Source organism: Triturus cristatus, chromosome 3_2 (genome assembly GCF_964204655.1).
Source record: "Triturus cristatus chromosome 3_2, aTriCri1.1, whole genome shotgun sequence".
NCBI lineage: Eukaryota > Metazoa > Chordata > Amphibia > Caudata > Salamandridae > Triturus > Triturus cristatus.
The window spans coordinates 996,365,591-996,509,769 of NC_140584.1; the positions used below are offsets into that span (position 1 = coordinate 996,365,591).

At 45.3% G+C, this 144,179-nt stretch overlaps 1 long non-coding RNA gene across 1 annotated transcript; it reads left to right on the forward strand.

Moving 5' to 3' along the window:
* Nucleotides 1-23,495: 23,495 nt before the first annotated feature.
* Nucleotides 23,496-91,771, forward strand: LOC146858971 (uncharacterized). The gene is made up of 4 exons (XR_014979716.1): nt 23,496-23,644; nt 86,068-86,119; nt 90,775-90,833; nt 91,659-91,771. It is a non-coding gene; the product is annotated as an uncharacterized LOC146858971 (long non-coding RNA).
* Nucleotides 91,772-144,179: the final 52,408 nt, after the last annotated feature.

Below are 144,179 nucleotides of genomic sequence, written 5' to 3' on the forward strand. Positions count from 1 at the left end.
TTCCACTCTTCACCACTCCACTCTATGATACTCTAAACCACTTTATTACGACACTCTATGCCACTCCACGCTACTCCACTCCACTCTATGACACTTCGCTCTATGTTACTCCACTCTTCTTCACTCTATGGCACTCCACGGCACTCCAGTCTACTACATGGCACTTCAGTCTATGGCACTTTACTGTACTCTACAACACTTTACTCCACTATATGCTGCACCACTCTACGCTAACCTATTCTATGCTCCTCCACTCTACGTCAATCCACTCTATGACACTCTGCTTCACTCTACACTACTCCACTCTACTCCAGTCTATGCCACTCCACAACACTCTATGGCATGACACTCTGCTCCACTTCACTCTACGGTACTTTCTCCACTTTATGCAACTCCACTCTACTCCATTCTACGCCCCTTCACTCCACTCTGTGCCACTCCACAACACTCTACCCCATTCCACTCTATGCCACTCTACTCCACTCTACGCCACTCAACTCCACTCCACGCCACTCTACTTACCACCACTAACTTTAAGCCATGCTGAACAGCAGACACGCTGGTGTACAACATGGCTAAAACACAATGGCAAAGCCAATAGCTCTTGCAAAGGCCAGACCTATTGCTTTTTCCAATGCTTGTTTTGGGTTTTGCCACTCTCCACATAAGGGCTTGGACGAGGAAAACAGATGCAGAGGTAATGTGTGTTTAGTTTAAAAGATTGATTTTTATTCGGTTCTTTTGATGTATGGATTCCAACATGTAATATAAAGTTAATATTTGATTTATTTAGCCTGTAGAATTTGGTCGTGGGTTATTACCTTCAGTAATGCCATATCTGATAGAGACACAATCTAGCTGCAGATTCCTTGCCTTTGAATTTTACAGGCGTCAAACTGGGTCTGCAAGATTTTTCTTAAAGCAATGCCCCTGCGTAGGTGGTGTCGATCGGCCCCACATGGCGTCGTGCACGCCGGAAGTGTCATCTGCGTCACCTATTTAGGCTCAACTTTGGCGTGTTATTGTCAGTTACTTTTTCACGATTTCCCACGCCAGATGCGCAGAGCCATTAAGTGTACTGACATTGGTGTATTTGAAAACGAGGGCCCTGAAAGGGACCAGCCTTCACCCTACAAACTTCAGAGAGGGAGGATAAGCGGGTCAGTACGAAATCTGCGGCTAGATCATGCCTCTACCAGATAAGGCGTAACCGAAAGTAACTTGTACATCTGATAGAAACATCTAGCCGCAGATTCCTTACCTTTGAACAGATACTCAAGCATTGCCATCCCCAGAGGAGGGACTGCGGACAAATGTCAGACTAAGAAGCCATGTAGAACCGAATGTGCAAAGCTGATTATCCAAACAGTAATGTTTGGAAAACGTATGTAGGAATGCCCATGTTGCTGCCTGACAGATGTCCAGTACTGGGACTCCACGTTGTAATGCAGTGTTAGCAACCTTAGCTCTGGTGGAATGAGCCTCTAAGTCTTCAGGAGGTTGCTTCTTTGTCAGAGCATAACAAATCTTGATGCAGAGAATGACCCATTGTGAGATTGTCCTTTTCTACACCGCCCGACTTTTTTTCGCACCATCATACCCCACGAAGAGTTGGTCGTTCACCCGGAACTCTCTTGTGCGGTCAAGGTAAAACAACAACACTCTTTTTGGGTCCACATGGTGGTCACTACTCTTCTTTAGAGGGATGCGGAGGAGATACAAGGGCAAGTTGACCGAAATGATCCCACATGGAAAGTTGTTACCACTTTCGGAAGGAAAGAGGCCCTAGTGCGAAGCACCAACTTGTCAGTGAATATTTAGAAGAAGGGAGGCTTGGATGATGAAGCCTGCAGCTCATTCACCCTCCTGGCAGATGTAATTGCCTCTAAAAAGGCTGTTTTGATAGAGAGCAGCTGAGGGGGGACAATTATGCAGAGGCTCAAAAGGAGCGCACATGAGGAAGGTAAGAACCAAATTAAGGTCCCACTGAGGCATAATGAAAGGGGCAGTTCGGAACATATGTACAAGCCTTTCTGGCATATGTGCACAATGGGTGACCTAAATAAGGAGGGTTGGTCTGGCAGCCTCAGGAAGGCAGACAAAGCAGAAAGATACCCTTTCAGGGTGCCAAGAGCAAAGCACTGCTAGACAAGGGTCAAAATAAAAAGCAAAACATCAGAAAGGGACGCAGAAAGAAGGTCAAAAGACTTTTCTATACACTACATTACAAATTTCTTCCTATGGCAGGTGTACATCGTTTTGGTGGAGGGACACCTGGCCTCCAGAATAACATTACAGACTTCGGGAGGAAGGTCGAAAGCTATCAACTGCCGCCGCTCAATCTCCACACTAGAAGGTGTAAAGTTGACAGATTCGGGTGGAAGATCCTCCCCTGCTGCTGTGACAGAAGATCCTCGCGAAGGGGCAGCCTGATAGGAGGATCGACACTCATTTATAGGAGCTTGAGATGCCAGACTCTCCTTGTCCAGTCCGGAACTACAAGGATGACTTGGGTCTGGTTATTCCTGCTCTTCTTGAGAACTCTGGGCAGGTACGGTATGGGCGGAAAGGCGTATAGGAGACCTGATCGTCACTCGAGACGAAAAGCATCTCCAAGCGCGAGCAGCATTGGAAACTCCAGAAAGCAAAACTGCTGACATTGAGCATTTTCAGCAGAGGTGAACAGATCTAACCAAGGCTCTCCCTACTGTTGAAAGAGACTTTGCGCCACCTCCGAATGGAGATGCCATTCGTGATCCGCTAGGCATCAACGGCTGAGTTTGTCCGCACTAGTGTTCAGGGAACCTGCCAGGTATGAAGGTTTGACCAGACCTCTGGCTGCCTCACCCACATGGTCGGTACGAACCGTGCCTTGGCCCGTGCAGGTGTTGGGAACTTGCGCGGAATAGTCGCTGGGATAAAACTTGCAGCATTGAAAGTCCCTTCCATTGCCACGAAAGGAGCTAAAGGCAGACGGGTTGAGGGGCAGCTGAGAGGCCCATGGACTTGGCCGTAGTCTGTGAGTCCTTAAAATGCTCCAGTGCCATGTGTGCCATGTTTCCAAAGAGACGGGTGCCATCAAAGGGCATGTCCATGAGTGAAGCCTGGACAGCCCCTGAAAGGCCAGATTTTTTCAGCCAGGCATGACGTCTTACAGTTACCATTGTGGAAATTGTTCTGCCCAGCAAGTCGGTCGTGTTTAAACCACATCTAATTGAGAACTTTGCTGCATCTCTCCAGTCTGATACTGCTCAGGAGAGGACCTGCGGTAGCACTTGCACAACCGTTTCACAGAGAAAGTGGGAATAACGGCCCAATAAGCATGCAGTGTTCATGGTCCGCAATGCAAGCAGAAGAAAAAAATGTCTTGCCCCAAATATCCAGCTTCTTGGACTCCCTGTCCCAGAGAGCAGCAGAGAATTTGCCATGGAAAGTAGAGGCCTTAACTACCAACATCTCTGGGGTGGGGTGGATAGTGTAGAAGTTTGAGTCACTCGTGGCAGGGCGATGGCGGCAGGTGATCATCCTGTTCCCAGGAGCCCCTGTGCTGGGCATGGACCAGGTTCCCAGTAGGATGTCCATGTGGGCTTCATTAAATGGGAGCAAGGGTTCTGAGGAGGAAACTCCTGGCTGTAGCAACTCTGTCAATATGTTAGTCTTGACAGCCACTGAGGGTAGCTGAAGATCAAGGACCTCAGCCGCCCTCTGCACCACCATTGCATGAGATGCACCCTACTCCGTAGCTACGGTAGGGGGAGAAAGCATGGCAGTATCTGGAGAGGAATCCAGTCTTCCGGCCTTCCTCCAATTCCTCATACCAGTGCATGTCCTGATCATATTGCTGGTATTCTAAAGGGTTGAGTGTCCCCTCCTATTCTTCTCCCAAGCCTGGCCTGTCCAAATAAGGCTCAGGAAATGGCATAAGACCTACGGGTCCTGTCGGAACTGGAATCGGTGTCGGTCGACGCAGTGCCGTCTCTGTGTCGTCTGGGATAAGAATTGGGCTGATGCCGCCGGCGCCAGGCGCATCTTGTCGGGACCTGCGCTGGGGAAGGTTGCAGAGGCACGACCCGCACCGGTCGGCATCCATGTCCAGATCCATGGGGGGCATCAGAGCCAGAACCGCCGATGCCGAACCCGATGGAGCCCGCTCTGACTCTGCTGGGCCAAAAGGTGCGCCGGAGGAGTCAGGCCGCTCAAAAATGAGGCACATCGCCTCATAAAATTCTTTATATTGAGCAGGGGTCGCTCCCGCTCCCGGAAAAGGGGGGAGGCTTTGACTTCTTTTGCTTCTTGTGCCTCTTACCTGACTGTCCTGACAATCTTCAGTGGGACGAAGAGGACCTGGTACTCCTAGAGTAGTTCTGGGACCTTCCTCTCGACCAAGATCTCCAAGGACTCAGACGTGGCATCGGCAGTTGGGCCACAAGCAGCTCCAGGGACTGCTCCCTCAAAGCATTCGGTGCCATGGCCCAGCAGTCGGAGACCGATTTCGAGTTGCCACAGGGAAACCATATGTGAGTCTGCCACCGACATGGCACGGTGACAGGCGCCACACGGTTTAAACCCTGAAGTCTTCCTAGATGATATGACTTCCTACACACCGACAAAAAAGCGGTCAACAACAAGTACAAAAAAATCCTGTTTTAAAGTGGCAGAGGGTAGCTCTCTTCACGGATCAACGCTTAACTGGTGCAAAAAGAAAAGAACTGGCGTCAGTGCGCCCTAGGTGGAGCCTATATAGTTATCACGGACGCCACTTCCGGCATCGACGACACATGGACCTAACAGGACGCCACCTACCGGAGCACAGAGGTATTGCTTGAAGAAAAATCTTCTAGATGCAGTCTGGAGCCTGTGGAATTAAAAGGTAAAGAATCTTCAGCTAGATGTTTCTATCAGATTTTGTACATTACAGGACCTTGAATTGTTAATGTTTTATTGTGTTTTCATATGTCTGTTATTAAAATCTTAAGAAAAAAAAACTAATAGCATACAATAGCCACCACTGGCTAATTGAAAAAATAACTAACCAGAGGGAAATGTGCCATTTTCAAAATACAAAATAGTGTGCGTGACCCTGCTTTCAGATGAGATGGCAAACCACAAGAGGGCTATAAAACCCCTGCTGGGTTAAGCCAGACTGTGAAGCCCCTAATTCCAGTCAGCTGGAAGGAAGGTGGGAGGGTGACCCCGTGAAAAGCGATGGGACCAGCCCTAATTCCACGCTTGCGATCTCACGTGCTTGTAACCTGTAAACCCTGTTTATCTCTGTGCAGATGTGGTTTATATATTTCTTTTCCAGGTGTCTAAGCCATGATTATAGATAAAAGAAGAGCTTTCTCGTTCATTTAAGGAGGACTCAATTGTCTTAAGTGTTTCCAGGAGCCACACAAAGATTGCATTTGCAGGAGGCCTCCAGTTTTCAGCTCATCCGCACGGTAGGACGCTCTCAGCACTGAACCAGTCTGAGGACAAACAAACACGGGAGGGAGCGGAAGACGGGAGGAGGGGAGAGAGGGATGCGCGCGGGGGATGGGAGCTCTGAATCCATATTTTCGCCCTGTCTCTGCTGCCTAGATGGACCTGCGCTCGGGCAGGCGAAGAGGAGAGTCCCAGAGGTGCTCTGGGAAAGCAGTGACCTTGAGAAACGGTTTTAATAAGAAATGAAAGTGCAGCGGGCCTGCAGCCCAGCTCATTAATAAGCGGCTGTCAGGCAGCTCCTGGGCGCGTGCAGCGGAGTATGCAGTGTCCCCAGTAGACACGGCCGCGTGCGCATCCCATTGTTTATCCAAGGAGCAGCGGCCTCTCGGGAAGCAGGATTTGGAGTCTGCAGTCAGTCTGAAGGATGTCTCTGAGCCGCCCTTGAGACTGAACAGAAGAAAGGCAATCCTTGATAAAGCCGGTCGGTTTGACTTTTGTGTTTGCCTAACACGCATAGCTAGGAGACAGAGAGCTATCAGGTGATGTGTAGTGCCCCCTGCTGGACACCTTGGGCATCATTTACAAGTCCATTGCGCCGCTGGTGCGTTACTTTTCTCGTTACTTTTTTTGACGCACTAGCGGGGAATCGTGCCTGCCCATATTTACAAGCCCACGTTAAGTCACCCTGCATGACATTTCATGGCCTTTTAAATATGGGCCCATTTCACGCATTACTCTGCGTGAAAGGGGCGTTCCATGGGTGATGCTGTGGCTGTTCCCAGGCAACATCCATGGAATCTGACACATTCCCAGATTGACAACGTTTTTTAAAGCTGGGAATGCTTCAGAGTCCTCCGCCTCCCTAGGGGCCGCATAGGAGTGGCGGACCGAGGAGAGATACTGTCATTTCTCTTAGTTTTTTCCTCTCTCTATGTATGAAAGAGGAAAATTCCATCAATGATTGTTTTTGAGCAGGAACGTGTCCCTACCCGTACAAAAACAATCAACCCCACAATTCAAGCACCTTGTACCATGATAGAAGGGTGCCTGCGCTGGCGCGTGGCAGCCAATTCTGCTCCAGTGCAGGGGAAAGCACAGGGATGCGTCGTTTTGTTGTTAGTATGACGCATCCCTGTGCTTTCCAAATGACACAGCTCGGCGCAGCATAATGGCTTGCCGTGCCTCGCTGTGTCATTTTGTAGTAAATGAGGCCCCTTTCCTCCAGTCCCATCTTATATGCTGCGCCAACACCGTACAAGCGTTAACATGCAGGATGTGAAGAGTGGCAGGCAGTCAGTGTGATGTGTCTCATTGGTGGTGATGATGGTGCGCTGCACCAGACACTGCCTGTTTCTGTGTCATCCTGTGTAAGGGTTATAGTGACAACCAAGCGAGACAATACTCAGGCACAGCCTCCTTAACACCTCTAGCTATGAGGACAGCATCTACTGGCTGGAGCAACAAAGGGTCTTACATTTCTTCATGAAAGAAGAGGAGAGACCTGCTGGCTGACTGCTTAGCACATGAAAGTGAGTTGAATGACAGGGAGTAGGGCTGCTGCACATCCCCTAAACAATTCACCCTCAAGGACAAGAATCTATGGGGCCTGGTCACAAACAGTTTTTCTTAGTATGTAAAGACTCCATCATTACTACTGAAGCACTACAAAATGTTATTCACAATCCAATATGAGAACTCCGCCTCAACCTCACCTGTCTTTTTTGTGTGAAGATCTCCACCAACAAGGCAAAGATCTTCACACACATGTACACAATTTAGGTGTAAATGTCCGACAGATGAGGGGGAGTGGTCGGAAAATGGAAGATTATTATTCAACATAGGTGGGGTTTAGGGAAATGTAAGGTGGGGTTTGGTGTAAGAGATGCTAATACAAACACAAGACCATTAGTTCAGTGGGTGACGATTACTACTACTGTGCAGATCCGAGGGTGGCTTGAAGGTCACAAGTTGACGTGTGTATATATATATATATATATATATATATATATATATATATATGCATAAAATAGGTGCTGGAAAGGGGTGCCACGCTGGGTGACGCTTAATGTCCCACGTTTGCTTTAACTAAAGGTGGTACCTCTCCCAGCGGCTCCTTCAGACTGCCAGTCCCATTGTTGACTGAGCTTATCCTTAGCCCCTGAAAAGGGAATGGGTTGGGGATGAAGGCCAGCTCATTGTGGCAGGAATAGGTGAGGGAACCATGGCCTTCCCATTAGATCACTCAGCCTTCTTACTCCTCATTCTCCTCTAACCCATTTGGCGCCAGCAGGAAAGTAGTGCTCGGTGGTTGATTGAGGCCTGGTTGGCTGTGCCTCTTTTTAAACTCAAATGACTGTAAAATGCTGACGGTGTGACTACCATTTCACACTCTTTTTTCAACAAATGACAAATTAGAGGGTTTCAATAAAAACAAATGAAAAAAATAAATTTAAAATGCTTTATCTATGATTTTAGGCTAAATTAAAAAAAAAATCCCATTTACCCGCTATGACCCAGCAAATTATTATTAAAGTTGTACTAGCACGTGAATAGAGGGACCTCCTCATTAAACTGTGAAAGTTTGAGGGACAAACGTGAAACGGGGCGGGACAAAAGAGGGTTGAGATGGTAATAGGGATGTCTTGCACCTTCTGCAGATCTTACAGAGATGATGGTACAACTGTCTTTTGAGATATAAGGATGGGAGGGAACACACTGCCTCTCATCCCAGCACAGTTCACCCCATTGCATTCTGGTTAATGCAGTACACTTAGCAGAGAATCGGCCAGGGACCAGGGTTCAATTCCCGACGCGGCAGGGTCTTGGACCAGGGTCAAAACGGACTCGATAATTCTCGCCTCGGTACCTACTCTAACCAGGCACACTCGGCAACTCTGGGCATTAAGCTTGCCTCATCTCTACAATGGCCCCCCACAGACGCCGGGGATGCCTGGTTTCACCTTGGGGATACCCAGAAAGGGACCATCTCACAGGGATAGCCAGGACGGGTTCCCCAGCGGTCTACAGCGCCGGGACGCCCCGTTGCTGGGCAGCTGTGCGCTTTACAAGTCTACAACATTTACTTACTTAAGCTGCTGTCTTTTTTCACCAAAGTTGGTGCAGGTAGTGATGTTCTCCCTAGACATATGTTTCTGGGTTTAGCCCTTCATCAGTACAGAGCAGAAGTAGTAAAGAACAGAGAAAAGTCATCTGGGGTTGCTGAAATGCTGCCCAAGTCTTCATAGGTCACAGTACCACTCCACAGGCACACAGGTGCATCCCAGGTGAGCTCGTCAGCTTGTTGGCTCAAGGGAGCCTTTTAAAAACAAGGGTGGGAGGGATCACACTGCCTCTTATCCCAGCACAGTTCACCCAATTGCATTTTGGTAAATGCAGGACGCTTACTTCAAAGTTGCTGTAGTGTTTCACCAAAGTTGGTGCAGGTAGCACTGTTATCTCTAGACACGTGTTTCTGGGTTTACCTCATCATCAGTAGAGAGCAGAAGTAATAGAAAGCAGCGAAAAGTCATCTGGGGTTGCTGAAATGCTGCCCAAGTCTTCACAGGTCACAGTACCACTACACAGGTGCACCCTAGGTGAGCGCATCAGCTTGTTGGCTCAAGGGAGCCTTTTAAGCACAAGGGTGGGAGGGCGCACACTGCATCTCATCCCAGCACAGTTCACCCCATTGCATTCTGGTAAATGCAGTACGCTTACTTCAAAGTTGCCGTAGATGCACCAGTGCGCCTGTGAAAGGTACTGAGATCTGAGAGGACTGTGGCAGCATTCTCAGCAACTCCTGATGTAATTCGTTTTTCTTGTCTCTACTGAAGAAGGATAAAATCCAGAAACACATGTGACTACAAATGATAAGCACTATCTGCAGCAATTCTGGTGAAAAACTACAGCTAATATTCAAGTAAGCACAAACATTGTACTGCATTTACCATAATGCTAAGGGGGGTACTGTGCTGAGAAGCATTGTGCTCCCATACCCCTCTGTCTTCTGAGATAGGTTCCCTTTTAAAGAGCTCTCTGTTCTGTATGAACCTTTCAAAATGTATTATTGGTAATGACCCATTTTCCAAGTGATTTGCATATTTAATTACCAATGTGTTGGTTTCTCACTTCAGCTATATTCTGTATATGAGGGATAAAGTACCCTCTGTCATACATTATAAGGGTATTGCCAGTCACCGAGGAGTTCCATAACAATATAGGGGGACCACCCATGAAATACATGGTCACACCAACACCTTTTCCACAAACTGTTTGACACCTTGGTGCGTAGGTCTTTCAGAAAGAGAGGGCATGTTTGCAAACATGAAGAATAAAAATAGAACCTTTAGTGCAAAATTAAACACATCAAAACCTGTTAGATATTTGTTGCAAAAATATATTAGCACCAGTTAAATCTAAGGCAGTCTTTTTTAAATAAAAAAAGCAAAGCTGCAGTTTATCAGATTGTGTAGAAACATGAAGTAAGATTCTAACTTTTCTATAATTAGCTAAGGAATGCAACAAATAATCATGTTCTTTCTGCTAGTCACTGTAAGCTAAAAAGATAGAGCAGAAGAAAGAAGAGCAATGTTTCATTTTCAATGCTTTAAACAGCTGCTCCGTGACCTGACCTTGCTTTTCACCTTGACTTCTGGCTCTGGCAGCAGGCATTGTAACATCAGAACTTGACTGCAATAACTTATTAGAGTCCAATTCTGACGTCTTTTCTATGTAATCGGTGACTGAGTGCATCCCTAGTCACTGATTATAAGAAAAAAATTAGAGATGTGCATTTATACAGGGATTGCAGAATAACATATATCATAAGATGATATGCAAGTATGGGCGGTGAGCTCCGCTCTGCCAGCAGAGTTTGTGGAGTTTTGCCTGTCCCGTGCTCCACTTGGAGCGTGGAGCTCGGCAAAACTCCGCTCACCACCGGTGGGGCGGAGTTTACCAGTGTGCACTGACAGAAATGACAGGATACTGCTTCCCGTTCGGGGAGACAGAAGGGTTGGCTGGCGTGTGGCCATCATGGAGGCTCTGGCTACGCCTCCGGGATGCAATTGGCTGTTAGCTTTCTTCGCCTTTTTCCCTGTGCCTCGCTCGGTTCTGCTCCTCCTCGCAGGTGTGGTCTGGATGAGGCAGGACCAGAGTAAAGGAAACACTCCGTTGCCTGCACCATGTCAAGGAACAGTCCCAGCCATCACCTGTGCCCTACTCTGGTTTCTGGACTGACTGGGTATCGCCAATGTGCTCAGGGGCCGCGGCAGCAACAGCAAGGTAAGAAAGAAAGCTGGCTCAGTCTGTCACCACTCACCATTAAAAAAAATCACTCTTCCCACAGCAAACACTGTAAAGCATTGATGTCAGACACCTAGCGACACAAATGCTGTCCCTGCTGAGAGCCGGGCAAGCCTCCAGAGCCCTCATGCGAGAGGAAGGGACTGGGAAGGAGCTGAACTACTGACATTCCGTTTGAGTACTTGCATTGGAGGTTCCATGCTGCCCGGCAGGTGCAGACCTGTGTTGCCTTCTCATAGCTGCCACACCGCCCGATATTATGTCTCACATCTTCAGGCATTCACAGTTTTTAGCCAAGACGTTCCATGCAGAGGTGTGTAATTTCATTTTCCAAGCTGCAGGTATGTGCTCAAACATCACAGCCTGCAGGAGTCTTGGCTCAACAGTCAAGGCCGCTGGTGATGTCACACCAAACATGAGCCACCGAGTCACTAAAAGGGGTTAAAGGGGGGGCTCAGTGCAGCAAAACGAGGTGCAGGGAAAGTGCAGGGACCATTGTCCTAGCAGCAAGAAGTTGCCTTGTTTGCATTGGCAGGAAATACTTCAGCAAGGTAGGTTTCTGTGTTCAGAAACCGTGGGGCGTTGGGGGGAGTAGGGTAGCGAGGGGAAGTTCTACTGAAACAGAAGGAACCAGTCCCTTGTTGCCGCCAGCTTGTTATGGACGGCTCTGATCATCTCAGTTAAATTTACAGGCTTCCGCCCAATGTCAGTGCCTCCCAGCCTTGCCATCTTCCCCAGCCTCTGTTTCCACAATTATTTCATCCACCTTTTTATTTTCTGTGCAGAGCAGGAGTGGGGAGTGGTGGTGCAGGCAGGCAGCTGCTGCAGATTTTTGTTGTTGTTGTTTTGGGCTCAATTGGAGGGAGTAAACTCGATTGCATCAAAGAGGCATTTAAGTTTTCCCATCAATTAGTCTGGTTCCACCAGCCACCCCCCTGATCTCATACAAACATAATGAGGGGAGGAACGAAAGTTTTTTTTTCTTCTGTTTTCTGCGAGTTGTTCCTGAATGCAGAGTTAATTTGGGGTTAGGTATTTTCATACAGGCAAATATCATGGGGGAAGAAGAAGCCACCAGTAGCTAGACCCCACTCAGCTCCCAGGTATATGACAACAAAAATCAAAGAAGAGTGAGATCTAATGTTCTAGAGGGATCCCTATTAAACAAATCTGTGGGACCCTCAACAACTGTTTCGGGCAATGGTATATGCTTTGCCACTGACCTACTAGTAGTTGGTAGCATCATCATCAGCTCTTTTCCCTTCACCAGGAGGGGATCTCTCTTTTTCAAAGAGATTTCGTGGAGATACGCAACAGAATACATCTACAATCATTGATTTATTAAAAGCATAGACAGGGGTATGGTTAAAACAAAAGAGGATGTGTGTTGGGGATATGCAATGTATCAATCACATCACCTAGCAAAGTCAGGTCTACATGTTTCAACCCACCTGTATCCTCCACGGGTCGGCTGCTTTCATCAGGACCATAGTTTTAGGGGAATCCCTTGAATTTCTACATACGGCGGAACACTGGCCCCTGGGTTTAATGTGGTCCGGATCAAATTTGTTCCGGGTATAGAGAGAGCACTGTTCTCTGCTGAAATGAGAAAAACAAAAGAGACAGACAACATACAATGTAGACAGTCCTGTCCTGGTTCTGTGCATATATGTATCATTAGCATGGATTTACATTTGGGACTACATTGTGCCCTTGATGAATATTAGTCAGTTCATTGAGTGTATCATCATAACGTGGATCCCTCCTATTTGTATACAATCTGTCAGACCATGCTTTCATTGCCTTTGCTTTGTGTCTTTGTTAACCTTTTTCTTATGTGTAGGATAGAATATCTCTTGACAGCTCTTCGTAAAATCTGATCTAATGGGGCAATATGTTTCTAGTAAATGGCTGAAAAATGGCGTTTTGTGTAGAGTAAGCCATTCGTGCCTACTTCAATGTGCTTCTGCTTTGAACGAAAATGTGCTTATTTGTCCCTCCGGGTTTTAAACATTAGTTAATATTCAGTCAGAACATTTTCAACGAGACTTGCTTGCCAATTAAACGTCTGACGCACAGTGCCCGTGCATTCCGAAGTAGTGGTGGTGGTTAGGCAGTGATCCCACTTCAAACAGCACTACAGAGGGTTATTTCATGTTCTACCCACAGACTTTTTCTCTCTCTCTTATTCAGAGATTTAATTGGGCCGAGTTCCTCCAGGTCTCCGATCTAGTAGTAATTTACAAAAGGACATTGAAACAGGTCCCTATCAGACTCGATACTCATGTTATGTTATGAGAAGCTATTTGTGAAGCGCAGTGTATTCCCGAAGGTGTCTTGGCGCTGATTCCGTAAGCAACTATGAGCAGAAGGGAGGACCTACTGATTGAAAAGCCGAGTTTTTAAAAGTTTCCTGAACTGGGGCAGAGAAGGAGCTGACCTTAGATTGAGTGGAAGGAGATTCCAGGATGTGGCTGCTCTAACCGCAAAGCTGCTACCACCCCATTTAGATTTCTTTCTTCAGAAAGGAAGGTCCTGAATCGTAGAGGGCTTTGTGTGTCAGACAGAGGGCCTTAAACTTGAATCTGTTTTTGACTTTCGGCCAAAGAAGATCTTTGAGAGCAGAAGAAACAGAGTGGTGCCTAGGCAAGTCCTGTAGAAGTCTGGCTGCCGACTTTTGAAGAATTTGCCATTTGTTCAAGTATTGAGCTTGCAGGCCAATGTAGAAGCCATTGTAGAAGTCGATCTTGGATAATACCAAGGTGGAAATAACTGATTTCCTGACTAAGATGGGCAGAAAGATTAATATTTTTTAAGTATTCAAAGTATTATATGAAGAGGAGACCACTGCATTGATTTGATTGTCTAGGAGTAAACGTTCATCAATAATGACACCTAAACTCTTGGCTTTCCTGGTAGGAGCAGGAAGGTGGCCCATGCCAACTGGCCAGCAAGGGGCAGACCAAAAGTTGGGATTATTGGAGAGTAAAATCAACTTGGTCTTTCCAGCATTGAGCTTAAGGCGGTGTTCGTTCATCCAGCCATCAATAAATTTCATGCAGTCGTGGATGCATAGACAAGTGTGGTTGGCATCAGTAACGTGTATATATTAAAGAGTAGGGCTAAGAGAGGATCCTTGCAGAACGCCACAGGGCAGGTGGAACGAGCTTGGAGAGAAGGCATCAATATTGATTATGTTTTCCCTGTTCGACAGGAAGGATGAGACTAGTTTCAAGGCAAGATTTTTTATTTAAACCTTTAACTTCCATGACCTAAACTTTACTACTAAAATTCGGCAGCCGCACCTAATTTTCCCTCGTCATCATCTGTCAAACCCCCCACCCCTACCTGGCCCTACCACCCTGCCGCTCTTACCTGCACAGGCCACAGCTCAAACTAGGATTGATTTCTGAGCAATGAATTTAAAAATGTCAGGGAAATCCGTGTCTGCTAATTACTTTCGACTAATATTTCACATGTTTTATACTTAATATTGCATTCCCAAGTGTGTTAGCTATTTCTGGGATGTTGTGTTTTTGTAATTTCTTTTGTGTAGCTTATGACTCTTGTTGGAAACAGCCCACTCCCACTCCGCAGGGTGGTGGTGGACTCCCCGAACACACTGTGGTAGCTTGGCTCGAGTGGTCAGGAAACAGGCGCAGTGCTAAGCATACAATATACCCATACAATAACCATGCGTGCATCCGTTCCAAAAACGACTCTACACCGTAAAAATTATGAAAATATTCTTCTTTATCTTTTTCTCCTAGTTGCTGATTGGGAAAATAAATAACAATCACAATATACAAATTCTTAAATAGAGCAGGTCAAATAAATATTTGCTGTTTGCTGAAATAAATAGGGGTGATCATAAATAACCGGGCATAAATACAAGTGCAATATATACAGACAATTAAATACTTTGAGGTAATAAATACTGTACCAATAAATACTGTACCAATAAATACTGTACACCAACAAGTCCTGTGGACCTATAAATACAGTGCAGCATTAAATAGATAAGAACTTAATAAATACAGTTTCCTCAATAAATAATTGGAAGTATACAGTAACACTCATGAATCAGATGACACTCCAATACTTAAGGGCTGATTTGGCCCAGGCACAGCTTGTAGGGTGTGGAAGGCTTGGGGGGTTCTACTCCCTGGCTGAGGCAAAGGCTGAGGCCTAAACTGAGGTAGATCAAAGGGGGGAATTCCAATGCCCTGGCTTTCCTCTCCACACAACCTCTCTAGGTTAGTCCCAGTTCACCCCAGGCACAGTCAGGTGGGTTTCAGCACCTCCCTAGCCCCTTAGAGTAGTCTCTCAGGTCTCCACAGGGCCTTAGGCGCCCTCTACTCCACTTACTGCCCTTTTCTGATGTTCCGACGCCGCTGGAGTCGTGTCGACGCCGTGAGGCGGTTCCGGTTCGGTCTCGGCGGCCTCGGCACAGTGTCAGTTCTTTGTCGACGCCGGTAGGCGGTTCCGGTCCGATGTCGGTGGCCTCGGTTCGATCTCGACCTCCGATTCGATGGCGTCGGGCAGTCTCTTCACGATGTCGACTTCGGGCGGCTCCGGTCCGATGACGCTCTCGGCTCCGATGACGTCGGCCGGCCTGGCCTCGCTGTCGACTTCCGGCGACTCCGGGGTGCGATCCTCACCCCCGACCTCCGGTGCTCCTCTTCACAGGTTCCGGGCGACTCCGGAGTGCGATCCTCACTCCCGACCTCCGGTGCTCCTCTACCTCGGTCTCCGACGACTCCGGAGGGCGGACTTCACCCTTCCGATGACGCCGCTCACTCGACCTCGGTTCACCTCCTTCTCGACCCTTGGTATTCCTCTCGACCTCCGCCGGCGCCCTCTTACGACCTCAGGCGGCTCCGGGTACGACGTCTGCTACCTCAGTCAGCGCCGCTTCTCCACCTCGGGCTCCAGGTCTTCGGCTACTCGACGCCAGGCTCCAGGGAAACCAGTTCTCAGGTCAGAATCTTGCTGCTTTCTTGGTTCTAAGGCCTGTTCCTGCTGTCCAGGTCCTTAGGATGGTGTTCTTCTGTCTTCTTCCCACACAGGGCTATAGGCTGGGATCCATCAGTAGGGACAAGTATCAAGGGTGGGTTTATGGACCCCACTCCAGGCACAAGTTTCCACCCCTGCTGCTTCACTCCTTCCTCCTTCACTGTTGTGCTCCTCTCTCTTCACCAGTCAGGTGCCAACTGCCAGCTCCAACTGCCAACTGCCTCTCTTATCCTCCCAACATTCTAAACGGTTTCCAACTGTCACACAGTTCTGGAATCTCCTGGAAGGTTCTGGAAGGTGCTGGTAGATTCCAGTGGATGCTGGTGATGTCACAGGAGGCCACCATTTTGTGCTTTAGGCCCTCAGACAGAAGTTTCAGGGGTAGCCAAAATGGCTCCCTGAATCTGTAGCAACACGAAAAAGTCTGGTGGTTCCCAAAAAGGAAAAAGTCAAACAGGGTTTGAGGCAAAAGTGGGACAAAATAAATAATGATGAGGAGGGACCACCCAAAGGGCTGACAGGTCTAACACGCGTCCCCCCCAGCTGAAAGTGGGGAGAGCTACCCAACCCCTTGGGAGTTCTCATCACTAAGGCGGAAATACCTTGAGAGACCGTCTGCGTTGGCGTGGTCCACTCCAGGCCGATGTTCCACCTGAAAGTCCATCCCCTGTAGGGAAATAGACCACCTCAACAACTTGGGATTCTCCCCCTTCATTTGCATCAGCCAACGAAGGGGTCTGTGGTCGGTCTGAACCAGGAAGTGCGAGCCAAACAGGTATGGCCGCAACTTCTTCAGAGCCCATACCACTGCAAAGGCTTCACGCTCTATTGCACTCCACTTCTGTTCCCTGGGAAGTAGTCTCCTGGATAGGAAGACCACGGGTTGATCCAGACCCTCTTCGTTGAGTTGCGATAACACTGCCCCAATGCCATGTTCTGAGGCATCTGTCTGGACAATGAACTCCTTGGAAAAGTCTGGGGCCCTTAAGACCGGGGCCTCGCACATGGCTTTCTTCAATTTCTCAAAGGCTTGCTGACAAGCCTCCGTCCAGACTACCCGTCGAGGTTGTTTCTTGGACGTGAGCTCCGTGAGAGGGGCTACGATGGTACCGTACCCCTTCACGAAGCGGCGATAGTATCCCGTGAGGCCCAAAAATGCTCGGACCTCAGTCTGTGTCTTGGGGGGTTCCCAGGCCATGATGGCCTCGATCTTCGCCTGGAGGGGTTGCACCGTTCCCCTACCCACCAAGTGTCCAAGGTACACTACCGACCCCTGCCCGATCTGGCACTTGCTGGCCTTGATCGTCAATCCAGCTTGTCTCAGGGCCTGGAGAACAGCTTGCAGGTGACGCAAGTGATCCTCCCAGCTGTTACTGAAGACGGCTATGTCATCCAGATAAGCAGCAGCGAAACTCTCCATTCCGGTGAGGATCTGGTTTACCAGGCGCTGAAACGTGGCAGGTGCGTTCTTGAGCCCAAAGGGCATCACACAGAACTGGTAGTGGCCATTGGGCGTGGAGAAGGCTGACCTTTCCCTTGCTCCATCAGTCAAAGAGATCTGCCAGTACCCTGAAGTAAGGTCAAAGGTACTTAGATATTGGGCAGCTCCCAGCCGGTCAATCAATTCATCCGCCCTAGGGATCGGATGAGCATCAGTCTTTGTCACTGAATTCAGTCCCCGGTAGTCCACACAGAACCTCAGTTCTGGTTGGGCACCCGGTGGTGCAGCTTTCGGTACTAACACCACCGGACTGGACCAGGGGCTGCTAGAAGGTTCAATCACTCCTAGCTCCAGCATCTTAGTGACTTCACTATGAATGCTGGCCTTCACCTTGTCTGACATCCGGTAGATCTTGGACTTCACAGGTGGGCTGTCCCCTGTGTCCACGTCATGGACGCACAGGTGAGTCCTACCCGGGACAAGGGAGAACAACGAGGAGTACTGCCCCAGGACCTGGCGACAGTCCTCCTGCTGTTCAGGAGTTAGAGATGGGGAGAGAATCACTCCCTCCTCCGACCCATCCTTTTCTTGAGACGCAAACAGATCAGGGAGAGGCTCGCTTTCCACGTCCTCTCCTCCGTCAGTCACCATCATCAAGATGACTTCGGGCCTCTCGTGGTGGGGTTTGAGGCGGTTGGCATGCAGCACCCGCAGGGGCTGACGAGGGGTCTTCAGGTCCACCAAGTAGGTAGCCTTACCCTTCTTCTCCAACACCTCAAAGGGTCCTGACCAGCGATCCTGGAGGGCACTAAGCTCTCCCGGTTCGATCACCCACACCTTCTGGCCAGGCTCCAACTCCACCGGGTGAGCGTTGTGGTCATACCACGCCTTCATTACTGCTTGGCTGGCTTCCAAGTTGTCAGAAGCTTGCTTCCACAACTTAGCCATTTGGCTCCGGAAGGCCAGCATGTAGCTCACCACATCCTGGGGGAGCTTTCTGGGAGTTCTTTCCCATCCGTCTCTCACCAGGTTAAGAGGTCCACGTACAGGGTGCCCATACAGAAGCTCGAAGGGGCTGAAGCCCACTCCCTTCTGTGGCACTTCCCTGTAAGAAAAAAGTAAACAGGGTAGGAGGACGTCCCATTTCCTCCGCAGGCTTTCAGGCAGACTTCGGATCATGCCCTTCAAGGTTTTGTTAAACCTCTCCACCAGACCATTGGTCTGGGGGTGGTAAGGAGTTGTGAACCGGTAGGTCACTCCACACTCCTTCCACATTGCCCGCATATATGCCGACATGAAGTTGGTCCCCCTGTCGGACACAACTTCCTTGGGAAAACCCACTCGGGTAAAGATTCCCATCAGGGCCCTAGCCACAACAGGTGCTGTTATGGTCCTCAGAGGTATTGCCTCTGGGTACCGTGTGGCATGATCCACCAGAACCAGGATAAACCTGTGACCAGCTGATGTTGGCGGATCTAACGGACCCACAATGTCGATGCCCACCCTTTCAAAGGGGGTGCTAACGACAGGAAGTGGTTCCAGGGGAGCTTTCAGCTTCACCCCTGTTTTCCCACTGGCTTGGCAAGACACACATGTCCGGCAGTAGGTATCGGACGACACTTTCATCTGAGGCCAATAAAAGTGTGGGACAAGACGGGCGAAGGTCTTGTCTTGCCCCAGGTGTCCTGCCAATGGTATCTCGTGAGCCAACTCTAAAAGGAAGGCTCGATAACGTTGAGGGACTACCAAGGCTCGTGACGATCCATGTAGGGGTGCCTTGGGTTCACTGTAGAGGAGGCCATCCTCCCAGTAAACACTGTAGTTCCCTTCAACGTTCCCTGCTGCCTGGGCTTCGGCCTGTCGCCTCAGCCCCTCAAGGGTAGGGCACTCCCTCTGGCCCTGGCAGAATTCCTCCCTGGACGGGCCTCCCTCCACGTGCCACTCGGCCGGGATGGGTAGGTCCTCCAGGTTGGTAACGTCCCCCTCCGCAGACTCCTGGTCCACCACCTCCGGTGGCCTATCCGTCCTACGGGGTGGAGACGCCGAGGCAGGCTCCTCCTGTCCTCGGTTCTTCCCTTGACTGGCAGCTGGCTGGGCCTTTGTTCCAGGCTCCAGCCGGAATGAACTCCCTCTTCGGGTAGTCACGGACCTTGTGCTAACACAGGCCCAGTCAGGTGTACCCAGCATCTCGGTGTGAGTCCGGTATTCCACCTCCTTCCAAGCGTTGTGCTCCATGTCATTGCCCAGCAGACAATCGACTGGCACGGCAGGGCTTACGGCAACTCGAAGTGAACCTGCAACCCCCCCCCATTCAAAGGGAACCTCGGCCACGGGATAGTGACCTGTTCTGCCGTCAGCCATCGCGGCTGGGTGGAGTACATCGGGAATTACCTGCTCTGGAGACACCAGCTGGCTACGCACCATAGTCATACTGGCTCCTGTGTCTCTCAGAGCCTCCCCTCTTTGGCCGTTGATGGTGATCCACTGCCCATACTTTGCGGTATTTGCGGGCACCTGGATCTTAGGAACCATCTCCCGTTCTCCCAGGGACACTAAAGTGACACCCGCCCACTCCCTTCCCTTAGTTAAGGGCATCTCCTCCCCGAGCACTACACTAGCTACTCCGGGGGTCTTTCCTCCAGTGGGAGGGGGTGATCGTTTCTGACACTTCGGATCTCCTTTATAGTGTCCAACGCCACCGCACTCATAGCAATGGACAACCCTTGGCTGCTGGCTCTGGCCAGGATTAGGGTTTCTGGGTGGGTTAGCCTTAGAGGTGAATCCTGTTCCCTTCCCTTGGAAGTTATTTTGGGGGCCTTTGGAGAACTCCTTTTTCTTTTCCCCTCCTTCTTTCTTCTGGGGGGCGCCCTGTCCGGTCTTTTGAGTATCCCCTCCAGTCCCCCTTGTGGACACCCGGGTACTAGCCCAAATGTCCGCCTCCTCAGCAAGCTTCCGGGGACTGGTCAGCTTGCTATCCACCAGGTGTTGCCGCAGTTCAGGGAAACATTTCTCGAGTAGGTGTTCCTTCAACACTAGGTCAAACAGCTCCTCGTAGTTCCTTACTTCACTGCCCTGAATCCAACCTTCCAGTGCCTTCTTTGCATAGTCCAGGAAGTCCACCCAATTCTGTGTGCCCAGTTTGTGACTACCCCTGAACTTCTGTCTGTACTTTTCCGGAGTAAGTCCAAACTTCCTGATGAGCGCCAGTTTCATGGTGGGGTAGTGGGTTTGCTCATCCTCTTCGAGGGCCAATAAAGCATCCCTACCAGCTGGAGGCATGTATTTATACAGTCCCCCTCCCCAATACTTCGCTGGAACCCCATGGGCCCTCAATGAGACCTCATAGGCTGCTAGCCACTTGGCGATGTCGTCACCTGCCCCATAGCTCGCTACAATGTCCTTTGGCAGGTAAGGTTTGGATTCCCTGGTGGACTCTTGGTTTTGGCTGCCACCATTAGGAACAGGTTGTGCCCCGATTCTCAAAATCTGAAGATCTATTTCTTTCAGTCGCAATTCATGGGCCATCCTCTGCTCCTCTTTCTCCTTTTCCAGCCTTGCTAAGTCCCATGTGAGCTGTCTCTTCTCTCTCCGATCTGCTAACTCCACTTCGGATAAGCCCCCACTAGAGACAGTGCTGCCCTTCCTAGAAAGTGTCCTGGGCCCTGCTGACAGGTTCCCCACCTCAGGTTGGTACATCTCAGCCCCCTCGGGGTCAGGCTCTCCATCCCTGTCTTCTTCCTCAGCCTTGCTTTCCCTGCTTGCCTCCCCCCAAGCCCTTAAGCTGGTTTGAAGTGCACCCTTCTTTGCTCCTGGGGGACAGTACACCCCCTCTCGCTGGCAAAACTCCCTGAGTTGGGCCACAGTGTAGGTTTCTAGATTTTCTAGTACAAACTCCATCTTGCCCACTCAGGTTAGAGGACAGGTTTTGTGCAGTAACAATGCAGGGGGGTACCTTTAATAATACCTCCTCCCACCACCAGAGTAAATTTGGAAAAAACAAAAACCCACAATTAGGAAGGCCGCTGTGAGAAAACTCCCGGTGTAGGCCTATGGACTACCCACAGTTATTGTTGAGTATATGTAGGCACAGCTCTATCCCACCGCTGAACACCAATTTATGTTGGAAACAGCCCACTCCCACTCCGCAGGGTGGTGGTGGACTCCCCGAACACACTGTGGTAGCTTGGCTCGAGTGGTCAGGAAACAGGCGCAGTGCTAAGCATACAATATACCCATACAATAACCATGCGTGCATCCGTTCCAAAAACGACTCTACACCGTAAAAATTATGAAAATATTCTTCTTTATCTTTTTCTCCTAGTTGCTGATTGGGAAAATAAATAACAATCACAATATACAAATTCTTAAATAGAGCAGGTCAAATAAATATTTGCTGTTTGCTGAAATAAATAGGGGTGATCATAAATAACCGGGCATAAATACAAGTGCAATATATACAGACAATTAAATACTTTGAGGTAATAAATACTGTACCAATAAATACTGTACCAATAAATACTGTACACCAACAAGTCCTGTGGACCTATAAATACAGTGCAGCATTAAATAGATAAGAACTTAATAAATACAGTTTCCTCAATAAATAATTGGAAGTATACAGTAACACTCATGAATCAGATGACACTCCAATACTTAAGGGCTGATTTGGCCCAGGCACAGCTTGTAGGGTGTGGAAGGCTTGGGGGGTTCTACTCCCTGGCTGAGGCAAAGGCTGAGGCCTAAACTGAGGTAGATCAAAGGGGGGAATTCCAATGCCCTGGCTTTCCTCTCCACACAACCTCTCTAGGTTAGTCCCAGTTCACCCCAGGCACAGTCAGGTGGGTTTCAGCACCTCCCTAGCCCCTTAGAGTAGTCTCTCAGGTCTCCACAGGGCCTTAGGCGCCCTCTACTCCACTTACTGCCCTTTTCTGATGTTCCGACGCCGCTGGAGTCGTGTCGACGCCGTGAGGCGGTTCCGGTTCGGTCTCGGCGGCCTCGGCACAGTGTCAGTTCTTTGTCGACGCCGGTAGGCGGTTCCGGTCCGATGTCGGTGGCCTCGGTTCGATCTCGACCTCCGATTCGATGGCGTCGGGCAGTCTCTTCACGATGTCGACTTCGGGCGGCTCCGGTCCGATGACGCTCTCGGCTCCGATGACGTCGGCCGGCCTGGCCTCGCTGTCGACTTCCGGCGACTCCGGGGTGCGATCCTCACCCCCGACCTCCGGTGCTCCTCTTCACAGGTTCCGGGCGACTCCGGAGTGCGATCCTCACTCCCGACCTCCGGTGCTCCTCTACCTCGGTCTCCGACGACTCCGGAGGGCGGACTTCACCCTTCCGATGACGCCGCTCACTCGACCTCGGTTCACCTCCTTCTCGACCCTTGGTATTCCTCTCGACCTCCGCCGGCGCCCTCTTACGACCTCAGGCGGCTCCGGGTACGACGTCTGCTACCTCAGTCAGCGCCGCTTCTCCACCTCGGGCTCCAGGTCTTCGGCTACTCGACGCCAGGCTCCAGGGAAACCAGTTCTCAGGTCAGAATCTTGCTGCTTTCTTGGTTCTAAGGCCTGTTCCTGCTGTCCAGGTCCTTAGGATGGTGTTCTTCTGTCTTCTTCCCACACAGGGCTATAGGCTGGGATCCATCAGTAGGGACAAGTATCAAGGGTGGGTTTATGGACCCCACTCCAGGCACAAGTTTCCACCCCTGCTGCTTCACTCCTTCCTCCTTCACTGTTGTGCTCCTCTCTCTTCACCAGTCAGGTGCCAACTGCCAGCTCCAACTGCCAACTGCCTCTCTTATCCTCCCAACATTCTAAACGGTTTCCAACTGTCACACAGTTCTGGAATCTCCTGGAAGGTTCTGGAAGGTGCTGGTAGATTCCAGTGGATGCTGGTGATGTCACAGGAGGCCACCATTTTGTGCTTTAGGCCCTCAGACAGAAGTTTCAGGGGTAGCCAAAATGGCTCCCTGAATCTGTAGCAACACGAAAAAGTCTGGTGGTTCCCAAAAAGGAAAAAGTCAAACAGGGTTTGAGGCAAAAGTGGGACAAAATAAATAATGATGAGGAGGGACCACCCAAAGGGCTGACAGGTCTAACAACTCTTGTACAGTTTATACATTGAATGGAGTCACCTCCAGGTGTTTACATCAGCCTAAATTAAATGCTCTGGAGTTGAGGCTGAGGGCAGTGTGAGTCTCTCACAGTGCATGTAGGTAGATCAAAATGCTGTTCGCAATACATGGTATTCCCATTTGTGAAAATATAAAGTCAAATTAATAAGGTATTCTTTTTATTGTTTTAGTCCAAAAAATCAATACAAATGTGGCCTCACCGGGAAGCCCATAGAGCAATAGTCAATATTCCAGTTGCAGCTGTAGTTCCATGTAAATGTGGGTGAAGAAGGTAAACACTTGCCAAAATATTGACAAAGCGAAAGTAAAAGAAAATGCAGTACCTACAGGTGAGTGGGTGTGTTTGGGGGTGTGGTGAAAACAATGCGATGCCAGAAAGTGCATGTAGGAGACAGTAAAAAGGGATGCTGAAGGGGAAAGAGATGTGGTGTAAGATATGCATATGAATGAGATGTGGAGAAAGAAGACTATGGACATGTCTAACAGAGTGAACATAACCATAGTGATTGAGACACTCTAAATACCACTGCCCCTTTCACAGGCCTCAGTAATGTTTAATTAGATCTCAATGTCCATCTAGATGATCTCTCCAGTCACGCAACCAGTGAGCTTTTGCTGAGCCTTCAAGCATTCCAACTTAGACAGAAAGGATTTGCCCCTACACATGACAAAGGTCATCTTCTTGATCATGTGTTCAGTAACCTGGACAATCTTGTCGTAGGTACCCCCACCCCACTTCCCTGAACGGATCACTTTCTGATTCCTCTTTGTTGGGAGACCCCTACTCCCCCTCCTACACAGGGAGCAGTGCCAACTCTGGATAGGAAATGGGCTAGACTTGTGTCTAACAAGTGGACCACAGTTCTGCAAGCCACTAGACCACTTAGTAATTCCAACCTTGATTTGGCCAGCGAGAATTTTAATACCTGGATCCAAAGCTCCCTTGACTTATTACTCCCTAAAGAACCTACCCATAGGAAATGCAGACTGAAAACAGCCCCATGGTTCTCTCCTAAATTGAGGGATCTAAAACAGTCATGCAGAAGACTGGAAAGAAGATGGAGACACAACTTCTCTGAGGCTAGTAAACTTGTCTACAGAGAGGCAATAAGGCGTTCAAAATTAGAAATCAAATATGCCCAAACTGCATTCTCTGCGGAGAAAATAGCTACGGCCACTAATTCCCCCAAAGTGATTTTTCGTATAGCCAAATCACTCACCACCTTACCTCAGAAACCTCCCACGACTGATGATCACCGGGTGCAATAAATTGGCAGTCTTTTTTCACCAAAAAATTCAAAAGATTTATATGTCCTTTCCAACCACACTGACAAGCCCCATGGCTACCAGAATGAGAGGCGCTCATGTTAACTCTCACTGTTCGTTAGAGCGATTTCCCCTCCTAGATGCGGAAACACTGGACCTAATCATTTCTCGGGTTACATCAGGCTCCCCTTCTGATCCTGCCCCCCCGCAATCTCCTACCTTAGTCATTAACTCCATTCGCCCAGTGATCCTTGATATTTTGAATTCTTCCATTACCACTGGTACGGTACCTTCCACATGTAAATGTGCAATGGTTAGGGCCCTACTGAAGAAACCTAACATTGACCAATCTAATCTGGCCAACTATCGCCCAATCTCCCTTCTCCCCTGTCTGAGCAAGCTGATTGAGAAACACATTAACTCCACTGTAGTAAGGAGCAACGCTGGTAAGGAGATTCAACTTCTTTATTGGTTAACACATATACTGCATCCTCAGCTTGTCAGTCGTACTCGCACCTCTCCTACGAAGTCAGCCTCATCAACATTCTAAGGTAGACTTCGTCTAAAGGTTCTAAGACTGTACCATTTGCGATCACGGGGGAGGGGTGCAGGGAACATACCAAGTGGGGAGATTACAACATCCACCCTTGTGGATTATCTGGAATCCAATTATCTGCTACATGAGTCCCAAACAGGCTTTCGTCCCCAGCTTGGGACTGAGACTGCTTTATTAGCAGTAACAGAGGAGGCTAGGAGGTTACTGGACCAGGGAGGCACAGCGGCAATCATCCTTCTGGACCTCAGTGCCGCTTTTGATACTGTCAACCATAACATTCTGTCTCATCATCTCAAAAACGTGGGAGTGACAGGTACGGCACTAACCTGGTTTCAGTCCTTCCTCAGTGACCGCTTCTTCCAAATCTTCGAAGGAGAAGTGGCTTCCACCCGGTTGCCTCTGAGCTGCGGGGTTCCTCAGGGCTCCTCTCTGAGCCCTACGTTATTCAATATCTACCTAAGTCCCCTGGCGGAGATTGTACCTCCATTCGGCCTTAAGATCATCACCTATGCAGATGACACGCAGCTAGTAGTGTCATTAAACAACCCTGAGGGGTCATCTTACACCCTAGGTCCCTGCCTAGAGGCGGTACCCGAGTGGATGGAACTCTTGTGCCTTAAGCTTAACGGGGACAAAACCGAAATTATGTTCCTGGGCAACCCTCACTCTTCCATTCCCTCTCTATTTACTTCTTCATGGCCAGTCTGTCTTGGCACGACCCCGGTTCCCAAGGCACAGATCAAGAGTCTTGGCGTGTGGCTTGACAGTTCTCTCGACTTCAACCACCAGGCCTCTAAGCTATCAGCCACTTTCTATAGCCTGCTGAGAATGCTACGAAAAATCATCCCCCTCTTGCCCTTTCAGGCAAGAAGGATAATGGTACAGGCCCTCATACTCTCCCGCCTTGACTACGGGAATGCTCTATACCTGGGAGCTCCCAAATTTACTATCCATAAACTACAAACAACTCAGAATTGTGCTGCCCGTCTTCTCCTTCAAGTGCCCCGTTGGCAATCTGCCAAGCCAGCCCTTAGGAACCTCCATTGGCTCCCAATCTCAGCCAGGATACAGTTCAAAGCTATGTGCCTGGCCCATAGAGCCATATGGAAAAATGGCCCGGTCATCACTCATTCCCTTATCACTCCTTATCAACCCTCTAGGAATCTACGTTCCAGTTCTTCTTTTCTGGCCACTCCAAAGCTAATACGAAGATCAAGATGGGGTGGACGCTCCTTCTCGTTTAATGCCCCTAAACTCTGGAACATGCTCCCCGATACCTTGCGGATGCAAAAGAATCTGCTGGCCTTCCGCAAACTCCTAAAAACTCACCTTTTTAAGACATCGCTCTAATCGACCTAGCTGACCTGCCTCGTCCGTCCTACAGCGCTGGGAGGCCTCAAGGTAGCCATGCGTTATATGAATTTAATTTCAATTCAATTCAATTTACAATTTCAGGAATGAAAAAACTTCAATATTAACTATTTACAAAAAATCAAGACACACAGCTGATTTTAGTTGTATGCCAGTTGTTGTGAGCTGCTTTCTATCTCCCACAAAGCAATACATAGAACGGGACCGCTCTTCATCAGGTATAAAGTCACCAAACACATTCAACAAAGGAACCTATGCTCTTCAAGATACAAGAAAAAACACAATGGTTGGCACATCATTCTCTGTTCAAGCAGCCAAACTATGGAACTCTCTACCCCCAACATAAGATCCACAGATTACCACCGTATCCCCACATAACTACCATACGCAAACAGATATCTCTCTGTATATAAGCATTTATTTGTACTATAGATATGTACCTATATATGTATATTGCTTTGTATAAACGTGTAGAATACTTATGATAAAAAAAATATTATATATATAGATATTCATTAGCTCTGCTTAACAAATGTACATAATACTGATAGTTACATTATTCTAAGTTCTTAACATGTATATAAGTGACTGCATAAATAAGTAAAGATTTTTTATCATAACTATTTATCTACAATTGCTTCACTATTGATCTAAAAAAAAAAATATATATATATATATATATATAAATAAAACTAATTTAAAGTACAACACTTGAAAGCCAGTGTTCATTTAATGCATCTTTAATCTACATATACTACCTTCATTTATGCATCTATATGCCTTCCATATACTTATGGATCTATATCTTCATTATTTTTGATTCTACATATTTATTACTTTTACTTATTACTGTTTATTACTTTTACTTATTACAGTTCCTCTAATTTCATGTTGTTGCATGAGGACCAGCTCCCCCCACCATCCCATAAACAAACAGGCCTAACTGGGGGAGAAGCTGGCCCCCATAGCAACACCCTGAATCTGCTGGTACATATTGCCATCAAACAAAAATAAATTATTTTCCAAACAGAACAACAACATTTTGAGCAGCATATTGGTATGTTGAGAGTACATAATAGATCTATTCATCAAGAAATATTCTACCTCCCTCATTCCATCCTTATTTTTGATGCATGTATATAAGGCGGAAACATCAAGCACTATCAATAAATAAGTAGGTTTCCATACAATATTTTGGATCTTCCTCAAGAAATCACAAGTATCCTGCACAAATGATTTAAGACCTTTAACAAAGTCCTGCAGGAAAAAATCAATGTATCTTGAAAGGTTCTCCAAAAGACCATCACAGGCAGCTATAATGGGTCTGCCCGGTGGTTTGCTGGTATTTTGCTGTACCATTGGTATAAAGTAAATCACTGGGATAGTTGGGTGCCCCTTTTTAAGATGTTTAAACTCCTCCCAAATCAACAGGCCCATGCTCTTTCAAGCCAGTAATTGTGAAAATAATAGTTCCTGTGTGTCTTTAAATTTCGTGGGAGAGATTTTTCTATAGCATTCTACATTGTTTAATTGATTATGCGCTTCCTCTAAATATTCTTTGAGGGGCCACAACACTATATTCCCCCCCCTTGTCAGAATTGCGTATTATGACTTGATGGTTGTCCTTAAGTTTATTTATAAGTTGGTGATATTTCCTCTCGTGATTAGTATATTTCATATTGGCATTATTGATGGTAATGGTCAGTTTCTTTATTTGCGCTACTATTTGCTTATTAAAAACATCAATGGAGTCTCTGGCCATGATGGGAACAAATTTAGATTTTGTTTTGAATGGAGTGTGCGGTTTGACACCAGTTCCATGCATTTGAGACTGTTGCGAACTTGAATTAGTTAGCTCAATTTGATTGGCAATAACATTCAATGCCGGGGAGTCCCCCTTTCTAAAACATGTAAGTCACGTAGTAAATCATAGTCCGAATTCAAAAGTCCTGACATCCCAGGTTCTTGTGATGATGTTTCCACCCTGTCTGGATCACCATGTTTACTACGTTGATGATGGAACTTTTTGAGTTTTAGTTACCGGATGAACCTATAAATGTCCGCTCTTGTCTGGGTATAGTTAAAATTAGACTCCAGACAGTATGATAGGCCAAGCGATAAGAGCTGCTGTTCAGCAATAGTGAGGTCAATGCCAGCCAAATTGATGATGGTATTAGTCTCCTGGGCACTAGGGTTACCGGTAACCGCATCCACAATGCCGGCTTCTATTTGCGGCTCCCCTTCCCACGCCCGTGATGCTGTTGGACTCAGATCTGGCACCTAAATTGTCGGAATCCGATCCACTCTCCACAGCAGAACTCAGATCCGAAACCGAGGGGGATTCTATCTGTTTCTGACCTCTCTGGATTTCATTAGCATTGCCCATACGTTTATTAGCTGTGGCAGTTCTCATGGAATCGTATCTCCTTGCAAATGTAAATATTTGCCCATTCACATAGTCGTCGCGATCTCTTCTAAATTTGTAAGCTTTTCTGGTTTTTATTTTTTCCTCTTCCTTGCGTAAACGATTAGTCATTTCCTCCGTCATTTTTTGTTTAATCTGGGGATCCCCCTGTTGCTATATTTCTTTCTCCAATAGCTCGATTTTCTCAATGAGCTCACAACTGTCAATGCCCACGTATTTGACTAGGATTTGAACTAGTCTACGAGACGACTCGAGATTACACTCCCCCCACTCTGCCATCATGAGTGGGTTGGGCGCCATGTAACTGGGGGCGATCATTATCCGGAGACCCCTGGGGATCCTCCCCACATCTAAATATCTCCGGAGCGATCTTGCCTCCCACCATTTCGACTGTTCTTGTCGTTTGAGCTTCTCAAGTGCTCGAAAACTGTCCTTAAGCCCTTTGCCCTTATTGTTGGGTTCTTCATTGGTTGTTTTGCTGGCCCCTTGTATGTCCTCCGGGGAATCTGAAAACATCCCCTCGGCCGCAAGTTTGCGATCCTTGAGTATGTCTGCAGACATGTTGGCTAATATAATATAATAGCCCAGTAACTCTTCCTTCAATCAGTAAATACCTTGAGGAGCTCTTACTGATTTGCACACCTCCCCACCTGTGTATTGCCGTTATTGCGTACCTTGTGAAGACTTTGTCGCACCAACTGCGGTTCCCTTCGCAGATGTATACTCCTCCGAGTTTCACCCGACTCCAAGAAACCGCCAGTGTCTCCCGTCGCCTTCAATACTAGTCCGATATTCACTTTTCGCTCACAGGGGGCTCCGTTCTTTCCGTTTTTGGAAAACCTTGCTTGGTGCCCCAGGGGTCCCCGCTGAATTGACCACGAGCCCGCGATGCCGTCAGCAGATACCCTGGGACAAGACTTGCCACATACGGAGCCACTTGTAGGGAGGGGCTCCACGAGCCGGAGGAAGTCAGTCCGGCAAAATATTCCTCAACTCGCTCTCAGCTTCCACCTTCATCCAGGAAAAACGAACGTGGACCCAGGTATCTTGTGCAGTGTTATTTTATTTTATTGCCAGCTCTGCCATTACACGTTTCGGGCGATCCCGCCCTTGATCACATGACAACTCCTTGACATTTTACTACGCTTTATAAAGTGAAAGTGCAATTGACAATCCCATGGACATGGAAAAAATACTACTCACTTTCTACATATAGATTGATCACATAATAAAAACATAAATGTTGTGAAGTGGCCAATAAATACCATGTTAAGACTGTGGTAAATAAAAATTCCTTTACCGGGACTGAATTTGATACAGAAACATTATAAAATAGCTCAGTAAAATGAGAGGCAGAATCCGTGATATTAGAGTTTCGGAATGGGCTTTATTCCAATAATCGATTATAATCGGATGCTTCAAGTTCCATCACCACGGGGGTTCAGGAAGTGAAGTACATACTTTATTGACAAGAAGTAACTTTTATAGTACATACATTATAATGAAGTGAATACAGTAGGCGTAACAATTGATAAGGACATTGACGTTTGGTCTGCGTAACCGAAAATGGGTGTAATAATGAGTAAAAAGGAACATGATTGGTTATGATGTAATACATAGGTGGATCTATAAGATAATACTTGGCATAGATGCGCGCGCAGCAGCATGACGTGTGATTGACGTGCAACTAGGGGGTGGAGGGGACTTGACATTTAGCTCTACATGTGGAGACGAAAAGTCTGGGGGGTCAAGTCAACCTAATCCCAAATCATATCTAACATCCTATGTTTAAAGAACTATGTTATCCACAAAAGAAGGACTCTCGGACAGAATCTATTCTATACTGACTGTGCGTGCGTGTACAAGCGTCTAAGTGTCTACACTAAATGCGAGGGGGTAAGAATATTCCATGGTAACAGGACTATGAATTACTTGCATAAAGACAGAGAAGATGGGCCTTTTTGCTTGGTAACTGGAAGAATGTTTACTTAAACTACTAGGCAGGAATGCATCGGCTGAGGGGGAGGCAGATAATTCGAAGGTGAAATACAGTTCTTGGCAGAGAGTAAGCTGATGTCAGGCTTCGTGAGCCGCGCAGAGAATGAGACAAAGTTCATGGTCACAGATGCAGGCTCGGGCTGGAGCTTTCAGAGGCAGAAGGCAAGAGGAGTTTTGATGACAGAATCAGGGCCTACTTGCCTGGACTGAAAAGTGGCATAAGTGAACCATATAAAGCCGATGGCCTTTCATATTTAGGAATGGGATATCCGGCCTATACATGGCGGATCTGTCAAAGGACATGTTGACGGTGGACGCACATGTATTTGCGTCTTCATAACTGGAACTGGAGGGAACATACATGTACTTGTGACATGCACATGGAACCGTTGGGGTCCAAGATAGGGGACATAACTGACCAGAAAAATCCATATTTCCACATTCCCTCCTTGTCCCCTACTTGCCCTTCAAGAGATATCAATCTTCATCAATCCATTGATCTGTTCATATAGCATCATTTGTTCTTCTTTCTTCTTCCGGGATCTTGAATGAAAATCTTGATGTGGAATGCACGATGTGGCACACAGACCACAAATTGCTGGTCCACATTGTAGACATAGACAGCAACTGAATAGTATGAGAAGGCCAATACCTAGGAAGGATAAAACTCTCCATCCCCAGGCTGATACCGCATTCCAAAACCAACTGGACCAAGTCCAAGTGCCTGGGTTCTGGTGTATCTGGCTTACAATCTTATGAAGGCGAGTGATGGCTTTATATACAGATGGCGAATTTTCTGGTATGAATACGCAGCAGCTTGATCCGATGACCCTACAAGCTCCGCCCCTATCAGCCAGGATGACGTCAAGGACAAGACGATTTTGAAGCACAACAATCCGCATAGCAGACTGCTCTTCCGTTAAATTGCCTAAGGCGGAAATAGTCTCATTCACTACTGCTTCAAGGGTTCTAGTTAATCTACGTATCAGCTTACTATTAGTAACAGTACCTATATAGGGAAAGATGCCTTTATTAAAATCTACATACTTGTCCCATGCCGTCTCAGTGTAATCGACAATGGGGAGATCTCTCCGTTCTCTGTTGTGTACTAAATGAATATTTCTGTAATAATCAGGAGGAGCTAGGAAAACAGGTGGCAAAAGGAATGCAATGTAGCAGGTACCATCCCAATCTAGAGGTAGACGCATATATGCAGTCTGACCACATATAAAGTAGGAGTGGCGAGAAGCTCTAAATGAAGATTTTCCTTGATCACTGAATTCTACCATAGTAGTGCATTTACTATGGCCCATATGTATGGAACCAACCTTTCTTACACATAATTCACCCCTCGCTGGGAATACTGACATGGTGGGTAAGACTAGTTCAATTTCAGATACGACATTTAGAATCATGAGATTAGGTGTAAAATTACCTAATCCATATACTTCATTTTCTAGATCAGTTCCTGTTCTTTTGGGGCGACCCTCCTTGTCAGGGTAACAGACCTTGAGTAAAGCTAGGTTCAGATTTCCCCATACCCAATGATCTTGGTAAACTGCTGTGTCTGAGTCTATGGAATTAATTAAGCTAAACCATGCTCCACAGGAGCCATTATGTGTAAATGGATGTGGAAAGAAAGGCAGGACTCCTTCATAATTCTGAAAGGGAGGGAGTCGGCCACACACCCAACAATTGGTGGCATTACTAGTCTGATGGGAATGATGTAACATACTAATGAAAGTGTTATTGCGCAGCGCAAGTCTATAAGACAATTCATGCGGAGGTAAGTCACTAAAAGAATGTTCAGCAGCAACATTATAAACATGTCTAGAAATAGGGTAATATATGTGCAACAACATACTTGTAATAATTATTAAAAGACTCAATAAAAACAAAATTAATAATGTCACTATGCAGTGGCTACGCAGTGATTTACAATACGCCTGTCGTTTCAACATTTTTCGGGTATTTTCTCTACTCAGGTCCAAGGGATACATGTCAGAGACAATTCAACCGCTTCACCTTGGAGAGGACTTAAACAATCAAATTGCTCGACTGGTTGGGCCTAAGCTTTAGTTTGTAATTTTCAGATTTGTTAGGTTCAACAAAAGGGAGTTTTGTATCAGTCTGTGAGGGAGTGCAGGGCACAATGTCTATATCCGAAGATAGTCCATGAAATTTCTTTTTTTTTTTTTTTTTTTTTTTTTTTTAAAGTTTTTATTGAACAATAATTCGATTACAAGCACGGGCCTACAACCACCAGGGCCGGCCGCTAAGTACAGAATGAAATATACATTTATCAAAGCTGCAGTCGGTTCCCGGGGGTCGGCCCCGTAGTGAGTCCGGATAGTTCTAGAGGCACAGGAGACTTAGATCCAAAAAACACAAACTAAAAGAAAAACAAAAGGCGAGGCATAAAGACAAACGGCGCAGGTCAGGCGTCCTCCGGGGAACTCCAGGTCAGACCATTAAGCAGCACACGAAAGGAAGGAGTACCGGGAGGCTGGGGACGGGGGGGGGGGCCAAGGGAACTGAACGTCCATATGTAGTCATTCCAAAAGGTGCCAGGAACCGTCAAGGGTCAGGGGGACATGGCGATATCGGTGTCCACCAGGGGGGGCGTACAGATACCCCCGCGATATACATTCCATTGCCCCCAGATTCTGCCCCATGTCCCTGGCTTACCACGGGCAACATACACAGTCTTCTCCCTGAACATACACCAGTCCATATTCTCCTTCCATACTGACACGGTGGGTGGCCGCTGGGCACCCCAAAGCTGCGCTATATCTCTCTTGGCAATCATGTTCCCCAGGGCCGCCCACCGAGTCTGAGCCGCGCTATAATCATTGGGCTCCCACACATTCAGGACACAGCGACGCACCTCCGGCAGCAGCACAACCCCAGTGACCTGTCCCATAACCGTATGTACCCGGCGCCAGTAGTCCGCCACCTCGCGGCACTCCCACAGGATATGGAGAAAGGTGGCACTGAGCCCACAACCCCGCCTACAGAGCCCATCGTCGGAATATCCCATCGAGACTAAACGAGGACCCGTCACATACACCCGGTGAAGAATCTTAAGCTGTACCAACCGGAGACGGGCTGGAATGGCGACCTCTTTGGGGGACGACAGTGCAGACTGCCAGTCCTCGTCGTCCAATTCCACCCCATCCCCCGTCCAAGCCTCCCGAAGGCGCACCAAGAGGTCAGCCCGATGATTAATCAGTTTCTTATAAATTAAAGAAATAGTGCTGTCCGGGACATGTCCGTCGAGTATGCGGTCCTCGAGGGGCGAGGAAACCGGGATCGTGGTCCCCTCTCCAAAGACCGAGAGCAGGGCGTGTCGAACCTGGGCATAGCGGAAAAACTCCCTGTCCGTAAGCTCATATTCGGCCTGAAGAGCCGCGAAAGTCTTAACCGCGCCCTTATGCCACAGGTCTCCCACTTTGCTGATACCAATCGTGTCCCACTGGTCAAACCCCTTCGTAGTCCAAAGGCTCCCCAGGCGATCGGAGGCAAACAAAGGAGTAGCACATGTCAGTCGCTCACCCCAGCCCGTGGCCGCAGTGGCGGCCCTCCAGGTCCGCACAGCAATCTTAGTAGGACCCGTAAGGGTCCGGCCAGCCGAGCGAGAGTACAGCGCCCTGTTATAGTCCCCGCCGGGAAGCAGGAACTTGTCCATCTCATACGCCGGGTTCAGGCCAGGCGCATACGTGGCATGGTTGATGGCCGAAAGCTGCGCGGCCCAATAATACCTGCGAATGTCGGGAAGCGCGATGCCCCCGTCATACCAGGGGAGAGTAAGCTTAGCAAGAGCAATACGCGCCCGCCCGTCCCACACCAGTCTCCTCTGCAGGCTCTCTACCTCCCGAAAGTAGGCCACTGGGATGACGTCGAAGGAATTCTGGAGTGCATAGAGGAACCTGGGAAGGGACATCATTTTGAACAGCGCGGCCCGACCCAGCGGGGACAGGGGCAGCCTGCACCACCGGGCCGTATCCTCTCGCAATCGCCGAAGCGGACGCAGGAGATTCAGCTCATAGCGAGCCGACGGGTCCAGCGAAACATGTATCCCCAGATACTTAAAGCCGCTCAGTGATACCTGGATCGGAAGCCGAGGCGGTAGGAGTGGAGGACCACCGGAGATCGGATAGACGCAGGATTTAGACCAATTGATCGTGAGACCGGAATTATTCCCAAAGGAAGTCAGAACGTCAAAGAGGACGTTGAGCGACTGCCGCGGTGAGGTGAGATATAGGAGAATATCGTCCGCATACAGCGAAACCCGGTCTTCAAAGCCCGGGGCCCACCGGATCCCTCGAAGCGAGGGCTCCCAGCGGAGCCAAGCCGCGAGTGGCTCCAGGGCGAGAGCGAAGAGCAAAGGGGACAACGGGCATCCCTGCCTCGTGCCCCTGCCGAGGGCAAAGGGCCGAGAGACCCGCCCGTTCACCACCACCTGAGCCATGGGTCCCGTGTACAGAAGCTTCACCCAGCCAATAAATCCTTCCCCAAAGCCAAATTTAGCCAAGACAGCCCAGAGGAATGGCCACTCGATGGTGTCAAAAGCCATCGTGGCATCCAAAGAAACCAGCACGGCCGGTTCGGAGAGGAGCTCCGCCCTGGCAAGGGCGCCATGAAGACGCCGCAAGTTAAGAGCGGTGTTACGATGCGGGATGAATCCGCATTGGTCCGGATGAATCAGATCGCACACGACGCTCAACAGACGATTGGCAAGGACTTTCGCCAGGATCTTAGGCTCCGCATTTAGCAGTGAAATAGGCCGGTAAGAAGTACAGCGATCTCGCGGCTTGTCCTCCTTGGGGATAACGACTATCGTGGCCAAACGCTGATCGGCCGGGAGGGAACCCGCCGCCAGAGACTCACGGAACATGCGACTGAGGAAAGGCGCAAGCTTGTCAGGGCGCAATTTATATAGCTCAATGGGCAGACCGTTGGGACCCATAGCCTTGCCCGAGCGAAGGGAGCGGATCGCGGTCGCTATTTCATCCACCGACAAGGGGGCGTCCAGCCGCTCACGGTCCTCAACGGACAGGCAGGGCAAGGCGATATCCCTCAGTAAAAGGCGAGAGTCGTCCTCATCCCTGTCAGTCACTGGGGAGTACACAGCCCGGAGGTGGTCGGCAAAACATTCCACAATCTCGTCAGGCTCCGTCACACACACACCATCCGCAGCACGCAACTCCGGGACCACACGATTCACTCTCTCCTTCCTGTCCAGCCACGCGATCAACTTTCCCGCCTTGTCCCCGGCATCGTACAGTCGACCCTGCTGCTCCCTATACATAGTTTTGGCCGCGTCAGTGACCAGGGACCTATATTCAAACTGTTTCAGGCTGAGGGCATGGAGCCCGTCCGGAGTAACATTCGCCTCCAAGGCCGACTCCAGCCCTAAGATGTCAGTCTCCAGCCTCACCACTGCCTCACTCTTGACCCTCTTAGCCACCACTATCTGGGAAAGGGCGTGTCCGCGGATCACGGTTTTAAAGGCTTCCCACAGGGACATTGCAGAAGACACCGACCCCTCGTTATCCAGGAAGTATTGGTCCATAGCCTTAACCAGGCTGTCACGAGTCGTAGGGTCTCGCAGGTACCATGGGTTAATGGGAGCGATCCGCCCTGCAGACCGCGGCCCGGTGTCAAAAACAAGCCACAGCGGAGAATGGTCGGAGATACCCCGCGCCAGGTGCCTGACCTCTCGAATCCGACCAGTCTGCGCCGCGGGCATAAGGAAGTAGTCTAACCTAGAGAGACTCCCATGCGCCCCCGAGTGAAAGGTGAATTGGCATTGGGTCGGATGCATTAATCTCCAACTATCCACCAGGCCGAAGGTCTCCAGCATCCCACCCAGCCATGCCTGGGCAGCGGGGAGGGTCCTTGGTGGGTGACGATCCAGTTCACCCGAAACCACAGAATTAAAGTCCCCGCCCATGAGCAGGAGGCTGTCCGGAAGGTCAAGCAGCATTCGACCCAAGTCAGTGAAGGTGGAGTTCTGGAGGCCCGGGGGGACGTAAACTGAAACCAGGGCAAGGGGCTGCCCCTCCCACCTCCCAACCAAACACACATAGCGCCCTCTGTCATCCGAGACTATCTTAGTGATCTCCACCGGAAGTGAGGTTCGCAGCAGAATGCCCACCCCCCTGGAACCAGTTGTGAAACCAGAATGGGCCACGAGGTGGTATCCCCCCCTGTTCATTGCATGACAAACATTGCCAACCAGATGCGTCTCCTGGAGAAACACCACATCAGGAGTCAAACGACGCAAATATTGCAGTACTACACCCCGCTTGATACGGTCCCCCAACCCATTAACGCTCCATGACATAAGCCTCAACCCGTCCCCCCCCATCCCCCCCAATAAATCAAGGGTCCCCCAGCCTGCAGCACAGTTCCCAAATGTGGACAAAAATCAGTACCTCGCCCTGTAAACAAAAAACACACAGCAAAACAAACCCTCCTCCCCCCCAACCCCACCCCAGGACCAACTCCCCCCACCCTGCACCCCTGCGGGCCAAAAAACCCCCCCAACTTGCAGTGTGCCTGTCGCCCCACTAACCCCATTCTACGAAAAGAACCCAGAGGAGGTAAGGGACCCGTCCCCGCCCGCCCCCCTCACTGGTCCTGGTAAAACACAATATGCAAATGAAATAAGACCCGACTGTACAGTGCAAAAAGGCAAAATCAAGGACCAAAAGTCATTCTAAAGGGGACCCATCACCTGCGGTGCCCGCAGAGGGTCCGGGACGGCCACCTCCGTCCGGCAGAGAGTCCAGCCAGTCACTTACAGCCACAGGAGAGTCAAAAAAGGCTGTCCGATCCCCATGTTCCACTCGGAGTTTTGCGGGGTAGAGCATCGAATACTTAAGGCCCAGCTCACGGAGACGACGCTTCACCCCTTGGAATCCCATCCGTTGTTTCTGGACCAGTTGCGTGAAGTCCGGGTAAAAATTGATGGTCGAGTTCTCATGACGAACCGGGCCGTGGGTCCGTGAGGCCTGCAGAATAGCGTCGCGGTCCCTGTAGTAGAACAGTTTGGCCACGATAGGCCTCGGGGGGGCCCCCGGCCGTGGCCGACCGCCCGGAACTCGATGGGCCCGCTCCACGGCAAAGAACTTACTTAGGCCAGCCGAGGACAACTGTTTCAGGATAAGTTCCTCGACCACGAGGTCAACCGGGCGGCCGTCAGAGGACTCCGGTACACCTATGACGCGGATGTTGTTGCGTCGGGCCCGTCCCTCGAAGTCCTCGAGCCGCCGGGCCATATGGTCGTTAACCACCCTGATGTCTCCAAGCGCGGCCCGCAGATCCGACACCTCCGCACCGAGGGTGGAGGTCCGTGCGTCGAGAGCCTGGACCTTCTCGTTAGTTTTGGAGAGGTCGGCCCGGATCAGGGTGACATCGATCGCGACAGTGTCAATCTTACGGGCCAGGGCCTCATATTGCGTCGCAATGGTTTCCCTGATGCCATCAATGGCGCCCATAATGTCCTGCAAGGATAGTTCCGTAGTGGCGGTCGCGCCTCCTTCCGCAGTATCCGAGGGGAGGCCAGCAGCGCCAGAGGGCCCCCTGCCCTGGGTGTAGCGGTCCATGTTATTGCTCTGGACTGCCCCCCCGCGGAGGGAAGCCTTGGTCTTGCGGCCCTCGGGACCCCCTTTGCCCCCCATGTGAACACGGTCACCCGAGGGGACCTCCAATCAAGAGGTGTAAGGCACCAGCAAGAAGACCACAAAATGTCGGTATAGGGGGTCCGAGGCGATAGGCGCTCTAGTGGCAGATGAAAGAAAACCTCATGCAGAGGCCCAGGTAGCACCTCTCCACCCCGAGCGCACCTCCCTGCCGGTCTCCTGAAGTGCAAAACCGAAACCGAAAGTGGTGGATCGGCAGCTGGCACCGCGCTGAAGCCGCTGTTGTTCAATTGCAGCCCGGTCCCTCGGGTCACCTTCACCCCGGTCACCTCCGTCGGGTGGGTCCCAAAAGTTCCGACGACGACAACTCAGGATTCCCAGGTCCGATTTGAGTTTTGAAAAGAGATATACGTTCAGCTGGTCTTTATCTCCCAGATTCCATAAGCCACGGCAGGATATTCTCAGGATAAATTCCGAGGAGCAGAGAGGGTCCGGGGAGCCCTGTGCTCACGCGACCATCTTGGATGCGCGCTAGGCTCCTCCCCGTCCATGAAATTTCTTGATGTGGCTTGAATGAATCCAGCCCTTGCGGCCCTCGATCTTCACGGCTGTTCTTGTGGTCAACAGGACCAACTTGGGTGCTTTCCACCTGGGCTCCAGCTGAGTCTTTCGGTCGAAATTCCTCACAAAGACAAGATTACCCGGAACAACGTCATGGGGTTTCACCTCAGTGTTGTCGGGAAAGGCTGCAGCTACCTGTGAACGAGAAGATTGTAGTGCAGACATCAAGGAAGCCAAGTAATCTGTCAGCATATTACAGTCAATATCAGTTATTTTGCGTGGTATAGGCGTCCCCCACATATTCGGTGGTCTACCGAAGATCACCTCATACGGGGATAGCCCTGTTCGAGAGTGTGCTACCATTCTCATGTAAAAGAGTGCAACTGGTAACGCTACTACCCAGTCGACACCTTTCTCTCTGCATATTTTGGACATTCTAATTTTCAGTATCTGGTTATGTCTTTCTACGAGACCTGCTGCCTCGGGATGTCGGACACAGTGGAATTTCCACTGATATCCTAACAGAAGTGAAACGTGTTTCATTAATTCGGATGAGAACGGCTGGCCGTTATCTGAGTAAACAGCACGTGGTAAACCGTATCGTGGGAAGAATTGTAATCAGTGTAATCTGAAACCGGGTATGCCTCCGTCCAACGGGACAGAGCGCAGACAACTACGAGAACATATTTGAATCCTCTGCATCGTTCCATCTGGATATAATCCATCTGGAGTACTTCAAAAGGATGATTAGGGGTATGAAATCCACCCTGTTCTACGGGAACGCTTTTTCCTGGGTTGAACTGACAACAGATCATACAGGTACGGACCTTTTGTTTTGCTGCTGCTCGTAAATGTTTATTGAACCAAATGTGTTGAATGCTGTCTAGCATAGCTTTTTCTCCTAAATGTGCTGGACTATGTATAGTGTTAATTATGACTTGGACCATTGAATCAGGAAGGAACCATACAGACCTTTCCTTCATCATCCATCCTTGGTCCGTTTGGATCCCTCCTAATTCAGTCCATTTCTTTATTTCGTCTGGTGTAGCATGTGTCTGTATGTCAATTACGTCAAGAGTAGGATCTTTAACTGTCATACAATGTGTCGGTGTCGGGACTATTGTCTTTGTCATATCGGGGGTTTGAGTTTGAGCAATCAGTTTAGCTGTTCTGTCGGCTAGATCATTGCCTTGGGAAATGATATCAGTAACCTTCGTATGAGCCTTACATTTCATAATTGATATTTCAGTGGGTAGATGTATTGCATCTAATAATGCATGAATGAGGGGTCCGTGCTGAATGTGGGCACCGTGGGAAGTTAAATAACCTCTCTCTCGCCACAGCACGCCGAAGTCATGTACAACTCCGAATGCATAACGTGAGTCAGTGTATATGTTGACTTTTTTATTCATGGCTTGAATACAGGCTTGTGTCAGAGCGATAAGTTCTGCGGCTTGAGCTGACAAAGTAGTTATACGATTAGTTTCAATGACCTCAGTTTCTGTTGTGACTGCGTAGGCGGCTACTAACTCTCCTGTACTTGTTCTCATGCATGAACCATCTACATACAAGGTCAGGTCTGGATCTGACAATGGGACATCGGTTAAGTCTTGTCTGGGTTTTGTTGTTATTGTAATAACTTCAATACAGTCATGGGCTAGTGGGTCTGTTCCGACTACTGGTAAAAGTGTGGCAGGATTCAATGTGTTACAGCGTCTGATTTCTATATGTGGCTGAAACAATGTAAGCTCGTATCCTGTAAGTCGCGCTACAGTCAAGTGTTGTGTTTGCGTTCTATTTACAAGAACCTCTACTGCATGTGGTACTTGAACTGTCAATGGATGTCCTAACACTATGGCATCGCTTTGTCTGATTGCTAAAGCTGTTGCTGCTACGGATTTTAGGCATGCAGGCAAAGCCTGAGCTACGGGATCTAATGTACTAGAAAAATAAGCACATGGTTTGTGTGCTCCTGCTTGTTCCTGTGTGAGTACTGACAAGGCCGTACCTTCGCGTTCTGTAACAAAGAGTGTAAACTGTTTTCTGTAACATGGCGTTGCTAAAACGGGTGCTTGACATAAAGCTTTCTTTAAGCTTTCAAAAGCTTGTGTGTGTTCCTGAGTCCAAGGGAGAACAGTCGGTGTGGCTGCCTCCTGTGTTGTCAACTGAATGAGTGGTTTTGCTAGAAATGCATACTGAGGGATCCACTGTCTACAATATGAAGTGAGGCCTATGAAAGCCCGCACCTCCTTCTGTGTCTTGGGTATTGACATGTTAGCAATTAACTGAATGCGGTCGGGTGTAAGCTGCCTTCCCTCCTTGGACAGCGAGTGACCAAGATAAATAACTCGCTGGACACAGAATTGCAGCTTAGAAGGGGACACCTTGTGCCCCTTTTCGGCTAGAAATTGTAAAACTGTCAGTGATGCTTTCTCACATTCGGGTTCGCTTCTAGCGGTGATCAGCAGATCATCGACATATTGAAGCAGGGCAGTGTTAACCGGCATGTGGATACTGTCAAGTTCTCGTTTCAGTGCTTGGCTATAGATGCTGGGGCTTTCTGTAAATCCTTGAGGTGCGCGGGTGAATTTAAAGCTACGCCCATTTAAACTAAATCCGAACAAATATTGGCTTTCCGGATCTATTGGGACGCTGAAAAAGGCATTTTTGAGATCAATTACAGTAAACAATGTTGCTTCGGAATCAATAGCTGTCAATAATGACGAGATATCTGGGACCACAGGAAATTGTGGCACAATACATTTGTTTAACTCGCGCAGATCAATAACCAATCGATATACTGGCGGAGCTGTAGGATCTGTTCGTTTAAGAATCGGAATTATCGGTGAATTACATACATTGGAGTCTGTTTCTACAACTACTCCTTGGGCAATAAGCTCGTCAATGATTTGTAGTAAAGCCGTCACAGCATCTGGTGGTAACTTGTATTGTCGCATTCGTGGTAGCACCACTCCTGCCTTTAGTGTGACTCGATATGGTGTAATATTCATGCAACCAACATCAGTAGGGCCTTGTGCCCATAGATGTGTAGGTAAAGTCTGCAGTCGGGGATCCATGTCTCTAGATACATAGTGACCCTTAAAATCACGTAAAAACAACCTTACTCCTTCCGGAGAACAACATATTATGGCTCCTAGGGCTTTCAACGTTTTTATTCCTAACAAGTTTTCTGGACATGATTTAGTAAGCAATAAATCTGTAGTTCGGGTCAGAGGTCCTATCGTAAGTGGAAGAGGCTGTGACACTTCATTAACAATAGGTTTTCCTGAAAAACCAAGGGAAATATTCTGTGAGCCTGAGAGGGGTGCCCCTGGGACTTCACTTCGTTTTATAGTTGTTCGACTTGCCCCTGTATCGAGTAAAAATTTTCTATCTTGACCTAATAATTCACTATGTACATAAGGTCCTTCTTGATCTACAGGAATCTCGATAAGGGGTAAGTCAACTTCCCTCTCTAGGCTAGTTCATGCGTAACGTTGATACTCCGGATATTCATACTGTGCAGTCTGATACATTTGTCGTGTTGTTGTCTGTGTGGCAGCAACAGGCAACGGTGGTGCAGCTGGCACAAACTGTATTGGCTGTTGTGCGGCTGGCATGGCCTGGGCATGCTGCGTAGCTCCTTGTTCATTCTGATCTTGTCTTAGTGGCCGTGATCTTTCTTGTGTTTTACCTATGGCGATATTATGTTTTAGCACTGGACAATCGTGTACGTAATGACCTGGCTTTTTACAATAATTGCATGTCCCTTTTACAGGTCCTGCTGAATCGGAATGTGTCATACCCTTTTTATGTCCTTCAGCTGGAACTGTCTGGGAAACTAGCATTTTCATTTTCGTGTCTTTCATGCGTCTGTGTTCATGTTCTTGTTCCTCTTTAATTCTATTGTGGTGGTACTGTAACATTTGTAACATTTGTGTTGGAGTGTTACCTTGCCAGGTACTCTCGAATTTTAATACTCTATTCTTTACTGGGGGCAGGGCATTTTCCACTAATTTTGTTACAAACAGATGCGGGTATGATTCGCTACTTGCTTTTATGCCACTATTTATACCAAAACATTTCTCGAATCGGGCATAGTAATCGCTAGTGTCTTCATCTTGCTTCTGTTTACAGGCTGAAATTGTACCCCAATCTTCCTTTTTCGTAGTTAATAAACGTGGCAGTACCTGTACTAGTAGACCTGGTAGTGCTTTCGTTTTGTCCCCAAGCCCCGAACCTGGACCTCGGGCCCTTTCTTCTGCTTCTAATGCTGACCATTCTATCTTTTGATCACCTACCTCCCACTCTTTTTCCTTGAGTTTCTCATAAATGCCAGCAGGCATCAACACCTTTAATATTGTCATAATGTCGGGGTAGGTATACTCTCCCATGAGTAACATGTCTTTAATTTCTCGGTGAAAACCCGCTGGGTCCTTGTCATGACTGGGTACTACTTTCTTCATTTCTAACAATTCTATTTTCGATATAGGCGTATATACAAATACACGTTTAAACTGATTGTCCTCGCCTTTTATTGGGTGTACTTCTCGTAAGGGATTCTGTCTATCCAGGTGATACGTCGTTCTTTCCTTGACAGGCAATGAGACATGCTCTGAGCATACAAAAAGAATATACTGCTTTCTAGATACTAGAATTTCTTTAATTAATTTGGTACCTGGACCTCTCCATTTATTCATAAGCAATTCAGTCAATATGTCAGGTAAGGGACCAGGGTCCGAATGCTGACTCTGATATAGTATAATGAGTTGTTGAATCATATAAATCCCAGCTAACCTCTGCTCATCTGGGGTGAGATTCAAAAATGCGCGTACTACTGTCTCATCACTATATTTTCCGGGACTGTCCACCCAATGAACAGCTGCCCTCGCTAAATCTTGTTCATCCATAGAATCGAGAAAATGATAACCCCTTCGTTCTCGGAGTAGTTTGTCGGCGGTTTGGAACGAATGCTCGTTAGACCTTATGTTAATTATAGGTATTTGGAAATTCCTGTCATTATCTGGACATATTGGACGTATTGGGTCAGTATGACATCTAGTCTGATTCCTATTACAAGATCTTCCTCTACCTACATAGGCTATGGTGTCTGACTGTCCGGCGGGCAGTCCTGACCCTTCTTCCTCGCTTTGCTCGAACTCGTCTGTCTCTAATCTCTCTTCGTGTAGGCGTTCTATTTCTTTACGGATCTTTCGGCACATGGCTATTATACAATTTTGCTTATCGTGTCTCCCTTCTGATATATTCTGGCTCCATTTTGTAAGAATTTTCATTGCTTCCGGATCTACCCCCGGTCGGTCTTGATTTCTGATCACACAGTTTATGAGGAAACGCAACAGTTCCCCCTGTATCTCTACTTTCTGGTATTCCATAGCTCTGTTAATACATTCTGGATCTCGCCCTGTTTGAACAAAATGATATATTTTATCTAGATGCGCAGTCATTCCTGGTAGCTTCGCTAAATACCCTGCGGCTCGTCTGATACGTAATGATGCCAGGATCATTTCGTCCTCTTTACCGAGCACCGGGTCATATCTACAATCTATAAGAAGTTCCTTAAGCGTACGATCACTTACGAATTTGGGTGTACGTGAATGCGCTGACTCTTGGAAAATAAGTTTATTTATTCTAGGTGGCGTAGAAAAAATATTGGTAGCACCTCCCGTGGCCCCGTCTGGGGCGTCGGGTGTGAAAGGATTCGTCGAACGTGACGTAGCAACTATAGGTGTGGACTCAGCTATAGAAGTACTTGTAGGAACAGATGCAGAAACAGATGTGCTTGCCGGAACTTGTGACTCGATTTGTTGCTGCAGGGATACGGGTGCTGGATCTTGGCGTTGGACCTCCCTGGTATGCGGTCTACGTGGGGCGGAATTAGCATACTCGGGAGCTGCGTCATCTAAATATGAGGAAAGAAAAACATCTTCTGCGGTTCTAGGATGCCCCTTAGGATGTACCTTGATTGGGAATAATGGGGGTGGCAAGTCTTTCGGTATCTCTGGAGTAGCCTTAGGTAATCCTTCGGCCAGAAGGGGATACATACCATTCATAAGGGCATTTCTTTGTCTGTCTACTTGTTCTGATTTCACTCGGATACCTTCCTCAATTAATAGATTCTCTCGAACTTTATTGGAATTCTCTTTACTCTTCTCTTCCTGTCTACGTGCTTTTTCTGTTCGTCTATGTGATTCTTTACGCCATAATTCAACGGCGTCTTTCTGTGACTGTCTGACTTTTCTTTTCCATAACTCTTCCTCGACTTTCATGATGCACTCTGCATCCCAGGTCCCCGCTGTGGGCCACCTCTGACTTTCTGGTAATCCCTTGGTATAGTCTACCCATAAATCAAGAAATAATATAGCGTCTAAGCCATGTTTGTGATACATAAAGTGCCCTGGAGTGTCCCTAGGAGGAATAGGGACGGCTTCTTCGAGAACCCCTTTTCTGGTAGTGATCTGTCTTAATTTCGAAAAGAGCGGCATATTGAGAACTGACCTTATACTTGATTTTGACCTGATACTTGAATTTGAACAGACTTAATACAATAAACACGATAATGAACAGTCATTCATACCACGATATACAGAACATACTTAACCACTTTAAACATTTAACATTAAACCTTTAACTGAAACAACAATGATGATCGTCTGCATAACTAATCACCAAGCTTAATTCTCGACAATAACTAGACAATAACTAGATACTTCGGAATACTTCGGAATACTTGATATACTGCTAAACAGTACAGATACACTGCTAAAACAGTGCAGACCGGATTTGTGTACCCAAACCCGTCTTGACCGGCACAACCTATGTGCACGTCAGAAATGCCTCCCCAGCAATGGTACTCACCGGGTAGCTTCGGAAACGGAAGGCCTCAGTAACTTGAACTTGAACCGGACTCGACTCGACTCGACTCGACTCGTCGGACACTGGGCTTGACTTCGGACTGGTGGGTCTCTGTATACCTCGGATCTTGCTCTCTCAGCTAGGCTCTGGTCGGGATACTTCGCACTTCTCACCGCCTCGTCTGGGTGTTGATCGCAGTCTCAGTCGCCCCCGCTTGACCGGAGGGAGATACAGGAAATCCTGCTGGTACGCGTTATTGTCCGTCCAGCTGTGGCAGGAGACCGGGCCTGCAACGCACCGCCGGCGCGTGAGATGAGAAAGTGTCCCTATTCGGGCGCCATCATGTGGTAAATAAAAATTCCTTTACCGGGACTGAATTTGATACAGAAACATTATAAAATAGCTCAGTAAAATGAGAGGCAGAATCCGTGATATTAGAGTTTCGGAATGGGCTTTATTCCAATAATCGATTATAATCGGATGCTTCAAGTTCCATCACCACGGGGGTTCAGGAAGTGAAGTACATACTTTATTGACAAGAAGTAACTTTTATAGTACATACATTATAATGAAGTGAATACAGTAGGCGTAACAATTGATAAGGACATTGACGTTTGGTCTGCGTAACCGAAAATGGGTGTAATAATGAGTAAAAAGGAACATGATTGGTTATGATGTAATACATAGGTGGATCTATAAGATACTACTTGGCATAGATGCGCGCGCAGCAGCATGACGTGTGATTGACGTGCAACTAGGGGGTGGAGGGGACTTGACATTTAGCTCTACATGTGGAGACGAAAAGTCTGGGGGGTCAAGTCAACCTAATCCCAAATCATATCTAACATCCTATGTTTAAAGAACTATGTTATCCACAAAAGAAGGACTCTCGGACAGAATCTATTCTATACTGACTGTGCGTGCGTGTACAAGCGTCTAAGTGTCTACACTAAATGCGAGGGGGTAAGAATATTCCATGGTAACAGGACTATGAATTACTTGCATAAAGACAGAGAAGATGGGCCTTTTTGCTTGGTAACTGGAAGAATGTTTACTTAAACTACTAGGCAGGAATGCATCGGCTGAGGGGGAGGCAGATAATTCGAAGGTGAAATACAGTTCTTGGCAGAGAGTAAGCTGATGTCAGGCTTCGTGAGCCGCGCAGAGAATGAGACAAAGTTCATGGTCACAGATGCAGGCTCGGGCTGGAGCTTTCAGAGGCAGAAGGCAAGAGGAGTTTTGATGACAGAATCAGGGCCTACTTGCCTGGACTGAAAAGTGGCATAAGTGAACCATATAAAGCCGATGGCCTTTCATATTTAGGAATGGGATATCCGGCCTATACATGGCGGATCTGTCAAAGGACATGTTGACGGTGGACGCACATGTATTTGCGTCTTCATAACTGGAACTGGAGGGAACATACATGTACTTGTGACATGCACATGGAACCGTTGGGGTCCAAGATAGGGGACATAACTGACCAGAAAAATCCATATTTCCACATAGATATAAAAATATATATAAAAAATACATATTAATATCAGCTTTATGCCTTTATAACACTCTTTCTTAACCATGCAGCCTTTACCATGCATGGTAAGTATATTGAAGGCAGGCACTATCCATATATATATATATTCCTCAACTCGCTCTCAGCTCCTGCCTCATCCAGGAAAAACGAGCGTGGACCCAGGTATCTGTGCAGTATTATTTTATTTTATTGCCAGCTCTGCCATTACGCGTTGATCACATGACAACTCCTTGACATTTGACATCGCCTTATAAAGTGCAAGTGCAATTGACAATCCCATGGACATGAACAAAATACACATTTTTCACATATAAATCGGTCACATAATATATACCCTATTAAGACGGATTCACAGATATGAAAATATATATTAAAAATACATATTAATATCAGCTTAAAATGCCTGAACCACGTCCTATAAGTAAAACCATGTCCAACTTGTGAAACCATATAAAGTGCATACCTCCTCAGTGCAAAAATCCAATTTTTATGTGTAAAACATAAATGAATATCAATTAAAAACACTTAAACAGTTTCAGGTTCCAGCATAGCAAAAACCTTAAAGCATCTTAATTGAAGGGGCCCTAATGTAAACATATTTGCCAAAATCCGATTCCTGAAGTATATTCTTGTACCATACTTATAGACCCAGCAAACACGGAAAATATTGTGCAAAAAAACATCAATTTTAAAGTGCATCTGTGCTAAGGACAAATTTCGTCTGTTTCATGAATAATAAATAGTTGATCCCTCAGAAAATCACATTAAATACATAGAAGCATAAAATACACTTTCTAAATATGATTTCTAAAATCTAACCATAAATATCATAAATACATAAATATCCTAAAATGCAAGTAAAAATATCATGTTTACAAGAGTGAATTCAAATCGTTGCTGGAGACGGTGTGAGAGGGAGGTTTTCTGAGATTCCATGCAGGGTTGGGGGAAAGGCAGGTGGGGTTAATAACAGGGGGGGTGGGGAGAAGACTATGATCAACATAGCTGTAGAGAACCTAGAGCCCAATAAAAATGGGGGCATTTGGGGATCGGACAATAGTATCCTAAGTTCAGACTCATGGGGTTTGAATGAGTCAGGATGTCTTAGTGAGATCGACTAGGATTCCGTGTTGCCGCATAGCCTGAGATTACTTTCATGGAATATAAATGGGTTGGTAGGACAAACAAAGGTGGACAGTCTAAATCACGTCGCAAAATATGTTGATATCATTTGTCTACAGGAGACATGGCTATGCGGCAATACCCCAGTAATCGAAGGGTTTGCCCAAATTTATAAACCGGCCAGAAAAATGAAAAAATTTGGACGTGCTTCGGGTGGGATTTTGACCCTTATGTCAACCAGGTTAGTGAAAGAGGTCAAGTCAATTAGTACATTGTGTAAATGGTTGTTGGTCTGTAAGGCATCCTATCCATGTATTGAAGGGAAGGTTGATTATTTAATCCTCATAAATGTATATATACAATGGGGTTCCCAAAAAGAATACGAAACAGAAATGGGGTTACTCAAAAAGGATATAACTGATTTAATAGAAATATATGGGAAGGACACAATGGTGATAATGGGTGATTTTAACCACAAATTAAACTTTGGAAAGCTAGATCGTTGGTTTGAAGACATTTTGAGCTCATATAATATAGGGGCAGCTAAATACCCCTCATGTCTAACCACCAGTCATGACGAAGTCTTAGGGAAGTTTCTGGGCTCTAAGGGTTTAATATGTTTAAATGGTAGGAAGGACCCAGACCGACCGGCTACACAGACTTTTAGAATGGGCAATCAACAGTGTCCTATAGATTATATCTTTGTTCAGGCCTGGAACTATGCAATGGTAAAAAAGTTCCGGGTAATTAAGCGTAGGGACAGTGATCACAATGCTTTGTATTGTGAATATTTAGGGGGGTCAATAAGTACTTGTGAAAGGGCGATCCCCCAAAATGTGGAATACCCAAAGCGCTTGACTACAAAATTGACAGAAGAATATGTAGAGAAATTGGTAAGCTTTCAACAAAATTTAACGAAGGATAGTGCCGAAGGTCATCAGGTAGCATGGTATGTGGATAAAATTGCGCAGGCAGTGCAATGCCTTAGAGTATATCTAAAAAAAGAAAATAAATCGGTAAAAGTAAAAATACAAGAGAGTAAAGGTAGGCCGAGGTGGTTTAACCCTGAATGTCTGAATAAAAAAAGGGCTATTCGTAAAATAGAGCGAGGTCAGAGGAAATGTTTTGATCATGGGAACTTAGAGACCCTGCTCAACTTGAAGAAAGAATATAAATCCCTAGTAAGGAAGCAGAAAAGGATTTTTAAAGAAAAATGTTGGGCAAATCTACTTGAGACAATAGAAAATAGAAATATAAAAGGATTCTGGAGGTTGATACAGGTTGCCGCAGGAAGGTCTCCGGGTAATATGAGCTGTGTTGTGGAAGAGGGGGCCTGGGTAAATTATTTAGGAAATCTATATAAAGCCAGTAGGATTTTGGGAAAAGTCAAGGAAAAACCAAGTTGGACTGCCTGTGTAGAAGGTTTAAAACCAGCTTTTAATGAGGAGAAAGTAAAAGAAACAATAAAAAAGCTGAATTTATCTCGCGCAGCAGGCCCTGATAATCTTCCTGCCATCTTAATTAAAACTCATTTAGATTGGTGGGCAGGCTTTCTATCCCATATGTTCATTGCCATTCTGGATTCAGGGTGTATCCCGAAATCCTGGAGAGGGGCCATCATTAGACCCCTACATAAAAAGGGGGAAAGGAAGGACCCAAAGAACTACAGATTAATTAATTTATTGGATATTGGAGAAAAGGTTTTTTCAAAAATAATCCTTGGTAGATTGAAGGAGTGGGTGGAGCAGCGATCGATAGTCCCAATAGAGCAGGGAGGCTTTAAGGAAGGACATTCTACTACCGATCACTGCTTTGCCCTGTGGGCTGTAGCACGGAAGTCCATGGAGCTGCAGGGCAAGTTGTATTGTTGCTTCGTGGACTTTCGCGCAGCTTTTGATCTGGTGGATAGGGAGTGCTTGTGGGAAACCATGAGAAATTATGAGGTCCCTGCGGATCTATTGTTGGTAATCCAGGAGCTACATAGCCAAAACTGGGCTCAGGTCATTAAAGACACTTCTGATGGCCTGACTCCCGAGATAGCAATAAACAATGGATTAAGGCAAGGTTGTGTCTTGGCGCCGCTTCTTTTTGCAATATTCTTAGCAGACTTGCCTCTTACCTTGGGCTCTGCCAGAGGTGCAAGCCCAAAAGTAAATGGAAAGCATTTGTCCTGTTTGTTGTATGCCGATGATCTAGTAATACTGGATCAAACTGAGATAGGACTTCAAAGAAAACTGAATATATTCAGCGAATACTGTACGTCAAAACGACTTACTGTAAACATGGACAAAACAAAAATTTTGTGCTTTGGGAAGAGGAATACGAAGTTTAAATGGTATTTGGGCCAAACTAAACTAGAGATTGTAAATGAATATAAATACCTTGGAATATGGTTTACGAATTCCTTGAAGTGGGGCATACATCTGGAGGCACAGAAAATAAAAGCTCATCAAGCAGTATGTGGGCTGAAAAGATTCAATCATAGTTATGGCGATATGTCCCATAAGCCACTTTTGACGGCCTATAAAGCCATGATTCCTCCGCAATTCCAATATGGCTCAGAAGTAATTTGTATTGATGGTAAAAGCTCCTGGGATAAAGAAGAAGGGAAATGTCTGAAATCATTATTGTCACTTCCCAGCTCGGCAATGATTCAGGCAATCAGAATGGATTTAGGCCTAACTGCATGGAACATTCAGGTGCAATTAAGTTTTCTTAGATTTTGGAATCGTTTGAGTCTTGGGGAGGTCACAAAGGTGTCCCAATGGTGTATGAAAGAAATCCAGTCCAGTGAGTTAAAGTGGGCTAAGGCCACAAGAAGGAAACTCTTGACCATGTGTGATCACTTGAATGTGAAAATTGACCCCCTGACCCTACAAATAAATGTAATAAAGAGTGTACTTAAAATGCAGGGTAAAGAATTTTCTAGAGTAACAGATCGCGAGTATTTGATTAGGAAAGATTCTGTAAAATTCATGCATTCTAGCTGGGAGAAAGATATCAGCTTTCCCTATCTCGATTTACTACCAAACCGTTGGTTAAGAATGGAAGTACTTAGGATAAGAATTGGCATTAACCCAGCCATAATAAATTGCGCAATAAAATCAGTTTTAATGCAACCTGATGGCAAGTGTACGTGCAAGATAGGATTGAAATGCAACATTTTACACATTTTATTAGATTGTCGAAGATTTTTAAATTTACGTAAATTATTCCTCCGTCCGATATTCTTAAAATATGGTGTAAGGACGCGCTTACAAGCATGGGAGCTTCTTGCTGATATGGAAAATTTAGATATAGCAATAGCCATTGGGAAATATATGCAAGGTATATATAAGCTCCCCGCCCCATTAGAGGCATAAGAGTAGCTAGTGCCTTCCAATTGTAAATGAAATTATCTGTTATAAAACTGTTTTAAAATTGTTAAGAATGATTTTTTAAGGATTTTATGACTCTTAATGTTTAAGAACATAATTTAGCAATGTGGACATTTTTAAATGGTATTGTAAATGCTGCGGTTTAAAGACCAATTGGTCTAAATAAACATTATTTTTGAACTGAATTGAACTGAACGGTGTGTAATTTTCTATCTTTCATGTCTCTAATTGTTTATGCATCAGTCAATCCACATTCTCATAAAAATGTGCATAAATCTTCGCTGGCATTAAGGCCCCTAGGTTGTTTGGAATCGAATTGTAAAATGTAAGTTGCTTCCAACCTCCTTAATTTTGATTCCCTATCTCCTCCTCTTTTCTGGGGGCTACGGCCTCTACAACAAAATAGTTCAGATGTTTGGGGTCCCTGTTATGGCTGATCTTAAAATGCCTTGCCACTGGATAACTATCATCATTGTTGATAATGGCACGTATATGCTGAAGGATCCTCTTATGTGCTGCTAGTTTGGTACTACCAATATACTTAAGATTACAGCTGCATGTTTAATACATATACGACATATTCTGACTTGCAAGTAAGATGTTGTCCTATACTGCAAATCCTAGTGTTGAATGCCGTTGTATATGTTGTGGTATTAACGCCATATTGGCAAGCCTTGCAAACAGAACACTTATAGAATCCTTTTCGTGCAGATAGCCAGGAACCCTTACCCTGCATTTCTAGATTACTCCTTGTGAGTGACATGCCCATGCTGTTCGCCTTTCTGAAAGTTACAGCTGGATTAAAGGGTAATAACTTGCCAATCACAGAATCGTCTCTCACAATTGGCCAATTGTGTCTCATAATTGCCCTGATCTTTTTTTCTTGTCGTGAGAAAGACAAAATTAATCTAGTGGGTTTCTCAATGACATCTTTACTTATGTTTTTCTCTCTGTATTTCAACAAATCTACTCGTGCCATGGTTTTAGACTTGGCAATTGCTGCATCAATTACCTCAGTTCTTTATCCTCTAGCCAGGAACCTATTGCGACTTTCTCTCTGTTTGTGTTTACAGTCGTCTTCTTCACTGCATATTCGCCTGATGCGCAACATTTCCCCATAGGGAATACTTTTAATGAGATGGGGCGGATGTGCGCTTGAAGCATGCAGCAGTGTATTTCCTGCTGTAGGTTTCCTGAAGAGAGTTGTTGACAATTTGTTGTTAACTACCTGGACCCTCACATCTAAAAATGAGACCATGTCTTTACTAATGTCAGATGTGAAATGTAAGTTGACTGCATTGTCATTCAATAAATCAATAAAAGCAGTAGCACTATCCACATCGCCATCCCATACTATAGATAAATTATCAATGTAATGTAACCAAGTTACGAAATTTGTACTGTATATGTGCTCATGTTGTTGCATGAGGACCAGCTCCTCCCACCATCCCATAAACAAACAGGCATAACTGGGGGCGAAGCTGGCCCCCATAGCAACACTCTGAATCTGCTGGTACATTTTGCCATTAAAAAAACCCCATATATTTTCCAAACAGAACAACAGCATTTTGAGCAACATATTAGTATTTTGAGAGTAAACAATAGATCTATTCATCAAGAAATAATCTACCGCCCTCATTCCATCCTTATTTTTGATGCATGTATATAAGGAGGAAACGTCAAGCGCAATCAATAAATAAGTAGGTTTCCATACAATACTTTGGATCTTCCTCAAGAAATCTCAAGTATCCTGCACAAATGATTTGAGACACTTAACAAAGTCCTGCAGGAAAAAATCAATGTACTTTGAAAGGTTCTCCAAAAGACCATCACAGGCAGCTATAATGGGTCTGCCCGGTGGTTTGCTGGTATTTTGCTGTACCTTTGGTATAAAGTAAATCACCTGGATAGTTGGGTGCCCCTTTTTAAGATATTTAACCCCTTCCATGCGGGGCGGATTCCCCCGCGGTGCTGACCGTTACCTGCGCGGGCGTGGTCATGACGGAACGGTTCCGTCATGAGCACAGCTCAACCGACGCTCATGACGGAACCGTTCCGTCATGAGCGTCGACTCCTCCCAAATCAACAGGCCCATGCTCTTCCAAGCCAGTAATTGTGAAAATAATAGTTCCTGTGTGTCTTTAAATTTCGTGGGAGAGATTTTTCTATAACATTCGACATTATTTAATTGATTATGCGCTTCCTCTAAATATTATTTGAGGGGCCACAACACTATATTACCGCCCTTGTCGGAATTGCGTATTATGACTTGGTGGTTGTCCTTAAGTTTGTTTATAAGTTGGTGATATTTCTTCTCATGGTTGGTATATTTCATGTTGGCATTATTGATGGTAATGTTAAGTTTCTTAATTTGCGCTACTATTTGCAAATTAAAAACATCTATGGAGTCTCTGGCCATGATGGGAACAAATTTAGCTTTCGTTTTGAATGGAGTGTGCAGTTTGACACCGGTTCCATGCATTTGAGACTGTTTCAAATTTGAGATAGTAGGCTCATTTTGACTAACATTAGATGCCAGTGGATCCCCCCGTTCTAAAACATGTAAGTCACGCAGTAAATCATAGTCCGAATTCAGAAGTCCTGACATTTCCACACAAAACTGGATCACCATGTTTACTACGTTGATGATGGAACTTTTTAAGTTTTAGTTTCTGGATGAATCTATAAATGTCCACGCTTGTCTGGGTATAATTAAAATTAGACTCTGGACATTATGATAAGCCAAGCGATAAGAGCTGCTGTTCAGCAATAGTGAGATCAATGTCAGCCAAATTGATAATGGTATTAGTCTCCTGGGCACTAGTATTACCGGTACCCGCATCCACAGTCCCTGCTTCTATTTGCAACTCCCCCTCCCCCGCCCGAGCTTCTTGGCATTTTCTCCTTGCCTGTCTGCGCCATCTTCTTCTCCGGGTGGCCCTGTTTTGGCGGGCACTTTGTTGCGTGGTCTTAATGCCTCTTTCCTGCTGCGTTTTAAAATTTCCAGCTCTTCCCCAATGTCAATTTAATGTTATTGGGCTCAGATCTGGTACATAAATTGTCAGAATCCGATCCACTCTCCACAGCAGAACTCAGATACGAGACCGAGGGGGAATCTATCAGTTTCTGACCTCTGCGGATTTCATTAGCATTGCCCATACGTTTATTAGCCGTGGCAGTTCTCATGGAATCGTATCTCCTTGCAAATGTAAATATTTGCCCATTCGCATAGTCGTCGCGGTCTCTTCTAAATTTTTAAGTTTTTCTTGTGTTTATTTTTTCCTCCTCCTTGCGTAAATGATTAGTCATTTTCTCCGTCATTTTTTGTTTAATCTAGGGATCCCCCTGTTGCTCTATTTCTTTTTCCAACAGCTCAATTTTCGGAATAAGTTCACACCTGTCAATATCCGCGTATTTGACTAGGATTTGAACTAGTCTACGAGGCGACTCGAGATTGCACTCCCCCCACTCTGCCATCATGAGTGGGTTGGGCGCCTCGTAACTGGGGGCCATCATTATCCGGAGACCCCTGGGAATCCTACCCACATCTAAATATCTCCAGAGCGATCTTGCCTCCCACCATTTTGACTGTTCCTGTCATTTGAGCTTCTCCAGTGCTCGAAAACTGTCCTTAAGCCGTTTGCCCTTACTGTTGGGTTCTTCATTGGCTGCTTTGCTGGCCCCTTGTATGTCTTCCGGGTAATCTGAAAACATCCCCTCGGCCGCCAGTTCGCGATCTTTGAGTATGTCTGCAGACATGTTGGCTAATATAATATAATGTCCCAGTAACTATTCCTTCAATCAGTAAATACCTTGTGGAGCTCTTACTGGTTTGCACACGTTCCCACCTGTGTATTACCGCTATTGCGTACCTTGTGAAGACTTTGTCGCACCGCTCGCGGTTCCCTTTGTAGATGTATACTCCTCCGAGTTTCACCCACTCCAAAAAACCGCCGTTGTCTCCCGTCGCCTTTTGGCTCACAGGGGGCTCCCTCCTTTCCGTTTTCGGAAAACTTTGCTTAGTACCCCGGGGGTCCCCGCCGCTTCACACCACGAGCCCGCGATGCCATCAGCAGATATCCCGGGACAAGACTAGCCAGATACGGAGTCACTTGTAGGAAGGGGGTCCACGAGCCGGAGGAAGCCAGTCCGGCAAAATATTCCTCAAATCGCTCTCAGCTTCCGCCTCATCCAGGAAAAACGAGCATGGACCCAGGTATCTGTGCAGTATTATTTCATTTTATTGCCAGCTCTGCCATTACGCGTTTTGGGCGATCCCGCCCTTGATCACATGACAACTCCTTGACATTTGACATCGCCTTATAATATATATATATTCATATCTACAAAAAAAGTGTCATAATGAGTCTTGTTGTGCATGGAAGGTTTTGGGGTGATCCGTCAAGCGGGGGCCGAGAAAAAGGGAGAGTTGAAAAATATAAAATTTCCCATGTTAATTCCCACAGGAACTTTGAACATGACTACAGCCCGAACCGCTGGACGGAATTACACAAAATTTGGCAGGAAGGTAGATTTTGGTTCACAAATCACGCTTTTGGTTTAATCTGTTCAGTAGTTGTTGAGAAATTTGAGGGAAAGCAAATAAGGATTTCTGGGCGGAACCTAAGCACAGATTTCATGGTGAGATCTGATTGCCTGTCAGCGCTTCAGCCACACAAAGTGCTGGCAGCCAACTTGGGACCAATATACATGACAGCACACCCATTTAAAGTATTTGTAGTGAATGGTAGATTTTGACGGTCTCAAAAAGGAGAAATCATTGTTGATGGTACCATACTAATATTAGGGATTGTGGTGTGTTCTAAGGTGAATTTACCCTGTGAAAAGCCTTCTGCTGGGATTTCATGAATCATGTTTGAGAGAAAGCTGTTTTCTCAGGATCTTCCCATGGAGATTATAGAAGGTGCTCTAGAAGCTAAAACGAGAGCATATTTTCTGTAAATTAGCACTGTGTTTCCCAGTCTTATGAGAATGAAGTCTGACATTCTCAGTAAAACATGTACTTCCAATAGGAGTCAGTTGATTCCTGTGAGTTCTACTGTAGCCTCCTAGAGCGTTTTAAAGAACAACTAGAGCACTAACAGCCTTATGACACAAGTGTGACACATCTGAAGCCATCTTGATTGAATCAAACTTCTAAAACTTTAAACATTTAATTTAGAAAGAAATACAATGAGGGTGTTCATTTTGTCATAGATTTTATGGTTAGTGCTGTAGAATGAAAAATTAGGACATGTCAGTTGATTCCTTGTACTCTATCTCAGGAAACAGAGGCTTTGGATTATGCTTCTCTTTCTCTGCTTAAGTTAAACAGCAGTCAATGAAAACTACATATCCCAACAGCCTTCATGGCCCTTCTCTCTACCAGTCACAGGTTACCAGTCTGATAATATATAAGGTCAACAAACTGTAGTCCTTCCTCTTTGTTTGCTGCTGCAGCAGCGCAGTTAAGTGAAATTTCCTTACTCTTAATTGTTGAGAAATGGTGTTTGTGGCGTATGTATTGTGGTAGGCTGATGCCGTTTAGCATAGCAAAGTTATTCTTTGTGTGGTGTTAGGGTGGTGCGCGTGTTGGTGATTTTCTTTATGGAGCGGGACTATCAGAGGGTGCAAAGTTGAAAATACTACTATTAATGGTTGCTTTGTGGAAGAGTGGCGTGCCATTCTTATGCTTCGTTTTTACATTTCCTGACAGTATTGTATCTATCTGGTAAGAACAAGAAATTGTATTTGATCAACAAACTCAATTTTCAGGTATGTGAATTACATTTTGTTGCAAAGTCATCCTGTGCCCTGGGCACCCCCCAACTTTTTGCTGACTGATTCTGGTGGTAACTGACTCTGACTGACCCTGGGCTCTGCCTAACCAGGCCCAGGGCCAGTGCTATGCTGAAAGAGACACATTAGAATACAGTTAAAACACCTACATACACTAGGGTACATGATGGTATGGTGAGGTACCCCTGTGATTGGCATGACCTACCCTATAGGCCCTTAGTATATAATAGGGCAGGGGGATTGAAACTACCTAGAAGTCCCTAGTATGCCTAGGGCGTGGTAGTTTAGAGGCCAGCAGCTCTTTTTGCACTTGCATGTGTGCATTGTTGAAGCCTGACGTCAGTTTAAAAGCCGCCCTGGGTGCCAGGACTGCTTTTAAAAAGTAAATTGTACCAAACTCGACTTTGGGGTTTGTGACACTAAAAAATGGATAACCTACAATGTTTTGGCATATTAGGCACCCCCAGGGTCTCCCCTAGGTGTCCCAGGGGTGGGGGTCAGATATTTATAAGGTACACCCTTATAAAATGAGTTTTATATGCCCTGGATTAAGTGAAATTTCACATTTCACTACCCACATTGTGGTAAAGTGCTGCTCAAATTCGACTTTTATGCTAGGAGCACTGTGGAGGGAGGATCTGCAATATTTCTACACATTCAGAACCCCTAAAGTCTCCCCTAGTTGCACATGGGGTGGGGGTCCTGTAGAAATCAGTAGAATAAAATAATTTTTGTAAGCCCTAGTGCTGGAAAAATGGCACAAGTCATTTTTCCTATTGCAAATCCCCTGCTACATAGGTTAACATGGTAAGACGTTATTGAATAATAACTCTTCCACCTTAGGTAAATGGTAGGATTAAGGAAGGTATGAGCAGATGCAGGGGTGAGAGTCTAAATAAATTAGCCATCCTAGGGGTGTGTTTAGCCAGCGCTTACCTCCTTGCTGGAAAATCAGCCATTATTAATTTGGAAGATTTGATGCACTCTGGGACAAAATAATGCCACACTTACAGGATGTGGTCATATCTTTGAGGAGTTACCCTGCTCCCATTGGTCAGGAGTGACCTCCTGCCTGACCCAGAGAACTTGGAACGAGTATCTGAGAGGGGCAGAGTCCTCCAGATCTGCTGCTTGAAACTTACTGAAGCAAGAAGTGCCCTGTTGAGATGTTTTGCTGTGCAAAGATTTCTAAGGCCTGACATCTGAAGACTGCACCATCTGAAACTACAGCTCTGTGGATTATCTTGCTGAAAACGAACTAAAGAGTGGACTCCCTGAAAGCTACAGGTTAAAAGAGCTCATCTGGAACATCACCAACTAAATCTGCACCTTGGAGAACCACCAATGGATTTGTAAGGGTTTTGTACCAGTGGATTGTGGGAACTGATGTCCTCAACTTTCAAGGACCATCTCGGAGCTTCCAGACCCTTGGAGTGAGTTTGAGACACTTTGGGACCCCTTGGGGAACTTAAGGAAGAAGTTCAAGAAGTTTGGAGAACTTTTGAGCAACTTTGGAAAATAGCTCCATAGAGGGACCGACTCAACCTGGCCAACCAGGGCGCCTGTCTTCAACCGCGAGACGGCCAAGCCAAACAGGTTCATCCCGCTAAAAGCTCCATCGGTCCAACTTCCAGAGTTTGAGCGGGACTAGAAGAAATCTGAAGATGGCAAACCCTCACCGGCTCCGGCTACATGAAGAGCATTGAGAGACCCTGTGAGAAAAAGCTCCAGAAAAGTTTCTAAGTCCGCTCGTAGACCGGGAGCAACCACGAACGCCAAGCAGCCTGCCTTCCATGACGTGTCGGGGCTGGATTCCTGGGTTGCCCCACTGAAGCACTAAAGAAAAGGTTTCTAAGTCCGCTCCAGGGAAGTTGACCGGGAGCTCGTCGAAAGGCAATCCGGCGAACCCTCACCGAATCCGGACTGGCTGGGAGCTTCGAGGGACCTCAGGGAGAAAAGCTCCAGAAAAGTTTGTAAGTGTGAAGGTAGAAACTGAGACCGGGACCTGTCGCGAGCTGTAGCTGCCCAGGGCTCCATCGCGGTCGGCCTGAAACTTTGACTTTGACCCGATCTATTGCGAGCAGGTATTCCAATAGGGTGCTATAATCTTCTAAGTGCTATATTTTGCTAAATCTTTGAAAATACATATCTCCGGTTCCCTACATTACATTTTTGTCGTTTTTGTGTCATTTTAAAGATACAAATATTTCCTATTGTTATAAATTGATGTTGGATTATTATTATGTGTTGTGTCTTAATTATTCACTGTAATTGTGTTTTTAAATGCTTTACATACCTGTCTTTGAAGTTAAGCCTCCCTGCTCGCAGCCAAGCTACCAAGAGTTGAGCATAGGAACAATTTTCTAAGACCTGTGCTGAGTCCTACCATGTGTTAGTGGCCTTATTGCCAGTGGCAGACTCACATTTGCCCCAACCAATAACCCACTCTCCAACACATTTAAATTGGAGAAAAAAAATATTGAAAAGGTATATGTGTATGTGAGAATGTTATGAGAGAATATCAAATATTTTTGGGAAAATATTGGAACTATATGAGTTAATATATGAGTGGTTTCGTGAGTGGCTTTGTGTGTTTAATAACAGGTGAGTAAGATGCATTATGAGTGTATGAAAATGTGACATTATGTCTGATTTGCAGACTAGTTGTGTGAGAAGTTGGTTCACACTCGGTTGTATGACAGAGGCAGTCATGGCTAAACCATGCATGCCTCTACAGCACTCTCCCAACAACGACTGCGTCTGAACAACGCTTTACTTTACCACGCACCCCTTTACCACACAATTTCGTGGTAAAGGCATGACTGGTAAAGGGATGTGTGGTAAAAGTCACACACCGCAGCCCCCTTCACCCTAATAAACTACCACGGCCCCCCGAGTTCTAAAAATGACCCCAACCTTGAGCCATAAACACTACCCGACCGCCCGAGCTCTAAAATCTATCCAGACCTCCCCCTGAGCCCTAAACACTAGCCTGACCCAGCCTGCCCCCCTGAGTCCTAAACACTACCCCAACCCCGAGCTCTCAATACTACCCCAAACCCTGAGCCCTAAACACTTTCCCGAGCCCAAAAAAGTACCCCGAGCCTTAAAACTACCCTGCCTTCTGAGCCCTAAAAACTACTCAGACCCCAAGCCCTAAATACTACTCTGATTCCCCGAGCCCTAACCATTACCCTGACCCCCCCCAGCCCTAACAACTACCCTGACCCCCCTAAGCCCAAAAACCTACCCAACCCCCCGTTGAACCCTAAAAACAACCCCAACTCTTAAATATTACCCCCACCACTCAAAACCCAGCCCCAGCCCCACTTAGCAGGCCGCATCTGCCCCCGATCCTTCCTCTTCCTGTGCCCACCCATCCCAGCATCTAGACTGCACACTGCCTTAACCATGCATATGTGTGGTTAAGGCATATGCATGGTCACGGCAAGCATGGTTCTGCTTGCGGGGAAACGGCAGGCGTAGCTCAGCCTGAGTTATAAAGGTTGTTTCCCTATACAATATGTTGCTTTGATTTATTATGTTGTAGATATGCTGCTTATTATATGGTGTAATTGGTAGTAAAATAACTGCAGATTAAGAGTTAAACTTTTAGTTTGCAAAGCATTAGAAGACATGGAAATATTTACATGTGTATATATGATGTGCTGTTCTCAAGGAGTGTTTTTCTTTGAATTCTGGGTGTTACAGTTCTGTTACATTGCTTTTTCAGACAGCCACAGAATCACAAATACATTCAGTTACTTATCCAGAAACTACTGATGCATGCAGCAGATTCAAACATAGTTGTAGTCACGTCTATATTGCTCTCTTTTCCGTAACACAGGCACTGAGGTGTTTGTTTATAGCCATTTACATAGATATTTAGAGAGTCATAGAGATACTAAAATAGACAGTCACATACCGGCAAATTTAGTTACACGTCTCATGGCACTGCTACAGATGTATTTTCCAGATATATTGGCAAATACTGACACAACCTTCTCATTCATGTAGGGAATAATCTTTCTTCTTTGGATGATAGTTGGTAGTACTGGTCCTCTGATTGCACATTCACTTGTAGCTTGATTTGCCATGTGAAAGCTGTTTGTCAAGTCTTAAATCCAAATAGGAATTCGGAAAGAAGGGCATAAAGCAGCTGGCCCAAGTCCTTTTTTGATCTTTTTGCCCTCCCCTTCTTTCAAAACTCTCTTTTATGACAAGCATTACATTTGAAATAGGAGGCATAGACACGCTCATATCAGTACACAATCTTGGATAGAAGCCTAAGTGAGTTAAGAATCTGGAAAGAAGGTAATTCGCAGCTGGGCTAAACCACAACCCCCCAGATCGTTTTGCACTTTTCTCCTCTCCCCCTTCTCCGTTAGCACAAGCACTTTACTTGAAATAGAAGGCATGGACATGTTTACATCGCTGCTTATAACAAATTGTTGCACTATGGTATCATATCACTTGAGGGTCAAGACCACTAAAAAAATGTTTTATTGCAATTTTTATTTTGTGTATTTGAGTTATGTTGTTTATATAATGGTGGTAAGTTCCACCCTTTTTATGATTTTAACAAATCATATAGAAGTATTATTATTCCAAAAGTCTTAAATCCAAGTTTCAGTATGCACAAATCACATGTGAGAGATGCTGTAGGTGTGCTATAAAACATGGTGGTTTCTGCTTAAAACATGAGAGATATTGTTTGCATTTCACTAATTTACTTATGCGCCCTGTGCCAAGTACCATATAGAGTAAGCCATCCCTGTTATAAAAAACATAAAACCTCTGTTTCAGCTATTGAAACAGCTACAGTAGCACGTTTAGATTCAGTCATTCAGAAGAAACTATTAATACGTGCAGCAGACTCAAAGGTAGGTGCAGTCACACCTACATAGCTCTGTATTGCCTAACACAGGCACTGAAGTTTTTCTGCAGCCACTTACATACACATTTAGACACCCATATCATAGAGGCATTGTAGCAGGCAATTACATACCAGCACATTTACTTAAACATGCCATGACGCTGATAGAGGTATACTCCTACACTCTCTGAGATATGTAGGCAAGTTTTGACACAACCTTCTCAACCATGTACAGATATAGTCATTCAAACATGGGTGATAATAGTGCAAACCCTGTTTGTGCACTCTCACTGCAAAATTCACTTGGCAAGTTATAGGTCTTTTTCAAGTGTCAAATCTACTCACAAACATATGCACTCAATCACTGACCCACTCAGACACTCATGCAACCACTTAGATATCTACTCAAACAGTCAGAGACTCAATCAGACAGTGATGCACCCACTCACACACCCAGAGAGACACCAATATAAGTAGTCCGAGACCCACTGACACACACACACCGAATCACATAACCATTGAGACACTCACACACGCAGTCACACACCCACCCACATGCTTTTGCACTCACTCACTCACTCATTTTACAGGTTACAGGTAGTAAATAGAATTTTTAAAAACCTTCAAAATTCACTGAAAAAACTAAAGGTTACAGGGACGTTAAAGTTAGGAAATAGAATAAAAAATACCTTCAAAATTCATAGAAAAAAACATAGGGATGTCTTATTTAGGTTTGCATACCACTCGTACTAAAGCAGTGCATTTCATTGTAGAGAGTCATTTGAGATGTCATCAGTGATGTCACTGACCATGTCATGAGTCTTGTAATATGTGAGGTAATAAGCAGTGCATTGTGGGGGTGTAAGTTAGCTCAGGTAACTATAACTGCTGAATTTCACTGGTTTTGTACGAGTGAAATGTAAGCCTAAATATAACATACCTGTAGCCTTTGTTTTTTCAGTGAAAAAAAAAAAAAAAAAATATATATATATATATATATATATATATATATATATATATATAGAGAGAGAGAGAGAGAGAGAGATATGAAACTGAGATTTAGGTGGCGAGCAGCTCCTGTATAGAGCACACTATACCACCAGTTACAGTCTGCATCTGCTCACCTCAAATGTAGTAGCAGCTGGCATCAAAGGGGAGTTGAGGCAGGCGCGCGTGCTCAAATAGAATGAAAAAAATATTTTAAAAACTGTCGCGCGTACATAAACTTCAAACAAAAAAAAATATGGTTACCTTACTCCTGCTTCGGACCTCTTGTGAGCTGCATCTTAGCCACCAGGAAACTCCCTAGACCAATCCTGGCGCCACTCTCATAGCATAAGAGCAGTGCCCTGATTGAAGGGAGTGGCCTAACTCGGCGCTCCAAAGCACTCTGGAGGCCTGCACTTGCTCTAACCCAGCTGCCTTAAGACAACTGGGTCAGAGGTTTCAAAATGCGCTGGCCGTCGCAAGATGGCCGGCCAAAAGGACATGCGCACTTTAAAAAGTGCACACACAGACCACCCTCCACTGTCATTCAGCAGCGGCTCCACCCCCGTCCTGATGCTTGGTCCAGGACGATAGGATGAAAAATAAAATGGTAATGAATTACCATTTTATTTTTCAATGCGGGGCTTTGGTGGGATTTTTAAGTGGGGCAACGGTCGTCCGCTCAAACGGAGAACCAACTCATGCCCAAATGTGTGGTTTTCCAGCAAAAGATTTTAAGCATAGGATTAGCACAGTGGCATATATACAAAGTAAAACCTACAAGAACCCACAAGGACACCACAAAGGAACCTACTAGGTTCATCACAAGATACTGCAGTCAATCTATCCAAATACGTAGAATCCTCAAGAACAGATGGGACATCCTCAGACAGGATACTGTTCTGAGGACAGAAATAAGCATAGCACCATCTATCACATACAAGAGAAGTACATCCTTGAGAGACATAATTGTACATAGCCATCTCCAGCCCAAAAAAAGCAACTGGCTTAAGCAAGCCAAGGGCTTCCTGCAAATGCGGTAAATGCAAAGCCTGCAAAAACAGTAGTAACATTTCCAAGATCACTCTAGAGACAAGGAGAACTCACTGGAAAATTCCAAAACTGATAACATGCAGTACGGCAATTCGTAGTGTACGCCATCGTATGCCCCTGTGACCTCTGGTACATCGGATCAACAACCTTCCCAGTCAAAAAGCATATTTTAGAGCACTGGCGAGCGATTACCAATCGCGACCAAAGCGAGACACTTTTCTAAGGAACATGGGGCCGACTGGACCAAAGCCAGATTTTTTGGACTGGACACAGTCAACCTCAACCCAAGGGGAGGTAACCGCTTAGCAGCCCTGCGCACACTTGAGTCACGTTTCATCCTTCTAGAAGGCACCAAATTCCCAGATAGCCTTAAACAGGAAGAGGAATTGTATTCCCATCTGTAGATTTTAAACGTTCACATGTACCATTGGCTTGGTGGCCCACTCATACCCCACCTCTTCCTTTCTCCTTTTAGTTTTTAACCACCCATTTCTCTGTACCGAACCAGCAGACACAATGCAATTAAGACTCATGTCGTTGGTTAGTGGGAAGTCTCTTCTGATTGAGTATATTAACTTGCATGTATATACAAAAAGTATGTTGCTAATGTCATTATGTTTCTTTGATTTTTCCAGGTGAGTGTCACCTGTGAACCACACATTCGTGCTAGAAATATGCGTCATTGGCGGACCGTCCCCTCTTGCTCCAAGTCACTTTTCTGTGCATACCCTAGGTACTATACCTCCACTTTCACAAGTTACAAAGTGCTCACGAACAGCCCATGTATTTGATGTTAATTTGGTTCCACGTGGCCAATCCCTCTGCTACACACATTGCTCGTTAATACTTAGCAACCTCCATCACTATGGGAACTAGACCCAATACTCCATTAAAGAAACGCAATGTACCAACACAACATTTGCGACATCAAGCAACACCACTATGGTGTTGTCTCACTACACTGATTTTCCACAGACCTGCCACTTTTATGAATTTTCACTTTTGCAGAACTGAAGCACTGCACAGTAATTCAATAACTGTTGTGTCTGCCTTTTCTTTGGTTTTAAAATTATGATTTATGTGCCTTAATATTTATTTTCTTTATGTCGATGATTTTAAATGTGCGCATACCTTTAAAATGACATGCAATGGAGGTGGAGGTCATGTGACCAAGACCACGGATGTGGTCAAAACGCGTCGTCCTTTTCTGCTGTTTGAAAAATAAACCTACATGCAAATTGATCGTGTGGGCTCGAGCAAATCTTTGACCAGCCTTTGGAAATTTATATATATACACACACATATTTATAGATAGATAGATAGATAGATAGATAGATAGATAGATAGATAGATAGATAGATAGATATGTACACTTATATGTAGATATCTGTATAAATAGATATCTTACCCATTTGGTTGGGGAGGGGTTCCTGCAAGCACCCTACCCCCCACTGTGTGCAGCCTTCAGCCATGCACTGCATGTGGTTGAGTGCAGGGCCTGGCCTGCAGCCATGCCTTGCACCCAACTCACTGCAAACACCCTACCTCCCTCAGCCCATGGCCTTCAGGTGTGCACAGCATACAGTTGGTCTCACAGGGCCTTGTCGCACTCAAGACCCACTGACTTTGTCAGAGAGTCATTACACCAAAATAAAAAAGTAGGCCTGCTGGCTATATCCAGTGGTGAGCATAACAATGTATATAAAGCAGGTTAATAAATGAGTGTCTCCTGACACCCCAGCCCATGAATCGGGGATAGAGTCTCCTTGCTGGGCTTGACCAATTATAGCCACCAGGTCCGGTCCAATAGCCTCAAGAAATGTTTTATAGAACTCTAAGGGGATTAAATCTGGTCCTGCAGCTTTCGCGGCCGGGAGGCTCCCTAATGCTCCATATAGCTCATCCTGCGTCAGCTCTGTATCAAGTGCCTCTCTATCTTCAGAATCAATGGTGCGCTTTGAGATTCCCTGTAAGTATTCTTGATTTAATCTCTGTTCCCCTCGTTGTTCTTCCCTATAAAGATCTTCATAAAATTGGCGGAAAACTTCCCGGATGCCTAATGAGCCCTCTACTAGCTTCCCGCCACTATCGATAATATCCCTAATTTCCCCAGCCATTGTTTCTTGCCTGACTTGTACTGCCAGAGTGTGCCCCACCCTTTTGCCAAACTCGTGTTATTGTTCCCTTCTTGCAAGAAATGTTTCACCAGCCTTACTTGCGGCAAAATCCCCAATTTCTGCCTTTGCTATTGCCATCCTTAATAATATATTTTCGAGTGGTTTATTCACTCGTATCGCAGTAGCAAGCTCCTCCTCCGCATCCATCAATACCTTACATGAGGCTTTCATCCGTTGGCCCTCCCTCTTCTGCCGACCCAAACTATAACTCAGTGTCTCCCCCCCCCACCCCAGCTTTAAATGCATCCTAGACAATCCCAGGTCCAGCACTACCTCTATTGATCTCCTAGAACCCCTTGATCCATTCATTCATATAGGTCACATATTATAAGAGACCTCGCTCAAAGGTCCAGCCCTTCTCTTGTCTTTGCGCCCCTCCTCAGGTGAATATTAAGACTATGGGATTATGGTCCGAAATTATCCGGGGGTACTTTTCTATCCTACAACTTGATTTTACAGAATGAGACACGAAGAAGAAGTCTAATCTAGTAACGATCTTATGAGGTGTAGAGAAAAATGTGCAGCCGGGGTCAGTGGGATTTAGCTGAGCCCAGATGTCTACAAGTGCGTTGTTTTGAACCAGATTAGTAAGTGCCCCTTAAACTCTTTTCTTTCTACCCGAATAGCTACTTCCCCCTTCCCCCCAAAGAACCCCCAAGCCGTTAATGTTAAGATCCCCACAAATAATAACTGGGTAAGGCCAAGTTTCTAATTCAACATCCAGGAATTCTAAAACTTCGGGATCGTCCCCGGTAGAGCCATAGATAGAACACAGTGTAAACGTTTGCTCTTGCCACTTACATTCAGCCTACACCCAGCAACCCCATCTATCAGCTATTCTCCTTTTAAAGACAACATCATTTCGGCCAGATAGGATGGCAACCCCTCTTGTCCTCGTACCCTGTTTGGTGTTAATAATTAATTTAAAGCCCAACTGTTCCATAAGATTAGCCCTGCTATCCTCAATATGAGTTTCTTGGACGCATAATATGTCTACCCGCATAGTTTTAAAGATCACTGCCGCCCTTTGTCGTTTCGTCAGATCATTAAGGCCACATATATTAATAGTTACTATCCGAAGACTCATTGCTTAATATTAATCATCTTGCCCTGCGCGATCCACTTACATTCAGCCAACACCCAGAGACCCCATTTATCAGCTATTCTCCTTTTAAAGACAACATCATTTCAGCGAGATAGGTTGGCAACCCCTCGTGTCCTCGTACTCTGTTTGGTGTTAATAATTAATTTAAAGCCCAACTGTTCCATAAGATTAGCCCTGCTATCCTCAATACGAGATTCTTGGATGCATAATATGTCTACCCACATAGTTTTAAAGATCACTGCCGCCCTTTGTCGTTTCGTCAGATCATTAAGGCCACATATATTAATAGTTGCTATCCGAAGATTCATTGCTTAATATTAATCATCTTGCCCTGCGCGATCCTTACATTATCCTGTCTTTTGCCCTCTGAATTTAGCCCTTTGGCTTCAGCTCTTCCAACCTTCATTTTTAATTGCACCCTGTATTGATTTCTTGTATTCCCTACGTTCATCCTCAAGTAATATATTGTGCTGTGCAGTACCGTGACCTCCCTCCCACCCTGCCCCACTTGTCCCCCCCCCCCACACCCCCCCGATACCCCACACAGGCAAATAGGTCAGACATGACCTATGCGTGACCACTGTGGCTCCCATCTCGAGCTGCTGCCGGCTCCCCCCCTGAGCACCCAAACATCGAATAAACTCTGGTAAACACCCCCTGTGCCTCGCTTGTGTCTTATAATCCTAAGAAAGTGAGAAAATAGAAGAGCAGCAACATAGAAGGAAAAAAAGTACAAATCTATACATTTTATGGAGGTAGGAGGGCTCAACCCCTAATTATGCAGATAAGGAGGCGAACTGATCGTCCCCCGTGGTTGAGATAGAAATAAAAATATGAGCCATACACCCATACAGCATACAAAAGCCAGTTCCTACATGTAGCCTATATTTAAATCCTACCTCGGAAAGATAAGTTACACCCCCCCACTACCCCCTTTGTTCACTTCAACTCAGACAAGTACTCCTGTGCCTTAATCTCGGAAAAGAACATGCGCACCCTCCCTTTTACAATAACCTTAAGCCGAGCAGGGAATAGCAGATAGGCTTCACACCCAGGCCCTTGAAAAGGGGTTATCAGCTGTCGGAGCCTCCATCTCCTCTCAACAGTTGTATTGCAAAAATCAGGACGAGCAAAAAACGTATGGTCCTCATATGTTCTTTTTGCTTCTGGTCGTGCTCTATCCAGAATTGCCTGCCGAAGAAGGAAGTTGCCGATATACACAAGAACGGCTCTCGGGTGCTCTCCCATTATTACTTTTCCTTTGGTTAAAAGGAAAGCGATGCTCTCTCTGAACCTTGATGTCCCAGTTCCACTGTGCCAAGTCTGAAAATGCTCCCTTCAGAAGTTTAACTACGAAGGACATAATGTTCTCGCCTTCTGTTTTTTCCGCAATGACCAGCAGTCTTACATTATTCCTGCACTGGCGGTTCTCGAATTCCTCGAGTTTCCACATCGCATCATCGAACTGTCTCTCTTGTGTCTCCCTAAAGCTCTGTAGTTTTACCATTTCCTCTTCCAAAGTGACAGTTCTTTCTTCAACATGTGTGACCCTTTCAGCCATATCGGAGCACAGTTTATTAACCTTTCTAAGTGATCCCTGTAGTTTCTTAGTTGCTTGGTGTGCCCTCCGGCTTTCTGCTCTTGCCTCCCCCTGCATCTGTTTTATGGTAGAATACACTAAATCTAATAATGGTGAGGCAGGAGGGCGGAAGGAGCCTCAGAATGCCCAGTCTTCTCCGGTATGGCCAGTTCCCCTTCTTCTGTATATGTTTGAGTTGTTGCAGAGTAATCCCACTTGAGTTTCCTTGCAGTATCTTTCTTAGGGGGGCTAGTAATAGACTTAGACTTAGATCTCCGTTTCTGCGATAGGGTTCTCAAGCGTTGGGCCTTTTGGGTGGTTGTAAAGCCCCCAAAGGAATCATCAGATTCAGACTCAGACCCTAAAGATGTATTCACATCACTTGAGATATCTGTATCATCATTTACAGAATAAAATGTATCCCCCTCTGGAGACCGTAAGGCTATTGATTTTAAATCTGCGCCCCCCCTTTCCCCTCTAGCCTCAATCTGAGCAAGTTCGCCAAGTTCACCAAGTACCAACAGGCCGTTTTCCAATTTTTTTTCCATGCAAGCCTGGACCACTGAGCCATCAGAATCACCGCCCACTGTGCCGGTCGATTGCGCAGTTATTACCACTTCAATGTTTGGAGATACCCCCACATCCCCCACAGAGTTACTTTGATTCTCTAGTGGCATGCTCTGTGGTGTTGGTGGTACCTGCAATGTTTGTCCTGGTTGCACAGACGGTCCCAAAGCAGGCCCAGACCACACCCCCTCCTCCTCCAGTACCTCCCGCACTGATCCGGATCGTTGAACAGCTTCCTCCGGTGAGTAGAAACCTGAGGTGGTTGCCTCGTGCACACTGAGCTCTTCCAAGCACGTGTTACCCGCCAACGCCATCGTAGCCGCAAAAGCCTCTGCGACTGATGGCTGGCGCATCCCATTCTCATCACACGCTGCACGCTGCCCGGTCCGACCATCAGCTCCGCCCTCCCGAGGCTTTCCCGTCTTTGCTGCGTTGTCCTCGATCTCTGCCTTCCTCGGCGATTTTGTCCCGATCCCTTCAATGCCGCGCCAATCTCCTTCGGCGGGTCCTTTACACCCCGTCTTGTGCAGATCTGACTGTTTTCGGCACCATCAGACCACCACAGAATGGGCACCCTAAGTCTCGCCGTATCTCGAGATCCGTCGAGTGTATCCTCGCCCCTCGACTCGACCCTCGTCTCCGCAGCCAGGTGAGCAGCTGCTCTGTCAGGTAGGTGCTCAGCGGCATGCCTTGAGGGTTTTACCAGCTTAAGTCAGTCCATCAGGGGAGAGAGCTTAAGCAGCGGCTCCTGCAGAGGACAGTCAGCGGCCCAACTAAGCGCAACTTATGTGGGTTGTAAAGTTATAAAATTAGGCTGAGGCTTAAAGCCAGAGCCTGTTCCAAAATATCTGTGCGAAAGACTGAGGGCCTGATTTAGATCTTTGCAGATGGAGTCCCGCTGTGGCTTTTTCTGCGGTCTTACCGCACCCTGGCTTGGCAGTCCGCATGCCCTATTCAGATGTTAGCAAGTCCATAGAGGAAAGGATGCCGCGGTCCCTTTGTCTCAGCCAGGACATTTGACCACTTCCACAGTGGGCTAGGCAAAAGGGGCTGTCAAAGGGAAGACTGCCAGTTTCCCAGCTGGGTCAATCATGATGTGCCTTCCCACCAACGTGACTTTGGCAGTAAGTCCTCCACACCTGAGTTGGCGCAATGGAAAAGATATAAGGCAGAAACTCACCTTTTCTCACTTAAACACTTCCTGTTCCGCCATGGATCTGATCTTCCAAGTCCTGTCGCTGCTGCTTTATAATGAATACAACCAACACAATTGTGGATGCAATCAATCAGTAAGCTACACTCTTACCTGTTACCTATTGACTTGTCTGTGAACATATGCAGAGGACTCGTGCATTTATAAATCTCTCTTACAAGCAATAGCATATTAATGTGCAATGCATATGTATGTAATGTTGATGTTTAACACAATTTAAAGAAACACACCTGTATGATCACATTTCATGTATACATTTGGTGCAAGTTTCCTTCAAAAAAATGGACACAAAAATGGATAGCCAAATAAAAATCAAAAAGTCATCATACAGGTGTGTTAAATGAAATTCCTAAAAATCCCACGTTAAAAACATATGCAACACACATCATAGGGATACGTGCAATGTAACATGATGTAGAAATTGCACTAGAGAAGGTGTAACATTTACCTTAGTAATGGACTGTAAAATCAGTCACAAATTAGAAGTATTCAACATATACCTCCATGTAACATTTCCCCTTGTCTAGTGCATGTCCTGTACTGTATCCAATTTCAATAGTCACAAAATGTCATACTGATGAGTAATCAAGGTGGAACAATACATATTTGGCAACACATCCAAATAAAATTTGTTGCATAAATTAGTTAGTGTAAGTGGCCATTACTATGATGAAAGCCTGCACCTAAGTTCAACTGACCATCATATTCAATGTTAGACAGTGTATGCACTTAACAAAGTAAACATTGAAAAAATCAGCTGTATTACCTGCAATCATGGAAAAGAAAAATAAGGTCTTCACATTTTACTCAGAAACATAGCCAGTAATCAAACCATTGCTAAGCAAAATAATGCCAGGACTACTTTGTTCAAATCTAAAGTATGTATGTATGTATGTATGTATTCAATAAAACTAGATAAGGCTCTCAAAAGATTAAATAAGCCACATGGCAGTCCATAAAGCAAAACATCTGTACTGTTGTGCAGTGGCACAAAGCTTGCCTCCAAATACACTGCCAAAGGGAACCTCCTCAGAAAGTGGCATCTAGTGGGCAGACCAGGCACCTCCAAGATGTTACATGGGAGGAGTGCCCTTGGGTTTGGGAGGGTGGGGGTGTAGTTTTGCATTTGGCATGGGTGGACTGGGATGTCGAAGGGGTGGATTTGTATTTGGTAGGGGTGGCTTGGGATGTGAAAGGGGTGGGTTAGGGTATGGATTGGCAGTTGGAAGGGCTGGGTTGGGGTTTGGCAGGGTTTAGGGCAAGGGTAAAAGGGACATCTTCAATGGAAAAATGTGTAGGGTGTTCGGGGGTGAGTAGAGTTTGGGAGGTAGAGGGAATGGCAGAGACTTATGTGCATGTGTCTGTTGAGGGTGCAGGTGCTTGTTGGTCTGGTGTGTGTGTGTTTGGGTGAGTCTTGTGTCATAGGTGTCTGTTGCTTGGATGAGTGTGGGCATTTACGTTTTGTGGCTGTGAATACTGATGTGTGTGTGGGTGTGAATAGGTGTGCTGTGGAGGTGCTGGGCGTGGTTGTGGTATATGTAGGTGTGGTGGTAGCTGCAGTGTCTGGAGATGCTGAGTGTGGTGCACGTGGATGTGGTGGTGGGGTCTGCAGAAGTGCTGGTGGTGGGGGTGGTGCATGTGGGTGTGGTGGTGGCTGCTGTGTCTGTGAAGATGATGGTGGTGGGGTGGTGCATGTGGGTGTGGTGATGGCTGCTGTGTCTTTGAAGGTGCTGGTGGTGGGGTGGTGCATGTGGGTGTGGTGGTGGCTGCAGTGTCTGTGAAGGTGCTAGGTGTGGTGCATGTGGGTGTGGTGGTGGCTGTGGTGGTGGGGTGGTGTATGTCTGTTTGGATTTGCGCACATGTTTTTTGTGGTGTTTGTGTTTTTGTGTGGGTGTGCTGTTTGTGTCTGTTTGGGTGGGTGCATGCTAAGGTGGGGCACAAGGTTGGGATGGTTGGGAGGCTATGGTCAGTGTTGAGGCTAGACCTCGAAAAGACCTCTGTAGGCCAGACATATCACTGTGATACCATTTGTTGCAATTAGCAGCCAAGCCCCTGTATGGCATTCAGTAGTGCAGTCTGGCCTACAGAGATGTTCCTGAGTAGGTCAATAGCCTCCTCATTCAGGGTAGCTGGGGGGACACTGGCAGTGGGTGATGTGCCTGGAGTGAAGGAGATGCCATCCTTTTTAGGGAGGTGGGTTTGGCCAACTGGAGGGGGAGCAAGAGGGAGTGTGGGGATGGTACTGTGGGTGGCGGATAAGGTTGCAGGTATAACAGGAGCAATTGGGTCCGCCACCACTAGGGACTGCTCAGTAGAGGAGGCCACCAAAGTAGATGATGAGTCACTGGCCACCTCTGTTGCACTCCCCACACCCTCCATGCCACTGGAGGGTGAGGAGAGTGCAACCATGTCGGTGGCCAGCTGCTTCCCTGTCTACGTTGGCAAATTCTCAGTTGCCTGCCACGGATGATGATGAAATTACATATACAATAGTGTTATTGAATCTGTAAAAAAAGAACTGATCATGAACTTTGATCACAAAACAGTTCCCAGGTTTCCAGATTTCAGCTGCTTCAAGGCCCTCAAATGTTGACTCTACATTAGCATAGGCTCATGCATGTAGGCAACATTTTCAGAAAACATTTGGTCACAGTTAGGCCATTCCCCATGTTAGCTCCTATGTTCTCCAATACAAAAATTAGTTTGGCTCAAGATCCGCCATCCCCCCTGATTAGAAAACAAAAATAATCAAGCAACCACAAAAGTCATATACTACCAACAAAATGTTATTATACATTTCCTATGCTTGCTGTATCCAGTTTTTGATAGGAACCCATATCTGACAGCCCAAGACCCTCTTTCTTTGTCCTCTTACTTTATAAATTGCAGATTCTAAATGATAAATGGCCAAAAGCCTTGAACACCAATTAATAAATGTAGGGGGATTGGGGCTTATCCATTTGGAAGTGATGCATAAGCGAACCATATCCATTGCAGTGAACAGAAATGTAGTCGTAGATCTCGGCCTTGTATTTCCTTCCATGCCAAATCCTATACCCAAAATTACCAGATCCGCAGTGATAATTATCAGAGTCCCTAGAATAATAGTTTAAAAAAATTCAATCTTTTGAAGAAAAAAACCCAATCTGGGGCAGGAAAAGAACATATGAACAGAGTCTGCTGCTTGTAATCCACACCTGTTACATTTCCCCACCCTCTTTCCTGGAGTATAATAAAGTTCAAAAATGGGCAAAAAATGCTGGCTCCTGAGTCTTCCAGTTATTAAAATCTGATTCGCCAAGTCCAAAGAATCCTCTATGTTTACTTCAATATTTCCCAACTTATTTACCCACTTAATATTCCAAGTGCAAATATCATCAGGGAAAGCTTCCAGTAATTGTTGATAGATCTGTCCTATTGAAGATTTTCTTCCTATTATTTCAATCAGAGGTATATTTTCAAACCTTAACTCTGAACCATGCATACCTCTCCCTAGAAAGCTGCAAATCTATAGAAATTTAAAATAATCTTGTTTGGATAGACCAAATTTCCCCTGCAGATTTGTGAAGGAAAGGAGTTTGCCACCCTCAAATAAATTGCCCAAAAAAGAATCTCCCTTCGTCCCCCATCTAAATGTGGTATGATCCTGAAAGATTACTGGGAGGATGCCGGAGGCCGATAATGGAGTATAGACACTTATATTTGGGATCTTCATCTTTCGCCAAATTTGTTTCCAAACTAAATAAGGGGGTGCAATCCTTGTCGCTGTTTACCTACCGGAGGTCCTGCTGGTGATCCATTTGCTGCCCTGCCGCTCCTGGGGTGCCCACGCTGTTTGTCTCCTCTGTCGGCGCCAACGCTATCGCGCCCGTGACAGGGGGAGACTACAGCTCCCAGCCTACTTAGCGGCCACTTCCGCTTGTCTTCGCGCCCGGAGGCGCTGAAAAGGCAGAGGCTCCCTCCGCGCCGCGGGACGCGCGCGGGCGACGCCGGGCTAAGCCCGGGCAAAGGGCGGGCCGTTGTGAGGCCGTTAGGAGGCCGGAAGAGGTCGGGCCGGGCCACCCCCCTAAATCAAGGTTTTCTAAAACTGTTCGGTGCTACGATGATGACGTGAGTTGTATCAAGGCTTTATCCAGCTGAACATTCACTGAACCGGGGGTTGCTGTCCCGTTATAGTACTGTAACAACTTGCGATTGAAATGAGATAGGTATTTTTCTTTTAACATTTATGTGTTCTCCACTGGAGTGTAGAGGTACGATTTTTAAACTGTACTGATTTCTTACTACCAATACTAGAGACTAACACACTGGTATTGAAACTCAGAATGGCCACAAAGAACTCCACCTTGGACAATTATTTGGTCAAAATGGTGAGCAAGATAAATAATGACCGACGAAAATCACTGGGGAAGGATTCTACTCCGGACCTCACCACTTCTATAGATACTAATACTGAAAGTGATCTCACTATGCTGGATTTAACCAGCATTGACACTTCTCGTCATGAAACCGTAACTACCACTTCCTTAGATCACGAAGTATCTACTCAAGTACCGTTAGAGTTACCTAGTGAACCTGTGTCACCTCTTTCCCCCTTTAAGAGGCCTGTAAGAAAATGTAGGAAAACCCTAACTAAGTGGGGAAATGCTCACCCAAAGTTGAAGTTGGACCAAAGACATAGAAACACTGTGACTGCTACTGATAACACAGCTAGCAAGGGTGATGGGAGTGATAACCTTTTGGGTCATATTGCCAAGATTTTTGAGGATAAATTAGACCTCATAACTAAGCCTCTTATGGAAAAAAATGATTCTTTAACCATGGAGGTATCTAGTCTATTTGAAGCAAAATTAGATTTGGCGACCAAACCTCTTTTGGAAAAAATTGATTTCTTAGCTATGGAGGTATCTAGGTTGGGCGGTCTTTTAGAGAACAAGAGGAAAGATCAGACTGCAACAATTCCTGAATTAGAAATACATTCAACAGTCCAGGCACAATCAGCCATAATCAGAAGAAAAAGCCCATTCAAATCCTTAACCAGGGAGATATGTCATCCAGCTGGTTGTACCCCTCAATCAAATGTAGCTCCACCTAATAGTGAGAGGACCATTACTCCTGGATATAGACCAAATCACATTAACCTCCCGCCTGATTGTGAACCTTATGTTGTAGTCCTTTCAAATGTCCCTCCCCTAGACTCGACAATATCAAATCATCGGGAGGAATCCCACGATTCCCTCAAACGGAAATCAATTGCTTGGTTACATAAAAACTGTGGTTTTCCCCCACTCCTCTCTGATGACATTCTGTCTACTAGAAGGGTTTCCTGGATTGGTAGCGCAAGAAAAAGATGCAAGGGGGATTGCATAATTATCAATTTTAGATACCCCCAGCACGCTGCAACCGTCCTTCTAAGAGCAGCATCCCGGGATATAGGGGAGCTCGATGTGGGAGTGCATTCTCTGGGGTATTTCTATAGGCATTTGACCAGAGTACCACTATTACCTAACACTCGCAGACCCATGCTCAATAGCAAAGACATACACTTTACAATGCCAACTGAAAATAGATTCTCAGCTTTGAGTAGGTTAGATCAAAATGATTGACATTCAAATGAATCAAGCACAGACACACGAATAGACAATCCGATATGGGGTTCAGGCGTGAATGTTGAACAATTGGGTTCAAATCTTACAATACCAACATGCCCCGGTGTTACTGTGTTAGACAAGTTGAGAAATAAGATTCTATCTTCCTTCCCTACAACGAGGGAGGCTGCTAGTTCAGGGGTCACAGACAAGTATTATACAATGTCCTCGGAGGGAAAGGATGATAATGAAGTTGCTAATCAAGCTAATAAGGTAAATCCTTTAGTCATATCAGAGGTCAATACAGGGAATGAAATCATATTAGTAGGCCCACCCTCACCACACATAAAAGAGGATCCAAGTATCAGAATGTTATCTTGGAATATAGCTGGGTTAGCTAAGAATTTAATGGATGAGATATGGTCCTCATACATAGAGGATCATGATATCATACTCTTACAGGAGACATGGATGGTGGAAATTCCCCACAGGTTGGGTTATAAAACATTTTGTTCTAATGCAACACCATCCAATAGAGGTAGAGCATCAGGGGGATTGGTTATTTGGGTTAAAGTGTCTCTAGAAATAGAGGCTAGCCAGATATCAATTTCCCCTCCAGACCTACTTGGCATTAAAATTCTTACCAGAAGGAAAGAAATCATTTACTTAATAAATATATACAATAGACCATATCCATCCCATAAGGAATCTAAAACGATAGAAATCTTGGATTCCTTTTTAGATACACTGAGAGATAATGCAAAGGTAATAGTTGGCGGGGATTTTAATTGTAGATATGAGCCTGTTTCAGGTATGGAAAAAATATTTGATGAACAAGACGCCGTTAATGATATTTTGCCCCTACAATCAGTGGGCTCAGTTAATAACACTGTAGCTGTTTTTCAAATTTTGCAATTGACTGTGACGCATGACTTAAGGGCTTGTAACAGCCGTTTTTGTTCGGATAGACCAGCAGCTCCGACTTATTTCAAGGGATCTTACAGATCACACATAGACTTTATAATGGCATCCCGGAACGTATGGGAATTAATAGCAGATTTTGAGATAGATCAAAGGACAGAGAGTGATCATTTCCCTCTCCAACTACGGTTAGATCCCCACCCATTTATTACTAGACATGACGAAGAAATGTTACCAACACCATCTAGTGGGGAGCTACAAATATCTAACAATAGACGTGCGGTAAGATGGCCACATATTTTGGGGTCGGAAAAAACATTGGAAAAGATCTATAATGTCTTCTCTGAAATTATGGGAACACCCCAGCTGCCTATAGTGGGTACTCAGGGTGTTCTTGATTTACATTATAAGTTGTTGGATGTTTTAACTCCACTATTGAGTAAAACTTATAAACAAGACAGTAATAGGGAAGGGAACCCCCTGAAGATGGTGAATCCATGGTATAATCAAGACTGCCGCCAAGCTAAATTAAGGCTGATTCAGGCAGTAAAATCTGGTAATCGTCTAGATATAAAAAATGGAAGACTAATTTATAACAAAACCATGGACCAAGCAAAAAAATCCTGGGATGAAACTATTTGGGAGGAACTCTTAATTGCAACTAAGCAGTGTGACCAAAGTACGTTCTGGAATTTAATCGCCAAGGGGAATAAGAAGGGTAGATCATCTAAGGATATTTTCCTAGATGAAAATACATGGTGTGATATTTTACCAAGCTTTACGCCAATAAAAAGAATAGTTTGTCCCTTAAGGATCATGAGATAGACTTAGGAACGAGTAATGCTCCCTTACTCTTCAGTTTAGAAGAATCCATTCAGGCCTTGCAGGCCGTGAAAATGAGTTAAGCTCCTGGTCCTGATAAAATTCCCGGCGATTTACTAAAACATGATGTAGAAGTGTGGGGACCATATATAAACTTCCTGTGTAATTCAATTGCTGCTGGTACACCAATTCCTGATTCCTGGAAAGGGGCTGAAATAATAACAATTTTTTAAAAAGGAGACCGTTACGACCCTAGTAATTACCGCCCAATTAGTTTAATTGACATTTTACAAACATTTTTTGCCAGACATATTTTAAACAGGCTTTTAGATTGGACTGAAGAGACTAAAATACTGACTAAATATCAAGCTGGTTTTAGATCTAAAATTAGTACTATTGATCAAGTATTTAGGTTTATGTGCATCTGCTGGAAGTACATAAACCTAAGGAAGGGTAGTCTATATGTGGCGTTTGTGGATCTTAGGGCCGCCTTTGACCTTGTTCCGCGTAAATTGCTGTGGTCTACACTCAAGAACATGGCGGTCCCAGGGGAACTACTTAAAGAACTTATCAGGCTTCACACGGGGAATTTTGCCAAAATCAGATGGGGAAAGAATGGTGAAATCTCCAGGGCTATTCCCGTAGACCGTGGTGTGCGCCAAGGATGCGTGTTAGCCCCTACACTCTTTTCCCTATATGTTAATGATATACCAAGTTATCTGAGTAACTGCGTGCATGATTCCCCAAAACTAGGTGGTCAAGCGGTTACGGCATTATTATTTGCCAACGACACTATCCTTATCTCCCAAACACCGAGAGGCTTACAAAACTTGGTTGATACATTTCAAAAATATTGTGAGGGGAAGGGGTTAGAAATAAACCCTAGCAAAACCAAGTACATGTCCATAAACCCCAAAAAATCCCTTAGGAGCAATCTGTTCCTTGAAAATAAAAAACTGGAACAGGTAGGGAGTTTTACCTATTTGGGGATTTTGTTGGACAGTAACTTGTCCTGGAAAGGACAGATAGATAAAAGTTCCATATCCCTCAAACAAAATTCAATGCCTATTTTAAGAGTTCATGGAGCTAGCTACTCCAAGGCTATATCCCCGGCTCTAGAAGTATACAAAGCTAAGGCACAATCGGCTGCACTTTATGGTGCTGAGGTCTGGGGCTACTATTGTAACAATACTTTTGGAAAATTAGAAAATTACTTTGTGCGTAGCCTACTAAAGATACCAATGAGAACCCCTTTGGTTCCTGTATTTTTAGATATTAATCTAAAAAAAATAGACTACCAAGTAATCTTAAAACCATTGTTGTATTGGGTCAGACTATGGGTAACCCCGGAACTGAGTGTCTATAAAAGTGGTTTTGTCGAACTCTCGCAGATTGATGGCTATTTGAATACACCATGGGTAAAGTATGTTTCAAAGTGGTATGAAAGATTAGGGCTTGCACACCTATGGGATGCTCCACAGAATATGACATTGTCCTCTAGGAAGCTTGTAAAGGATACCTTTTGGTCGTACGTCAACGGTGAACTATTGTATAGCTCATCGTTTGGCAAACTGACCATGGAATTTCTGCTTTTCAAAGATACTCCTAGTTTAGAGCAATTTATGGATGAGATCTGTCCACCATTAGCAAAATCATTATACTTACAGTTTAGGTATGGTGTTTTACAGATTAACGCATATACATCATGCTGGGGGAAGGTAAAAGGCCCTGAATTGTGTACCCTCTGCTCTCTAGGGGCCAAAGAAGATGCTGCCCATTTACTCTTTTTCTGCCCGAAATACAAAAAACCAAGGGGTTGTTGGATCAAACCTGTTTGTAATTATATGGGGGTTAGATCTTACAAAGAGGCAGAGCGTATACTCAAGTCAAACACCTCACAGTTAGTGGTTTTTGGAATAAGTAGATTTTTATACAGTGTGTATTTTATTCGGAAAAAATCTAGTCACAAGCTGTAAATATATTTGGATTTATGCTCTGCTTTCCCCTTTTCCCCACTTTCTGTGCTTCACTTATGTCTTATTGTCTCTCCAGCCCATGTATTCAATTGTTTCTGGTTTTTAATTAACTTATATATTGCTATTTATGTTTTTATATGCGGTACTCTACTTATGGGTTAATTACAAAACAAATTTTATCGCCAACTCATTGTATCTCCCAATTATATGATGAATTGTATATATGTATGTTATAGTTATCTCTGTTGACTTTTATGGCTTATTGCCGAAATAAAGTTTAAAATGAAATGAAATAAGCAGCTTTAAGTACTTTAAACTTAGTCTTTTTTATAGTAACTGGGTTCTAGTATCCTGACCAGACAACTGTTTACTTCGTCCCCCAGCCCAAATTCATAAATAGTTGGTCTACTAGCTAACAGAATTTCAGCCATGGCCCCAACTTGAAGGGTCCCCATATGCTGTATCATGGATGCCCAATAATATAACAAAAAATAAGGGATCGCCCAATCTCCCCGGTGTCTTGGAAGAATCATCCATTTAAGCGCTCTTCTCGGTCTCTGATAGCCCCAAAGAAATCTGAAGCAGATCCGCTCTACCGTTGCTAGATAGGAAGTAGAAATCTCGAGGGGAATTGTCCTGAACAAATATACAAATTTGGGAAGGACCAGCATTTTTAAAACATTGCAACGCCCATAAAGAGAGAGATATAAGTGGTCTCTCCAGTTTTCTATTAACAGTGTCCTTCACTGGTATAATATTCAGATCAAGAATTTGATCTACTAGCGATATGATCTTAATTCCCATATACGATGCTTCGGTAACACTTGGCAAGTCTACAGGGTACTGGGTTTTTTAATGAAGAGTCTGGGTTTTATCCACATCTAATTTGTAGCCTGAAAAGATACCAAACTGCTCCGCCAGAGTCCTCACTGCTGGAAGTGCCAAAAGAACATCGCTAGTAAGGACCACAATATCATCAGCATATGCCAATGTTTTATATTACATATTGTGAACTCTAACTGGAGTAATATTGATACTCAAATTTAGTTTATTAAGAAATAGATCATTATATAATGCGAACAGCAAGGGGGAGCATGAGCACCCCTGCCTACTGCCTCTACTAATACTAAACGATCTTGACTCCTGTACAGAGATACGAATAACAGCTTCTGGACGTACATGATCAGTTGTATCCCTTTCCGGGGTAAATCCGTGTTGGTGGACTGATACCAAGGGATTAATGACTTTCCCTAACCGACAAGCCAAAATCTTAGAGGAGATCTTACTATCGGAATTAATGAGTGAGATAGGTCTATACGAAGAAGGGTTCAACTCAGGCTTATCTTCTTTTAAAAATATGATTATAGTGGTTTTTCGCTAGGAGTCAGGGATAGAACCCATTTGGGCAGATTGAAATAACATCATAAAATCTTGTCGGAGTACCTGACGAAATGTCCTAAAAAATTCCAGAGGGATGCCATCCAGGCCAACCGCCTTTCCAGTAGCTAAAGACATTATAGCCCCCTCCATTTCTTCCCATGTAATTGGTGCTGCAAGAATCTCATTCTGGTCATGTGTGACCTTGGTTGTCTCACGATCTATAACAAATTCCTGCATCAAATCTTCTCCTCCTACGAACTCTCCCTCTGTGTACAATTGGTAATAATACCTATTAAACACATTCGGGATTTCTACCAGGGAGTCCTGTATCTGGTCAGTGTTTGTCTTTAATCCTGTGGATTCTATTAGCGACTTCCCTCTGTTGTAATCGCTTTGCTAAAACCCTTCCTGTATTGTCTCCTAATTCATATATTTCGGCCCTATAATGCGCATATGTAACAGCTGTCTCCTCCCCAAAATGCTGATGAATTTTTGCCTTTAAAATCACAATAGCCTTTTGAGATTCCTCTATGTTTAAACTCCTTGCTATTTTCCGCATAAGTTCGATTTCAGCTAGTCTCAATTGTTCAGTCCAGCCCCTGACTTCCCCCAGCATTCTCCTCTGATTAGATATAGAAAAACTAAGAGTCTCCCCACGTACCCCGGCCTTAAAGACATCCTAGACCATAGAGTCAGAGGCTGTATTTCTGTTGGTCTTGAAAAACTCTTCGATCCAGCTTGCCATATGAGCACAATATGCCTGGTTCAACAGCAATTTTCTTTCAAAAGTCCAAGGATTCTGTCTTTTTATCTTAGTGCTCAATGATAGTTCTAATATTATCGGGTTATGATCTGAAATAACCCTAGGTGAAATCTCAATCTTAGCCATCTGGGCAGTTTGGTTAGAAACGAAAAAATAATCCAAACAAACTAATTTATTATGTGGGGCTGAATAAAAGGTAAACCTTGGATCATCTCATTTATGCCTTTGCCAAACATCCACCAGCCCATGTTCCCTAATTAAGCCTTGAATAGCTTTAAAGACTTTTACTTTTCTTCCCTGATATGGGAGATTATTAGTTCTATCAAAATCGCTATGTAAATGGATATTATGATCTACACAGAGAATTAGAGGGTGAGGCCATAATGCTAATTCAACACTCAGATGGTTCATCACATCCGGATCATCTAAATAAGAGCCGTAAATAGAGCAAATTGGAAAAAGAGTAATTAATCATAATTTCTACAATGACCCAGCGCCCTAAAGTATCTTCCTTTACACGTTTACAACCTCCAATTCTTTGTTTTGGCAGTCTAGCCACCCCTTTAGTCATTGTTCCTTGTCTGGTACAAGCTATCATATCAAGACCCAAATCCCTCAACCAGCCACACTTATTCCAGGATATATGAGTCTCTTGCAAGCATAACAAATCAATCTGCATAAACTGGAGGATTTTAGCTGTTAGACCTCTCTTTTTCCTGTCATTCAGGCCACATATATTCCATGAACAAATGCGAATTCTACCCATCATCCCTGCACCTGAGATACACCAACTCAAGTCTTGCCAGCCCAAACCAGAAACCAGAATCGAGAATATCCAAAAATGTGTTGTTTCTTACATATAAACAAATACCATAACCATAAATAGCAAAAAACACCGGTGCCACCCTCTTACCCCCACCCCCCACCCCATGTCCATCCACCCACCCCCTTCCTCCCAAATGAAGCATAAGGACCAAAGTCGTCTGTGATGGGAAGCGGTTAGTCGCACCCCCCCCCCAGCCCTCCCTCCCCCATAGAGCAGAAGGAAAGGTGAGAAAAAAAGAAAGAGAAATCAGATGCGGAAAAAACACACAAAAAAGGCATCTGATTATAGCATTAAACCAAATCAACAGTGGCTATTAGGCACCTTATATATATCAATAAATATATTATGTTCCATTATGTCCAGTTATCCACCTCAAATTGAATTTAGCAATTCTTTAGCTAGAATTTCCAGAAAAAACAATTGTGTCTGACCCTTAAATATAATTTTCAATTTGGCAGGATTTAGTAAAAGAATCTGGGCCCCCTTCGCCTGAAATAAAGGAATCAGTTGTCGAAGATGCCATCTTCTCTCGACTGTTGCCTGGCAAAAATCAGGTCGAACAAAAAATTTGCATCCCTTTCCCGTTCTCTTCCTGTCTGGTCTGGCCAGATCGTATATTGCTTCTCGTGCTAGGAAATTATCGAGACAGATCAAAATGGCTCTAGGTCTTTCAGTAGATCCCCCCACTTTTTTCCGTTGATTAAAAGGAAACCGAAGGGCCCTTTGCAGTTCAACTTTCCAATCCCATTGTGGCAGTTCAGGAAATGCTTCCGAGAAGAGTTCCACCACATACTGCCGAATGTCATTACCCTCCACACCTTCGGGACCCCCCAAAATCTGTAGGTTATTTCATCTGGAGAGATTTTCCAGCTCTACCAGCTTCCAGACTGTATCATCTTTCTGAGCCTTAAGGGATTTGGTGATGGACTTTTGCTGTGCTAGCTCGTCCTCCAATGTCGAGATTCTAGCTTCAGCCTCTCCAAATCTGGTTGCAAACTCTGAGCAGGTCTTTGCCACTCTGCGCACTGAATTCTACAATTTTCGCACCGCGCCTTGAGTCTGTGACCCTTCTGCCCTAGTCTCCTCTCGATGGGCCATTATACTCTGATATGTGGTGGAAAGAGTAATTTCTTCCGTGGAGATTTCTCCATGCCCACCTTCATTATTACAAAGTTTTGGAGACCAATGAGCCGGCTGGACCCAGAACTTTATTTGCCATACTTACAGGTTGTTCCCTATGTTTCCGAACAGTTCCAGTGTTTAAAGAAGCTCCCCTTCTTCTAACCGTAGGCTGCTCAAATCGCTTTCATCCTCAGCCCAATCTTTCCCAGGACGCTCATCCCCTGAGGAGTTAGAGGGGTCCGACATTTAGTAAAACTTATCCCCCAAATCCCCTTCTTTCACCGGACCCGTAACTGACTGATCTGCATTTTGTAAGGCCAGAATTTTTTCTTCACCCCTCTCATCACAGATACCTACACAATTTTGGCTAATAGCTTCTTGTTCCTGGCCAGTCCTTTGAGGAGTAATAACTTCCAAAACAAACACTTTGCCCTTGTCCAAAGATGTTATGACACCTGATATGCAAATCCTACAGTGACCGGCTCTCCCTCAAGTCCGGTAGAATCAATAAAATCAGTTAGAGCCACAGCACAAAGTCAGAGTCAGTACCTTGTGAGAGCATTTCGAGGGGTGGCGCAGGCACGTCTGCTGTAACATTGTTTCCTTCTACCGAAGCGTCCAAGACATCCGCCACATTCTTCCCTTTGCTGGCTTGAAACTGTGAGAGCGTTTCCAGGGGTGCCGTAGGCACGTTTACTGCAACATTGTTTCCTTCTACCAGAACGTCCAAGGCATTCGCCACAATCTTCCCTTTGCCTGCTTGAATTTTGAACAGCGAGGGAACCGTGAGGCGGCTACGGGTGGGAGTGCCACCCTTTCCCATTTAGGCTGGGGAAAGACCGTCCGCTTGTCGGCGTGCTCTGCCATCACCAACTTTGCCGCTGTTGGTCATCGCGGGGCTCCTGGTGGCAGTACCTGGTCTTAGTGCCCTTGGCGGCATTCTTAGGAGGCATCGTAGCGAGCAAATGGGTAAGCGCGGTTGTGTACCGCCAGCACAGAGGACCTGCAGAGGTTAGTCTTGAGGACAGATGGAGCACCAAACACCAAAAACGGAACATCCAAATCATGCCGCTATACACCTAAATCACATCTGCTCTTTGTCGCCTGAGACCGAACAGGAGACACGTGGGGGGGGAGTCATACCAGGAGAACACTGACAACCAGCTCACTCAGCCAGGCGCGCGGCCGCCATCTTGCTACAAAGGGTTGGGCCAAGCAGTCAATCACATCCGCCCAAAGATAATCTCTCTTTTATTATTCCTGCAGGTGCTTTGCTGATGCCGATAGCTGGAGGAGGAGAAGCCTCTGCGTACATATGGTAAGTATTGGGTTTGAAGGCAGAATTCCTAACAATCTTTTTCCCTTTCTTGCCTGTAAGAAACATAACTTGGGGATATCTGGAGAGGAAATCTGCATTAGCCAATTCAGTGCCTTTTCTGTGCAGTGTTCAGATTCAGAATGGTTGTAGGGCGAGGAATCAACGCAGTACCCTTTAGTTATTTCCTTTTTTCTGGCCATCCATTCCAAAAGGGCATGATCAATGAATATGGTGAACTCTTGTCCTTCCAAGTAGTAACACAGGGACTGTATGGCGTATTTGATGACCAGGGCTTCTTTTTCTAGCACTGCATAATGCTTTTCCCTTGGGAACAATTTGCTGCTGAAATATACAATGGGACGTTCCTCTCCTTTGTCATAATTTTGGGACAATATAGCCCTAAGCCACTTTCTGAGGCATCTGTGTGCAAGATAAAAGACTTTGCATAATCAGGGCTGATTAGGACTGGCTCAGAAGTGAGGGATTCTTTTAATGTCTGTGAAAAGCTTCCAAAACTTTTGGAAAAGGCTGTAGCAACTTTGCTTCTGTTTTTGTGAATTGTTTTAGGCGATCCATAAGGGGAGCTGCTAACTGAGAAAACCGGGGGATAAATCTCCTATAATACTCAAGGATACATAAGAAGGCCCTAAGATCTCTTTTATTCTTGGGCAAGGGAATGTTGGATATGGCAGTTATCTTCTCTTTCTGAGGTCTTATATGTCCTTCTCCTTAGAGGAATACAAAGTACTTGACTTTCTGGGATGCCAAGTGGCTCTTGGTGGGATTGATTCGTAATTCATGTGTGCCTAGTGCCTGTATAACATCCTGGAGATGCTTCAAATATTGTTCCCAAGTGGGGCTATAGAGTATAATGTCATCTATGTAGGAGGCTGAATAGTGTTTGTGTGGTTTAAGCATGGTATTGATCATATGCTGAAAGGTAGCTGTGGCCTCATGAAGACCGAGAGGCAAGACAGTAAAATAATACAAGCCTCCAGGAGTAGAACAAATATTATTTCCTTGTTTTGTGGTCTTAGGGGAACCTGTCAGTATCCTTTGCAGAGATCAAGCGTGCTGATATATTTAGCCTCCCCTAGTCTTTCTACCATTTCATCCACTCGTGGCAATGGATCTTATTAATATCTCTGAGTCAATGCAAAATCTGATCGACCCATCAGGTTTCGGGATCAACACTATTGGGGAGTTCCACTTACTGTTGGATGGTTCAGTTACACCCATATGGAGCATTTGTTGTACATCCTGTTCAATGGTGTCTCTTTTTGCCTTAGGTATACGGTAAAGCCGTAGGAGTACCTTTTTCCCAGGGGTTGTATGGATGGAGTGTTCCAGCAGGGCGTTTTTCCCTCATACAAGGGAAAACACACTTTGGAGGGGTTGAAGCCTTTGGGTCAACTTCCGTTTGTGATGGGTTGGCAGATCTGGATCTATACTTTGTATATATAGGAGGGGGTTTTGTTCTGGTACCCCATTAATAAAGGCAAAGCACCCTCCCAATTCTTTTGTAGGTTGACGTGAAATATTTTGTGGCATCTAATTTGATTCGATAAGTGACAAGTGTCACTTTCTTAGTAACCACATATGAACCCTGCCACTGTCCTGGCAGTTTGTTGTCATAGGAAGCCATCATTAAAAGAACGGGACCACCCACCGTGAAAGATCTTTCTTTTGACTTTTAATCATATTTTTTTATTTTGGGCTTGTTATAGATTTGACCTAACTATTCTTCTGATTTGCCCTAAATGTGTTTTTAGGTTGGTTACATATTCCAACAACAGTTTAGTGCCGTCCTTCTCTGTTTCCCAATCCTCCCTGACCATATCCAGGAGAGAAAGAGGCTGCCGGCCATAGAGGAGTTAAAACGGGGAATACCCTGTGCTCTTCTGCTCTTTGCACCATATAGCAAACAAGAGAAGGGGTAGCATGTCTTCCCATTTCCTTGTTTCAAAGTTTAATAGTTTCTTTAGGGTTGTCTTCAGGGTTGCATTATAATTCTCAACAAGCCCATCCGTTTGTGGATGGTATGCCGCCGTGCAGATTTGCCGTACACCCAACTGTCGGCAAACCAGTCTAATTAGCTTTGAGACAAATGGGGTTCCTTGGTCAGTTAAAAATTCTTTTGGGAATCCTCCCCAAGAGTAGATCAAAATCATTGCTTTTTCTTTGTAAGACGCATTAGGGTGCCGTAAAGCCACGGCCTCTGGAAACCGAGTGGCATAATCGAATAATACCAAAATATAATGCCAGCCAAAGCAGGAGGTTAGGAGAGGGCAAATTATGTGCATGCCCACTCTGGAGAAAGGTTCTTCTATAATCAGCAGGGGTAATAGGGGTAATTTACAGGGCTTATATCGGCTATTCTTTTGGCAGCTAGAGCACTCTCTGCAGTACCTTTTTATTCCTTGATAAATCCCTGGCCAATAAAACTTGTCTAGGATTGCTTTCACCATTTTCTCAGTGCTAAAATGTCCCCCCAAGAGGTGCCTGTGGGCCAGAAGCAAGACCTTTTCTTGGAATAGTGTTGGGTCTGACAATTATTGGCGATAGGTTTTCCCCCTTTTTCAATACAATAACCCTTCCTTTATAAAGTATTTTGGCCCTTCAAGAGCAGGGTGTTCATTTTCAGAGGCATTTTCCCTGACTTTCCGAAGGGCAGGGTCTTCACGTTGCTCAGCTCCTGTTGACCTTCCTTTATTTGTCGTAATCTGATACGATATGTTTCCTCGTCCACACCTAAACGTTCCAATATGTTCCATTTGATTTCTCTGTTAGGGGTTGTTCCTTTGGGGTTAGCTGCCTGATATACCGCTTAGAGATCTCCTGACAGCAGAGGACCCAGATACTGTCCCCATTTATCAGCTGGCCAAACGGCAGCCAAAGCCAATCTTTCAAATTTATTGATTAAGAAATTGGGATTTTCTCCACTCATTTAATTGAAACGAACCACATCCAGGACCTCTCCCAATCGGGCCTCAGAAGCAACCACATCACCAAGACTGCTCGCCTCACCGCGACAGACGACAACCGCGCCCTCCTCGCATGAGGCAAAACTGCTGTCCTCATCCCGCTGGACCTCTCAGCCGCCTTCAACACCATCTCCCAACACACCCTCTGCACAAGACTTCACGACGCCGGCATCTGCGATAAAGTCCTGCAATGGATCCGCTCCTTCCTCACCGGTCGACCACAGAGAGTCAGACTTCCATCGTACAACTCAGAACCCATAGAGATCAGCTTCTCTGTGCCGCAGGGATTTTCCCTGAGCCCCACCGTCATCAACTTCTTCATGGCCCGCTTGCAACCATCGCCAGAAGCGCCAGACTCAACATCGCCTCCTACGCCAACAACACCCAGCTTATTCTCTCCCTCTCAGTCGAGCCCACGGCTACCAAGTACAACTTCCACCTGGATGAAGGATAGCTGCCTCAAGCTTAACTCAGACAAGACCAAAGTCCTCATTCTAGTCTCCACCCCACATGCCTTCGATGACTCCTGTTGGCCCACAGCACTCGGAACCCCCCCACAGACCACGTACAAAACTTCAGCATCTTCCTGGACTCCTCATTCTCAATGAACTGTCAAATCAATGCTGTTTTTTCCTCCTGCTTCCACACACTCTGCCTGCTTCGTCAGATCTTTAAGTGGACCCCTACTGAGTCCAGGAAAACGGTCACACATGCGCTCGTCAGCAGCAGACTTGACTACGGCAACGCACTCCAAGCAGGCACCATCCAGAAACTCCTAAAGAAAATGCAGAACATCCAGAATGCCTCCACCAGATTCATCCTGAACATTCCACGTCGTAGCCACATCATCAGCCACTTGAGAGATCTTCACTGGCTACCAATCAGCAAAAGAATTACCTTCAAGATACTTACACATGCCAATAAAGCCCTCCAAAATGCTGTACCTGCATACCTCAGCCACCACCTCTCCTGCTACACTCACCACCAGACATCTCTGCCCAACTGGCACTGGCCACCATCGCATGGATACAGCAAACCACGGCCGGTGGAAGATCCTTCTTCTACTTTGCTGCGAAGACCTGAAACTCCTTGCCTCTGCACCTCAGGCAATCACCACCGCTGCTGCAATTCAGAAAGGACCTTAAGACCTGGCTCTTCGTCTGAACCTCATAGCTACCCTCCCCCTCCCCACTCAGCGCCTTGAGACCCTTACAGAGAGTAGTCACTCTTTATAAGCAAGCTGATTGATTGATTGATTGATTGATTGATTGATTGATGTACTTCTGCAGTACTACAGAGGGTAAGGCCATGTGGCCTCTTCGCTGTCACAAGTTTTCCAATTGCTGTCTCTTGGGTCGGACTTTGCCCTGTTAGTGCTTCTTGAAGTTTCTCTCTGTTTTCTTCTGCTACTGCCAGAAACTTCTCCACAACCTTCTCAAGTTTCTTTTGGCTCATTGCCATCTTGCTCACTGCAGCCTCTGTATCACTGTATACCACTTCTGACACCAACTGTGGGAAGGCTGGGCGGATAAATAGGAGCGGAGGCTGGATGTAATTCTTAATGTTGAGATTTATTAATTCCTTATGTGACATGATAAGATATATAAACAACACAATGTCAGAATGAGCCGGTATGTAAGTAATCCATATGGTTTCCTCCTGTCTTGTCAGATGCTTCATGCTTCAAGCTGGTGCCACCCAGAGGCTCAAAGAAAGGGAGAACAACAGCTGTAAGTATGAGTTTAGAAAATGCGTCTTTCCTAAACGTCTGCCACACCATTCGGGTATAATCGGGTAGGCTTGTGGAATGTGTAGTTTTTTCATAGTGTCTGGGGCAATAACAGCATGCACCTGGTGAATGAAAGGGATTTTCCCTTTATATGTGGCATTGACCTCTTCCCTTAAAATTCAGGGTTGTCATACCTGGGTTGACCTCACCCTGGTTTAATGGTCCTCGTTTATCTCCCAGCTATCTCCTCCCAAGTGCACATACAGGTGGTCCTGTCTTAAACAGGAATCATGGCATGTTTTATCATTATATCAGGGTCTATCTGATTCGGCTTGCAATAGTGCTCGACTAGGTTTCAATATGGCACATTTAAAACAATCAGTGTGCCCCGTGTTTCTACCCATCACCGTGGCCCCTACTCCCTCTTTCCCACCCCAACCCGTAAACCTCCCATCCCGCTGTCACTCACCCGCTCTGCCATAACTCTCCAGAGTTGTGGCTGCTCTTTAACCTCCTCGGGTGGGATCCACCACTCCTCACATCAGAAGTTTGGTGCCTCCTCCCTGTCAGCGGTGCCCTCTGGTTCGGCATACACGCTGACTGGCATCCTGTCTCATGGTCTCAGTCTTCCTTCAGCTTCCTTCTTTGTCCCGTCCTTTTCTTCACGCCCCAGATTTCAGGGGTCTGTGTACTTTTCCCCTCCTCTTTCCTCTTGTGATTGGTCCATCCTCACGTTAGCGCGGCCTCCCTGCTTAAAGACACGCAAGTCTGTTTTTAGTGTTGCTGGTCTTCTCCTCACATTAGTCTCTCCTTTATTATTACGCAGGTGCCTCACTGATACCGATACCCGGAGGAGGGGAGTCCACTGCATATATATATAATAGGTATTGGGTTTGAAGGCAGAATTCCTCACATGTCACCAAAAAGGATATCAACCAAAAATACCTTTGTACGGTTAGTACACTAGGCGTTACAATCGGCATACTTTTCATTCTCAATAGGTAAACTCTGAATGAATGTGTGCCAACAAGTACTGCAATGTTGTACCAATATTAGCATAAACTGAAAGCATGTTTACCTTTGTTTGGGTATTTCACAATGGTAACACTTACTTCAAGTCACTAAAGTATATATCAATTGTCAAAATGTATAAATGAATTCTGAACTGAAGTAGCTTAGCAATGTATCACATACTATGTAGAGACCTATGCTGTTGAAGACAGTCAGAAACAAAGATTTGGGTGGATTGATAAATGACTTCTACAGCTTAAGTTAATACATAGTCCTTCAAACATTTCTAATACACTTCAGTATAGAGCATAAACAACTTCACATTTGACTCCTAACTATCTCTAGTTATTTGAACGTTGTTGTATCTTTGTGAAATTGTTTCACTAAATATGCAGGCTTTCACTGTAGTCAAAAAGTTGTAGAAAATCACAGTAATTATTGCAAACAATGATTCATATATAATAATTACTACAAATATTGAAATGTAAATCACAATATGCAACATATTACACCTTGATGCATTTAAACATTTGCCTAATGAGTCATGAATTTGGCCTGATCCTGAGTTTTCCTGATGCGATACTCCTACATATATGTGATGAAACATTCCATCTTCCAAGATCCATTTAAGTTTCTCATTTTCTTTCTTCATCATTGATTTTTCATCTGGACATGACAGAAGACAATGAGAAATTATTTGGGGTATGTGTTACTCTGTCACAAATGTGCACACATTTCTGTATGTTTCATCAAAAATCGTATGCCTATCACAATCATTTGTCCAAAAACAGACTGGCGTACACACACGTTTGTGAAGGAGTAAGACATCATGCAATCTGTCACTTTTGACATGTATGAAACAGTAATCTGATGCTTAACACAATTGATATATGTTTTGATTCCAAAATGTGTGATGTCACTAGTCATTTTGGATCCTATGCTCACTCTTGTTTGTATAGAATCCCAACTTACCAATATGACTTTTGGTACATCTACTATACCATACGTGCCTAGTATGCTATGTCACATGTAATAGGGCTACCATTATACCTTCCTTCCACAACACTGAAGGAGCATCACACCTGACACAATAAAGACTATTGGCCTGTTTGGTACAACTGTCCCTCATGACATCAAACAACCCGATGTATATGTGGAGTTTAGACAGCCATGTGTCTGCTCAGAAAGGCCCTACAGTTGTGAACAGGAATCAGGAGGGATTCTTTACAACAAATTAATAGACAAAGCACATCATCATAAACATTGTGTTACATTGACACCTTAAAGAAATCCTCTTGTGTGTTAGACATGGGTCACCCTCAATGTTGACAGGAAAAATCCTGGCTGCAACACAAGTCAGCTAACATGTGAAAATCTGATAAGAACTCACCCCCTGGTTGCTACTGTTGGGTCCTCAACTGCGCATTAAACTCTGGATAGGCCACCACAAGAATGCTGGCTATTAGGAGAGTCAGGGTGCGGCACACGTGCTTTCCACGTTGGGAGGACTGCCCAAGCTGGTATTCACCTGACTTCCTGGTCCAGCATCATAGGTGCTTCCAACTCTGTGGCAATGGACACTGCGCCACTTGTAGGCCCCCCAGAGTCCGCACCTTCCTGGCGATGCCCTTTCAAATGTCCCACTTCGGATGGGCGTTGACCTGTATGGATGCAAAAAAATGAAAGAAAAAACAATGGTTTTGTGACTTTTGGTTTGTTTGTATTTAAGTATCAACATTTTTCTACATCTATTATTAGCATGACTCCTAAATTAGCATATGAAGTGTTTTTTCACATGCTACCCAAAAAACAATATTTGGTGTGGCAAGGATATATGTTTATAACAGATATACCTCAGTGTTTCAGTTGTTTGCCCCTGTGACTCAGCCCCAGCCCGGCCCGTGATTCTGACTGAGCACTGCACATTGTCAGGCCTTGTTATCTGCAGCCTGATGATCATGATGTCACATGAACACAGCCTTGACTTTCACATGAAAAATTACCTTGTGCCCATCTAATAAATGAGCTCAAGGCTGTGTGGTACTCTGAAGGGGTCAGGGAGCTCCTCGTAGCTCCCTTTTAACTGTTTGGAGAGCCCTGATCTAGGCTGTGTGATTTGTGGGACCATACACATGGCTAACATAAGTTTAATTTGGTTTGCATTTTTATGTACAGTTGTAGAGAGTATATAATGTGTTGTCTAATTTCCATTATGTGAGTTTTAAACCTATCACATGTAATTAAAACATATACATAGATATATCTCTACATACACACCAATTGGAATCTAGGACTTTAAACACACAACACATATAAATGTTATTTGTTTCACATTTTAAAGAGCTTAGTAACCCCAACATCATTGTCCTCTGCAAGGGACAAACATATATGACACTTCACTAACTATGCTTCACTAAGGAACTTAAGGGGACATTGTAGCATGCGTTAATAGAAAAATACCAGTTAGACAGATTCCCACACACATTTCAGACATGTACGTGTTCCTCTGGAGAGCCATAGAGCTGGCCATACAGGAAAAGTACCTCCTGTGCCAGCAAGTCTAACTCTCTGGCAAGTAAGCAGGGACCGTCTCACTTTTTGGACCAGCCATCGTTGCTCCCAGGTGTAAGTGACAGCACCAAACGTGGAGGAGGTTTTGATAGCAGCAGGGTTAGAGGCAAGTGAGATGTTTTCCCAACTGCCACATACATGTATGCAGCATACGTGATGGTCAGCATAGATAGACACAGCCATTGGCCTTTGTACGTTACATTCACCAACGTTAGCCTATGGCTGTGACCGTCGTGGAGTTTACCGCCCACTGCATGGTCAACTTCTGACACGGCCGTCTGATTCAAGATGTCCAATCGGCGAGGTCAGACACCCGCCATTTTAGAAATTCAAAATAGTGTGTTAGTGACTGTTAAGTGCATCAGCACCACTGAAAATGGGGGCTAGTTTGTTTACTTATTCAAACTACGATGGACACTCGTTCTTTTTAAAATAAATATTTATATGTAGCGTGTTACTGTGCTGAAAAGCGATATTAGTGTGGTGGTGTTTACACAATTGTTAGCCATATTTTTGAAGGAATTTGTTTTACCAAAAATTAATATATTTTTAATACAATTAAAATATATTATTTATACCTGTTTTTAATTATTTATAGGCTATAACTGTAATTTGTGAAGAATAAGGACAAAAAGTAAATGTTTTATTAAAATATGTAGTAAAACCATATATATTTTGGACAACTACATTACTTTAGTGTTAAATATCAAATATGTTGTAGTGGAAAATGTGAAAAGTGTTCAAGTGATTTACCAATGCAGACATATGAACCCTGGGAGAGAGGCGGGACGACAGCCTTAGGTGTACCTCCCATTTCCAGACCTTGCCACCGTGGAAGAAAGGGATGTAATCAAGAAATTCATATTGAATAAGCAAACTATACTGGATTTATGGCAACAGCTGGACCCAGGACTTCAGTCTCACGACAGAAATCCCACATTTATTACATCAATCGTCAAACTCATGGCAGTACTTCATTTTGTGGCCACAGGATCCTTCCAATATACTGTGGTAGTATCTTATGGAATGTCACAACAAATGTCTAGTGGTGTGCTACAAGAAGTTATATCTTCAATGATGAGACACATCAACAGCTTCATCCAGTTGGAAGGGCAGCAGGATTTCGCCAATGTGAAGGAGGACTTTTATGGTTTTGAGTTGCCTTCCACATGCGGTTGGATCACCTGATGGCACATGTATTGCCTTAGTGCTACCACACACCAGAGAACAGATCTACTGAAATCGGAAACACTTCCATTCAATTAATGCGCAAGTGAAAGCGTGAATGCGTGAGTGGAAGAGGTGTGGCGCAGCGGCCAGGGTGCCTGACTATGGACTACGGGGTTCACGGTTCGATCGCCGGTGGCAGGTTAGCCCAGCATCATGTGACTCTAGGCAATAGCTCGCTTAATCTTCCCAAGGGCCCCCAGCGCCGGGACACCACTTTGGAGGTAGCTGTGCGCTTTACAAATACTGGTATATTTCATTATTTCAAGTTGTCTGTTTATTGAATTTGTACATTACACACATCTGTGTGCATTTCCTCGGCTCTGCCCCATGATTCCTTTGTACTATGGAACAGTTCCATACTCCTGCAAATGTCACAACTTGGACCTGAGAGCTTGTTGGTCAGTGCAATCTTTTATAATATTGTTTGGGGGACTTCAAGTTGAATAATCTGAAAATGTCTCATATTGTTTGAGAATATTTTGCCTTCCATCACGGAGACCCAGCTTATCCCAACCGACCATGGTTGTTGGCACCGCTGAGAAATCCAACAACACCAGGGGAAGACTGCTTCAATGATGCCCATGGAAGAAAATAGCAGCCAGTGGAGCGGGCTTTTAGGCTCCAAAAGGCCAGATTTCGTTGTCGATTCAACTGGTAGAGCCCTCCTCTACTCACCCAATAAGGTGTGCCAAATGACTGTGGCCTGCTGCATGCTCTACAACACCACCCTGTGACATCCCTTACATCGCAGAGGATGAGGATCCTGAAATGCCAAATGAAGATGATAGTGTGGAAGAGGAAAGAGTTGACTTACGTCAAGATATCCTTGACAATTTCTCTTCATGAGTGTAACTATATCTTTACATGTTCTCACTTTCACAGTTACACCAACTATTAACGTGATGATGAGAGAAGTATGTGATGGTAATTTGTTAGGAAGGGCAAGTTCAGGAAAATTCAGACCAAAGGTGTTTGTTGATCAACGTTTTGACACATTAACTTCTGCGTTCAGTTACATTGTCTCCGATTGTTTTGTGAAACTGTGCCTTCCAAAAGTTGATTTTGTAATGTGTCTATTATGTTTTGTTTGATTAGTAATCTTTTTGTTTTGATCGGTTTTAGGTTCCCTCACCATGTCCTCTTCGCTTGGACATTTCGGAGTTGTGACATTTAGAGGCATATGGGACTGTTTCAAAGTATAAAGGGATCATGGGTTGATCATGGGAAAGACAGACACAGACTTTGGGTGTACAAATTTTGAACCAAGGCAACTTGCACTGTGATTGAATGTAAGATTTGAAGATTACATTGGACTTGTTCTTTGTCTTGTGTTGGCACTAAGGCTATATGTGTACCATCATTAGCTCAAACCACATGTGTTAGTGGAGCCAAATCACGCTAATCTCCCCTCACATTGGCAAAATCCTCATTATGTGTAAATTGTATATAGCTGTTGATGTGTCTCATCATTGTAGGACATACTTCTTGTGGTACGTCACTGAAACTTGGTTGCCACATTCTGCCAGATACTGAAACAGTTGATTGGAATTATCCTGTGTCTACAAAATGTAGTACTGCCATGTTTTTGTCTATTGGTGTTATTGATGTGGGATTCCTTATTTGAGCAGGAAGATCTGGCTCCAGCTGATGGAGTCAAAGATAATTTGCCAATTCAACTGATTGTTTTGGACATATCCCCTTCTTTCATGTTGGCAAGGTCTGGAACTAGAAATGTGAAAACTGGCACTGAGTATTAGTGTCATGTATGGATTGTTATGCTTGTGAAAATCTGACAGACAACTATTGGTCAAATGGAATAAACATAGTAGTGGATGATTTAATGGTATATTGTTTTGAGAATCATGTTTGGGAACTTGAGAAAACCATTACCTACATGCAAAATATCTATGTTTACACAATACTTTGCTTTTTGTCATTGTAAAGTTTTGATGGAAGAAAACAAATGCATTGATAGAGTTGAGATATACAACCCCAGACAATGAGTTTTTGAGTTGTGAATTTATTGAACTAAACCTGAAGAAATGTAGCAGGATGAAAAAGATAAAGCAAACCGAAAAGTGAAGAAGTCAGTCATGTTGAATGAAACCATAGTTGAAGAGCCAAAATTGCTTGAAGTCTAATGTACAAAATACGATGGCATCAGAAAGGTAAATGTGTTCAGAAATAGTCCACAGAGTGAATGCTAGTCACACACTAGAGGAAATTCGGTACGGTGTTTCTTGTTGGTGGTGGCACAGGTCTTTCCATCCTCACCTTTTGATATTTTGGATGGACGTCCCCTCCTGCAGGTGAGGGGGAATCCACAGTGGCAGGACCTGGGGTGGCTGCAGGAGGTTCTTCTGGTGTCCGGGCCTCCCTTCTTGAGGCTGTGGCAGATATAGATGGACCAGATATTGTAGGACCACAGGAAAGGATGGATGGTGCTGGGAAAGCCCTGCAGATATGGGTGTAAATGTCCTGCAGCCCCCTAGTCGGGGAGCCCATATTGGAATTGTCAGCCTCTATCTGAAAATTGAGCTCCCTCTGCAACTGCTGCATCTCTCTGAGCTCGGTGAGTACCTGTCTTATCATGTCTTGGGACTGATGATAGGCTCCCAAGACTTGGGTAATGGTGACGTGGGTGAGAATGACCCCAGTGGCCGCACTATGCTGGCCCACATTATCTCTCCCACAACCCCTAACCTTACTAACCTGTGCTCTGGGCCCAGTGTGCCCCATTCGACTGGATCCTGGATGAGCTGGTGCCTGTGGTGCTGTGGTGTCAGCAGGCACAGGTAACAGCAGCGGCCCGGGCGTAGGGTAGGCGGGAGAGGGGGAAGAAGACAGACGACAGGATAGGGAAAGTAAAATAAAAAATAAAATAAAGCCACTTAACTTGTTCTCACCACTTTGGAGAGCACAAGGTAAGTGGGTTGATTTATTTTTTTATTTTACTAGCTCGTCATCTGCCCACTTCCCCTGCACTCACTCCGCCCTACCTTGCCCCAATGCTGTTGCCTGTGCTGACTGCACCTGGTTGTGATCAACACTGGAGGTAGGCTGAGAGCAGTAAAGCTGAGCCTCTATTATATTGAACAGTAATGTTGCTAGTACTGCAAGTAGTCTTTAACACTCCATATTATTTAGGAGAACACATTTTGAAGATACAACAAATAGTATCAAAGGCTGGTTATTTGCTTGAATTGATCTATATTTAATAGGTTTTTTTAATGAAGTTTTGAACCTTCCTGTTGCCGAAGCAATTTTTTTAAAAACAGAGAATCAAAATATTAGAAATAGACAAAAAAATTCATGATAGTAACACCACACCAATTATTTTCTCACAACTAGCATGCTGGTCTCACGTGCCACACACTCATACATTCACACAAGCTATTTTAATCAAAAAATGAACACAAAGGAAAAAACGTATTTTACACTCTTTTCTGTTTAGACCACAGAGAAAGAATTTTCAAGAGGACATGTATATCTATGAGTACTTCTTATTAATAGATATTTCAAATTCTTGTGGTCTTTAATAAAAGGTCTACGCGTTTCGAGACCCTTGGTTGTCTGGGCCTCTCATCAGGACCTTTGATTTGAAGGGAGACAAGCGTTTTTTGAGATTGTGGGGAAACTTCTCAGTGTGGAGTACAGAGACGGAATGGTTATATCTATTCAGGCGAAAACGGTCACAGTTGGTCTCCTTATTGTAAGACCGAGTTGGGGCGCGTCTGATCTGAGCGCAAGGTTTTGGATAATGAGGTTATCTTCGTTTGAATTGTCGTTGGATCTGCATTTTGCAATCGTTGATGTCCGTGTCAGTCTGTCAGTTTCCTCAGCGTTTCGAGTCTCGAATCAAATCAAATCAAAGGTCCTGATGAGAGGCCCAGACAACCAAGGGTCTCGAAACGCGTAGACCTTTTATTAAAGACCACAAGAATTTGAAATATCTATTAATAAGAAGTACTCATAGATATACATGTCCTCTTGAAAATTCTTTCTCTGTGGTCTAAACAGAAAAGAGTGTAAAATACGTTTTTTCCTTTGTGTTCATTTTTTGATTAAAATAGCTTGTGTGAATGTATGAGTGTGTGGCACGTGAGACCAGCATGCTAGTTGTGAGAAAATAATTGGTGTGGTGTTACTATCATGAATTTTTTTGTCTATTTCTAATATTTTGATTCTCTGTTTTTAAAAAAATTGCTTCGGCAACAGGAAGGTTCAAAACTTCATTAAAAAAACCTATTAAATATAGATCAATTCAAGCAAATAACCAGCCTTTGACACTTTTTGTTGTATCTTCAAAATGTGTTCTCCTAAATAATATGGAGTGTTAAAGACTACTTGCAGTACTGACTGCACCTGGTGTCAACACTATCCAGGACTGGGGGGCACATAATCGGTGTTATTGTGGTAGGAACACAGGAAGTGGAGCCTTCGGTTAGCTGAGCTGTTACAGCTAGGGTGGGAGGTGTCAGTGTGGGCCCAGTGAGATTCTCAGGATCCAGCGGCCCATGCTGACCAGATAGACCAGGATCTTTGTGTTTGCTTTTTTCGCCCCCGAAACCGGTCCCAAGATGCTTGTTTCCGGTCCAGGGAAGATCTGGCTTTGCAGTTCGGGCTGAGTTGTTCCCATGAGGAACAGGGTCGAGACTGATTAGCATATGGCTGAATCTGAACTGGGGTGGCAAAATGAGCAAAAGAACGATGAAGGATTTAATCCAGATCTAATAGTGACTGGGGGTGAGTGTCTGAAAAGTTTCAGTGCTCCGTCTATCATTTCATTGTGTTTGCCAGGATCCTTATCGTTATCCAGATTACCAGGGGCCGTATTACGCATTGTCATTGTTTGCACCTATGTTATGTTATGTTATGTTATGCGACATTTATAGCGCGCATGGATACTCAGGAGTGTCCCGGTGCGGGAGACAGTTTGAAGGAGACAGAAGGGCATGTGACGAGGCTGGATGTTAATTAAAAAGCAAGGTTTTTAACTGCTTTTTAAACAGCCTAAGGTCTTGGGTGTTTCGCAGATCGTATGGAAGAGCATTGCAGGCTTTGGCCGCCCTAAATGAAAGGGAGCAGGTATCGTGGGATAACGGCGAGGCATTGCACTGTAGAGCGTAGATGTCTTTGAGGCACATAGAAGTTAAAACGTCTCCTGATATAGGAGGGGCCGGATTTGTATAAGGCACCGTGGGCAAGGGTGAGGGCCTTAAACAGAACGCGCTGCCCCACCGGGAGCCAATGCAAATCCCGGAGATGTTGCGTTGTACTAGACCTAGCGCACCTAGCTTTTAAAAGGTGCGCCGGGTGCAAACAATGATAATGCGCTCCATTATGGTGAATGCCCTGCCCCCAAGGCAGTCGTGTACTCGCGATGCCCTTGGGGCAGCGCATTCCTATGAAAACACAGCCACTCTGTGTTTTCACAGTGCAGGCGGAAACCGGCCTGCACTTTAAAAGGGGATTAGAGATCCCCTTGCAGGTGGATGTCTGGGGGGGTCCATAGGACTCCCTTTCTCCGTTCCAGAGGGCTGCTTTCAGGGGGCGCACTCACAATATAATATGGCGTGGGTGCAGAGGCAAAGGAATTCCCTCATTTGCATGGGGCACGCCCCTATGCAAATGTGGGAAGGCCCCCTGAAGGTAGCGCTGGCGATTTAAGTGTGCCTCGCTATCGGTATTACTGAAGGGGACGCCACCTTCTATAATATCAAAATGCCCCGGGGGCAAGCAAAGCGGGTGCAAACGCGTGTTGCGCCCCAAAGGCACTTATCATAATATGAGCCCAGGAGTGTTGTTGTCACTGAAGGCTTGATCCTGGGCTGCAGTAGAGGTCTCTTCAGCGGCAGATTACTGGCCATGTGGTCTGGCAGTTGGGCAACTGAGAAATTGAGAAACTATTTATTAGTAAAAGTATGTATTATACCTCTAAATCTTTAGAGACAAACAATGTAGATACCTAGAAGTTAAAATAGGTAGAGATTATTATAATGATAGCTTTCAGTGCTACTGAACATATTGCCATAACCTTTAGCAAATTCAAACAGCACAACTTCAAATTAGCAGATGTTAAGATGTCCTGAAATGTTTATGAAGTGATAAGGAAGTATAGCTCATATCTCCCCACAATTCAACTCAACACAGTGGAGAGGTTAAATGTGTAATTGACAATTCCAAGGCCTAGCTGACTTCAAAACAGACATTTTCGCAACTTGAATGGATGTTTGGCATTAGTCATCATGCGAACAGTGCAGAGTCAATTTTTGTAATTACCTATATTCAGCACAGTCATTTTCATACCTTACAATTTTTGGGCCAACACAGTTTGATTTGTGAAACTCATTACATCAATTCAATTGGTTAAAAAGAACAGGACAATATACAGAAAACAACACAAATCATTTTCAAAATAGAGCGTTGAATATGGATTGATGACTACATGCACCTTACTATATGTTGAAATCTCTTAGATAAGAGAGAATGGGAAATATAACACAACAATATTATTTTGACAAAACAGAAACAGGGCATCGTGGTAAATGTAGTCATTTTGAAGACAATTTATCAACACCTGCTAAACGGTTAGTGGAACATACCTGTGGAAATAATGCAGTAGAAATGGGACAGACACTTACAATATGACCCACATATGGGTAATGGGTTATTTGATGTCATAACACTTACAGGCACCATACCATCAAGTAACATGTAATGGAGTCTGACACCTGTAATCTTAGATGCAACACAATGCATTCAAACAAACAAACAGGACATTGAGGTATAGTGATTCTTTGTGACGTGTAACATACCAGACTCCACTCCACCAGGGATTCCTGTCAAGCCTTCAAGATGCAGGATTAGCAAGACCTTCTACACCCAGGGCATGAGTTGTAAGGGAGGACTGGGAGAGTGGGAGAACCACCACCAGTCCTCTGGGCATCCATGTGGCGCTTGGAGGCCAGGGAACGCACCCTCCCCTGCGAAGTCATCACGTGCAGCATCGGTGTCCCAGAATTAAGGGTTAACCCTGGAGAAATCGAGACTGCACATGATGACTCCGCTTTGAAAGGCAGAAACTTATTAAGGTATCCGCCTGAGATCTTTGACCGCTATTCAGGGTTGGACAGGTGTACACTCCAGTGGGTCAGATGGGTTCAACCTAACTGATGATCAACTACCATTCTTATTTTCTCTGACCCATTGCTGTTGTAGCTCAAGTTATGAACTAATTTTTGGACCATCAACAGATATTCATAGTCTACAGCCGTTTTTACTGTACTACACCAGATAGTTACAGAGGGTGACCCAATTCTGCATCTTTGGACCACAGGCTACTCAAGGCCTTCGAATATTATAAGACTACGTTCATGATGGAACTTTGTCTCTATAAACCGCCAACACTGGATGCAAGAACCGATCAATTGATATCTGATGGATGGGGACTGCTTCTTGTGCAACTCGATTTCTCTCTGAAAACCAGACCTTGGCTCTCAAATCCCTTTACTTGCAATTTCTTACCCGAATATTATTACTTGCCTAGCCTTGAAAAAGTCACTTTGTGACAAAACACGTGTCTGCTGTTTTCTGATGTTTTCAACACGCATGTACAGATAGTCACAGTTACCTGTCGTCTGTCTACAATTAATAACGGATTTTGAACTATCTACAAGAGCCCTTACTTTATGGACTGACGTTGTTTGGACTTCCTTTGAGTGCTATGGTATCTTTGTTTATACATCTAAATATGGCGGGCGAAAGATCGTCAACTTGGCATAGTAGTTGGGACTGCCACTGCGGCGGGACAGCGGTAAGACCGTCAAGATCTAAATCAGGCCCTCAAACTGCTGTTGACAATAGATTATCCACCAAAGGATATGTGACAATGTGCCCATGGTAAATAATTGGCATACAGTGGTATACACAAATGCAATGTAACAAGGACATTTATAAGGAAGGGATGTTTATTTCTACAACTTTGCTGAAGTTTTTGATTCATTGCAGATTGTAGACTAATACACAATGTAGGGGTGTCCCACTGAAACTTGGTTTATCTCACACTGGTGTTGTAAGCACTGCTCTAAGATTGTAAGCCGCTGTGCCCATCTCAGGAATGTGTTTAGCGTAGTTTACTAAACTATAGAGAGTTGTCACAGAATGTGTCTTTTCAGTGGCAAGGTTATTCTACTCAACCTCTCGACTTAAAATTGTGGGTCATGTGAAGTCTTTAAGTGGGTAATCCCATTAAGGCGCATAGAAAATTGGCCACAGGTGTAACGTATTAAATTACCTCGAGTCGCACACCCTATAGGACACTGTCACAATGACTGTATGATGTCATTTAAGATGTCATCAGAGGTATAAATGATGTCATTTAACATGTCATGAGTGATGTAATAAGTAAGGTCATAAGTAGTGCATGGTGGGGCTGTAAGTTATAGTTAGCTCGGTCAGCTATAACTGGTGAACTTCAGTTTTGTTTGTTTTTTTAAACATTCGGTTTTGTGTTATTTCATCACATAACTATGTCACTTTTATTTTTGTCATTTATAGAAATTGTACATTATTAACACGGTGCAAAATGTGGATTTATGCTTGAATATACATGTGTATACTTATTGATGTTATTGCCTTTGAAACAAATTTCCTAAGACCTACTGAAGTGCCTTTTCATGACATATGCTAAGTAGACCTCAGTTAGGTCTCAACGCCATCTTGTTTAAAATAGATGTCTCCCCCCTGCACATTCACAGTTTATTATTTCTCCAGCGCACTGTTAAGCACGTTATGCTTATTTGTTTCCATTGACATTGTTCTTGCTGTTCTTGAAGAAAACTCTCCAACATGGGCTCAGTAATGTGATCATCAAAGTCCTTCTGCTCCTTGCTCAGTGTACTGTACTCATTCACAATGGTTCACTGTTGTTTTGTAGCTAGTTTGTCCTGCCACCTCTTGATGACATTAGAGTAGAGGGGTTGAATAAACATTCATGTAGTGGGATAGTGCTTAGATGATAAGGCAATATTAAGTTTAATCAACTGATTTTCTGAAAGTATAACTCTATTGTTCAGACCATGATGATTTTGCAGTTTTAGTTATACTCAATGAGAAGATTTCCTATATAAACATTCAATTTCAGGGGTGAGCCAGAACCTTCCTGAGACTTTTACTATGTTACTAGGGATGCTGTCTTATTTCTTATTGATTTCGCTGCTCTTTTGGGGCTGAAAATGTTTACAATGTTGCTTATCGTTTTGTATTGTCCTATTACTAAAAGCCTTCGGGCAATGACTTTTTGTCTTTGCATTGGTGACTTTCTGTATCACACATTTTTAAATATTTGTAATAAATCTTTCTAGATTTTCTACTTCTGCCATAGAACTTATTGAGTCTGTCCATACTTAATTAACAGTTTTTTTGATATGCTGGTTGATGCTTTGTCTTGGGACACATTGCTTCACGAAATTGATGTTTAACACCGTCTCCAACCCATTCACCTGTGGCCAACTATTGAGGTATCTTCTGGGGATGTAATAAACAGATTTTTAAAAAAAACTATAACGTCACTTTAACCTTTGTTTTTTTTGTGAATATATATTTTTTAATCATATTTTCCACACTTCCCCACTGAGTACCGATTTTGGCTGTGCGCCGTGGAGAGTTGTCCACAGGGTCTGACCAGAGGCCATACCCACTACCCCCAAGTGGTGCCCAAACCCCGCTGCACACGGCTAAAGCTGAAAAACTGAGTTATTTTATAAGCGGAATAAATTATTCTCGCTGAACATGTTTCTGCAGTGTATAACTGCCACTTCAGATGACTGGCCTTTCATTCTTGGTCTTTCTTGATGTTTATGCTCCTAAAATAGAAGCTGAAAAACCACATCGCTGCTACAGTCCCCTCGGTTGGCGTCCTTGCTCCCTGTTTGGGTGTATGTTCCGCGTGTTTCTTGCTCCTGGTGTCTGTGGGTGCACAGAGGGCGGATGCTCCCTGAGAGCGCGGTCTGACGTGTAATACATAATGCTAGTCCACATCATTCCAGACCTACTGGCCATACACACTGCTTCTCATCCTGGTGAACTCTACTGCGCAAGTTCCCTCCACACGTCACTCCTTGACACATCGCTTGACATTTACATCCCTGCAACCTCGCAGGACATAGGTAAACTTCTAACCCACTCACTCCACATCACAGTTCACTCCTCCATGAGCTCCCATCTTCTCCTGTCACTCTTATTCTCCAAGGTCACGGGATGGCCTGCCGCTCCCAACACCCACGGCTCTCCAGATATCTACATCCATCACTTCATCATCCTACACTCTCCTCCTCCTCAACTCCTGGAGGAAACCAACCATCCTCACCTCCGCTTACCAATCCTCATGGTGCTAATGCTTTTCAAACATTGATTCAACTAACCCTTTAAGATACCCCTAGTCCCCCCTCCCACCCCCCTCTAGCCTTCTATCTCTGGAGCCCTCCTTGAGTATGTATGTACTAACGCTAATTACATCACTTTCTGTAGTTCACTACCATTAGCTCTACACCCGTGACCCTTTGTCTGAAGTTTACATTCTCTTTGCATCTTGTTGCATTTCATATATGGTTTGTTGTCTTTCCTTTCGGGGAGTTACTTTTCACTGCTTATTTAATCTTTACTGATGCCTGCAACACAGGCTTTTTAGCATAGCACTGCCTGTTACAGCACCCTTAACAGGCTCAGTAACACACAGCGACATGTACAGACCATGTATCAGAGAGAGGAGGTCTATCAACCTGTGCAAGTATCTGACTTCTTGAGGAGCCACAATATGTTAGAAAAGTGAAAACAGTGGGACATGGAAGGCCAAACATGTGAAGTGACTGGCATTCCTAAAGTGAAAAAAAGACCCCGTGACACATAATTAACAATGCTTATACATCCCCACGCTGCAATCAAAATCCAGAAGCCCAAACACAATCAAACAAGAATCAGAAATAACGGTCCCGGTTTTATAGGAAATGCTTTGCTTCATAGCACTGGCAGTTGGCAAATGTATGGCAAGGAGGTCTGAGGCCAAACCTTATAGAAATGTAAGAGCTAATTAGCAAAAATTGAATTCGGTACAAGCTGAGTGAGGCACCAGTTTGAAAATGCTTTCCTATGTAAATAAGTTTTTATTTATTTTTCCTGGTAAGCCTCCATCTTTTCCTTTCCCTCGCAGGGTCAGCTGCTACAGCCCTCTTTCCCTTTGTGACTATATTTCACCGGCCTTGAAAAATGTTAGATCATTTTAGTAAATTCGAATTATAGTGCTTGTGCCTTTTCCAAGCGCCCAGAAGATACATGTGTTGCAATGGGCGCTATGCGAATCTAACGCATCCACCTTCAAGAGGCCCATGAGTCAGAGCCCCTGCACACCACATCATATGCTGAAGCCCTTTCATTTCTAGCCCTGCTTTCCAGTAAGTCTGTCCATTTGATGCTATTATTTTTACCGGTATGTGCTGTATTAAAATAAACTTTATGAGCGTCTTTTGGAATAACTATTTCCAAACAAAGCAAAGTTTGTAATTTCAATAGAAAATCAAAACAGTGCGTTCGGTCACTGAAATTGCTAAAATGTGACTATCGTCTCGAATGAACGGTGGGGGAGGGTGAAGCAAGATAGTGATGAGCTGTACAGGCGCGAGCATAACTTACAACGAGTGCGGTTGAAGAACAGACGTAAGGATGCTCTCAAATACATTTATAATGTTGCAATTTTTCCTGATATTCTGTTTATGAGTTGCCATTGCCACTATTCTGTTTGTTTTTATAGTCACAACTATACACATTATATGCACTAGAATGGGATTTTGATTTTAATAAAAGTCATAAAAGTATATTCTTAGTGTGTATTCTTCAGTGTGTCTATTGATGGAGAAAGGAGGTTTGGATTCCATTAATAACAAGTATTCCTGTGTGTCTCTTAGGACCGATAGTTGCCCAATATTTGCCTCATGTACAGTTCTTTGTCTCATGTTGCTATGTTGACCAAGCCTGCACAGACGGAGGGCCCAGAGAGTCATAGTATTAATAGATCTGAGAAAACGTATCACTCTGTGGTCATTCAGTTCTTGAAGGATGGATCATGGATACGTTTCCGCCCGTTGCATTCATTCTAGTGCAATGAAATGTAACTATGGTATTGCCTTAGTAGATCACACCAGCTTTCCGAGCCCGGCCATTACTGTGAGCTAAAAGATCTGAATTTCAACACACTGCTTCTGGTGGGCATAACTTCAACTACAAACGTGAGCAAATTGTAAGCTCCGACAGCAAGCCTGCCTTACAATGTACTGAAGCCATCTTCTCTGGCCGGCTTTGTGGCCAATTCTGACCATAACTGGATGTTGCAATTGATTTCTGTCATCAAAGAAGGGATTACATAGCTTGCACTCAAAAGTGTTTGTCATTACATATCCCGCAAATGTGTACTTCATTTAGTGAGTCTTTCTAAGGGCATTGCAGTAACGGAATATAATTTCAAAAAATATCTCATTGATGCAAAGCTTGCATTGGGAAGCCTGCACATTCTACCCGGGACAGAGCAGCCACTACTGGTTTCATGAATGGAACATTTGCAGGCATACATGGCAGTCATGTGGCCGAGCGTGAAGGCCATCCAATTAGGAGAGCAGCCGTTGCCGCCCCGGCTTAACTTTTGGTACCCCCATCACGGACCTGGCCACTCCTGGTCATAAAGACAGCACCAGAAAAGGGAGGTGAACTTACACAGGGTCAGGGAGCCTTCTTTCCTTCCTGCAGGTACCTCTCCTTGCCCTTTCCCATCATATAGAGGCTGTTATGGGCAGTGGCGTACCATGGGTGGGGCCACAGAGGCGGTTGCCCCGGGTGCAAAGTTCTTAGGGGTGCAAATTATTAAAAGCAAAAAAAATGTGGACTTGTAGCTTTCTCATATCATTGAGGATTTTTTTTTTCTTCGTTGGAGTATTATCTAATTGTTTCTGGTGCTTTTGTTTCATTTTTATCTATCTGGATAACAAACTCTGATTGCAGGGCTGGTTCTATAGATTTCTTTCATGCTGGTGGCAGAGGTGCAGATAGTTTTTCAAAAATAAATGCAATTGGCTGGGCAGCTGTATTTTCTAAAGGGCGGCTTGTCGAGCTGCTGTCATTCGCCTCTCTGTCTGGCCCCATAGCGCCCTTAACACGTCTATCCGTGTGCTCAAAGACTACCGCCACTATGATGCTCCTTGTACCGGTAACAGTATATTGCACCCTGACCGAGGTCTAGTACCAATTCTCCTGGGCCAATGCCCCTCAGTACCCCTCTATCAGAATCAGCGCCCGCTGCTGAGAGGTAATTAGTCAAGGTAGGGAAGGACAAGTTAAAACCAGGCGATTTTAAATACATTTAAGTATATTAGCATCAAATGCATTTTTCTTCAATTACATAGATATTTTCTTAAAATCTAATAGATGTGCTAGGGGGTAAGGGTCTCAATACTGGACTGGTGGAAGGGATTAAGGAAGTGCTAACGGCCCACGGGTTAGGGGGCGCAATACTTGCCTTGCCCCGGGCACTGGCACCCCACTTTCAGGGCTAAAGGTAGGGCAAAAGGTCACCTTTAAAAGGGTAGGTACTGTCTGGTACTGAGTACCTGCACTTCTAAGGAGCAAACAGGCACCCTATAGAGTGACCACCTGCACTTCATCATTTCCATTTAAATCAATGCTGTACTGTCATCAGAGGTCAAAGAGCGTGTGGTGGTTCTTCCAGCATCGCTGCATGACACCAACATCTCTGACACTTTGGTGACGATCTAAGCTCTAGCGATGATAAGAATTCTAGGCGAATCCCATGTAAGGTGACCCTCTGTGGGGGTCAGAATGAGGTGCGCTGTTGGGGATGCGCCAGGGTAGTGGTACCGGACGAGAGCAGTGTTGTCACGGGGAGTAGCCCAAAGACGCCCGCTGCGCCACTACCGTTTCTTCGGAAAGGTCAGAGTGGGGAAAAAACCCCATGAACCGTAGAAGACGAATAAAAAAAATCTGATTGCACATGAGGCAGAAGGAAATGATATGCAGTGCCGCCGTTATCCGATTTGGAGCCTCGGGCAGAAGTATGGAAGAGAAATTGAGGTCAGATGCGAGGATCCCAGCGCGCGCAGGGAGCAGCGCCGAACTTGGCATTAATCTCCCGCGCGGCGGTGACAGGGCGGTGTAATCACCGGCTGCGCGTGAAGATGGGCGGGGAGAAGCACCGGCGGCCTCCGCCGGGACACCTGCGTGAATTAAACAGCGGCACTTTATTAAAGTGTCATGCACAGACCTTCCTTCTCTATAGCCCAATAACGAACAAACATCCGTAGGCCTGGGGCCAAACTCCCTCACCGCAGGGTTAATATCGCATCTCAGGGTCAGGGGTAGAACAGTGGGGCATATTTACAACGAAAAAATTATCGCCGCTTTAGCGGCCGTTTTCGGCCGAAAAGCGGCGATAATTTTATCGCTATATTAGCAAGGCCACGATAACGAGTGAAACCTTGCTTTAGCGTGGGGATGTCTAACGCCCAGCTTTGCATCTCTAATGAGATGCAAAGTGGGCGTTCCTGACCTGACATGACATTTCTCCTATCATCAAGCCCCACGCTATGAAGCATAGCGTCAGGAAAAGTAGCGAGCTATAACACCTGTTATCGCTACTTTCCTAACACCTGCTTCAGGACTGACTTAGCCATGATATCCTATGGAAGGTGGATATCATGGCTAAGTTTGTGAGTCCCTATCAACTAGCTAACGTGAGAATATCGCTGGGTTTCCAGCGATAATCTCACGTTAGCCAGTTAGCGCTAGGATTTTTATCGCCAATGAGATAAGCGTTGCTAATAGCATGCTATCTCAGCGATAAAAATCGGCGCTAGCCGGCGATAATTATCCGAGCGCTCAGTGCGCTCAGCGATAATTATCGCCGGTTGTTGTTGATATGCCCCTTTGTAATCTCAAGGGTTAGAACCGTATATCAGTCTCCCACACACAGACCTTCATAGCCTAAGGGGTTAGAAATGTATATTAGTCAGTCTCTCACATACAGGCCTTCATAGCCTGAGGGGTTAGTAATCTATATCAGTCTCTATTGGTCTCTCACACACAGACCTTCATAGTCCGAGGGGTTAGTGACCTATATCGGTCTCCCACACGCAAACCTTCATAGCCTGAGGGGTTAGTGATCAATATCAGTCTCACACACAGACCGTCATAGACTGAGAGGTTAGTGATCTATATCAGTCTCTCACACACAGACCGTCATAGCCTGAGGGATTAGTGATGTATATCAGTCTCTCACACACAGACCGTCATAGCTTGAGGGATTAGTGATCTATATCAGTCTTTCACATGCAGACCTTCATAGTCCGAGGGGTTAGTGATCTATATCAGTCTTTCACACGCAGACCTTCATAGCCTGAGGGGTTAGTGATCTGTATCAGTCTCTCACACACAGACCTTCATAGTCCGAGGGGTTAGTTATCTATATCAGTCTCTCACACACAGACCGTCATAGCTTGAGGGATTAGTAATCTATATCAGTCTTTCACATGCAGACCTTCATAGTCCGAGGGGTTAGTGATCTATATCAGTCTTTCACACGCAGACCTTCATAGCCTGAGGGGTTAGTGATCTATATCAGTCTCTCACACACAGAACTTCATAGTCCGAGGGGTTAGTGATCTATATCAGTCTCTATCAGTCTCTCACACACAGACCTTCATAGTCCGAGGGGTAAGTGACCTATATCAGTCTCCCACATGCAAACCTTCATAGCCTGAAGGGTTAGTGATCAATATCAGTCCCTCACACACAGACCGTCATAGACTGAGGGGTTAGTGATCTATATCAGTCTCTCACACACAGACCGTCATAGCTTGAGGGATTAGTGATCTATATCAGTCTTTCACACGCAGACCTTCATAGTACGAGGGGTTAGTGATCTATATCAGTCTTTCACAAGCAGACCTTCATAGTCCGAGGGGTTAGTGATCTATATCAGTCTTTCACACGCAGACCTTCATAGCCTGAGGGGTTAGGGATCTGTATCAGTCTCTCACACACAGACCTTCATAGTCCGAGGGGCTAGTGATCTATATCAGTCTCTCACACACAGACCGTCATAGCTTGAGGGATTAGTGATCTATATCAGTCTTTCACACGCAGACCTTCATAGTCCGAGGGGTTAGTGATCTATATCAGATTTTCACACGCAGACCTTTATAGCCTGAGGGCTTAGTGATCTATATCATTCTCCCTCATACAGACGTTCATAGCCTGAGGGGTTAGTGATCTATATCAGTCTCCCACACGCAGACCTTCATAGCCTGAGGGGTTAGTGATCTATATCAGTCTCCCACACACAGACCTTCATAGCCTGAGGGGTTAGTGAGCTATATCAGTCTCTCACACGCAGAGCTTCATAGTCTGAGGGGTTAGTGATCTATATCAGTCTCCCACATGCAGACCTTCATAGCCTGAGGGCTTAGTGATCTATATCAGTCTCCCTCACACAGAGGTTCATAGCCTGAGGGGTTAGTAATCTATCTCAGTATCTACCACGCTGTCTTTCGGAGACTAAGGGGCTAGTAATACCTCTCAGCTTCTCACAGAGATTCCTAGCCTCCAGAGTTGGTAATCCCCCTCAGTGTCTATATTTAGTCTGTTGCTGGTAGCCATGACATTTCTACCCTTCAGGACGAATTTTTAATCCATGATGTTGAGCAGAGGCTTTACTTCCCTTAGGAGTTAATGTTCCCATGGCGCTGGTAACAAATGATCGGAGATCAGTAGACACAGGTATGGTGTTATTAGCACAAACCGCACATCTGAAAACTGACCTTGATGTTGTGGGCAATATTTTCATTTTTCATTTGGTGTAAAGAATGTTTCTTCAGTCTGACAACACCTGGAGGTTAATTTTATAAGATTTTGTTTTGGCGCTTGTGTGACGCAAGGTGACATAGCACATTCTATTTACTTACCATTATGAGGGGCTTATTTACAAGAAACGGACGCATCTCTGCGTTAGAGCAGAGATTTGTCAGTTTCCTTGCGCCGGGCAAATAAACCTTTGCGGCACTGTCGATGTGTTGTAGTATAAAACAACACATCCAAATCTTGTAGATTTCAGTGGGTCACGTCTACCAAGATTTCCTGCGTGGGAACGCCCACCCTGCATACATTATACCTGACGCATATTATAATGGTGCGCAGGGCTTTACAAGGTGACGCATCTCCCTAGATGCATCACGTTGTAAATTGGCCACAACCTGGTGCATTGTTTACGCCACCGATGCGTCACAAAAAGTCACTCAACAGCGCCGCAAAAGTGTTGCAAGGGGCTTGTAAATCTGCCACTTAGTAAATAACTCCCCTTGCCTCGAAAGCAGTGACAGGCTTTTTGGAGGGGCCAAAGACAATATTGCCTTAAGGCATCTTTTGCAACATAGAACTTGTCCATGTTCCAGCATCAGGTGGGTGTGTCAGCATGAACACCTTCCTGGTCACACCTTGATGTCAGACCCCCTTTTTTCCGAAAGTACAAAGCTACAGCCCGATGCCTTCAGCATGTGGACCAGGGAGGTGACCTTGCCGTGGCTAACCACACCGGTTCCTCATGTCCCTGGGCGCTGTGGGAGATAGAGAAGCAGCTTACCGATAAGAGCCCAGACTTTCTTTGTAGCCACGGAGACAGGCTGATTAGCAATTGATTTATGAGCTGGTGTCACTTGACCTGAAAAATGTACTCGCCAGCTCTGCCTCTGGCCCTCCTCCTAGCGTGCTGGGAGACGGTTATCGCCCACTTCCTTGTCCACGCGCCCTTGCTTTCCACTTGTCAGGGGCATCTGTCTGGAAGCGTCCATCAGGGACATGCATTTGTCGGTGCTGCACAGAGTTTCCGACTCCTTTGTAAAAGCGAGAAGTTTCCATTCCCCTTTGTCCTCCCCTCTGTGGTTTGTCCACCGCTTCCAAGTAAGCCCCTCTCTCGTCTTCACACTTCCTTCCCCTGCCCTTTTTTCCCTTCCCTTCCCTGCGGGAGTTTGGAACATTCTGAATGCTCGTTCTTGGAGATAAGGGGTTTGGGGGGCAGCCGAGAACCGAAAGGTCTGCCCCCGGGCAGATTGGGAGGGGGAGGGGCTGGCCGAGGAGCGGCCATTTTGCGATACTTTGGAACTAGCCCAATAGTAGCCCAAAATTTGAAGGATAGCCGAATAGGTATATATCGGTTTTTAGCGCTTTCCCAGCCACCATTTTAGGTTTGGTGACCTGGTGGCTGGGAGCGCTGCGCAGTGTAGGTTTTTTGTCAGTGTAGGTTTCTTGGTCGCTTGCTTTAAGTAGTGGTAATTAGCTTTAATTTGCTTTACTTAGCTGTATTTAGCTTAGTAAGGTTTTCTAGGCTGCGATGGCTGGGAAAGACTATCGAGTTTTGGAAGCAGTACGCCTACTTAGCGAGGCCGGCCGGCTTTATATGTTGATGCTGGAAGCCTCGAATGGAACGCGCCCCGTGAGGCGCGCGTCGGCGGGGGTGGCGGCCGCCGTCGCGGCTTGCTCGCCCCCCCAGAAGGCGGGGAAGAATAAGGTGAGTGTTGGGGGCCGTGCGGATGGCATGTGCACGGCCCCAGGAGGAGGGTCTGGGACTCGTGGGAACAAGGGGGGGGGCTGATGCACCAGCAGTGATTGCCAAGACGGCCCGGCGGGGAGCGCATCCTGCGTCTCCCCGCTGAGGCCACAAGTGGTGCGGGGCCGCTACTGTGTGGCAAGAGAGGTCCCGGTGGACGAGGGCAGCAGCATGCAGTGGGAGCGTGTGGGAGTGGAGAGCGAGGCCCCGGCGTCCATGCCTGGTCCTCATGCCTGGTCCTCATGGGGAAAAAAGTGCGGCCCAGCAGCGGAGCGCGTCCCGCGTCTCCCCGCAGAGGCCTCGTGAGCACAGGGGCCGCTCCTATGTGAGAAGAGCGGCCCCGCAATGTACTGGCAGTGTGGGCCAGCTGCGGTCAGCGGCCCCACACGTGAAGAAGAGCGGTTGGGAGCAGCAATGTCTGGGAGGAGGGGGGACAGGAGAGGGTGCCCCTGGAGTCCGGCCAGGTATCGGAGAGGCTGAAGAGAGGGGTTACAGGCAGACAGGTACATGAGGGTTCTGTGCAGGCGGCTGGGGGGCTCACTCAGTTGGGGTGAGATGGTATGGCTGGAGGTGGGGGCAGGGAGGCGGTGGGTGGGGTTGGTGCCTGGGGGAGCAAGGGAGGTTCTTTGGGGATGGGACATGTGGGGGAGGCAGCAGGAGGGCATGGGCTTTGGGCTGTAGGGGAGGGGATTTCCCCTTTGTTGTTAAAGTCAGAGGAGAGTGACAAGGATTAGGAGGGCCTGGACATATTTGCTTCATGGGCAGAGGAGGTCAGGGGCTCGCGGGGGAGGGCGGGGTGGCAGGGGGACACAGGAGGGATGGGTTGGCTACTGCGGGGGGCGGCTGAAGGGTTTTCGGCAGAGTGTGCTAGCGAGGTAGCGTCGGGGGAGTGTCTTGCGGGTGAGGAGGCTGGGCCGAGCTGGGCTGGGGGGCAGGGGGCTGCGGTGTGTGAGTGGAGCGAGGGAGAGGCGGATTATGGCGACAGTGAGGAGGGGGTAGATATTAGCGTGGTGGGCGTGGGCGGCTATCACGTTCGGGGCAGGCAGGAAGCGGAGCTGGGATGGGAGAGAGGGGCCCAGCACACCAGACCATGCTTTTTTTTTACAGGCGGCGGAGTGACGCGGGGCGCCAGACTTGGCAGGGCTGGGAGCGACCCGTTGGCGCCAAGCAGAAGGGAGGGTGGAGCCCAGCGCGACATTCTCAGTACCCAGGCGGGGGATCCCGTCGCGGCTGGCAGAAGTAGGCCCACAGCGGGCTCGCCGGCCCCACCACCCACTGGGCCTCAACGGTCCAGGGGACAACACAGGAGGAGAAGTGCAGAGGACGTTGATTTCAGTAATTCTACGAGGGTGCTGTCTGCACCCCCGGCTGTGAAGGCCGGTGGTTCCAGGGAGGAGGATAGCATGGAGGAGGGAGAGTTGAGGGACATGGAAGGCTAGGGAGAGGGGGGCCGAGTAATGCTGTGCATAGTGTTTTCCAGGTGTCACAACGCCAGGCGGAGCTCACGGGTCGGACATTGCGATGGGAGGAGCATCGGCCCCCTCAGCAGGATGGGCAAGGGAGCGACGGGCGGAATCCTTGGTGCCAGGTAAACAGACAGCGAGATTGCGTCCTTTAATGGTGTCAGTGGGTGTGTGGGGGGTTGAAGACGAAGGAGGGGCAGGGGGTAGGTTGAGTAAAGAAGCATATGTGATGGATGTGGGATTAGGGACGGATGACCCAGGTAAGGGGTCAGCGGAGGGCGCAGGTAAGGCGTCCGGGGGCGCAGGAAGTAGCAAAACTGACACGAAAGTGACGGTGGAGTTAACGACAGGGAAAACGGAATCCAAATTAGAAAGTAAAGAGTTAAAGATAAAACGGTTGCCGTACATGGGCGTCACTAAGCCATTGGACGCATATTTAATGCTGACTACTAAGGAGTGTATATAAAAAGGTGAATATGTTGAGATCCTTAAACTCCTGCACAGAGAAGTCAGGGCAAAAGAGGGGTCTAAAGAGGAGGAATATGAGTTGGTAAAAAGGCCGAAGGTGCCTTTGACAATAGAAAATTGGACGGCGGCATTCCTTGTTTATACCAGTGTGTATTGTGAGAAATACCCAGAGAGGTCTGTGGCCATGTTCAAGTACATGAATGTGATTCAGAAGGCCCAGATTACTGGGGGCGGTTATGCATGGGCACAGTATGATGAGGAGTTTCAGGCACGCATGGTGTGGGACTCCGAAGCCAAATGGGGTGAGCTGGACACAGAATTATGGCAGCACACGATGGGCCTAGCTGGTTCAGGGAAGACCATATTCACGGCCAGCAGGCTCCCGCTCGTTTACCGGCACTTTCAGGAGCGCCCCACCCGGGGAGTGGTGGGAGGAGCAGGAAGAGGACAGGCGGGTGCCAAAGGGGCTTGCTGGGACTACAACAAGGGCTTGTGCACTCTGGAGTACTGTAGGTTTAGGCACGACTGCTCGGGTTGTGGAGGCTGGCATGCATTGGTCAATTGTTGGGGAGAGGACAGGGGCAGCAACAGCAACAGGGGAACCAGCAGTGGCAGGCAGGAGGGTTTAAGTCAGGAAGTCAGCAGCAGCAATCGCTCGCGGGAGGGTGAGGGGCTAAGGGGTCTGGAGTTGACAACTTGATTGCAGCCCTGCGGGAGTATAATGACTTAGAGGCTGCAGAACGATTGAGGGTGGGATTTCTGGAGGGGTTCCGACTGGGGTACGACGGACCTAGGACAAGAAGGTGGGCGGACAATTTGAAGTCAGCGAAAGAGCACCAAAATGTAGTACTGGACAAACTGGATAAGGAGGTGCGTGAAGGCCGCATTGCAGGAGCCTTTGAGGATTGGCCTCTAAAAAATTTGATTGTGGTGCCGAAGAAGGAACAAGGTCAGTTCCGCCTAATACAATATTTGTCGTGACCCCAAGGAGGTTCGGTGAATGATTCCATCGATGAGCGTGAGGCCACTGTGTCCTACTCATCAGTTGACGTGGCCATGTCACTGGTAGGGACAGCGGGCGCAACGGCGATGATTGCAAAGTGTGACATGAAGTCGGCTTTCCGGCTGCTTCCAGTCCATCCAGATGATTGGGACCTTCTGGGTATCCATTTCAACGGTCACTGGTATGTAGACAAAGCATTACCGATGGGCTGTTCTATGTCTTGCGCAATTTTTTAATGCTTCAGTACGTTCCTGCAATGGTTGTTTTAGGAACGGACGGGTCACTAAGGAGTAACACACTACCTGAATGACTTTTTCTTTGTGGGCACCTCAGACTCCACGGACTGCCAGAAGGCGCTGGACAGTTTCAATGAGATCATGAGGGAACTGGGCGTGCCGTGGGCACAGGAAAAAAATATGGGGCCCTGCACGGCTCTGTCCTTTTTAGGCATTGAGTTGGACTCTCATTTGATGGAGGCACGCCTTCCGGTGGACAAAAAGCAGCATATGTTGGGGCTGCTGGTGGCAATCTTGTCGAAACATAAGGTCACTGTGAAGGAGATTCAGGTGCTATTGGGCCACCTTAACTTTGCTTGTAGAGTGGTGACAGTAGGGAGGACGTTCTGTAGGCGACTGGCAGGGCACTAGCAGGATAGAGACCTCCGCATCATCATGTACGTCTGTCGGCAGGGGTGAGGGAAGACTTGAGAATGTGGCAGTTTTTGTTACAGAACTTCAATGGCATCCCCTTGATGCGGGAGGGTGACATTGTTTGGGATGTGCAAATATTTTCTGATGCGGCAGGGAGCAAAGGCTTTGGTCTGTCTTGGCAAGAGAAGTGGTGCGCGGAGCAGTGGCCTTTAGAGTGGGTGGGGGGACAGGAGCATAGCCTTTTTGGAATTCTTCCCTCTGGTGGTTGAGGTCACTTTATGGGGGGAGCAGCTGGTGCACAAAAAGGTAACTTTCAGAATTTACAACATGGTGGTGGTAGAAATTGTGAACCGCCAGTCTGCCAGGGATGAACAAGTCTTGAAATTGCTGAGGGTGTTTGTGTTGGGCTGCTTACAACATGATATTGGCTTTCGCGCAGTGCATGTGCCAGGTGTGGACAATGACACAGCGGATTGTGGTAAATAAAATTCCTTTACCGGGACTTAATTTGATGCGGAAACATAATAAAATAGCTCAGTAAAATGAGAGGCAGAATCCGTGGTATTAGAGGTTCGGAATGGGCTTTATTCCAATGAACGATTATAATCGGTTGCTCCAAGTTCCATCACCACGGAGGTTCAGGAAGTGAAGTACATACTTTATTGACAAGAAATGACTTTTATAGTACATACATTACAATGAAGCGAATACAGTAGGCGTAACAATTGATAAGGAAAATGGCGATTCATATGCGTAACCGAAAATGGGTGTAATAAGGAGTAAAAAGGAACATAATTGGTTATGATGTCATATATAGGTGGATCTATAAGATAATACTTGGCATAGATGCGCGCGCAGCAGCATGACGTGTGATTGACGTGCAACTAGGGGGTGAAGGGGACTTGACATTTAGCTCTACATGTGGAGACGAAAAGTCTGGGGGGTCAAGTCAACCTAATCCCAAATCATATCTAACATCCTATGTTTAAAGAACTATGTTATCCACAAAAGAAGGACTCTTGGACAAAATCTATTCTATACTGACTGTGTGTGCGTGCACAAGCGTCTAAGTGTCTACACTAAATGCGAGGGGGTAGGAATATTCCATAGTAACAGGACTATGAATTACTTGCATAAAGACAGAGAAGCCGGGCCTTTTGCTCGGTAGCTGGCAGAATGTTTACTTAAGCTACTAGACAGGAATGCATCGGCTGAGGGGCGAAACAGATAGCTCGAAGGTGAAATACAGTTCTTGGCAGAGAATAGGCTGATGTCAGGCTTCGTGAGCCGCGCAGAGAATGAGATAAAGTTCATGGTCACAGATGCAGGCTCAGACTGGAGTTTTCAGAGGCAGAAGGCAAGAAGAGTTCGATGACAGAATCAGGGCCTACTTGCCTGGACTGTAAAATGGCATAAGTGAACCATATAAAGCCGGTGGCCTTTCGTACTTAGGAATGGAATATCCGGCCTATTCATGGCGGATCTGACAGAGGACATGTTGACGGTGGACGCACATGTATTTGCGTCTTCATAACTGGAACTGGAGGGAGCATACATGTACTTGTAACATGCACATAGAACCGTTGGGGTCCAAGATAGGGGACATAACTGACCAGAAAAATCCATATTTCCACATTCCCTCCTTGTCCCCTACTTGCCCGTCAAGAGATATCAATCTTCATTAATCCATTGATCTGTTCATATAGCATCATTTGTTCTTCTTTCTTCTTCCGGGATCTTGAATGAAAATCTCGATGTGGAATGCACGATGTGGCACACAGACCACAAATCGCTGGTCCACATTGCAGGCATAAGCAGCAACTGAATAATATGAGAAGGCCAATACCTAGGAAGGATAGAACTCTCCATCCCCAGGCTGATATCACACTCCAAAACCAACCGGACCAAGTCCAGGTGCCTGGGTTCTGGTGTATCTGGCTTACAATCTTATGAAGGCGAGTTATAGCTTTATATACAGATGGCGAATTTTCTGGTATGAATACGCAGCAGCTTGATCCGATGACCCTACAAGCTCCGCCCCTATCAGCCAGGATGACATCAAGGACAAGACGATTTTGAAGCACAACAATCCGCATAGCAGACTGCTCTTCTGTTAAATTGCCTAAGGCGGAAATAGTTTCATTTACTACTGCTTCAAGGGTTCTAGTTAATCTACGTATCAGCTTACTATTAGTAACAGTACCTATATAAGGAACGATGCCTTTATTGAAATCTGTGTATTTTTCCCATGCTGTTTCAGTATAATCGACTATCGGGAGATCTCTCCGCTCTCTGTTGTGTACTAAATGAATGTTTCTATAATAATCAGGAGGAGCTAGGAAAACAGGTGGCAAAAGGAATGCAATGTAGCAGGTACCATCCCAATCTAGAGGTAGACGCATATATGCAGTCTGACCACATATAAAGTAGGAGTGGCGATAAGCTCTAAATGAAGATTTGCTTTGATCACTGAATTCTACTGTAGTAGTGCATTTACTATGGCCCATATGTATGGAACCAACTTTTCTTACACACAATTCACCTTTCGCTGGGAATACTGACATGGTTGGTAAAACTAGTTCAACTTCGGATTCGACATTTAGAACCATGAGATTAGGAGTAAAGTTACCTAATCCATATACTTCATTTTCTAGATCAGTTCCTGTTCCTTTGGGGCGACCCTCCTTATCAGGGTAACAGACTTTGAATAAAACTAGGTTCAGATTTCCCCATACCCAATGGTCTTGATAAACTGCTGTGTCTGAGTCTATGGAATTGATTAAGCTGAACCATGCTCCACAGGAGCCATTATGTGAAAACGGATGTGGAAAAAAAGGCAAGACTCCTTCATAATTCTGATAGGGAGGGAGCCGGCCACACACCCAACAATTAGTTGCATTACTAGTCTGATGGGAATGATGTAACATACTAATGAAAGTGTTATTGCGCAGCGCAAGTCTATAAGACAATTCATGCGGGGGTAAGTCACTAAAAGAATGTTCAGCAGTAACATTGTAAACGTTTCTGGCAATAGGGTAATATATGTGCAACAATATACTTGCAGTAATTATTAAAAGACTTAAGAAAAACAAAATTAATAACGTCACTATGCAATGGCTACGCAGTGATTTACAATACGCCTGTCGTTTCATCATTTTTCGCGACTGTCCATGATTCAGGTCTAGGCGATACATGTCGGAGACAGATTCAACCGCTTCACCTAGGAGAGGACTTAAACAATCAAATCGTCCGACGGCCTAGGCCTTAATTTTAGTTTGTAGAGTTCTTTACTGTCGGTCTCAGCCAGAGGTAGTTTTGAGTCAATTGGTGAGGACACACGAGGTGGGCTGCTTACATCTGAAGAAAGTCCATGAAATTTCTTGATATGACTTGAGTGAATCCATCCTTTCCTGCCTTCAATCTTCACGGCTGTCCTTGTGGTTAGCAAGACCAACTTGGGTGTCTTCCACCTGGGCTCCAGCTGAGTTTTTCGGTCGAAATTCCTCACAAGGACGAGGTCCCCCGGAATTACGTCATGGGGTTTCACCTCAGTGTTGTCGGGAAAGGCTGCAGCTACCTGTGAACGACAAGATTGTAGTGCAGACATCAAGGAAGCCAAGTAATCTGTCAGCATATTACAGTCAATATCAGTTATTTTGCGTGGTATAGGCGTCCCCCACATATTTGGTGGTCTGCCGAAGATCACCTCATACGGGGATAGCCCTGTTCGAGAGTGTGCTACCATTCTTGTGAAAAAGAGTGCAACTGGTAGTGCTACTACCCAGTCGACACCTTTCTCCCTGCATATTTTGGACAATCTAATTTTCAGGGTCTGATTATGTCTTTCTACGAGACCTGCTGCTTCGGGGTGTCGGACACAGTGGAATTTCCACTGATAACCTAACAAAAGTGAAACATGTTTCATTAATTCGGATGAGAACGGCTGGCCGTTATCTGAGTGAACAACACGTGGTAAACCGTATCGTGGGAAGAATTCTCGAACTAACTGTTTGGCAGTAGTCGGGGCAGTGTAATCTGAAACCGGGTATGCCTCCGTCCAGCGGGACAGAGCGCAGACAACTACGAGAACATATTTGAATCCTCGACATCGTTCCATCTGGATATAATCCATCTGGAGGACTTCAAAAGGGTGATTAGGAGGATGAAATCCACCTTGTTCTACGGGAACACTTTTTCCTGGGTTGAACTGGCAACAGATCATACAGGTACGGACCTTTTGTTTGGCTGCAGCTCGTAAATGCTTGTTGAACCAAATATGTTGAATGCTGTCTAGCATAGCTTTCTCTCCTAGATGCGCTGGACTATGGATAGTGTTAATAATGACTTGGACCATTGAATCCGGAAGGAACCATACAGACTTTTCCTTCATCAACCATCCTTGATCCGTTTGGGTCCCTCCTAATTCGGTCCATTTCTTTATTTCATCTGGCGTAGCATGTGTCTGGATGTCAATTACGTCAAAAGTAGGATCTTTAACTGTCATACAATGTGTCGGGACTATTGTCTTTGTCATGTCGGATGTTTGTGTTTGAGCAGTCTGTTTAGCTGTTCTGTCAGCTAAATCATTGCCTTGAGAAATGATATCAGTAACTTTCGTATGTGCTTTGCATTTCATAATCGATATTGCAATCGGTAGATGTATCGCATCTAATAAGGCATGAATGAGGGGTCCGTGCTGAATGTGGGCACCGTGGGAAGTTAAATAACCTCTCTCTCGCCACAGCACGCCGAAGTCATGTACAACTCCGAATGCATAACGTGAATCAGTGTATATGTTGACTTTTTTACTTGTGGCTTGAATACAGGCTTGTGTCAGAGCAATAAGCTCTGCGGCTTGAGCTGACAAAGTATTTATACGATTAGTTTCAATGACTTCAGTATCTGTTGTGACTGCGTAAGCAGCCACCAACTCTCCTGTACTTGTTCTCATACATGAACCATCTACATACAACGTCAGGTCTGGATCTGACAATGGAACATCTGTCAAGTCTTGTCTGGGTTTCGTCGTGATAGTGATAACTTCAATACAGTCATGGGCTAGTGGGTCTGTTCCATTTACAGGTAAAAGTGTGGCAGGATTCAATGTGTTACAGCGTCTGATTTCTATGTGCGGTTGAAACAATGTAAGTTCGTACCCTGTAAGTCGCGCTATAGTCAAATGTTGTGTTTGCGTTCTATTTACAAGAACCTCTACTGCATGTGGTACTTGAACTGTCAATGGATGTCCTAACACTATGGCATCGCTTTGTCTGATTGCTAAAGCTGTCGCTGCCACTGATTTCAGGCACGCAGGCAGAGCCTGAGCTACGGGATCTAATGTACTAGAAAAATAAGCACATGGTTTGTGTGCTCCTGCTTGTTCCTGTGTGAGTACTGACAAGGCAGTACCTTCTCGTTCTGTAATAAAGAGTGTGAACTGTTTTCTGTAACATGGTGTTGCTAAAACAGGTGCTTGACATAAAGCTTTCTTTAGGCTTTCAAAAGCTTGTGTATGTTCCTGAGTCCAAGGGAGAACAGTCGATGTGGCTGCCTCCTGTGTTGTCAACTGAATGAGTGGTTTTGCTAGAAATGCGTATTGAGGGATCCACTGTCTACAATATGAAGTGAGGCCTATGAAAGCCCGCACCTCCTTTTGTGTCTTGGGTATTGGCATGTTAGCTATTAACTGAATGCGGTCTGGTGTAAGCTGCCTTCCCTCCTTGGACAGCGAGTGTCCAAGATAAATAACTCGCTGGACACAGAATTGCAGCTTAGAAGGGGACACCTTGTGCCCTTTTTCGGCTAGAAATTGTAAAACTGTCAGTGATGCTTTTTCACATTCGGGTTCGCTTCGGGCGGTGATCAGCAGATCATCGACATATTGAAGCAAGGCAGTGTTAACTGGCATGTGGATACTGTCAAGTTCTCGTTTCAGTGCTTGGCTATAGATGCTGGGGCTTTCTGTAAATCCTTGAGGTGCGCGTGAGAATTTAAAGCTACGTCCATTTAAACTAAATCCGAACAAATATTGGCTTTCCGGATCTATTGGGACGCTGAAAAAGGCATTCTTGAGATCGATTACAGTAAAGAATGTCGCTTCGGAATCAATGGCTGTCAATAATGATGAGATATCGGGGACCACAGGGAATTGTGGCACAATGCACTTGTTTAATTCGCGCAGATCAATAACCAATCGATATACTGGCGGGGCCTTTGGATCTGTTCGTTTAAGAATCGGAATTATCGGTGAATTACATACATTGGAGTCTGTTTCTACAACCACTCCTTGGGCAATGAGCTCGTCAATGATTTGTAGTAAAGCCACTACAGCATCTGGTGGTAACTTGTATTGTCGCATTCGTGGTAGTACCACTCCTGCCTTTAATGTGACTCGATATGGTGTAATATTCATGCAACCAACATCAGTAGGGCCTTGTGCCCATAGATGTGTAGGTAAAGTCTGCAATCGGGGATCCATGTCTCTAGACACATAATGACCTTTAAAATCACGTAAAAACAATCTTACTCCTTCCGGAGAACAACATATTATGGCTCCTAGAGCTTTCAGTGTTTTTATTCCTAACAGATTTTCTGGACATGATTTAGTAAGCAATAAATCGGTAGTTCGGGTCAAAGGTCCTATCGTAAGTGGAAGAGGTTGTGACACTTCATTAACAATAGGTTTTCCTGAAAAACCAAGGGAAATATTCTGAGAGCCTGAGAGGGGTGCCCCTGGAACTTCACTACGTTTTATGGTTGTTCGACTTGCCCCTGTATCGAGTAAAAATTTTCTGTCTTGGCCTAATAATTCACTATGTACATAAGGTCCTTCTTGATCTACAGGGATCTCGATAAGGGGTAAGTCAACTTCCCTCTCTAGGCTGGTTCATGCGTATCGTTGATAATCAGGATAGTCGTACTGTGCGGTCTGGTACAGTTGTCGTGTCGTAGTTTGTGTGGCAGCAACAGGCAGCGCTGGTGCAGCTGGCACAAACTGTACAGATTGTTGTGAAGCTGGCATGGACTGTGCATGCTGCGGAGCTCCTTGTTCATTCTGGTCCTGTCTAGGTGGCCGTGATCTTTCTTGTGTTTTACCTATGGCGATATTATGTTTCAAAACTGGACAATCGTGTACGTAATGACCTGGCTTTTTACAATAATTGCATGTCCCTTTTACAGGTCCGGCTGAATCACCGGAATGTGTCATACCCTTCTTATGTCCTTCAGCTGGAACTGTCTGAGAGACTAGCATTTTCATTTTCGTGTCTTTCATGCGTCTTTGTTCATGATCTTGTTCCTCTCTGATTCTATTGTGATGGTACTGTAACATTTGTAACATTTGTGATGGAGTGTTACCTTGCCAGGTACTCTCGAATTTTAATACTCTATTCTTTACTTGGGGCAGGGCATTTTCTACTAATTTTGTTACAAACAGATGTGGGTATGATTCGCTACTCGCTTTTATGCCACTATTTATACCAAAACATTTTTCAAATCGGGCATAGTAATCACTAGTGTCTTCATCTTGCTTCTGTTTACAGGCTGAAATTGTACCCCAATCTTCCTTTTTCGTAGTTAATAAACGTGGCAGTACCTGTACTAATAAACCTGGTAGTGCTTTAGTTTTATCCCCAAGTCCTGCTCCTGCAGTTCGGGCCTTTTCTTCTGCTTCTAATGCTGACCATTCTATCTTTTGGTCTCCTACCTCCCACTCTTTTTCCCTGAGTTTCTCATAAATGCCAGCAGGCATCAATACCTTTAATATTGTCATAATGTCGGGATAGGTATACTCTCCCATGAGTAACATGTCTTTAATTTCTCGGTGGAAACCCGCTGGGTCTTTGTCATGACTGGGTACCACTTTCTTCATTTCTAACAATTCTATTTTTGATATGGGCGTATACACATATACCCGTTTAAACTGATTGTCCTCGCCCTTTATTGGGTGCACTTCTCGTAAGGGATTCTGTCTGTCCATGTAATACGTGGTTCTTTCCTTGATGGGCAGTGAGACATGTTCTGGGCATATAAAAAGAATGTACTGCTTTCTTGATTCTAGTATTTCTTTAATTAGCTTAGTACCTGAACCTCTCCATCTATTCGTGAGTAATTCGGTCAATATATCAGGTAAGGGACCAGGATCTGAATGTTGGCTTTTATATAGTATAAGAAGTTGTTGAATCATATAAATCCCAGCTAACCGCTGTTCATCTGGGGTGAGATTCAAAAATGTGTGTGCTACTGTGTCATCACTATACTTCCCGGGACTGTCAACCCAATGAACGGCTGACCTGGCTAATTCTTGTTCATCCATAGAATCGAGAAAATGATAACCCCTTCGTTCTCGGAGTAATTTATCTGCTGCTTGGAATGAATGCTCGTTAGACCTTATATTTATTATTGGTGTTTGAAATTTCCTGTTATTTTCTAGACACATCGGACGTATCGGATCAGTAAGACATCTAGTACTATTACAATATTTTCTTCTACCTACATAGGCTATAGTTTCTGACTGTCCTGTGGGCAGTCCTGATGCTTCTTCCTCGCTTTGTTCGAACTGGTCTACCGCTAATCTTTCTTCGTGTAGGCGTTCTATTTCTTTACGGATCTTTCTGCACATGGCTATTATACAGTTTTGCTTATCATGTCTCCCTTCTGATATATTCTGGCTCCATCTGGTAAGAATTTGCATTGCTTCCGGGTCTACCCCCGGTCGGTCTTCATTTCTGATCACACAATTTATAAGGAAACGCAACAGTTCCCCCTGTATTTCCACTTTCTGGTATTCCATAGCTCTGTTAATACATTCAGAATCTCGTCCGGTTTGGACAAAATAATATATATTGTCTAGATGTGCAGTCATTCCTGGTAATTTCCCTAAATACACTGCGGCTCGTCTGATACGTAATGATGCTAGGGTCATTTCGTCCTCTTTTCCGGGCACAGGGTCATATCTACAATCTATTAGAAGTTCCTTAAGCGTACGGGCATTTATGAGTTTGGGGGTACGTGAATGTGCTGACTCTTGAAAAGTAAGTTTATTTATTCTAGGTGGCGTAGAAAAGATGTTGGTAGCACCTCCGGTAGCCCCGTCTGGGGTATCGGGTGTGAAAGGATTCGTTGAACGCGATACAGCAACTATAGGTGTGGACACAGCTATAGAAGTAGCTGTGGGAACAGATGTAGAAACAGATGTGCTTGCCGGAACTCGTTGCTGTAGAGATACGGGTACCGGATCTTGGCGTTGAACCTCCCTGATAGGTGGTCTATGTGGGGCGGAATTAGCATACTCGGGAGCTGCGTCATCTAAATATGAGGAAAGAAAAACATCTTCTGCGGTTCTAGGATGCCCCTTAGGATGTACCTTTATTGGGAATAATGGGGGTGGCAAGTCCTTCGGTATCTCTGGAGTAGCCTTAGGTAATCCTTCGGCCAGAAGGGGATACATACCATTCATAAGGGCATTTCTTTGTCTGTCTACTTGTTCTGATTTCACTCGGATACCTTCCTCAATTAATAGATTTTCTTGAACTTTATTGGAATTCTCTTTACTCTTCTCTTCCTGTCTACGTGCTTTTTCTGTTCGTCTATGTGATTCTTTACGCCATAATTCAATGGCATCTTTCTGTGATTGTCTAGCTTTCTTTTTCCATAATTCTTCCTCTACTTTCACGATGCACTCTGCATCCCAGGTCCCCGCTGCGGGCCACCTCTGACTTTCTGGTAATTCCTTGGTGTAGTCTACCCATAGATCAAGAAATAATATAGCATCTAAGCCATGTTTATGATACATGAAGTACCCTGGAGTGTCCCTAGGAGGAATAGGAACGGCTTCTTCGAGTACCCCTTTTCTTGTAGTGATCTGTCTTAGTTTCGAAAAGAGCGGCATATTGAGAACTGATCTGATACTTAATCTTGAACACACTTAGTACAAAAGCACAATAATGAACAACCATTCATACCACAATATGCCGGACGTTTAACACATTAAACATTAAACATTAAACATTCTTAACCTTTAAAATAACCAACAATGATGATCGTCTGCATAACTAATCACCAAGCATAATTCTTTGACAATAACTAGATACTTCGGAATACTTGATATACTGCTAAACAGTACATATACACTGCTAAAACAGTGCAGACCGGATTTGTGTACCCAAACCCGTCTTGACCGGCACAACCTATGTGCACGTCAGAAATGCCTCCCCAGCAATGGTACTCACCGGGTAGCTTCGGAAACGGAAGGCCTCGGAGACTGAACTTGGACCGGACTGGACTCGACTCGACTCGTTGGACACTGGACTCGACTTGGGACTTCGGAAACAGGTGGGCCTCTGTATACCTCGGATCTTGCTCTCTCAGCTAGGCTCTGGTCGGGATACTTCGCACTTCTCACCGCCTCGTCTGGGTGTTGATCGCAGCCTCAGTCGCCCCCGCTTGACCGGAGGGAGATACAGGAAATCCTGCTGGTACGCGTTATTGTCCGTCCAGCTGTGGCAGGAAACCGGGCCTGCAACTCACCGCCGGCGCGTGAGATGAGAAAGTGTCCCTGTTCGGGCGCCATTCATGTGGTAAATAAAATTCCTTTACCGGGACTTAATTTGATGCGGAAACATAATAAAATAGCTCAGTAAAATGAGAGGCAGAATCCGTGGTATTAGAGGTTCGGAATGGGCTTTATTCCAATGAACGATTATAATCGGTTGCTCCAAGTTCCATCACCACGGAGGTTCAGGAAGTGAAGTACATACTTTATTGACAAGAAATGACTTTTATAGTACATACATTACAATGAAGCGAATACAGTAGGCGTAACAATTGATAAGGAAAATGACGATTCATATGCGTAACCGAAAATGGGTGTAATAAGGAGTAAAAAGGAACATAATTGGTTATGATGTCATATATAGGTGGATCTATAAGATAATACTTGGCATAGATGCGCGCGCAGCAGCATGACGTGTGATTGACGTGCAACTAGGGGGTGAAGGGGACTTGACATTTAGCTCTACATGTGGAGACGAAAAGTCTGGGGGGTCAAGTCAACCTAATCCCAAATCATATCTAACATCCTATGTTTAAAGAACTATGTTATCCACAAAAGAAGGACTCTTGGACAAAATCTATTCTATACTGACTGTGTGTGCGTGCACAAGCGTCTAAGTGTCTACACTAAATGCGAGGGGGTAGGAATATTCCATAGTAACAGGACTATGAATTACTTGCATAAAGACAGAGAAGCCGGGCCTTTTGCTCGGTAGCTGGCAGAATGTTTACTTAAGCTACTAGACAGGAATCCATCGGCTGAGGGGCGAAACAGATAACTCGAAGGTGAAATACAGTTCTTGGCAGAGAATAGGCTGATGTCAGGCTTCGTGAGCCGCGCAGAGAATGAGACAAAGTTCATGGTCACAGATGCAGGCTCAGACTGGAGTTTTCAGAGGCAGAAGGCAAGAAGAGTTCGATGACAGAATCAGGGCCTACTTGCCTGGACTGTAAAATGGCATAAGTGAACCATATAAAGCCGGTGGCCTTTCGTACTTAGGAATGGAATATCCGGCCTATTCATGGCGGATCTGACAGAGGACATGTTGACGGTGGACGCACATGTATTTGCGTCTTCATAACTGGAACTGGAGGGAGCATACATGTACTTGTAACATGCACATAGAACCGTTGGGGTCCAAGATAGGGGACATAACTGACCAGAAAAATCCATATTTCCACAGGATGCTTAGTCTCGTTCACAGTGGGGGAGATTCCGTGGGCTAGCCAAGGACGCAGACAGGACCCCGACCAGAATGCCAGAGCATTTGTGGTATGTAGGCAACACAGGATGTTGCAGCTGGTTTTAGGTTCTCTGGCGCAATCCACGAAGACAGCGTACAGGACAGCATGGGAAGAAATTTTTGCGCTCAGGTGCTAAACGGCGGGACTCACCGGCGCTCCGACGGGAAGGCGTGATTCAGTTTATTCTGGATCTGATTGAGAGGGGGCTTACTAGGGTTACGATAGCGGGTAAACTGGCAGGGACTGCTTTCATTGGGAAATTGTTGTGGGGTTATGCACCATCCGCGGGAGAAATCGGGACATGCATGGTGGAAGGTTAACCCCGTGAATAGGGCCGCGCAACCAGGGTAAGGAACCCCCTGTCGTAGGATCTGTTGGAGAGAGTGCTTCAGATTTTGCCTGGGATATGCACAGACAGTATTGAAGTTTGTCTTTTTTTTCCACGTTGATGTCCTGGATGTTCTTTGGGGCCTTTCGGTTCTCTGAACTGTTAGGATCAAAATCTGACCAGGGGCTGTAATGGAGTGCGGTGTTCCTTTGCCGGGTTGTTGAAAGTTGGCCAAGATTGGCTGTAGTTTTTAGTTAAATGTTGGGAGTTTGTGAGCAGGAGCAGGAAAAGGGTAACCAGGTAGGCTAAGTTTAGATTAGAGGTTTGTTAGTTACAGTTGCACAAAGGCAGGTAGGGGTTTGGGTCATGGGAGGTTAGGATTTGTAAATGCTATATTGTGTAAGATTGTGTAATATTATTGTTATGTAATGTTATTTTGTATTTGGCAGGGTGGGGGATTTGATGTGGGGATCGTAGGGGTGGGAGAGGGAACGAGGGGTCAGGTAATTTATGTTTAGTGAGGTTTTAGATTTGTAAGGCATTTGCCAGTGTTAATAAATTGTGATATGCACCTGTTTCAATAAAGCGGCCTTTTACACACACAAAAATTGGTCTCGGTGTGGCTTGCCCCCCTCCCTCCCAAAGGGGGTTTGGGGGGCAGCCGAGCACCGCGAGGTCTGTCCCCATGCAGATTGGGAGGGGGAGGGGCTGGCCGAGGAGCAGCCATTTTGCGATACTTGGGCTACATTGGGACTAGCCAAATAGTAGCCCAAAATTTGAAGGATAGCCCAATAGGTATATATTGGTTTTAAGCGCTTTCCCAGCCACCATTTTAGGTTTGGTGACCTGGTGGCTGGGAGCGCTGCGCAGTGTAGTTTTTTTGTCCCCACCCACCCCCACTAGTTTTTTGGGGTTTTTGGGGGTATTTTATCCCGTTTTTAGGTTTTTTGCCAGAGGCGGTTATTGGAACAGATACATAAGGGCTTGATTGGTTGTGTATTTGTCGCTTGGAACAGGTGCTGGCGGGGTTGTTGAAAGTTGGCCAAGATTGGCTGTAGTTTTTAGTTAAATGTTGGGAGTTTGTGAGCAGGAGCAGGGAAAGGGTAACTAGCTAGGTTAAGTTTAGATTAGAGGTTTGTTAGTTACAGTTGCACAAAGGCAGGTAGGGGTTTGGGTCATGGGAGGTTAGGATTTGTAAATGCTATATTGTGTAAGATTGTGTAATATTATTGTTATGTAATGTTATTTTGTATTTGGCAGGGTGGGGGATTTGATGTTGGGATCGTAGGGGTGGGGGAAGGAACAAACGGTCAGGTATTTTATGTATAGTGAGGTTTTAGGTTTTGTAAGGCATTTGCCAGTGTTAATAAATTGTGATATGCACCTGTTTCAATAAAGCGGCCTTTTACACACACAAAAATTGGTCTTGGTGTGGCTTGCCCCCCTCCATCCCAATCCATTGTTTCCATTAACGGCAGGATTGTACTGAGGCAGCCGGCCCGCCTGACAGATAGATGTACTTGGTTTAACTGGCAGAGCTTTTCTCTGCCCTGAAGAGTGCAGCCCAGACAGGGTGCTGGCTGTCCTGTGAAAAAAAATGTGAGTGGGTCGTCGTATTAGGTTACACTGTCCTCTGATTAATCACATCTGTAGTCTAACACAACGACAAATTAATAAACCATCAACAAAACGTTATGGAAGTACCAATGAGACAATGTAACTATCCATCCATGAAATGCCATAACATTGATGGACAACGCAAGCAAGGCATGACAACCCACAAAAACACATTGAAGTCAATGGCAGAAGAGAGCTGACCCAAAGCCCTCTGTCTGTAGGTCTTAGGTACTCTTTCAAAGAGTCATACCTCAATACGACCCCACAACAAAGAACAGGCAAGATCCCTCACCAGGCAGGATGAACAGGGTGTCTCTCAGCAGCGACTTACACTAAATGGAAACCTGGAAGCAAACTAAAGGGAAGTGGAATAGGAAATTAAGCAGGGAGACTAAAATGGAACCAACATGGCACGCATAGTCTTTATAAAACACTGTGAACATTAAACTCCACCCTAAGGTCTAAAGAGATACTGTAGAATGAAAGTGTGAAATCTGTGACATTAGAACGTTCTGTTTTGGGAAAAAGGACACAGCCTCCAGTCATCAAGAAAAAACAAGGATAAATACTAAACTTGTGAGCTTTTTTCACAACACAGTGGGAAGGTATCGGCAGGCAACACTGCCTGTGAATGCCAAAGAAAAGAGCAAGCACTGTTGTGGTATCTTCTTTTCTATGCCGTGCAATCTCCCCCCTGCTGCTCAGCCAGAGTGACTGTGATGTAATTAGAATGCTGATGTGTGCCTGGTTGCGGGTATGGCAGTTGGAGTGTGTGGGCTGAACACAGTGGCATAAGAAAACTTGCAGGGGTCTCCATGCAAAGTGCATGGATGGGGCCCTCTATGCTCCAGACCCAGTCAGGTGCTCTCTGGCCCACCAGTGCACAGTGCTAGAAGGCCCCGCCGCACCGCGGGGCCATTGTTAGACCACTGGCTGAGCAGCAAGGATGCTGCTCCCGATGGGGCTTCCATACTGCTATCTTAAGAATAAACCTTATCCTGTTATCACCTTACCACTGGCTACCCTGCATCTTCATTTACCACAATGGTGACATGCGGAAAAAGGGCCTAGAGTGAAGAAAAGGTCACTGCTGGAACAGGGGAGGAGAGAAGATTGAAACTAGAGGGTAACTATATCCATACAACATAATAAGAAGAAATCAAGAGGATTACTAATAAAATCTTATTGAAGCCTGTTGAATAAATGTGCCTGGTAGCCCCACCGGTGTCTATTTTCACCAGACAGTCTACAGTCCAGGGCATTTGTACAAGCATACAGCAGATTGCAGGTACTGCTTTTTATATTTAAAATCGTGCTCAGCTCTGAACCAATGGCATGTTAGTCTTTGATCTGTTTGACAGTTTGACAACTGTCTTAGAGTCACTTTGGTCAGGAATCATAGGACGGCTACCTCATTCCATATCATCACGTTTTTCCAGTCCTTGTCTTTCCACTTACAGATGATTGTGGTCAGTTGTGTTAGTCTTATTAGTGCAATGGAAGCAAATCAAGGCTCCAACACCCAGTTTACAATAGGTTGTCAAAAGAAAGCCAGAGAGAGGAGACTCTATGGCAGTGATGAGATCGAGTGGCCTGGCCACCTAGTGAATCAGCCACATAGGCGTCACAAGAAGGCTCAAAGTATAGCTGAAAACATGATGCCACATGATCTCCTTAGAGTTCAATTCACAAAGTTATTTGCATGTGTATGTTCCACGTGCACTTGGAAATCTCCTGATTAACAAGTATGAACCCACTTTTTTATTTCAAAAACATGGAATTACACACATAAATTGGCTGCCATGGGAGGAAGAGGGTATTCGAGGCCAGGAAAAAGGTGAGTTGCTGGCACGCATTCTTGCCCCATTCCCAATATGAGAATAGGCAGAGATTTACTCCTGTCAAAGCCAGAAGTAATCCAGAGTGGACAATGGAGAGGAAACACCCCCAAAATTGGGCGGGCATATGGAGCAAAAAAAAGTTACACAGTGCAATTGAACTAATTCAAGACATTTTGCACATAGGCAACTGTAGTGTGGTAAATATTTCATTACCGGTACTATTTTTTATGCGGTAAAGTCTAGTAAGGATAACTCAGTAAATATAAGAGGCAGAATCCGTGGTATTAGAGGTTCTAAAAGGCTTTATTCCTATACAAAGGAATGCAATTCTAATTGCAGGCTTCTATTCCATCACCACGGAAGTTCAGGAAGGAAGGGCATACATTATTGACAGATAATCAGTTTTATAGGAAAATGCATTACAGTGAAACAGATGCAAGAGGCGTAACAGCTGATAAGACAGATAAAATGTGCACACGTAACTAATAGAGGCGGACATATGGGCGTAATTTAATAAACGTCATTATACATGATGTCACAAGTGGGTGGATCCATAGAAGAATCCTGCAATGTCAGCAGAAATATTTGGCAGAGATGCGTGCGCAGCCGCATGACGTGTGATTGACGTGCAACTAGAGGGTGAAGGGGACTTGACATTTAGCTCTACATGTGGAGACAGAAGTCTGGGGGTCATGTCAAACTAATCCCAAATCATATCTAATATCCTATGTTTAAAGAACTGTGTTATCCAAAAGGAAAGGTCTCTAGGATAGAATCTATTCTATACTGACTGTTAGTGCGTGTACAAGCGTCTAAATGTCTACATGAGATGCGAGGGGGGTAGGAATATTCCATGGTAACGGGGGCTATGAATTACTTGCATGTGGACAGCGAGGCCTGGCCCTTTGCACGGTAGCTGGAGGAATGTTTACCTAAACTACTAGACAGGAATGCATCGGATGAGGAGCGGAGCAGATAATCTTGAAGGTGAAATACAGTTCTTGGCAGGCAACAGGCTGGATCAGGCACCGTTAGCCGCGCAGGGAGTAGGACAAAGTTCATGGATACAGATGCAGGCTCAGACTGGAGCTTTCAGAGGCAGAAGGCAGGAAAAGGCTTGATGACAGAATTCAGGGCCTACTCGCCTGAATCTGTAAAATGTGGAAAGTGAACCACATAAAGTCGGTGGCCTTTCATACTTAGGAATGGAATATCTGACCCATTCATGGCGGATCTGAAAGAGGACATGTTGACGGTGGACGCACATGTATTTGCGTCTTCAAAACTGGAACTGGAGGGAACATACATGTACTTATAGCATGCACATGGAGCCGTTGGGGTCTACGATAGGGGACATAACTGATCACAAAATTCATATTTCCTCATTCCCTCCTTGTCCCCTACGGACCCTCAGGAGATATCGATCTTCATCAATCCATCGATCTGTTCATATAGCATCATTTGTTCTTCTTTCTTCTTCCGGGATTTTGAACGAAAACTTGGATGTGGGATACACGATGTGGCACACAGACCACAAATCGCTGGCCCACATTGTAGACATAAGCAGCAACTGAATAGTATGAGAAAGCCAATACCTAGGAAGGATAGGATTCTCCATCCCCAGGCTGACAACACACTCCAAAACCAACCGGACCAAGTCCAGGTGCCTGGACTCTGGTGTATCTGGCTCACAATCTTATGAAGGCGAGTTATGGCTTTATATACCGACGGCGAATTTTCTGGTATGAAAACGCAGCAACTTGATCCGATGACCCTACAAGCTCCGCCCCTATCGGCCAGGATGACGTCAAGGACAAGACGATTTTGAAGCACAACAATCCGCATAGCAGACTGCTCTTCTGTTAAATTGCCTAAGGCGGAAATAGTTTCGTTCACTACTGCTTCAAGGGTTCTGGTTAATCTACGTATCAGCTTACTATTAGTGACTGTACCTATATAGGGAAAGAAACCTTTATTGAAATCTGTGTATTTTTCCCATGCTGTTTCAGTGTAATCGACAATTGGGAGATCTCTCTGCTGTCTATTGTGTACTAAATGGGTATTTCTATGATAATCAGGAGGAGCTAGGAAAACAGGTGGTAGAAGGAATGCTATGTAACAGGTACCATCCCAATCTAGAGGTAGACGTATATATGCGGTCTGGCCACATATAAAGTAGGAATGGCGAGAAGCTCTAAATGTAGACTTGCCTTGATCACTGAATTTTATTACAGTGGTGCATTTACTATGGCCCATGTGTATGTAACCATTCTTTCTTACACATAATTCCCCTTTTACTGGGAATACTGACATAGCGGGCAAGATTGGTGTAGCTTCAGATTCAACGTTCAGAATCATGAGGTTAAGTGTAAAATTACCTAATCCATATACTTCATTTTCTAGATCAGTTCCTGTTCTTTTGGGAAGTCCCTCCTTGTTAGGGTAGCAGACTTTAAGCAAAACTAGGTTCAGGTTTCCCCATACCCAGTTGTCTTGATAAACTGCGGAATTCGAATCTAAGGAATTAATCAAACTAAACCATGCTCCACAGGAGCCATTGTGTGTGAACGGATAGGGAAAGAGGGGCAAAACTCCCTTATAGTTCTGATAGGGAGGGAGTCGGCCACATATCCAACAATTTGTGGCATTGCTGGTCTGATGGGAATGATGTAACATACTAATGAATGTGTTGTTGCGCAGCGCAAATCTATAGGACAACTCATGCGGAGGTAATTCGCTAAAAGAATGTTCTGCAGTTACATTGTAAACACGCTTAAGAATAGGGTAATACATGTGCAATAGTATGCTGAAAAAGATGATCAGAAGACTTAGAAAAAACAAAATTAATAATGTTACTGTGCAGTGACTACGAAGTGATTTACAATACGCATGCTTTTTAAGCTGCATCTGTTGATTTCTTTCTCTATTCCGGTCTAGAGGATACATGTCAGAGACAAATTCAACCGATTCACCTTGGAGAGGACTTAAACAATCAAATTGTCTGACTTGCTAGACCGTAATTTTAGTTTGTAAAGTTCTGGTTTTGACTGCTCAACCAAGGGGAGCTTTGAGTCTGTCTGTGAGGGAATACAAGGTTGAGTATTCACACTGGATGGTAGTCCATAAAATTTCTTGATGTGACTCGAGTGCAACCACCCTTTACGTCCCTCGATCTTCACGGCTGTCCTTGTAGTTAGTAGAACCAATTTTGGCGATGTCCATCTAGGCTCCAGTTGGGTCTTCCGGTCAAAATTCCTGACCAAAACCAGGTCCCCAGGAACCACGTCATGGGGCTTCACCTCAGTATTATCGGGAAAGGCTGCGGCTACCTGTGAACGACAAGATTGTAGTGCAGACATCAAGGAAGCCAGGTAATCTGTCAGCATATTACAGTCAACATCAGTGATTTTGCGAGGTATAGGCGTCCCCCACATATTTGGTGGTCTACCGAAGATCACCTCGTACGGGGATAGCCCTGTTCGAGAATGTGCTACCATTCTCATGTAAAAGAGCGCAACTGGTAAGGCTACTATCCAATCGACACCTTTTTCCCTACATATTTTGGACAATCTAATTTTCAGAGTTTGATTATGGCGTTCCACGAGACCTGCTGCCTCGGGATGTCGGACACAGTGGAATTTCCATTGGTAGCCTAACAAAAGGGAAACGTGTTTCATTAGTTCGGATGAGAACGGCTGGCCGTTATCTGAGTAGACAACACGTGGTAAACCGTACCGTGGGAAGAATTCTCGAACTAACTGTTTGGCAGTAGTCGGGGCAGTGTAATCTGAAACCGGGTAGGCTTCTGTCCAACGGGAAAGAGCACAGACAACTACGAGAACATATTTGAATCCTCGACATCGTTCCATCTGGATATAATCCATCTGGAGGACTTCAAAAGCATGATCGGGAGGTTGAAATCCACCCTGCTCTACGGGGATGCTTTTACCTGGATTAAACTGACAACATATCATACAGGTACGAACTTTTTGTTTAGCTGCTGCTCGCAAGTGTTTGTTGAACCAAATGTGTTGAATGCTGTCTAGCATAGCTTTTTCTCCTAGGTGCGCTGGACTATGTATTGTGTTAATGATGACTTGAACTATAGAGTCGGGAAGAAACCATATAGATTTTTCCTTCGTCATCCATCCTTGATCTGTTTGGATCCCTCCTAATTCAGTCCATTTCTTTATTTCTTCTGGTGTAGCATGTGTCTGTATGTCAATTACATCAAGGGCGGGATCCTTAACTGTCATGCAATGTGTTGGTGTCGGAACTATTGTCTTTGTCGCGTCAGTTGTATGAGTCTGATTCTGAGCAGTCTGTTTAGCTGTTCTGTCAGCTAGGTCATTACCCTGAGAAATGATATCGGTAACTTTTGTATGGGCTTTGCATTTCATAATCGATATTGCAGTAGGTAGATGAATCGCGTCTAATAGGGCTTGAATGAGGGGTCCGTGTTGGATGTGGGCACCGTGAGAAGTTAAATAACCTCTCTCTCGCCACAGTACGCCGAAGTCATGGACGACTCCGAATGCATAACGTGAATCTGTGTATATGTTGACTTTTTTATTTTTGGCTTGAATACAGGCTTGTGTCAGAGCGATGAGCTCTGCTGCTTGAGCTGACAAAGTGTTAATACAATTTGTTTCAATGACTTCAGTGTCTGTTGTGACTGCGTAAGCGGCCACTAACTCTCCTGTACTTGTTCTCATACATGACCCATCTACATACAATGTCAAGTCTGGATCTGACAAAGGGATATCTGTCAAATCTTGTCTGGGTTTCGTCGTGATAGTAATGACTTCGACACAATCATGTGCCAATGGATCTGTTCCGCCTACTGGTAACAGTGTGGCAGGATTTAACGTATTACAACGTCTGATTTCTATGTGTGGCTGAAACAATGTTAATTCGTAACCAGTGAGTCTCGCTATAGTCAAGTGTTGTGTTTGTGTGCGGTTCAAAAGAACCTCTACTGCGTGTGGTACTTGTACTGTCAATTGGTGTCCTAACACTATGGCATCGCTTTGTCTGATAGCTAAAGCTGTTGCTGCCACCGATTTCAGGCACGCAGGAAGAGCCTGAGCTACTAGATCTAATGTACTAGAGAAATAAGCACATGGTTTGTGTGATCCTGCTTGTTCCTGAGTGAGTACTGACAAGGCAGTACCTTCGCGTTCTGTAACAAAGAGTGTAAACTGTTTACTGTAACATGGTGTTGCTAAAACAGGTGCTTGGCATAAAGCTTTCTTTAAGCTTTCAAAGGCGTGTGTATGTTCTTGAGTCCAAGGGAGGACAGTCGATGTGGCTGCCTCCTGTGTTGTCAACTGGATGAGTGGTTTTGCTAGAAATGCATATTGAGGGATCCACTGCCTACAGTATGAAGTGAGGCCTATAAAAGCCCGCACCTCCTTTTGTGTCTTGGGTGGTGGCATGTTGGCGATTAACTGGATGCGGTCGGGTGTAAGCTGCCTTCCCTCCTTGGACAGCGAGTGCCCAAGGTAAACAACTCGCTGGACACAGAATTGCAGCTTAGAAGGGGACACCTTGTGCCCCTTGTCGGCCAGAAATTTCAAAACCGTCAGTGACGCTTTTTCACATTCAGGTTCGCTTCGAGCGGTGATCAGCAGATCATCGACATATTGAAGCAAGGCAGTGTTAACTGGCATGTGGATACTGTCAAGTTCTCGTTTCAGTGCTTGGCTATAGATGCTGGGGCTTTCTGTAAATCCTTGAGGTGCGCGTGTGAATTTAAAACTTCGTCCATTTAAACTGAATCCGAACAGATATTGACTTTCCGGATCTATTGGGACGCTAAAGAAAGCATTTTTGAGATCAATTACAGTGAAGAACGTTGCTTCTGAGTCAATAGCGGTGAGTAATGAAGAGATATCTGGGACCACAGGGTATTGTGGTACAATACATTTATTTAATTCGCGCAGATCAATAACTAATCGATATACTGGTGGTGCTTTTGGATCCGTTCTTTTAAGAATCGGAATTATCGGGGAATTACATACATTGGAGTCGGTTTCGACAACCACTCCTTGTGCAATGAGCTCGTCAATGATTTGCAGCAAAGCCACAACAGCATCTGGTGGTAACTTGTATTGTCGCATTCGTGGTAGTACTACTCCTGTTTTCAGTGTAACTTGATATGGTGTAATGTTCATGCAACCAACATCAGTGGGGCCTTGTGCCCATAAATGTGTAGGTAAATTCTGCAGCCGGTGATCCATGTCTCTAGACACGTAGTGACCTTTAAAGTCACGCAAAAATAATCGTACTCCTTCCGGAGAACAACATATTATGGCTCCTAGAGCTTTCAATGTTTTTATACCTAACAAGTTTTCTGGACATGATTTAGTAAGCAATAAATCTGTAGTACGTGTCAATGGACCAACCGTCAATGGAAGAGGTTGTGTTACGTCATTTATTATAGGTTTTCCTGAGAATCCAAGGGAAATATTTTGTGAGCCTGAGAGGGGTGCCCCTGGAACTTCACTGCGTCTTATAGTTGTTCTGCTTGCCCCTGTATCAAGTAAAAACTTTCTGTCTTCCCCTAATAGTTCACTATGTACATAAGGTCCCTCTTGGTCTACAGGAACCTCTATAAGGGGTAAGCCAACTTCCCTCTCTAGGCTATTTCATGTATATCGCTGATAATCGGGATAATCTGCTTGTGCGTACTGATACATCTGTTGTGTTGTTGCTTGTGTTGCAGCAATAGGCTGCGCTTGTGGTGGTGCTACGGTCTGTTGTGGAGCTGCCTGTTGCGGAGCTAGTTGTTGCGGAGCTAACCTAGGTTGTGTATGCTGAGGGATTTGCTGTTGATTCTGATCCTGTCTAGGTGGACGTGGTCTCTCCTGGGTTCTACCTGTGGCAATATTATGTTTCAGGACTGGACAATCGTGTATATAATGACCTTGTTGTTTACAATAGTTGCATGTCCCTTTCGTAGGACCTGCGGAATCACCCTTTTGATGACCATCGGCTGGAACTGACTGGGCGACAAGCATTTTCATTTTTGTATCTTTCATACGTCTTTGTTCATGTTCTTGTTCTTCTCTAATTCTATTGTGGTGATATTGTAACATCTGTAACATCTGTGATGGGGTATTACCTTGCCAGGTACTTTCGAATTTCAATACTCTATTCTTGACTTGCAGCAGAGAATTTTCAACTAATTTTGTCACAAACAGATGTGGATATGACTCACTACTGGCTTTTATGCCACTATTTATACCAAAACATTTTTCAAATCGAGAATAGAAATCACTAGTGTCTTCATCTGGCTTTTGTTTACAGGCTGATATTGCACCCCAGTCTTCCTTTTTCGTAGTTAATAAACGTGGCAGTACCTGCACTAGTAGCCCTGCTAGTGCTGTAGTCTTTTCCCCAAGCCCTGCTCCTGCAGCTCGGGCCCTTTCTTCGTTTTCTAATGCTGTCCAATCTATCTTTTGGTCTCCCACCTCCCATTCCTTTTCTTTGAGTTTCTCGTAAACACCGGCGGGTAATAGGACTTTTAATATTTTCATAATGTCGGGGTAGGTATACTCTCCCATGAGTAACATGTCTTTTATCTCACGGTGGAAACCTGCTGGGTCCTTGTCATGGCTGGGTACTACTTTCTTCATTTCTAATAATTCCAGTTTAGTTATAGGCGTGTACACAAACACGCGTGTAAAGTTATTACCGTCACCTCTGATTGGGTGTACTTCGCGTAACGGGTTCTGTCTATCTATGTGATACATTTTTCTTCCCATGATGGGAACTGGAACGTGTTCCGGGCATACGAAAGTTAAATACTGGTTTCGAAATTCTAGAATTTCTTTGATCAAATCAGTACCTGACCCTCTCCATATATTCGTGAGTAGTTCTGTCAATATGTCAGGTAAGGGTCCTGGATCGGAATGTTGGCTTTTATATAATATAAGGAGGTGTTGAATCATGTATATACCAGCTAAACGCTGTTCGTATGGATCAAGATTCAGAAACGTGTGTGCAAGTACATCATCATTGTATTCACTGGGACTGTCAGCCCATTGTACTGCTGACCTGGCTAATTCTTGTTCGTCCATGGAATCGAGCATGTGGTACCCCCTTCGATCTCGGAGTAATTTATCAGCGGCTTGGAATAGGTGTTCGGGGGACTTTGTATTTAACATAGGGGTTTGAAAATGTCGATTATATTCTGGACGTATCGGACGTATCGGGTCATTAAAACCTCTGGTATTATTATGGAGTCTTCCTCTACCTACATAAGCTATCGTTTCTAATTGTTCTGCTTCTTGCTCCTCCTCTTCTTCTGATTCTACTCTGTCTGTTTCTCGTCTTTCTTTATGTATTCGTTCTACTTCCTTGCGGATCTTTCGACACATGGCGATTATACACGCCTGTCTATCATGTTTCTCTTCTGATATGTTCTGACCCCATTTGGCAAGTCTTTGCATGGTATCGTGATCTGCCCCAGGCCTGTCTTGATTCCTAATTACGCAATTTATGAAAAAACGTAGTAGTTGTCTTTGGACATCCACTTTCTGGTATTCCATAGCTTCGTTAATACTTTCTGGACCTCGCCCTGTTTGGACAAAGCGATATATATCGTCTAGGTGTTCAACCATTCCTGGTATCGTCATTAAATACAATGTAGCTCGTCGTATACGTAGTGATGATATGAGCAATTTGTCCTGTCTACCTGGTACTGGGTCGTATCTGCAATCCACAAGCTGTTCTTTAAACATGTCGGATGTCGCTAATTGGGGTGTACGTTGGAGTGCTAAATCTCTAAGGGTCTGTTTATTTCGCGGCGGGGTGGCAAACATGTCTGTCGCACCTCCTGTAGCACCATCTGAGGTGCTAGGCACGAAAGGATTCGTTGGACGTAGGATAGAGATTGTAGATGCGGGAAAAACTGTAGAAACGGACGGACCTGTGGGAACTTGTGTAGGAGTTTGTAGTTGCGGGGATACAGACGGATGCTCTTGGTGTTGAACACCATCGGCAAGCGGTGTGTGTGGTATGGTATTAGCATACTCGGGAGCTACGTCATCTAAATAGGAGGAAAGGAAAACGTCCTTTGCTGTTTTGGGATGTGTTTTGGGATGTGCTTTTATCGGGAGCAATGGAGGAGTTAAGTCTTTTGGTATTTCCGGGGTAGCCTTAGGTAACCCTTCGGCCAAAAGAGGATACATACCATTCATAAGAGTGTTTCTTTGTCTATCTACTTGTTCTGAGTTTACTCGGATACCTTCCTCAAGTAATAGATTTTCTCGAGTTTTATTTGAATTCTCTCTACCTTTCTCTTCCTGTCTGAGTGCTTTTTCTGTACGTCTATATGATTCTTTACGCCATAATTCAATGGCATCTTTCTGTGACTGTCTGGCTTTCTTTTTCCATAATTCTTCTTCTACTCTCATGATGCAATCTGCATCCCAGGTCCCCGCTGCGGGCCATCTCTGACTTTCTGGCAAATCCTTGGTGTAGTCCACCCATAAATCAAGAAATAATACGGCATCTAGGCCATGCTTATGATACATAAAGTATCCTGGAGTGTCCCTAGGTGGAATGGGAACAGCTTCTTCGAGTACCCCTTTTCTGGTTTTGATCTGTCTTAGTTTCGAAAAGAGCGGCATTTTTAGACCTTATTACTAGAACACACTTTATACAATAAACACAATAATGAACAGTCATTCACACCACAATATATAGAACGTATGAAAACATTTAACACTTAACAGTTTTACGAACGATGATAACTAATAGAAAACTAGTTACTGACATAATACTGACACTAGATAATACTTATTTATATGCAAGACATACTATATATACTGCTAAACAGTACAGATACACTGCTGAAACAGTGCAGACCGGATTTGTGTACCCAAACCCGTCTTGACCGGCACAGACTATGTGCACGTAAAATGCCTCCCCGGTAATAGTACTCACCGGGTAGCTCGGAACGGAAGGCCTCGGAACGGAACTGAAACTGGACCGGACTGGACTCGACTTGATTGGACTCGGAACTTCGGAACCTGGTGGGCCTCTGTATACCTCGGATCTTGCTCTCTCAGCTAGGCTCTGGTCGGGATACTTCGCACTTCTCACCGCCTCGTCTGGGTGTTGATCGCAGCCTCAGTCGCCCCCGCTTGGCCGGAGGGAGATACAGGAAATCCTGCAGGTACGCGTTTTTGTCCGTTCAGCTATGGCAGGAGACCGGGCCTGCAACGCACCTCCGGCGTGTGAGATGAGAAAGTGTCCCTGTTCGGGCGCCAATTTATGTGGTAAATATTTCATTACCGGTACTATTTTTTATGCGGTAAAGTCTAGTAAGGATAACTCAGTAAATATAAGAGGCAGAATCCGTGGTATTAGAGGTTCTAAAAGGCTTTATTCCTATACAAAGGAATGCAATTCTAATTGCAGGCTTCTATTCCATCACCACGGAAGTTCAGGAAGGAAGGGCATACATTATTGACAGATAATCAGTTTTATAGGAAAATGCATTACAGTGAAACAGATGCAAGAGGCGTAACAGCTGATAAGACAGATAAAATGTGCATACGTAACTAATAGAGGCGGACATATGGGCGTAATTTAATAAACGTCATTATACATGATGTCACAAGTGGGTGGATCCATAAAAGAATCCTGCAATGTCAGCAGAAATATTTGGCAGAGATGCGTGCGCAGCCGCATGACGTGT